This window comes from Taudactylus pleione, unplaced genomic scaffold, assembly GCF_031769625.1.
Source record: "Taudactylus pleione unplaced genomic scaffold, aTauple2 ptg000333l, whole genome shotgun sequence".
Lineage (NCBI taxonomy): Eukaryota > Metazoa > Chordata > Amphibia > Anura > Myobatrachidae > Taudactylus > Taudactylus pleione.
The window spans coordinates 5,333,561-5,477,739 of record NW_028284734.1 but is presented as its reverse complement, the minus strand read 5'-3'; positions in this window follow the sequence as shown (position 1 = coordinate 5,477,739).

Genomic DNA, 144,179 nt, shown 5'->3' with positions numbered 1-144,179 from the left:
CCCAACTTTATGGCAGCCCGGGGTCTGTCCCATGGGTGTAGGGAAAGGCTGCGCTGCATAGGTGCCTCCATGTCTGCTGGTCAGCTGCACTATCATACAGCATTTCTGAAAGGCTTGAGAATACATGAACACAGAACACAGGGAGAAGAGTTAATTTTGGACAGATGTTGAAATATTGGCAACTGCTACATACATCTCAATTTGTATGGAAATGAGCTAGGCACCTGCAGTTCATTAAATACCAAGGAGCCACGTCCATTTAAGTGTTGGTAATAGTATTCAGAGATGCCCTTATCCTTCTTTGAGCCAATATCACTTTCTAGCATTCATCAACGACTAAACTTTACAATGGTGTTTAATTGCTGTAGCTCTAACTGCCCTTTAACCTGTCATCATTTCTTTAATAAATCAAGTGATTTTATTTGGTATTAGTTGTCTTAGGAAATGTCTAATATTGACTAATGGTGATTGAAATGTTTTCTATTACTTGTATTATGACGTTTTGATGATCATATTGTTGTAGAGAATTACTTCAACTGTTTACCCCTATATGGATGTTAACTCTGTTTACAGAATAAATAAACAAGGACATTCTCACTGAGTGCTGCCATATTCCAGTGAAACTCCCTCACACAGCCCTGTCACCTTTGTAAGCAGCTATATATCTTACATCAAGGGTGACAGATCAGGCATATAATTCTGGATATGTGTGAAATATTAATGCTGCATGGCTGCATAGCAATTAGATTGCATGCATACAGGGATGTATCAAAAGGAAAATATAAAAAGTTTACAAAAATAATTCAGTGAGACTCGATGGGCATTGAAAAATACCTAGGGCCAAATGTAATAGGGTGAGAGTTTAGAAAATGTGAGAGTAAACTGTTACACTTTTTAAACTCGGCCAATGTAATAGAGTCCAAGAACATGGAAACTCGCATGTTTTTCAGACTCAAAAAACTCCCACGATTTAAACTGTCATCCAGATGTTTTCCTATTTTGAAAATACAACTCGACCAATGTGAGAGTGTGATTGTTTACTGCTAAACTGTCACATTTTCTACACTCTCACCCTATTACATTTGGCCCCTAGGCATTTTATCTAGGCATCACTTAAGGACATATTCAATTGTGTGCAATAGCAAAAAACCCACACCTGCTAGGTTTTTCCTGCAGGTGTGTGTTTTGTGCTATTCTATTAGGTGCGTGGTTTTTTAAAAACACGCATCGGGAGGATTTTTTTCACGTACCTCCTGAGCAAGCATGATTTTTCCTAAAATCAATGATTTAAGGAAAAATCACCGGGACTTGCTCTGACACTCCCGCGTCACCCCCCTGAGGACTAATTAAGCAATTGGAAGTATCCAATTAGCTTAATTAGTCCTTAATTACTCACCTTCCTCAGCGCTGTCTTTGGCATCTTCTTCTGCATCCAGCGTCGGGAGCCGGCTCTTCTGCAGCAGTGTTGAGTATGTTAGTGTGTGTGGTGTATGTAAGTGTGTATGAGTGAGTGAGTGTGTGTGTATGAGTGTGTGTGTGTGACCCCAGGTGCGGTGTGTGTGGCCCCTCTCGGAATGGGCGCTGGGAGAACTACATCTCCAAGCAGCCTTTGCTCATCCCAACAGCCCCCGGGACTCCCAGCAGCCCCCTCTCCAGTAAGAAGAGAGAGGGCAAGCCACTGGGAGCCGCGGAGACCCGGACAGGTAAGTGACTTTTTTTTTAAATTTACGCGGCACTGGGTTTACATTGATGAAATCCCTGCGTCCACTGCTTTTTTAATTGAATCCTGTGGGTATCGGGAGCGTGCATACCCACGGGATTCCAAAATTGGCCGAGAGGGGCGCGAGGTTTTAGCCTCCCTAAACCTCGCGCCCAATTGAATATACCCCATAATTGGTCTTTCTAGGGCACATAATGGTACATGCCTACCATACGTTCTTGGGATTTATTTTCACAAATTAGAAGTATGACTAGGTGTGAGGAGTGGTGGCTCAGCAGTTTTACGCTTCGCTAATGACCTCCAAGAATTGAGTAGAATAAGAATAAGGGTTGTGGGACAAGTAAGGGGTGGATACTAGTGAAGAAGGAGCTGTTAGTATGAGTGATGACCAGGGGTTAAAGTGGGCCGGAACGGGGCGGAACTGCGTTTTTGGAGACGGAACCAGTTCTGCCTCCTCTGACCCACCTAACCCTAGCGCCGCAGGGAGGTTCCATTTGCTGGGCGCCCGCTGAAAAATTGTTACCAGCGGATGCCCGGCTCCCTCCCCGCAGTGCCACCAGCAGCTGGAGGCTGAAGCTCACTCCGGCAAAATCGGGAGGGTAGGCAGCCTGCAATATGGGGCTTTTCTCCTTATGAGAAATAAGCACCTTAGTATCACAGTGCAGGGAGTAAATCAATTTTTTTTTTTGCTTCAAAAGTATAATTTACCTTGTAGTAAGTGGCACTGTTTGTTTATTACAATTGTTTATGCTAATTTCTGCAATATGAATGTTGGACTATAACTACAGTAGCAAATCATGGAGATGAGCACTGATGGCAGAGAAGTATTTATATCTCCCCATGCTTTGTTAAGGCAGGACATTTTTATATGATACTGTAAATCTGGTGCCATAGTCGCATGAGAAATGCCTGCCTAGGTGCAAAGCAGTTTTTACTGCACCTTCAGGTTTACAGATAACTGGATAATGAAATGAATGTGCCGGATATTATTTATAGACCCTCATTTTACTACGCACCTTTTAAAATCCTTTCAGGCGATTTAATGGCTCAGAAGATGCAACGGTGCATTTTAAGCCTGCCCGGACTAAATTAATAGCACACTCCTTTATAGCGGAGCCATGTTCACTGTAGCAAGGAAATGGAGATCTGCGCGTCTATGAAAAGGTTTAACTTCTTCAAACTATATGGAGTTTGTATGTGAATATCTTATGGTGTCATCCAGCTGCAAAAATAGCTTTGATCTAATTAGCATAGAGCTGTAAAATGTTGGATGATGGTTTTGTAAATTGCATTTTTGCTTTGAAGGATCAGAGTCCCGTAGGGTGGACCTCCCAATGCTGAAATTAATACAATTAGGAATAGGAGGTAAAACACTGTGTCTCTCTTTGGGCTGAAACTAAATACACCTTTATGGGAGCAATAAAAGCCTCATCATCCACTGTTTAAAACACTTCCTGTCAAGTGATACACTTATGTAAGAACCAGCTGCAGAGAGGAAAGCCTGCTATTAATTACTACCAGCTTAGGTATACACAGTTTACTATGTACAGTATGTCTAAAATCCAATTACATTTTTTTAACACAAAAAGACAAGCCATATATATAATAACTAGTAATACATAAGACAGTTCTTTATAGCTCCGCCCCCAGACTGCTGCAATACTTATCTGTCGCTGCAAGGTTCTCCTCTCACCCCTACCGCAAACTTGTCTTCGTTGTTGCAGTGATAGCCTTTGGGAGTAGAGATGTGCAGAAATCTGGACAGATCCGGGTCACGGTTCTGATCTCCTAAGTAAATCCAGACAGATCCGAGTTGTGGTTATGATCTTTCCGTGGTTTGGAGTTCGGATTTGAAATTTGAATTTCGGGTTTTGGATTGCAAAAATTACATGATTTAGCTGTTTTTAAAAACAACAACGGACATAAAACACTGTAGGGTGGTTTTGCAAAACTAAAACAAAAACATGAAGGTGAATTCAGATCCAAAACCAAAACACAGGGGTCAGTGCACATCTCTAATTGTGAGTGTGGTGAGCATGTTTTAGACGAGACAGACCACCTTGAAAAGGAATGGCAGCTAAATTCTGACGTGTCACTGAAGGGTTCGACAGGCCAGTCCTGTGCCCCTCTCTAATGTTACAATTTACCTAACGGGGGTGAGATATACTAAATGCAAAATTCGGCCAAAACTCTGGTCGCATTTCCTATATGTACCAAGCTCCAGAATGCAATACTCCCTGGGGCTTGGACCTGTTCATAGGTAAACGCAGGGGGGGTTACGGTTGCCTGGAAACCCCCCTCCCTACCCACACCATGACCACAATAGAAATAGTAATATAATAGAATATTACTAATGTTGCATGTTCTTCTAAGTATCACAAATGAAATAAATAATGATGGTATTGATGTGCTCAAAAACCTTTTTGTTCTGGTGTGCAAATGGAAGAAAAAAAAATAGGGAAACTGAAATAACTGGTTGCAGAAATTAGAACTTATAAGGAATAGATCCGATTGGTCGGTGTAAAGTTGAGGGGGTATGGAGACCACAATAGAAAGTCTTGGGGGGGGGGGTTATGTCTAGGATAGCTCAGTGTAGTGATGATGCGGCGTCCCGCAATTTGGTGCTTTGTAGCTAAGTAATGGTGTGCACAGATGTTGTTGCCTGGGATATGATTTTCTTCTTCTCATTGTAGAGGATTGAACTCCCCTCCCCCCACACCAGATTCAGGTGTTCACCACCGTGTTTTAGCTATCTTTGGGCCTGATTCAGAGCCGTTCGCTATTTGCGGTCGTTCGTTCAAAAACAAGGGGTGGCTATTCAAATGATCCGTTCGCAAATTGCAGTCTGTTCACACCTCTAAGTCTGAACGAGCGAGCAAAACATACGCTCGTTTATTTGATAAAAACGCCTCCTGGCCGCACGCACCATACGTCATGTCCGCTATTTATTAGATTAATCGAGTACATCGTACAGCGTATGAACTGCTCGCTATTCTTGTGGTTGGTGTTTTCAACCGCTATTTTGCGAGCAGTTCTGAGTTAAAAAAAACCAAGTGACGTGGTCAATGACGCTGCTGTATTAATTATGCACTCCCTTAAAACGCCCGTTTTGACCTTTAAGCACGCCTGCGTTCGGATCTCCACTCCCCGTTTTCAAGCACCTTCCCGTTACCACCCACATACGCCTCATTCTGTCACTCAAAATAGCAGGCCCTCGCTATATTGCGTACCAACGATTTTTGACCGCACTGACTGGTTCGCGCATGCGTACTAAAAACCGTACGCATGCGCAGATGTGCGAACATCGCTCGGAACGAGCGTACTGCCGCTAGCGAGTGGCTCTGAATGAGGGCCTTTGTTACTTAGTATGGACATTTTTTAGTTGCATCATTGACAATGATCAGAGCTATGTTTTGTTAGTGTATACCATTTTTCTTTGCGTGTTTACTTTCAGTTTCGAATAGTAAAGATTAGTTTCTTTAAACCTTTAGATAACTTGTTTCTTTTATCATTTCCATTTGCACACCAGAACAAAAGGGATTATTGAGCGCATCTAGACCATCATTATTTAATTTAATATCAGAATGTCAGACACCCTTCTTCATAGATGCAGCACACCCCGCCCATTAGAACCTTGCCCTATGTGCAGTGATTTATTCAGAATTTGTACTATCACAAATGAAATGATTAGCACCACCTGTGGATCTTTAAACATGTGTCAGCCAGTAATAAATACACCTGTGCGTCAACTAGGAGATCTGGAAAACATGCACTGCTATAGACCATCAATAGGGTTAATTATTAATACCATATAATAATACACTATCCAGTGCATAACGAAAATATGAGATATGGTAAGAACTTACCTTTGTTATCTCTATTTCTACGAAGTCCATAGGGCTCCACAGGATACCTTGGGGTATAGGTGTGACGTCAGTCATCGGGCACCATAGAGTTAAGCTTTCAGCCTCCCAGGATGCACTAGGGTCCCCCTCCTATACCCCGCCCCCGAGCCAAGGCACCTCAGTTTAGTTTGGTGCCCGGCCGGAGTCGGGTGCACCTGTTGGAGTGGGGGCTAAGAAGAGCCCCTGAAGTTTTCCCGCATGCAGCTGTGGCTGCACATCTGGATGTACAGCATGGACAGTCAGTCCTGACGTCCATGCTGTCTTCCCTACACCCCCGCCGGTACCAGAACGCAGGTACCGATCCGGGGGTGAGCATCTGGGGTCACAGCTAGCGGTGACCCCAGATGTTCCGGACCATGGCCGGAATCAAGGGGGACAGCAAGGTAAGCAGCGGGGTCCCCGCTGTTACATGGTCCAGAGTCCCCAGGCAGGGGGCTCCCTGGGGACTGGCTGCAGCGTGGAGCCAGGTAAGAACCTGCGCTTCCACTACCCCCCTGGGACAGCGGACCGCAGCAGAGCGGTAGCGCTGCGGCGTCCCGGGGGTTAAATGCATGCCAGGGGAGCGCGCCTTCCCTGTCTCACAGCCGGCGCCTCCCCCGCTGCACACAGCCCTCTCTGCATTCTGCCGACTGGTCAGCCTCCTCTCTGCTCCTCGGCGGCCATCTTCCTACGGGCTGCCTCAGTCTCTGAAGTCCCAGACGATAGTGCTCACCCCGGAGGTTCACCTGTCCCTTGCCTGGTGGTTGCAGACGACCCATCTCAGCAAGGGACGTCCGTTCTGGGTACCAAATTGGGTCCTGTTGACAACGGATGCCAGTCTTCGGGGCTGGGGAGCAGTTTCGGGTCCACACTTGTTCCAGGGCCGGTGGACGCCGACAGAAGGCGGAGCTTCCAATAAATATCTTGGAACTCCGTGCGGTCTTCAATGCTCTCCAGCAGGCACGTCGGGTTCTCCAGGGTCGCCCGGTGCAGGTCCAGTCGGACAACGCTACCACCGTGGCCTACATAAACAGGCAAGGAGGAACCCGAAGTCGGGCGGCTCTCGTAGAGGTGTCTCGGATCCTGGTATGGGCGTAGCGCAATCTTCCGGCCATATCAGCGGTCTTCATCCCGGGAGTGCTAAATTGGGAGGCGGACTTTCTAAGTCGCCAGGACGTTCATCCGGGGGAATAGTCCCTGCACCCGGACGTTTTTCAACTGCTGTTGTGCAGGTGGGGTCTTCCAGAGATCGACCTCATGGCGTCCCGGCACAACAACAAGTTGCCGGTGTACGGGTCTCGCACAAGAGACGAAGAGGCGTCTCTGGTGGATGCTCTGTCCGTCCGGTGGACGTTCCAGTTCGCATACCTGTTTACTCCGGTTTCCCTTCTTCCACGGGTAATCCGGAAATTCAAACAGGAAGGAGGGACGCTCCTGTTGATAGCTCCCGCGTGGCCCAGACGGCACTGGTTCTCAGACCTTCAGGGTCTGTCCGTGGACAGTCCTCTGCGGTTGGTGCTACGACCGGACCTTCTGTCGCAGGGTCCTTGTCTTCACCCGGACCTGGCTCGGCTGTCTTTGACGGCGTGGCTGTTGAGACAGCCATGTTGAGGTCCAGGGGATTTTCCAGCTCGGTGGTGCGTACCATGTTGCGAGCTCGGAAACCGTCATCCGCGAGGATATACCATCGCGTGTGGCATACGTTCTTCCAATGGTGTCGACCGAGAGGTTATGCACCGCGGGAGTTTCGTCTGTCTAGGATACTTGCCTTCCTACAAGCGGGACTAGATCATGGGCTTCGCCTTGCTTCTTTGAAGGTACAGGTTTCGGCCCTGTCTGTCTGGGTTCACAGTAGAATTGCTACAATCCCGGATGTGCGCACCTTTATGCAAGGTGTTCTCCGCATTCAGCCGCCCTTTGTTGCACCTGTGGCGCCTTGGGATTTGGCTGTGGTCCTGAGGGCTCTCCAGGGACCGCCGTTTGAACCACTGGGCTCAGTGGATCTTAAATGGTTGACCTTAAAAAAGGTGTTTTCAGCACTTATAAAACCATAATTTATAAGGTGAATGTCCTTATTAGATGTTTTGCTTGAAGAAATCCAGGAAAGTGTAAAAAGATATAGGGGCATATTCCAAGTGTACCAGATGATTAAGCGACTGACGTATAAGTAATATAGTGATGAAATTGTGCAATAGTGCTTGCAAATATGATACATATAACACGTGTTTTTTACAAAAATATATAATGCATTTTAATATTAAAAAGGGACAGACATAAATTAGGTCTGTTTAGATGAGCGCAGCAAGTGCAATTGTTAAATATATACAAAGTGCAAAATTGCTGATAAATAAATAAACAGACCTAATTTATGTCTGTCCCTTTTTAATATTAAAATGTGTTATATATTTTTGTAAAAAAACATGTGTTATATGTATCATATTTGCAAGCAGTATTGCACATTTTTATCACTATATTACTTATACGTCAGTCGCTTAATTATCTGGTACACTTGGAATATTTACACATAAGGGTTTCACCAAAAATCCTATTACCGGTATGGCAGACACCCTTTTACCTGAAGGGAGAACGTATACTGACACACCTTTAAAAGAGTCCTCTTAAAATCTCTAAGTTGGCGCCGGGATGCTTCTTTTCTTGAAAAGATATAGGGGCATGTTCAATTTCAGGAGAAGTTTTCAAAAATCTGGGTTTTTTTTCCGTGTGTGCAAGATTTTTGCTATTCAATTGAGTGAGTGATTTTTATTTTATCACGTTGACCCCTGTCATGGTGTGTGTCCCCTGTGTGTGTCCCATTTGTGCGTGAGACCCGTGTCATGGTGTATGTCCCCTGTGTGTGAGATGCCTGTCACGATGTGCTTCCCTATGTGTGCGAGACTCTGTGTCGTGTGTGTCCTCTGTATGTGTGGGACCCCTGTCACGGTGTGTGTCCCCTGTGTGTGTGGGACCCCTGTCATGGTGTGTGTCCTGTGTGTGTGAGATTCCCTGTCGAGTGACCCGTTTGTGTGAGACTCGCTGTCATGTGTGTCCCCTGTGTGTGTGAGAACCATTTCACGTTGTGTGTCCCTTGTGTGTGTGAGACTCCCTGTCACAGTGTGTGTCCCGTGTGTTTGAGACTCCCTGTTGTGTGTATCCTCTGTGTGAGTGAGACCCCTGTCACGGTGTGTGTCCCCTGTGTGTGTAAGACCCATGTCACGGTGTGTGTCCACAGTGTCTGTGTGAGACTCCCTGTCTTGTGTCACCTGTTTGTGTGAGACTCGCTTTCGTGTGTGTCCTCTGTGTGTGTGAGACCCCACATCCAGCACTAACTGAAAAGATCTCTGTCCTAGCTGCCTTGCTGTGAGGGGGTCACTCCGCATTGTCCCATCTCCACATTCTACTCTGCTTTCCTTTCACATCCCTTCTTCTGTCTCTCCTTGTAGCTGTACTGTCCAGGAGAGTGTCATTTGTAACAGCGCAGTGATAGAGAGCATAGTGCTGGCAATATTAAAAATGTAGGTGTGTGTCCCCTGTGTGTGTGAGAACCCTGTCACAGTGTGTGTCCTGTGTGTGTGAGACTTCCTGTCACAGTGTGTGTGTCCTGTGTGTATGAGACTTCCTGTCACAGTGTGTGTCCTGTGTGTGTGAGACTTCCTGTCACAGTGTGTGTCCTGTGTGTGTGAGACTTCCTGTCACAGTGTGTGTCCTGTGTGTATGAGACTTCCTGTCACAGTGTGTGTCCTGTGTGTGTGAGACTTCCTGTCACAGTGTGTGTGTCCTGTGTGTGTGAGACTTCCTGTCACAGTGTGTGTCCTGTGTGTGTGAGACTTCCTGTCACAGTGTGTGTGTCCTGTGTGTGTGAGACTTCCTGTCACAGTGTGTGTCCTGTGTGTGTGAGACTTCCTGTCACAGTGTGTGTGTCCTGTGTGTGTGAGACTTCCTGTCACAGTGTGTGTCCTGTGTGTATGAGACTTCCTGTCACAGTGTGTGTCCTGTGTGTGTGAGACTTCCTGTCACAGTGTGTGTGTCCTGTGTGTGTGAGACTTCCTGTCACAGTGTGTGTCCTGTGTGTGTGAGACTTCCTGTCACAGTGTGTGTGTCCTGTGTGTATGAGACTTCCTGTCACAGTGTGTGTGTCCTGTGTGTATGAGACTTCCTGTCACGGTGTGTGTGTCCTGTGTGTGTGAGACTTCCTGTCACGGTGTGTGTGTCCTGTGTGTGTGTGAGACTTCCTGTCACAATGTGTGTGTCCCTGTGTGTGTGTGAGACTTCCTGTGACAGTGTGTGTGTCCTCTGTGTGTGTGAGACTTCCTGTCACAGTGTGTGTGTCCTGTGTGTATGAGACTTCCTGTCACAGTGTGTGTCCTGTGTGTGTAATACTTCCTGTCACGGTGTGTGTCCTGTGTGTGTGAGACTTCCTGTCACAGTGTGTGTGTCCTGTGTGTGTGAGACTTCCTGTCACAGTGTGTGTCCTGTGTGTGTGAGACTTCCTGTCACAGTGTGTGTGTCCTGTGTGTGTGAGACTTCCTGTCACGGTGTGTGTCCTGTGTGTGTGAGACTTCCTGTCACGGTGTGTGTCCTTTGTGTGTGAGACTTCCTGTCACAGTGTGTGTGTCCTGTGCGTGTGAGACTTCCTGTCACAGTGTGTGTCCTGTGTGTGTGAGACTTCCTGTCACAGTGTGTGTCCTGTGTGTGTGAGACTTCCTGTCACAGTGTGTGTGTCCTGTGTGTATGAGACTTCCTGTCACAGTGTGTGTGTCCTGTGTGTGTGAGACTTCCTGTCACAGTGTGTGTGTCCTGTGTGTATGAGACTTCCTGTCAGTGTGTGTCCTGTGTGTGTGAGACTTCCTGTCACAGTGTGTGTCCTGTGTGTATTAGACTTCCTGTCACAGTGTGTGTCCTGTGTGTGTGAGACTTCCTGTCACAGTGTGTGTCCTGTGTATGTGAGACTTCCTGTCACAGTGTGTGTGTCCTGTGTGTGTGAGACTTCCTGTCACAGTGTGTGTGTCCTGTGTGTGTGAGACTTCCTGTCACAGTGTGTGTGTCCTGTGTGTATGAGACTTCCTGTCACGGTGTGTGTGTCCTGTGTGCAGACCCTCCAACATGAGCCGTTCCATTAGGTACAAAATGCTCTGCTCCTGGACTTCCCTCTTAATGTATGATTGCAGACACCTGTGCTGAAACACCTGTGTCATCAATTACCTAGTTCAACACAGGTGACTGCAATCATACATTAGGTGGTAAGTCCAGGAGCAGAGTGTTTTGTACCTAATGGAACGGGTTATGTTGGAGGGTGTGTGAGACTTCCTGTCACAGTGTGTGTCCCCTGTGTGTGTGAGACTTCCTGTCACAGTGTGTGTGTCCGGTGTGTGTGAGACTTCCTGTCACAGTGTGTGTGTCATGTGTGTGTGTGAGACTTCCTGTCACAATGTGTGTGTCCCTGTGTGTGTGTGAGACTTCCTGTCACAGTGTGTGTGTCCTGTGTGTATGAGACTTCCTGTCACAGTGTGTGTGTCCTCTGTGTGTGTGAGACTTCCTGTCACAGTGTGTGTGTTCTGTGTGTATGAGACTTCCTGTCACAGTGTGTGTCCTGTGTGTGTGATACTTCCTGTCACAGTGTGTGTCCTGTGTGTGTGAGACTTCCTGTCACAGTGTGTGTCCTGTGTGTGTGAGACTTCCTGTCACAGTGTGTGTGTCCTGTGTGTGAGACTTCCTGTCACAGTGTGTGTCCTGTGTGTGTGAGACTTCCTGTCACGGTGTGTGTCCTGTGCGTGTGAGACTTCCTGTCACAGTGTGTGTGTCCTGTGCGTGTGAGACTTCCTGTCACAGTGTGTGTCCTGTGTGTGTGAGACTTCCTGTCACAGTGTGTGTCCTGTGTGTGTGAGACTTCCTGTCACAGTGTGCATGTCCTGTGTGTGTGAGACTTCCTGTCACAGTGTGTATGTCCTGTGTGTATGAGACTTCCTGTCACGGTGTGTGTGTCCTGTGTGTGTGAGACTTCCTGTCACGGTGTGTGTGTCCTGTGTGTGTGTGAGACTTCCTGTCACAATGTGTGTGTCCCTGTGTGTGTGAGACTTCCTGTCACAGTGTGTGTGTCCTGTGTGTATGAGACTTCCTGTCACAGTGTGTGTGTCCTCTGTGTGTGTGAGACTTCCTGTCACAGTGTGTGTGTCCTGTGTGTATGAGACTTCCTGTCACAGTGTGTGTCCTGTGTGTGTGATACTTCCTGTCACAGTGTGTGTCCTGTGTGTGTGAGACTTCCTGTCACAGTGTGTGTCCTGTGTGTGTGAGACTTCCTGTCACAGTGTGTGTGTCCTGTGTGTGTGAGACTTCCTGTCACAGTGTGTGTCCTGTGTGTGTGAGACTTCCTGTCACGGTGTGTGTCCTGTGTGTATGAGACTTCCTGTCACAGTGTGTGTGTCCTCTGTGTGTGTGAGACTTCCTGTCACAGTGTGTGTGTCCTGTGTGTATGAGACTTCCTGTCACAGTGTGTGTCCTGTGTGTGTGATACTTCCTGTCACAGTGTGTGTCCTGTGTGTGTGAGACTTCCTGTCACAGTGTGTGTCCTGTGTGTGTGAGACTTCCTGTCACAGTGTGTGTGTCCTGTGCGTGTGAGACTTCCTGTCACAGTGTGTGTCCTGTGTGTGAGACTTCCTGTCGCAGTGTGTGTCCTGTGTGTGTGAGACTTCCTGTCACAGTGTGTGTGTCCTGTGTGTATGAGACTTCCTGTCACGGTGTGTGTCCTGTGTGTGTGAGACTTCCTGTCACAGTGTGTGTGTCCTGTGTGTGTGAGACTTCCTGTCATGGTGTGTGTGTCCTGTGTGTGAGACCCTCCATGTCAATTGTAGCATGTGGAAGCCGGCACAGCAGAGAGTAGAGCGGCTGGGACACAGGTGTGAGTGTCAGCATCTCCCCCGAGGGATTTTGGCTGCAAAAAACTTTGCGACCATTTGAATTGAGTACTGCAGGTATCGGAAGCGTGCATATCCACGATAATTCAAAATTGGTCGTGATGCCTGTGTAATTTTTTGCAGCCAAATTTTGCGGGCTATTGAATATGCCCCATAGTGTCTATTTTAAAATGTTTAAAACACAGTAAACACCAGAGGTATTCAACAGGCGGAACGTTTAGTCACCTATCAGCGGTGTAGGCAGTAGAGCAGAGTCTGCCCTCACCAGGTCTCCAGAGCCGTTCTGTGCAGAGGAAGCAGAGAGGTTTTTATTTTCAACAAACTTTATTGACACACGGCCAAAGTTACAGAGCTCACTTTCAGCTTCTCCAGTGAGGAGAAGCAGATACCGGCAGCTACAGGAGGTGATATCAGCGCTGGTGAAGACACCTGACGGTAAGTGACCTCTCCCTTTAGTCAGGGCCAGCTCCAGGGGTCGGAGCACCCTATGCCGGCTTCCTAAAGTGTGTCAAGCCGCACGCGAACAAAAATGGTGGTGTGGCCTAATTACCAGACCACGTCCTTTATTTGGCGTTATTTGGAGGCGTGCCCGCATGGCACGCCTCCAAATAACATCAGGCTGGGGGGAGCCTCACTAACTGGGCTTCCCCCAGCCCTCTCCTGTCACTGAATGGATGCCGTGCGCATGCACGCAGCATCCATTCAGACTCCAGGGTCCGGCACCACCACACAGCTTCGGCAGTGGGGGTCCCCAACCTCCCAATTCACCACCCGCGGGCCACTACGGCCCACGAGTGGAACTGTCCCGCTGAAATCAGGATGTTGGGGAGGGGTGCGCCCTCTATGGGTGGCGCCTCTGTTCGACCGCACTGGTCGAACACCCTTAAAGACGTCCCTGCCCTTAGTAACACCTGGGACACATAGTGCTGCCATAGGTGTCTATGGCAGCGCTAAGTGACCCAGGTGCTGTGCAATGTTGTAGCCTGCACTTATCGCTGGCAGGCTGCAGGCAGAGGAAATCCCTTTAGTACATACTGAGAAGTGGTATGTACCGAAATTTTCTCTGCCTTTAGTTTTTCTAAGCCCTTATCTCCCCTTAGTATATACCTGCTGACATTGGAGTGTTCCTCCCCGGGAGAAACCCGGGGAGGAGAAGCAAGTTGGGTGGTGTTCGGGGTGGGGGGGACAGGTCGCATCATTAAGCCCCGTCCCTCGCAACAATTTTCCTCGAACGGTGCATATTTAAATAAGGGGCGAGGCTAAAATGTCATTAGGTCACGCCCCCTGCTCGCGAACCCGCCAGTCCGCAAGAAAATTCTCCTTATTCTGCCCACTTCACTAGGAAGCGGGAATTATGTGGGAGAACTAGAAGTGCCTACCCTTCCTGGGGTGCGGAGGGTTACCCGAAAAATTGGGAGCCTCCCGTGACTTCTGGGAGGGTAGGCATGTCTGCCTTAGTACATAGACCCCTCAGTCCTTGTACATTCAGATGCTGTATACCAGGGAAGGGCTTGTAGCAGTATTTGCATAAAGTCACAGACGTACGACCAGTTAAAGATCGTTTAATCTTTTCACATATCCCTACTGTATCTATCGTACACCAGATGCCATAAAAACATATGCCTCTTCAGAATCATATGTGGGGATGTGTCCAAGTTCCAATAGGCCTCCAGTAAGTATGCTGCACATATGTGTACAAGTCCTTACCAGGGCCGGACTGGGACTAAAAATCAGCCCTGGCATTTAGAGTACACAGGCCCACCTGCTGTGGGATCCCTCCCCTATATTTAGTGGAGTCAAAAGGGGGGGGGGTGTGGCCCACACCCGGGTGGTGTCACACGACGAGGGGTGACACCAAGGTGCAGACTCCCTTTCAGTGACAGGAGCAGAGTGCTGCACTGTAGCATTGAGTGCAGCACTCGGCTGCTGACATTGTAAGGGAGCCGGCACTTCCACAAGGCACCTCCTGCACCCCCCCTCCAGCGCTTCTGCCAAAATCGGCCCATCTGCCCATCGGCCCTTCTGGCATTTGCCAGAAGTGCCCGATGGCCAGTCCGGCCCTGGTCCTTACTATTTAATTAACACGTATGTACGGCAAGCTCAAATCTAAAAACAAACACATTTTATAAAGCATGCACAGCATTGAAATACAGTATATTATTCACACCCCACAAATGGACATAAGTCCAATTGTAAATGATGCCCTGAATGCTTATACAATACATTTCTTCTTCTCCTCTAAGAATAGAACAATACCTGTGATTTTTGAATGGGCTTTTGAATTTCAGTGTATATTTTGTGTGTTACTAGGTGTTTAGTTTTGTACCTGATCACATTGCTCTGTACAGAGTGCTTTGTTTATTGTATACTCTATATAATTAAGATAGGACAGCATTTGGATAGATCCCCTTAGGTTTGAAGTTTAATCAACATGGATTATGAAAGGTTAGTGGTTAGGGAAATGTACAGTGTGAAATCTTAGCATAGGGTCAACTTTTTGGGCTTAGCCTGGTTCATATTCTGTATGAATCGAAATCTGCACCATTTCACTTTGCTTATTTTGTGTACTGGGATATATCACAAAAATAATCACATTCACACTAGTCATGTCTAGCATCACATTCAAGAAAAGCCCACAAATGACCATGATTTCACCAACTATGTCCCTACAATGTGTTTCACACATGCCAAAATAAGTACAAATTTACAGTCATAAACGCTCATGTTTTTTTTTTTTTTTTTAGGATTAACACACTGTACTGCCGATCAAAGAGAAATATTACTATGAAGTTTAGGAAAAAGCTGTAAAGATGAAAGAAAAAAATTGTGGCCAAAAATATGATCCTATTTGAATGAGAAATTCTTAGGGTAAACTAAGGCTGATCATATAGGAAGATTTGTTAATAGAAAATAAAATATTCTGGAAGGTATTCAAATTTCTATTAACAACTATATATGATGCAGATTATATAAAATGTGCTCAAATTATTAACAGAAATGGAAAGTGCTGAAACATTTTCAACATTTTCACTGTAAAGGTCACAAACTGTTCAAAAGTATGATCAAAATACACTCAGTAGACACGTTATCAGAGACGGGATGTAGTCATTAGGTCCACATTTACAATGTTGACCTAAGGGGAGTGTTAGGGTTAGGTTGCAGGGAGGGGGGTTAGGGTTCGGCACTAGAGGGAGGGTTAGGGGTAGGGATTATGGTTAGGGAATACTTACCAGAACACTGGAGGATCGAGGGTCTGACCCAGAAGTGACGGTCACATGACCGCCGGAACCCAGAAGCTGTGCTGGAGCCACTGCAGCCGCCAGGAGCAAGTAAGTCACAGCTGGGCCACCAGGGCCGACATTCTAACATGCTGACATTTCATCAGTGTCTACATAATGAATGTAGATATGGTCAATGTTGACATTATGGCCATGACAACACATTCATGTCAGCATGACTTTATGACTGTCGACATATTATACAGTACCACACCCATTAGATACACTTGTACAATTGCTTAGTATTGCCAATGTCTAATCAGCCAATCATGTGGTAGCAGCTCATTGTGTAGAAGTTGTGCCACTCTTTTCTGATCCCTACTTATACCTATGGTGATGACCCGGTGAGGTGGGTCTACTTTACCAACACCATCTAGGGAAGAAACACAATTAATTATACAGCAGGGATAGACTGAGAGAAAGAGAGAAGGGATGTTTGAGGGGCTCAGCGGGGCCACAAGGTGCTTCCCTGCTTGGATTAACTCTACACACCAAAAGTGAAAGCATAACCAAGAAAAATGCAGTGCGTAAGGGGGAAAGAACACTCACCATATTTGCCAGGAACTGTTCTTAGTTGCATCTTTCCACTTGTACCTGTATTGGTGATGCAGAATACCCCTCCCACATGGAATTATTGCTAAGAAGGTGCATGGAGTAAACACTGGGATAGTACTGTAGTAGATACTGGAGTCGAACTGGGACTAGACAGAACTGGCATTGAAGCCGGATAGGGACCAGGCTTGAAGTATACACAGGAGCCGGAGTAGGACAGGACTTGGAGCACAGACTGGAGCTGGAGTGAGACCGGACTTGGCGTATACACTGGAGCCGGAGTGGGACCGGGCTTGGAATAGACACAGACAAGAGCCGGAGTGCGACTGGGCTTGGAGTATACACTGGAGCCGGAATGGGACCAGACTTGGAGTAGAGGCTGGAGCCGGAGTGGGACCAGACTTGGAGTAGACACTGTGGGATAAATTTACTAAGATTGGCGTTGGTCCCGACTTGTCCCATTTTTAACACGAATAGGATCGATCAAAAACTGCCTTTTTTTCATTAATAAAATCGGGAATTTACCAAGCACCCAGTTTTCACAGGATAGTGTCGTTTGATGGAATATTTGATCGATCCTGTCCGTGTTGAAGTCCCGAGTTCCCTGCCCGACTTTCCCTCCCGAACAAGTAGCCTGCACATATCAGTGAAATATGTGCAGGCTGCTTGTTTGTTTATTGTCATGTTAAGGGTTACATTTTTGAAAAAAATTATGTAGGGTCCCCCCCAAAAGCATAACCAGCACCGGGCTGCTCAGCCAGTTCTGGTTAGTAAAATTACAGAGAAAAACGTGTAGGGTTCCGCTGTATTTTAGGAACCCGCACCTGGCTGCAGGGCCAGTCCTGGTTTTAAATATAGGGGGAAAAAAATGTGTAGGGTTCACCCTATATTTAAAACCAGCACTGGACACAAACCGACCAGGGTGTAATGCCACAGCCAGGGAACCCTATCACCGGGTCTCCCCAGCCAAAACTTTCACACCCCAAGCTGGTGATCTCAGGGGAGGTGGGTACCTTCTCACCTGACACCCCAGGCTTAGTCTGAAGCCTGGGGCGCTTCCCCGCATCCCTGCGCTGTGGGTACAGGGGTAATAATGGTAAAAATAGTTCAAAACTATTGTATTTTACAGTGGAAGTACAGGTGCCAGCATGCCTGCCCTTTGGCACTGGTGGAGCTACAAGTGCCAGCAGGTGGCCGGCACCCGTACCCCCACTGTAAAATACATAAACAACCACAGTACACACTGTATGCAGTATAACTTTAATACATACATCTATCCCACTCACACATACTTACCTGCTGCCAGCTGTACACGTCCACTTCTTCATTCAGAAAAAAAATAACAACACTTTAGAGAAGGCTACCAAGCAGAAACATACACAAATCACACTGATCTGTGTATGTTTCAGGGAAACTCACAGCTCAGGAGTTGGTCTATTTGTAACTTCTATTTACTCCCCGATTTGCCTGCAAAAACGGTCGAATATAACAAAAAACTCCCGGGTTATGATAAAGTGAATGAAAAGTACTTCTGATTTGAGTTGATGGTGTATTCATTTCTAGTGTAAAAAACGTCTGCTTTTGCGGGAATAAAACGGCCGAATTCAACCCCCCTAAATTAAAAAAAACTCTTAGTTTAACAATAGTAAATTTCCGTGTTGGTAAAAAACAATATTTTCACCCGAGATTGCAATCTCGGACCAACACAATTCTTAGTAAATTTACCCCTAGAGCTGGAGTGGGAGTTGTCAATGAGCCTAAGGCAACAAGCCAGAAGTAGAGCCTAGGGCATGTATCAGCAACAAAGCTCAAACACAGAATGCTGTCAGTTCAGGATACTTATACCCTGGGCATGCAGGGGTTGGCTGATGCGGTCAGGTGGACACTGGAGTGTAGTATGTAATACCGCCGGCAGCATGGTTCAAATCCTAACAGCGGAAGTCCGGCAGGGGTGAAGATCCCGGTCACTAATAAGGTAAGTATAACTAACCCTATTTCCCCCCTTAACCCTCCCTTAGGGGTGCCTAACCCTAACCTCCCCCCCAAGTGCCTAACTCTAACCCCCCTCTAAGTGCCTAAACCTAACCCCCCCATCCCCGCAGCCTAAGCCTAAGTCTCCCGATGTTGACTAACCCTAACCTCCCTCCCGGGGGGGGCGTGCCTAACCCTAAAGCTGACCACACACTAGACCAACTTTCATCCAACCATCCAACTAGTTGATTGATTGGAATGAAAATCTGGTAACGTATGGGAGTATCTGATGATCAGCAATTTGCTCCTAAATGCCAGAAAACAGATGAAACTGGTCGTCAGACAAGTTTGTTAAATGTTTGATTTAAAATTTTTTTTCAAACAACAGTTTTTGTCCATTTCCCGGAATTTGGGAGCAAATTGCTGATTGCCATTTGAAATAAAAGGTGGTATGATATGTCACTATAGGCACTTTGCTAAGAAATCACACTGTCTGACAAGTCTTATGCTGGGTACATACTTAACGATGTGTACCCAACTTGATGTCGTCCGCGGCGGGTCTCGGTGGGAGTGCCGGCATCTGCTGGTGGATACACACTTGCCGATGCCAGGAGCGACAGCGGGGGCCATGCTGCATTTGGCAGCATGGCCCCGCTGACGATATCACCCGTCGGACCTGCATGCAACATAGCGGGTACACACTCGCCAGATTGGATGACATATCGTCTAGTGTGTACCCAGCTTTACTGTATATCATGCCATGCAACCCAAGAAATGGGGAACAGGATCCCATTTGTGGGAGCTGAATAGTGTGAGAGACATCCTTGAGTAATGAAACTGCTCTTGTTAATTGCTGAATATGACCAGAGACACTGTACAGGAATACTCAGTGCCCTGCAGTGGCGGGCTGGGCCGGGGGGCAGGGTGCCATGTGCTCCCATGGCCGCGGGCAGTCTGTGTCTCTGTGACACAGCTGCACCATGCGTGTAGTGCTGACCGGAAGGAGTTCGGTCAGCGCTACACAGTGACTAACACACAGCCGCCGACGCCGGCAACTGTATGTTTGTTTTTTTGAGCTGCGCCCACTGCAGGAGCCGTTCCATCTTCCGGCTCCTGCAGTGGGTAATGGGAGAGACGTCATGGCATCTCTCCCATAATGCAGAGCAGCCCGCGACCCGGGAGGACGAACGGAGGAGCGTATGGCAGGGGCGGGATTCAGGTAAGTGTTTTTTTTTTTTATTACGTGTGGCACTACAAAGGTGAGAGCACTACTGGGGGCACTAAAAGGGGGAGAGCCCTCCTGGGGGAACTACAAGTGGGAGAGCACTCCTGGGGGCACTACAAGGGGGAGAGCACTACTGGGGGCACTACAAGGGGGAGAGCACTACTGGGGGCACTACAAGGGGGAGAGCACTACTGGGGGCACTACAATGGGGAGAGCACTACTGGGGGCACTACAAGGGGGGACTACTACTAGGGGAACTACAAGGGGGGATTACTATGGGGGCATTACAAGGGGGGGACTACTGGGGGAACTACAAGGGGGGATTACTATGGGGGGCACTACAAGGGGGGGACTACTACTGGGGGCACTACAAGGGGGAACACTACTGGGGGCACACCAAGGGGGGCTACTACTGGGGGAACTACAAAGGGGGATTACTACGGGGGGCACTACAAGCGGGGGCTAAAACTGGGGGTACTACAAGGGGGGGACTACTACTGGGGGCACTGCATAAGGGGTACCACTACTGGGGGCACTATATAAGGGGCTTACTACTGGGGGCACAAAGGGCACTGCACAGGGGGGACCACTACTGGGGACACTGCATAGGATGATCACTACTGGGGGCACTACTGGAGGCCTGCATAAGGGGATCCTCTCCTGGGGCACAGGGGGCACTGCATATGGGCACCACTACAGGGGGCTGCCCCTAATCTTTATGTTTACTTTACATTGATTCCATATGGACCCGCCTCCTCCCTGGAACACTTGGGGGGGGGCGCCTAGGCACGTACGTGCTCCAGACACCCTGGCTCAGGGGCTGGCTGGCAACTTTTAGCCTGGGGGGCAAATGCATGCAGGCGGCCCTGGCAGAGGAGTAGCGTGTAGGCAGGGTGCCCGAAGAATGTGCGTGCTACGGCGCCCCCCCCCTCAAGTGCTCCAGGGAGGAGGCGGGTCCATATGGGATTAATGTAAAGTAAAAATAAAGATTAGGGACAGCCCCGTCATGGTGCCCATATGCAGTGCCCCCCTGTGCCCCAGGAGAGGATCCCCTTATGCAGGCCTCCAGTAGTGCCCCAGTAGTGATCCCTCCTATGCAGTGACCCTTATACAGTGCCCCCAGTAGTGGTCCCCCCTGTGCAGTGCCCCTTGTGCCCCAAGTAGTAAGCCCCTTATATATAGTGCCCCCAGTATTGGTACCCCCTATGCAGTGCTCCATATATAGTGCCCCCAGTAGCAGTCCACACTCCATGCAGTGCCCCCAATAGTGGTAACCCTTATGCAGTGCCCCTTAAATAGTAGCCCCAGTTGTAGTCTCCCCCCTATGCAATACCCCCAGTATTGCCCTTTTTATAGAACCCCCAGCAGTGGTCCCTTGATGCAGTGCCCCCAGTGGTAGTCCCCTCCCCCCTATGTAGTGCCCCTAGTAGTAGTCCCCTCCCCCTATGCAGTGCCCCTAGTAGTTGTCCCCTCCCCTTGTAGTGCCCATAGTAGTAGTAGTCCCCCCCTTGTAGTGCCCCAGTAGTAGTCCCCCCTTGTAGTAGTAGTTCCCCCACATGAAGTGCCCCCAGTTATAATCCCCAGTAGTGGTCCCCCCTTGTAGTGCCCCCCTGTAGTGCCCCCAGTAGTGATCTCCCCCTTGTAGTACCCCCAGTAGTAGTCCCTCCTTCTTGTAGTGCCCCCAGTAGTGGTTCCCCCTTTGTAGTGCCCCCAGTAGTAGTCCCTCCTTCTTGTAGTGCCCCCAGTAGTGGTTCCCCCTTTGTAGTGCCCCCAGTAGTAGTCTCTCCATCTTGTAGTGCCCCCAGTAGTGGTTCCCCCTTTGTAGTGCCCCCAGTAGTAGTAGTCCCCCCCTTGTATTGCCCCCATTAGTAGTAGTCCCCCCCTTGCAGTGCCTCCAGTAGTGGTCTCCCCCTTGTAGTGCCAGCCCCACCCCCTCACCAGTAGACACACGTAGTAAAAAAAAAAAACACTTACCTGAATCCCCGCTCCCGCCGTCGCCATCCGCTCCTCCATCTGTCCTTCCCTGGTTGGGCCGCTCTGCATTATGGGAGAGACGTCATATGACGTTATGACGCCTCTCCCATTGCCCACTGTGGGAGCCGGAAGATGGAGCGGCTCCTGCAGTGGGCACAGCAGCAGCTAATGAGAGTCTGACAGACTCTCATTGGCTGCTGATCAAAACAAACACACAGCTGCCGGAGCCGGCGGCTGTGTGTTTGTCACTTGTGTAGCGCTGACCGAACTCCGTCCGGTCAGCGCTACACACGCGGTGCAGTCTGTGTCACAGTGACACAGACTGCCCGCGGCCCGCATGACGCTGTGGCCCAGGGGCCACATGGCACCCTGCCCCCCGGCCCAGCCCGCCACTGCCCTAGCTACACGCTACTCCTCTGCCAGGGCCACCTGCATGCATTTGCCCCCCAGGCTAAAAGTTGCCAGCCAGCCCTTGATGCCCTGTATGAGAGAAAGTGGTGTGACCACAAAAGTGTTCCAGGCAAAGGTAGGAATGAACACAGCAAATGCCAACCCTTGTGGTTAATGTTGCCAAGTAATGGATTTTTTTTTTATTTTCATGAAACAGTGAGATGGCCTGATGCCCATTTTTACATCAGCCAGACCCTGTATTCAAATACAGGGCCACCAAAAGATCGATCGGCCCTGGTACTATAGGGTGGTGTGGCAAAGTGTGGGAGCGAGGTCATGCTGCATATTGAATACTGGGGCCCTTTGTCCACCAACCGCACTATCTTTGGGCATGGTTACAGTTACACACCCATCACCCTTTGCACCCCTGCACACTGGCAGGGGTGAGGTTTCAGAGACTGGACTAGATCCAAGCATATATTAAAAGAGGGTGCAGAGTGAAATACACTTACACCAGCCGCAAAGAGAAGTTACATTTCATGGTATTGTTTTTATTTTTCAAATGTCACAAAAGTTTGAACAGAATCTAAAAAAACATGAGAAATAACCAGAAAACATTAGGCAACATATACATGAATAGTAGTTTAGGGTTAGGCTACGGGAACGGAGGGTTAGGGCTAGGCATGCGGGGAGGGAGGGTTAGGCTGCGGGGGTGGGGGATTAGGGTTAGGCTGTGGGGAGGGAGAGTTAGGCTGCGGGGAGGGAGAGTTAGGGTTAGGCTGCGGGGAGGGAGGGTTAGGCTGCGGGGGAGGGAGGGTTAGGGTTAGGCTGCGGGGAGGGAGAGTTAGGATTAGGCTGCGGGGAGGGAGGGTTAGGGTTAGGCTGCGGGGAGGGAGGGCTAGGGTTAGGCTGCGGGGAGGGAGGGTTAGGGTTAGGCTGTGGGGAGGGAGGGTTAGGCGGCGGGGAGGGAGGGTTAGGCTGCAGGAAGGGAGAGTTAGGGTTAGGCTGCGGGGACGGAGGGTTAGTTTTAGGCTGCGGGGGGAGTTAGGGTTAGGCTGCAGGGAGGGAGGGCTAGGTTTAGGGGTAGGGTACTTACTGGCAGGTGTCAGTATTGTGACCCTGTCGGGATGCCGATACCCGGATTCTCATGGCCAGGAGCACCTGCATCCTATCCCTACCCTACCGAAGAACTAATCCAACTGTTATAATTGTATGATTACTGTATTGCATTTCAAATTGTATAAGTTTTATGCATCAAGCAATCCTAGAGCGGGAAAAAGTCTAACTCTAACTGTGAGAGCTATGATGAAATAAGTTTACCACTGACACAGTCTTTATGGTTGTGTGGTATATTTTCTTGTAGGATCAGTAGACATTTCTATTGATGTTAATAAAGTTTCTTTAAGAATCATACATAGATCATTGTTGTTACCTCATTATCTATTCTTTGGGATAGAGTTTCCCAAACTCCGCCATCACAGTCCTGGTTTTAAGGATATCCATGCTTAAGTCCAGATGGTACTAATTAAGTCACCTATGCTGAAGAATGGATATCCTTAAAACTAGAGATGTGCAGGTCTGGTTCTCAGGGGCTTCCGAGTCAGAATTCGGAATCACTTTGGGGTATTGAGTCGAACAGAGTCCCGGCTCAGATCTTCCCGTGGTTCAGAACTCAGATTTAAAAACCGAACTCGGGATGGGATTGCATGATAACAGGTCAAAATACCATAACTTTAGCTGTTTTCTTTATTTAAAATACAGATCCAAAACCAAAACACATTAGGGTGGTTTTGCAAATCCAAAACACGAAGATGAATCTGATTCCAAAACCAAAACACATGGGTCGGTGCACATCTCTAATTAAAACCTTGACTGTAATGCAAGAGTTTGGGAAACTCTGCTTTGGGAGAACCTCTTGCTTGTATTTAAGTTACTGATGATCAGCACAGAACGGATGACCGAAAACATTCCTGTGCTTTGATATGAAATACACTGAATAAACGTTTCCTAACCACAAAATGTTGCTCTTCACAGAACATGATGATCAGAAACAGTTAATTCTCATTCTCCGAACAGGTTTCTACCTGTCATAGAGGAAGAATTTCCCATTCCATTATTTATATACCTGATTATACCATCATCAACATCTGACAAGCTCTTTGAAGTTGTTGATTAAGCTACACCTAGGATCACATTCCTATTCTCAAAAAACAGAAGTAAAATAGAATGAGTATGACCCAGGGTATTCTATTCTCTCTACTAATGTGTGTAGCTTTCCTGGCAGGTCTAGGTCACATCGATTGCATTGAAAAGTTCACGTTGACTTTCAGGTATGTTTGATACAAATCTGCTCAATCTGATCGGTGGGCGCTATTTGCGCTCGCTCGTTCAGAAAAAGGGGCCGGCTATTTAAATTGAGCGCTCGCTCTTTGCGGTCTGTTGACGCCTCTATGTCTGAGCGAGCGAACGAAACATGCGCTCGCTATTTTGTAAAGACGCCCCCTGGCCGCTCGCATCCTACATGTTCTCCGCTATTTATTTGATTAATCGAGTACATCGAAAGGCATCTAAACTGCTCGCAGTGCTTGTGGTAGGATTTTCCTACCGCAATCATGCGAACAGTTCAGGCTAAGAAACAACCAAGTGACGTGGTCGATTACGCTGCTTTGTTAATTATGCACACCCTTAAAACGCCCGTTTTGACCGTTTGGCACGCCTGCGTTCGGATCTCCACTCCCCGTTTTCAAGCACCTTCCCCTGTTACCACCCACAAACGCCTCATCCTGTCACTCAAATTAGCAGGCACTCGCTATTTTGCGAGCGCTCGATTTCCGACCGCACTGACTGGTTGGCGCATGCGCATTACGACCCATACGCATGCGCAGATGTGCGAACATCGCTCGGAGCGAACGAGCGGCCGCTTACGAGCGGCTCTGAATCAGGCCCAGTATTCCATAGAGTAAGCTGTTTTGGTCCCTTATGTGGAGAGATTTTGATAAATATGATTGAAAATGAGTAAGAAGAGCTAAGGTTAGGACAGACTCAAAGTTTGGTCTGAGGTTAGGAACATGTTAACTAAAAATTATGTATGCACTTACAAATAGAGAATAAACTTCAATATTTGTATTTATATGAATGTGAAAAGAACCATTTTGGCTCAGATAAATAAGAAGAAGTATGTTTGTTTGTGCGAATATCTTCCAAAGCTCTCAAGGAAAAGCTGCCAAATCTTACATAGTTATTTAGTATTGAAAAACCAAGCTATTAGATGACATAGTGACAACGCGACAATGTGACAAAGCAACAAAGCGACAAATCTTATACATAAAATTAATTGGTCTGTCCGGTTATACATTCAGACACTTCTGCACTGATTTTGATGAAACCAATGCGAGGTGGTCCATTTGGATCCTGGCCAGGTTTTAGGGGAGGCTAGGGTCCTGGCTGGATCTCCCATTGGTATACGCTGGGCAGAACTTTAACCCGGGGAGCCTGTTCTGAGCCTTCCACTGGATGGGTTTGGATGAAAACTTCACAGAGTGGTAGCATTGGATCCCAGAAGACATACTAGGGGGTGGAGGTCCCATTGGACCTCCCATTGGTGTACACTGGGCAGAACTTTGACTCGGGTTGCTGGGCAGAACTTCGACCTGAGTAGCCTGTTCTGAGCCTCCCACTGGATGGATTTGAATGAAAACTTCAGGGTGGCAATTTGCCTTATTCTTCTTTCACAGTGGATCCATCAAGACTTAACTAACATTATTCTTGCTCTCTTTGATCAGTGTCCAACAGAAAAATAAAATTTTACCCTTATTTTGATACATTAATGAATCACTTACACAAATAAGGTTTAGTTTCTAGGGCATCCCATCCCTTACAACACTATAAACTAAGCTTAGGCTGCAAAGCAGTCCGTAGCTGACTTCCAGTGTTTTAATAAATGACTGCTTTACTTCCTGTGTGTTATTCTCTTCACTCTTTGGGCTCTATTTATTAACATTATTTTTACTAAAATAAAGTGAAAAAGGGTGTTTTCACAGCCTTTTCACATTATTTTAGTTTCACCTGTAGTTATTACAGGGCAATTGGAGTAGAATTAGTAAAATTCTACTCCAACCCCCAGTATCACTTATTTTTAGTAAAGCAGATCGCATTTCCCATAATTGTAATGGGAAATGTGATCTGTGTGCAAGTTACTAAAAATAAATTGTAAAAAAATATCGGGGGAAGCCCTGTGATAATAACGCCACCTGGAGGTGGCGTTATCCAGGGTCTCCCCCGGTTACCGGGCTCCCACTCTGCTCTAACGGGGAGAGCAGAGGCGGGAGCCGGTACCAGTAATCAGCTATGTGGTCTAAGTAGACCGCAAGCTGATTACTGTAAAAAAAAGAAAAAAAAATTAAACATTTTTTTTTTCCTTACCTGAATCCAGGGACCGACGATCGGGCCTGCGGTGATGGCTCCTCTCCGGTCAGCTGGTCTCCCACAGTGCACTGGGGCCTGGTCATCAGGTGATCGGGTCCCAGTGCAGTATGGGAGATCACCTGATCGGGAAGCCCGGAGAAGATCACCGGAGGCCAGGAGGATGCAGGTAAGTGTAATGAAGGGAGGGGGGGTCGCGGGGGGGGGGAGGGGGGGTCGCGGGGTCCGCGATTGCGGGGGATGGGGCTTAGCGCTGGGGGGCGGGGTAGTAGCGACGGAGGGTCGGCGCATGCGCGGGCTCTTAGTCGCGGTATTTTTTCCGAAAATACAGCGACTAGAGTGCGGATGGGATCCGCAGGGACAGAGCTTTATCGCAAGCTCTGTCCCTGCAAGGGATTTATAGTAAATCCCTGTGATATTGCCTGAATTCGCAATGCGAATTCACTCGGTAATATCACACTACAATCCGCATTCAATATGCGGATTGTAGTAAATAGAGCCCATTATCACAAACGGAAACTAAATTAGCAGGTTTTACAAAATAATTCTAAAACTTTTACCACTAAGGAGCGGAACTTGCTCTCTGGGAGTGTATAAAGCGCAACCAGGGGTGTAACCAGACATATGGGGGCCCCATAGCAAAATTTCCTTGGGGCCCCCATAGGTCTACCTGTACCCCCTGTCGCACCCCCCACCACCCTCCAGCCCCGTATTACTTACCTCCTCCTGAACCCGGCGCGCTGCTCCATCTCTCCCCATCTGAGCTGGGAGGAGGTGTGGCAGTGGTCCGGGGATGTCATCATAGCCTTCCTCCTCCCAGCTTCTAGTGAGACACATTTCATTTTTAATCAGGGTCCACTCGCGAGCCAATCAGAACTCGCGGACCAGTAGTCGCTGCTGATTGGATGCTGGTCCTCGAGTCCCTATTGGCTCGCGACTGTCACCTATTTAAAAATTACATTGGCGCTGTACTTGGCAGGGTGGAGGGGGTTTCTTGCTGGACCGGCGGGCCCCCTAAACCTCTGGGCCCCATAGCAAGCGCACCCCTTGCACCCTCTGTAGTTACGCCATTGTGCACAACTGTGATACTTAAACTAAATACATACCCTAGACTGGCGCTGATCAGTTGGGATCATGCTAGGTTTGAAACATATCAATATAATTAAATGTATGTAAACACAGAGACCTCAGCAGGTGTTATAGGAGACTGCACACTCAAAATATACCCACCAGAAAAACTGCTGCAAAGTACATGAAAATATTGACAGAGTTCATTCTTTTTAATAATGTTTGTTCTTAATTACTGTTCTTTGGTTTGATTGTTTTGATAAATGTGTGTTTTTATATATTCTTTTACACAGTTTCTTCATTTCAAATTGATTCAATATTTTAGCTAAAGATATGGTACACATAGACCCTCAGCACTGTTTAGGTTTTTTTTTGTTTCTTTCCCCCCTACTTTAATAAAATAGCTCTTAATGAGCACGGCTTAATTTTACAATTCACTGGTGTGTGGCCATACGTCTTTCTGGATTATAGTTTTTTTCTTATACCTACAATACATGACTAAAGTAGCACAGGAAAGCCCAAATTGTAAAGCAAACTAAGGCCCCCAGACTTAGGACCTGATTCAAAGTTGGACGTAATGATGATGTTTGCGCAGTTGAGCACATTTGTTATACTGTGCATGCATATAAGTCGCACAGCGCATGCGTCAAGTTTCATTACCAGCAGTGGTCGCAGTGTGGACTCGGACACAGTGTGATTGACAGACAGGGAGCATTTGTGAGAGGTAATGGGGCAAGGGGTGTTGGTGACTCAAATGCAGGCGTGTCTTTGCCTGCAAATTCGTAGACAGTGGTTTTGGCTCCGGCAGCATACCACCGACGGACATTCTGAGCAACCACCAAAGAGTCTCTCAGAAGACCGTAGGTACAACCGATGTGTGACCAATGGTGCGTCTGTGTATGAAAGCGGCCGGACATGGGACAACGTTAGTGAGCATCTCAATGCATATCCCGGCAGCTTCGACATTTGCATATTTTCGCACAGCCGCTGCGTACGGGATGGCAGCTGCTTATGCATTATCATCCACCTCTGAATCAGGTCTTTAGTGCCAGCGTAAGGTACAGCTTACATTTTATTTAAAGATAAATCTTACATTTTTATAAAGAAAGTTTTAAAAATATTAAATATAATAATTATAAACCATGGAAATATTCATGGCTGAGGAGAGCCTAGACATACATTGTATCTTGTTGCCCTGCAGAGTGCCCCCTGCTGGCACATATAATTATAAACCATGGAAATAATCATGACTGAGGAGAGCCTAGACATACATTGTATCTTGTTGCCCTGCAGAGTGCCCCCTGCTGGCACATATAATTATAAACCATGGAAATAATCATGGCTGAGGAGAGCCTAGACATACATTGTATCTCTTTGCCCTGCAGAGTGCCCCCTGCTGGCACATATAATTATGAACCATGGAAATATTCATGGCTGAGGAGAGCCTAGACATACATGGTATCTCTTTGCCCTGCAGAGTGCCCCCTGCTGGCACATATAATTATAAACCCTGGAAGATGGAAATAATCATGACTGATGAGAGCCTAGACATACATTGTATCTCTTTGCCCTGCAGAGTGCCCCCTGCTGGCACATATAATTATGAACCATGGAAATAATCATGACTGAGGAGAGCCTAGACATACATGGTATCTCTTTGCCCTGCAGAGTGCCCCCTGCTGGCACATATAATTATAAAACCTGGAAGATGGAAATAATCATGACTGAGGAGAGCCTAGACACACATTGTATCTCTTTGCCCTGCAGAGTGCCCCCTGCTGGCACATATAAAGTGATCAGTGATGGAAAATACACTTTCCACAGGAAGAAACAAAGATTTCAGCACATATCTCCCAAAAAAACAGTTCCACAAATAGTAAGATAAAGTATTTAATTTCCTATACAATTATTATGTTTTCAGGATTACCCATCAGCCTAAGTAATATACCTCCTATCCTCTGCACAAACAGGAAAGAATAACATTTACAAATACAGTGAACAGATAACGTGACAGACACCTTCTAACAACAGCTGAGGTTTCCCTGATATGGAATTGTCAGGTGTTAGATTTGTGTACACCTCTGTGAAATATTATCTTAACTAATTGCTGGACAATCTTGTTCTAACACTATTTCTGCATTTACCATTGTAAAAGATTAAGCATGAATGATGATGACTAAACATTTTATTTTAATGTAATAAAATAAAGAAATAAACAATGTTCTTATTACATATTTCATATATAATCTTCTGCATACTGTGATATTGCCTTTTTTCGTCAACAACAAATATAAATGTTTCCTTTACTAAAAATAAATATTTTCTCACCACAAAGCACAGATAAGTAATATACTCAAAAGAGAACACAATAATAACCACAATAATGACATTTTATTTGATACCATTTTTATTTCTAACTAGTTCTGCAAACAGGAAGAAATAAATTTAATCAATTCAGAATGTTTTTTTTTCTTGAGTATCCTTCGCCTTATTACATTTTTGACATTTGTGCATTAAGTAGAGATGAGCGGATCGGTTTTGGCTCAGATCTTCCCGCCAAGTTCGGATCTCAGAATTAGGCAAAACTTAATCTTTCACGGACATCTTGACACAGATCCGAACTTGGAGGGAAGATCCAACCGAACTGCTCACCTCTAATATTAATAACTGGTTATTTTTCTCTGAGAACCGGACCCGTCCAAACATAACGAATCCGAACTGGATCCGAGTCAGGCTTGGGTCTTCCCACCTAACTTGGATCCAATAACAAGGCAAAATAGTGATTAGCACTGGTCCATCTCTGGTGTGCATACTGTATAATGTAATCATTCTGTTGGACTCTCTAGGATTGCATGTCCAGATGCTCAATGGTAGCATGATGTCAGGAAAAAACTATTATTCATTATATGATCTCTCACTTGGAAAAGAGCATAGAAAAACAACTCCACACTATGCAACACAGTGACTAGTACAAGATTTGTGCATGTTATTTTATACTTACTACCAAATGGTGGGCAGAGCAGATTCATTAAGGAATAGCTAAGCCACATTCATGGCCACAAGCAAACAAACAATTTCAGAAATAGGCAGACAGGCAATAAGACAGAATAACAAAGGAATTTCTACTAACAATTATTAAAAGTAGAGTGCGCTACTGCGCAGTCTCCAACAATATGGCTCCTCAAGGGAAGGGATACTAAATTTCCCTTACCAAGATGATCACCAATACTATAAATGCGTATGCATGGAGCCATCTTGTTCACTGTGTATGAGTGATACAGTGATGGCAGTCCTCCCCTTAGCTCCTGAGACAAGTACCCGCATATAACTGCTGTTCCAGTGCCTGCACTGTTACCAGAATATATGAGACAGTCACCGGCTGGTGAGCTGCCTAGCCCTGTTCCGCTTCATGCTCTAGACATCCAGTGTAACAGTGAGTACCACTGTACAAACCTTCTATTCAATAAACCACACAACCTGGTTGAGTTTCACTGGAGCAGTGACCTAGATTAATAACATATCCACTATAGGATATCCGCTATAGGTAAAAAAAAATCTGTTAGCCAGGTACCAGTCAGGAAGCTGGGCACAGGGCCGTAGAGAGGGGTGTATGAGTGGTGCCGTCGTGCTGGACTGTGCAGGGTTCTGGGGGAAGCAATGTCACTGTCTCATAGCCCCTGCATCTGAAACGCACCCTGCGGCCAGTAGAGCATGCACCCTGTAGCGCGTAGAGCCAACTGGAACGACCAGGCAGGTGTTTACTTTCGATGCCGACAGTCCTGCACAAGGTGGCAGTGAGCCCTGCTCCATCGCTAGCTGAGCAACTGTGTAAAGACGTTTTTGTGAGATCATGAACATACCCCTGAACACACCACTGGGCATGCCTAATTTATGATTATTTATTTATAATCAGGCTCATCCATACAGTCAATGTCTATTTGAATGTACATCCTTATAGATGTTGACACTGCTACTGTGTAGACTCCATTTTGTTCAACCAGGGATGCCTCATTCCCTGTTCCAAGATGGCCACCGAAGTTACTGCTGAACATGTGCCGGGCCATCTTGTCTTTACTGTTACACTGAGAAAATCTGTGTATTATCATGCAATAACCGCTGTTCTATCCTTCTGCACCACTACCAGAGCTATATAAAGTCACCGGCTGGTGAGCTATGTCGCACCTCGCTCCGCACAAACAATGCTCCATTATAACCAGGGTATCACAGTGAGTAAGTCTATACACAACATATTTTTCATTAAACCATCCTACTGGTTAAGCAACGGGGCTGTCTGTAGTGATAAGGCATCTGCTGGTGTGTACATAACTCTGCCATACCACTGCACCTGTCCACACGCATCACTAACAATAGACACATGAGGGGCAAAGTGAACAGAAACACAATGTTTGAGAAATACATTTGGATATAGGGCACACTGTGTATTCTCTTCCGAATGGGAAGAGAGGAAGAATAGAAAAACTCAGTGCTGTTTACCTACATAGGTGCTTTATGAGAAATGTAATTGCTGAAAGTGACAGGTCCTCTTTACATCTCAAAATGATCGCATATCAATAATTCTCTTCGCATTGCTGATACTTGTAGCACTAACAGTATAGCATTTCACATAAGGTAAAGGAATATTTTAAATTGTTGGGAGAGGTGAGTGCATAATTCCTATGATCAATATTATAATTACAGAGCCCCAAAGCTCAGTTCTGTCAAGTTTCAGTTGAAAGATCTCCACTAATGATGACAGGTATGGAAAATTATATCTAACTCAAACACTTTACAACTGACATTGATGAGCAGTTATAGAGATTAATATGTTGCTATGCTTGCAAACAGAAAAGGTAAAATAAAGCCCCAAAACGATTGTGTTTGCATGTATATATTCTTATTAGGTAACTGATTGCTTGATTGATCCGCAGAAGAACGCGCGCGCCATGGGGGAAGCTGGGAGGGATCCCTCTCATGGGGAGTTCCGCTAAGAATCCCAAAGGCTTCTATTGGGTAATGCCGTCTGAAGATGACGTTACCCACCGGGACGAAGCACCGCATTCCGGTGCTTAGTACACAGGGGAAATACGCATTCTTCAGTTTAGTACATCCTGCCCAGGCAGAGCAGGTTTAAGGCTCTAGGGGGCCCGGGGCACTTAAGATAAGGGGCCACTGTAGTGTGTGTGCATATGTATAAGATTGAAGCTATGTTTGCTGACTGTCTTGCCTTTAAAAGCCAATAGTTGGCAGGTGAGTTTTAAACCAGGTAACATTTTTTCAGTTTAAACTCTGTGATAGCAGCTACCAGGTTTCCATAAGTATGACAGATAGTGTAGGACCTGCAGAGAAGTGGGGTCCCGTGATGTGGGCTGCAGGCTTAAATGCATTGATCGATCCATTAACCAAAACCCCATTATTTATATATTATTGCGAGTGATTTAACAATGGTGAGTGCTGAGTTTTCTGTTTTTATTTATTTAAGCAATGTGGTCACAAGCCACTTGCACCCCATGCCTGGGAATGGTGAGTGTAGGTCTGCACCCCAAATCTGGGAGTGGCGAGTGCAGTGGATTTCTGACTATATATATATAAAACCACCAGCTGCTCTAATATAACTGCTGGCAGAAGCAGCAGATAAGTCACAATTGTCCTTTTAATTCAGTAAAATTGTGACGCATAAGGCCAACCTTGAAAGTGCTCTGCAGTTCTATACGGATGGCATGGAGCTGCGCTTGTAGCCTTCTGTCAGTGCAGCAGTGGGTGGCCAGAGCCTTAACTAGACTGCCCTCCAATCCTCAGTGCACCACCAGTGTACAATATGCAATACAGTGCCCCATCAGTATACAAAATGTGCCACACAATGAATCCCCAGTACACAATATACCAAAGTGCCCAACGCATAATATGCCCCTAAGTGCCCCTAAGTACATTACGTGTCACTCAGTGCCCCCTAAGTACATAATATGCCACTCAGTGCCACCCAGTAGATACACAGTGCCCCCTAAGTACATAATATGCCAGTCATTATGCCTCAGGACATAATGTGCCACTCAATTTCCCTCAGTACATAATATACCACTTAGTGCCCCCTATGTACATAATGTGACACACAATGCTATCTTTTCACTTCTTTCTTATCCTCTTCTAGCTTTTGTTTTGTCTCTTCATAGACCCCTGTCTAACAAGCCAGGAAGGGCTTCAATACCCATAGGGTTTAATTAAGTTAACTGTAAATAGTCCACTAGCAGGTGGATATATTTTTATATCATACAGTATACAGAAAAACACATACATATATCACAAAATAGAACAAAGCCACAGTAAATATATATTTATTAAATAATAAATACTCACTGCACTGATACATGAAGTTGTTACACCTTGGGCATACTCTGAAATATGTCAAGTTTGTCTAAATATTCTCTTTAAAAATGGGAATGTAATGAAAAAGCTGTTCATCTTAATTGTCAATGATTAATATCCCAGAGATGCAGTCAGGAAGCCGACGGTCAAAATGCCGACTGCCGGCTTCCTGACTGTCAAATCCCAGCAAGGTACTAATGACAGGCATCGAAATCCCGAGGGAAGGAAGGGTTAGGTTTAGACTAGGGGAAGGGGGGTTAGGGTTAGGCACCCCAGGGGGGAAGTTAGGGTTAGGCACTTAGAGGGGGGTTAGGCACTAGGGGGGGAGGTTAGGGTTAGGCACCCCTAAAGGAGGGTTAGGGTAGGCGGTAGGGTTAGGGGTACTTACCTAACTTAGCGATCGGGATCTCCACCCCTGCCGTGCTTCCGCTGTAATACTGCCGGCCATGCGGCTGACGGTATTACATACTGAACCAGTCTTTCGGGCTCCACATCAGGTGCAAATGTTGCATGCCATGGTTCGTTAAGGCAGTTATTTTGCACAGGTAAACTGGTGCAAATTAAAGCTTCTACCTTTTGAAGACATTAGAACAACAGGGATTAGTATGCAAAATGTGCTCCAACTAACCCACTATATTTAATAATAATTTATTTACTTAGTATTGTTTGTCAGCTCCTACCTCTTCTCATCAGTAAGGAAACTGTTCTTATTTGCTAATCAAACAACCATACCTTTGTGGTTCATTTAGAGCAGAAATCTTTTTGGAATGGAATGTTAATGTTATTTCAAAGTTATTTGCAGGAACACAAAGCAGCTAAAAAACTCGAAATGGGTATGTACAGTTCATCAGATGTTTCCTTTATTCCAGGGCTTTTGTGTGATGCTTGCAGAACTGATTGGGAAATTCCTGCTTCCACATATATATATAATTTATATATACAAACTTACATCAGACTTCTTTATAGTGTGATAATCTGCTATATGATTACATATTTATAATGATGACTTCAGTGTTTATAGGATGACTGAGAAATCTTCATTGTAGTTATTCCTAGTTAAGTGATCCCTTTGTATTAAATTTTACAGTATGTTACTTCCAGTGGCGTAACTATAAATTTTGCTCCACCATGCCAAAAAAGTTTCAGCCGCCCCCCACCAAAAAAACAAACACACCCAAAGACGACGTTTAAGGTGTGCGGTTTCATGTTCATGATACAGTTATGTGCATTACACATTATGACACACTAAGTAATGCCACGTATAACACATTATACCACACCGGAATGCCCCAATAACACATTATGCCACATTGTAATACTGCTTACAATACATTATGCCACACAGCAATGCACCTTACACATGCCACACAGTAATGCCCTTATAACAAATTATGCCATGCCGTAATGCCTCTATTTCACATTATACCACATAACACATTATGCCACACAGTAATGCCCCTTATACATTATTCCCTTTTAACACATAATGCCACACAGTAATGCACCTAATAGCACATTGTGCACACAGTAATGCCCATTACACTTTATGCCACAGAATAATGCCCATTACATTCCACCCTGACAGATCTACTTCATCAACCTTCCTCTCTGCTCCTGCCAGTCTGTCACCTCAGCTCAAGACAGGTTGCACAGTTTTATGTCCATGTAGAACCAGATTATTGGGAACATAGTTTATAACCTATTAAATTAGTGTCCCTTATACTGTAGTTGTGCTCCATATGCAATGCCCCCTGTAATAGTACCCATTATCCAGGGCCCCTTGTAGTTGTGTCCCTTAAAGTAGTGCTCCCTGTAGCTGTGCCCCTTAAAGTATTGCCCCTGTAGTTGTGCCCCTTCAAGTAGTGCCCCTGTAGTTGTGCCCCCTGTAATTGTACCCCTTATACAGTGCCCCCTGTAGTTGTGCCTCATATGCAATGCCCCCAGTAATAGTGCCCCTTATGCAATACCCCCTGTAGTAGTATCCATTATCCAGGGCCCCTATGTAGCTGTGCCCCTAGTTGTGCCCCTTAAAGTATTGCCCCTGTAGTTATGCCCCTTCAAGTAGTGCCCCTGTAGTTGTGCCCCTTCTAGTGCCCCCTGTATTTGTGCCCCTTCAAGTAGTGGCCCCTGTAATTGTGCCCCTTCAAGTAGTGCCCCTGTAGCTGTGCCCCTTCAAGTAGTGCCCCTGTAGTTGTGCCCCTTATACAGTGCCCCCTGTAGCTGTGTCCCTTAAAGTATTGCCCCTTGTAGTTGTGCCCCTTCGATTAGTGCCCCTTCAAGTAGTGCCTCAGTAGTTGTGCCCCTTCAAGTAGTGCCCACTGCCCCCTGTAGTTGTGCCCCTTCAATTAGTGCACCCTGTAGTTGTTCCCCCCCTACTTACCTGACTCTGTGCAGGCTGCAGCTGTCATCCGGGCTGTCTCTCCCGACTCCCGCGCTGACTGGATCAGTTGATCCAGCAGACGCAGCCACTCAGGTTCCTCACTGCATGGGTGACGTCATGACATCACCCGTGCAATGCATTACTTGGAACGCTGGCCTCTGAAGTGATCAGAGGCTTCCTTAGCCTCCGATCACTTCAGAGGCCAGCGCTCACAGTTGCAGTGGCGTAACCATTGCCCCCGGCGCCCCCAAGCTACTCCCCCGCACCTCCAAGCCATCGCTGGGGCTGCGGGGGCAGTAGTTACGCCACTGGTTACTTCCTAAGTGCACTGTAGTTTATAAGTCTTATATGGTCTCTTGGCCTTACATGATCATGGCACTCTTTGAAGACATTTAACATCTACTATTGAGTTTAAACAAGCAAATATTTTATGTGAAGTATAAATGCAGCTTGCAACATAAGACAAGGCTGGGGTACTTAGTGGGATTGAGCATTTTGCCTTAAAAAAGACCCTAGCAAAGGTGGAAATGCGTCGACTTCGACTTGGATGTGACTGTCCCCCGGTGGTTCTAAGGGTTGTTTTCCAGCAGTAGGACGGTGTGGATCCAGAGGAAACCCGGGATTCCTGAGGATACCACCATATGCTTTTATAGAACCGAGAGCCTGATTCAGAGCCGGACGCTCTGACAGAGCACTCGCTCTGAATCAGGGCCGTCCTTCTTGTTTTTCAGAGCGGCCTCCTGGCAATAGCTTTTAATTCATATAACCTTGGGGAGAAATGCCACTTTCACATTTGTGGATTGCATACAATTGTTTTATATGTACATTGTATACGTGTGTTTTATTAAATGGTATGACACTATATTTTTTCCTGTATGTATTTTATCCCATACATATACTTCATATATCACCATTTGTGAGAACATTGGGATATCAAGAAACACATAGAGGAAAGGAGAATACACAGGGAATATCTTTCTACATACAGCCCCTGCAGGGCCGCAACTAGGGGGGGGCTGGAGGTGCACGTGCACCGGGTGAGCCGCTGTACCTGGTGCCAGTGACCTCCAGCCCGGCGCTGCAGAGAGGCTCCAAGCCGGACGTCCGCTGGTAATATTTATTACCAGCGGGCGCCCGGCTCCTTCTCTGCAGCGACGCGGTGTAGCCGGAGGCTGGAGTTCTCTCCCGAACTCCAGCTTCCGGCTCTCCCCACGGGCACTATGGGGGAGACGTCATGACATCTCCCCCATAGTTCCAAAGAGCAGCCGGCGGACCGGACGCGACGCTGGATGCAGGAGCGGGGTTCAAGGTAAGTATTTTTTTTTTTAATAAGCTGCACTACAGGGGCATTATTATGGGGGCAGGGGCATTACCACAGGGGCATTACTATGGGGGCATAGGCAATAAGGGGCATTACTAATGGGGCATGAGCACTACAGGGGCATTACTATTGGGGCATGGGCACTACAGGGGCATTACTGTGGGGGCATGAGCACTACAGGGGCATTACTGTAAGGGCACTACAGGGATATTACTATGGGGCATGGGCAATACAGGGGCATTACTATGAGAGCATGGGCACTACAGGGGCATTACTATGAAAGCATGGGCACTACAGGGGCATTAATATGGGAGCATGGGCACTACAGGGGCATTACTGTATGGTGGGCACTACAGGGGCATTACTATGGGGGTATTAACATATGGACATTACTATGGGGGCATTACAATATGGGCACTACTGCAGGGGGAATTACATGGGGGGCGCCAAATTACTGTCTTGCCCCTGGTGACAAAAATCCTAGTTTCGGCCCTGGCCCCTGGAAGAAAAGTGGACTGTGTTTGATTTCTTTTAAAAGAACGTGACTATTCTTGACATTTTATGTGTTTACTATTCCAGCGCTGGCAGAACAAAGCACCCTGGGCCTGATTCAGAGCCGCTCGTAAGCGGCCGCTCGTTCGCTCTGAGCGATGTTCGCACAACTGCACATGCGTATGGGTTGTAATGCGCATGCGCAAACCAGTCGTTGCGGTCGGAAATCGTGCGCTCGCAAAACAGGGAGGGGCTGCTAATTTGATTGACAGAATGTACCATTTGTGGGTGGTAACAGGGGAAGGTGCTTGAAAACGGGAGAGTGGAGATCCGAACCCAGGCGTGCCTAACGGACAAAAAGGCGTTTAATGGGAGTGCATAATTAGTAAAGAAGCGTCATCGACCACGTCACTTGGTTGTCTTTTAGCCTGAACTGCTCGCAGTGATAGCGGTAAGAAAAACCTACCACAAGCACTGCGAGCAGTTCAGATGCCTTTCGATGTACCCGATTAATCTAATAAATACCGGAGATGACATGTGATGCGAACGGCAGAGGGGCGTCTTTACAAAATAGCGAGCGCATTTTTCGTTCGCTCGCTCAGACATAGAGGCGTCAACAAACCGCAAAGAGCTCAATTTAAATAGTCGGCCCCTTTTTTGGAACGACCGTCCGCAAATAGCGTCCGGCTCTGAATCAGGCCCCCTATATCTATATAAAGAGTATAATTGTTCCTTAGGATACAAAGTACAGGTATCCTTTTTGGAGTAGTGGTATTAATATATTCCTAGCACATATTTTGTGAATAATATATCATACATGACAACAAGCAGTTACTGACTTTACAACACACAGCATTAAATATATACAGTCAGGTCCATAAATATTGGGACATTGACAGAATTTTCATATTTTGGCCTCTATTCACCACCACAATGGCTTTGAAATGAAACAAACAAGATGTGATTTAACTGCAGACTTTCAGATTTAATTTGAGGGTAATTACATCCAAATCAGGTGAACGGTGTAGGAATTACAACGGTTTCTATATGTGCCTACCACTTTTTAAGGGGCCAAAAGTAATGGGACAAACTAAACAATCCTAAATCTAAACTTTCACTTTTTAATACTTTGTTGCAAATCCTTTGCAGGCAATTTCAGCCTGAAGTCTGGAACGCATAGACATCACCAGATGCTGGGTTTCATCCCTGGTGATGCTCTGCCAGGCCTCTACTGCAAATGTCTTCAGTTACTGCTTGTTCTTGGGGCATTTTCCCTTCAGTTTTGTCTTCATCAAGTGAAATGCATGTTCAATCGAATTCAGGTCAGGGGATTGACTTGGCCATTGCATAACATTCCACTTTTTAGCCTTAAAAAACTCTTTGGTTGCTTTTGCAGTATGCTTCGGGTCATTGTCCATCTGCACTGTGAAGCGCCGTCCAATGAGTTCTGAAGCATTTGACTGAATATGAGCATATAATATTGCCCGAAACACTTCAGAATTCATTCTGCTGCTTTTGTCAGCAGTCACATCATCAATAAATACAAGGGAACAAGTTCCATTGGCAGCCATACATGCCCACGCCATGACACTACCACCACCATGCTTCAATGATGAGGTGGTATGTTTTGGATCATGAGCAGTTCCTTTCCTTCTCCATACTCTTCTCTTCCCATCACTCTGGTACAAGTTGATCTTTGTCTCATCTGTCCATAGGATGTTGTTCCTGAACTGTAATGGCTTTTTTAGATGTTGTTTGGCAAACTCTAATCTGGTCTTCCTGTTTTTGTGGCTCACCAATGGTTTGCATCTTGTGGTGAACCCTCTATATTCACTCTTGTGAAGTCTTCTCTTTATTGTTGACTTTGACACATATACATATACCTCCTGGAGAGTGTTCTTGATTTGGCCAACTGTTGTGAAGGGGTTTTTCTTCACCAGGGAAATAATTCTTTTGTCATCCACCACAGTTGTTTTCCATGGTCTTCCGGGTCTTTTGGTGTTGCTGAGCTCTCCAGTGCATTCTTTCTTTTTAAGAATGTTCCAAACAGTTGATTTGGCCACACCTAATGTTTTTGCTATCTCTCTGATGGTTTTTTTTTTATTTTTCAGTCTAATGATGGCTTGCTTCACTGATAGTGACAGCTCTTTGGATCTCATATTCAGAGTTGACAGCAACTGATTCCAAATGCAAATGTCACACCTAGAATCAACTCCAGACCTTTTACCTGCTTAATTGATAATGAAATAACGAGGGAAAATGCCCACACCTGTCCATGAAATAGCTTTTGAGTTGACAGTCCCATTACTTTTGGCCCCTTAAAAAGTGGGAGGCACATATTGAAACCATTGTAATTCCTACACCGTTCACCTGATTTGGATGTAATTACCCTCAAATTAAATCTGAAAGTCTGCAGTTAAAGCACATCTTGTGTGTTCATTTCAAAACCATTGTGGTGGTGAATAGAGGCCAAAATATGAAAATTCTGTCAATGTCCCAATATTTATGGACCTGACTGTGTGTATGTATATATATATATATATATATATATATATATATATACATTGGTTTTGTTAACTGAACAATGAAACCCTACCACATTCACCATTTCCTTTAGTGACAGGTGACAGGTACAATTCTGTAAAGTGCTGCCACCACTGTATCTTTTGCCGGGTACACACTGAGCGATGTGTACCAGTACGATATGTCGGCCTGACTGACCGACATATTGTACTTCGGGTACACATTAGAAGAAGGTAATGAACTACATTCCATCCTTCATTACCTGCAACGGGGCTGCATGCAATATCGTCCAGTTGAACGTTCAGCACAGCTGACTGGACGATACCGCAATGCGACTGCTGGAGAGCACATATTGGCCGCACACACTGAGTGATATGTTATTCCGATTCAGCCGCAAATGACATATAGTGCCAACATCATCTCAGTGCGTGCTCAGCTTTAGGTTGTGTCTTACTATTGACTTAAGAGCTTGGTATAATGGGAGCCATCTGACTCAGGGACTATTTGAGACCCGCTCGCAAGCGGGTCGTTGGCCGGGCAGTACGCACGTGCGCAAGCCCCGGAGCAGCTGTCGATGTTGATCGACAGCTCGCCCTGTTTTGTAGACGGGGAGGGGGGATGGCTGGCCAAACGGAGGCGTTCCCGAAGGCGGCTCTGAATCAGGCTCGCTCTGAATCGGGGCGTTTTTTTTTTTTGGAGCGGCCTCTTGGCCGCTCGCATAGCTGTGGGTAACCACCCACAGCTATTGCGAGCAGCCAGGATGATGGTCGTGATTGTCAGACCATCGAGACCATCAGGCTTGCGACAAGACTCTTGTGGTAGGGTCTTGTGGCCGCAAGCCCCAGAGAGCTTCTGGCTCTAATTGATGGTGATGTCAGTGGGGCTGCCCATAAACGGCAGGCGTTCGCATGGGAACGCCTCCGTTTGTGAAGCCACCCCCACGCCACGCCTTCAAAATGGTGCGAGCTGTCGATCAAAATCGACAGCCGCCCCCTTATGGTGCGAGACCCAGAGCGACAGAGCTCCCATCGCTAGCTGGGTCTCGCGCATGCGCACATCGGAGACAGCTCCAGGATGCGCATACGCAGTGGCCTAACAAATTGACCCGCTCATGAGCGCATAGCGCTCACCAGCGGGTCTGAATCAGGCCCTCAGTCTTTAAGTCCTCTGCACTAAATATACTTCACCAGCTCTTCCTTCTAATTGAAGATTAATTGGAATGCAGGGAAATTATATATTAAATAAGCATTCTCTGACAGAATTAGATCCCTTTGCTGACAGTGGAGCTCATTCAGACCCGATTGCAAGATGCGTTCGCTCGCACCCAGCGTATGTAAATCCGCAATACACCCAGCAAGGCAGGCGATCGCACGGCAAGGCATAAGCACGCCCACTGTGTCTTAGCGTGCGATCACTTTGAGTATGCAGATGCCCACCAGCATGTTATAAGATGCCCACTTGCGCACGTCATCTCTAGGAAGTGTATGAAACCATCAGTACATCGAGGACCATCGGATGCGATAGCAGCGCTTGAGGTTGAATATACCCTGCCGCAAGTACTGTGATCACTTCAGTGTGAAATACAACCAGGTGACGTGTACAATGACGCTGCCTGTTAATTATGCACGCCTCTGAAACGGCGTTAAGATGCTCAGGCACGCCTGCGTTCGCACCTCCACTCCCCCGTTATTAATGGCCAGGCCCTGTCACCACCCACAAACAGCTTCTACTTCGCTGTCTATGCCCAGCGAGTGAACGTTTCCCGATCTTTCGCACTGGTTCGCCCACTGTGATGCATATGCATGCGCACAATGCGAAAATCAGCCAGCTACGAGCTAACGCATCCTAGTGAGCGGGTCTGAATCAGGTCCAATGTGCCTTCCAGTTCTTCTGTACATTTCTGCTGCCACCTGCAGTGTGGTGCAGTGTATGTATATGTTACGCACTGCAGGCCAGGCTCACAGTCACAGCTGGCTGTTCTGTGGTAGGCTTTCACTGACAGTAGGTTACTAGGCAAACTGCAATCACTGAATTGGGTATAGTCTATTTCCTATTAAGCAGTCCATACCCCCTGCTGAGTAGCCACTTATGAAGAGCAAGTATACAATGTCGCCACTGTCGGATGTCGTACAGTATATACACTATATGGACAAAAGTATTTGTCCACATCTGTTAATTATTGAATTGAGGTGTTTCAATCGGAATGGGTTCGATTCCCGTCAGCGGCAGCCCGACAGGAGCAGAGTGCGACGCAGCGGAAGCCCGACAGCGCTGGAAATCCCGATCGTGGATAGGTAAGTATCCACTAACCTAACCTAACCCCCCTAACCCTCCTTAGGGGTGCCTAACCCTAACTTCCCCCCCAAGTGCCTAACCCTAATCCCCCCTCTAAGTGCCTAACCCTAACCACCCCCTTCCCCGCTACCTAAACCTAAGTCCCCCGGTGGGGGGCCTAACCTAAGTCCCCCCTGGGGGTGCCTAACCCTAACCCTCCCTCCCCCTAGCCTAACCCTAACCCTCCCAGGGGGGGGTGCCTAACCCGAAGTCCCCCCCGGGAGCCCTAAACCTAACCCTCCCCTCCCGCGGCTGTCTGCTCGCGGCGCCCGGCATCACTACGATCGAGATGCCGGGCGCCGGTCTCCCGGCGTCGGGGAAATGCGGGCGTCTACATCTAGACGCCTGGCATTTCACCCTTGCCGGGATAAGACAGTCGGGAAGCCAGCTGCCAGTATATAGGCAGTCGGCTTCCCGATTGCTTCCCTTTCAATCAGACCCAATGCCACAAGTGTAAAAAATCAAGCACCTAGCCATGCAGTCTCCACTTGCCAACATTTGTAATGCAAAATGGGTCACTCTGAAGAGCTCAGTGACTTCAAGTGTGGTACTGTGACAGGATGCCTCCTTTGCAATAAGACTGTTTGTGAAATTTCATCTCTGATGAATATTCCACAGTCAACTGTAAGTGATATTGGCCCTCATTCAGACCCACTCGCAAGCGGGCGCACGTACGTTAGGCGTACGTACAAAAATATTTAAATTCAATGGCTCGCTCGTATTTTCGTTCGCATCTAAAATTCCTCCCAAAACTCTGACGACCCCTCCTCTAACTAACGAGCGTACGAAATAGCGAGCGTACATCCCCGAAATGGCTTGAAAGGAACGCACGCACAAGTATAAACAGGAAGTGGCCTTGTCAGATGTCGATTACCTGCTCCTTTATTCTGCCTACCTCCATCAATCGTATCATGCCAATCAATGTATCAATTAGCTTAATTGTTTGTTTTTTTTCAACACAATGAAAGAAACTTTACTCTTGTCTGTGTTTGTGTTTACCCGCAGAATACGTACGGATGAAACATTCGCTTGTATTGTTTAAAAAACATGTGAACCACAATTAAACAATTGTACTATTGCTGTGTATCCCCGCATATTTCCCTGGGTTCATTTCTTTATTTAAATTTGCTTACGCATGTCACTGCATCAAGCCTATCCTAACTCTCCAGAGATTTCTGGCCCTGTCGAACACATGACTCATACACTAACCAATAAAATTGCTCCTGTTAATTTCCAAAATACATTAGCCAATCAGAAAATTTTTACACACTTTATCAAAAATGATTTTTAAGAAAAACACCATTGCCATCATGAGAGCCTCCGCATTCACCAGGCGTGAGCTGCTGGTGCTTACGGAGGTCATGGATCGCCGGATCACCAGCCAGCCAGAACCCATGACCAACCGGCAGAAGCGCTCCGCGTATGCGGAGGTACGGTCCCGCCTGCGGTCCTTTGGATCACGCCGCAACATCGGCCAGCTGGAGCGCAGGTGGTCCGACCTGCAACGGCGAACGCCCCGCTTGCTGGCATGCTTTCGCATGCAGATCCTGGCAAGTAAGTGTTATGTATTGTGGTTTTAATGTTTGTGTTTGTGGGGCAAACTGCGTGTGCATGTTTTCATGTTTGTTCTATTTATTATTTGTACTCATATCTGCGTCTGCATGTTTTCCTGTCTGTTCTATTTATTATTTGTACTCATATCTGCGTCTGCATGTTTTCCCTCTTTTTATGAATTTTTAATTCTACTGCTATTTTTTTTTTTTTTTTTTTTTTTTTTGTTTGTTTGTTTGGCCGGATTTGTCCATAAACTAAACGCAATTTATTTGACATATTTTAGGGGGACAGCCAAGACTCCGCCGTCAACGTCGGCGTTCCCGCCCACTCTCCCCAACCCCCAGCCAACACTCCACCCCAAATCTTTCCCCTATTCCCCACTCCTCCCCATCCTTCCCAGACCCTCTCCCGGAAATGTCGGGACTCCTTCCCCTCCGTCCCACTTCCCCCTCTCCTCCACCCACCCCTCTTCCAATTACCCCCTCCCCGGAGTCCAGCATAACTCCGCCCCATTCTTTGGGGAATGACGGATCCTCCGAGGAGGATCATGGAGGTTTTGCCGGAGCTCCCGATTTTTTTCCCGGTATGTTTTTTAATATTTTTTTTTAAACCACAAACTGTTTGTATGTAATCATGTGTCGTGCCTTTCTTCGTGTTTTTGTGGCTTGACTTTTGTTGATTGTGAAGGTTTGCCTTTACCTCTTCCTGGTGATTTAAGCATACACATATCATACCTGTGGGAATTTGTACCTAGGCCTTGTATTTTTGCCAGCCCACACTTTTTATTTATGTTTTTGGGTTTAGGAGTGATTTGTTTTTTAATTAATGTTTTTCTGTGGAGTCCCTATTGTTGTATTAACCCACACACTTTTCTCACCCACAGAGGAACAGAGGCGTCGGCAAGAGGTGGCGGATGTTGTGGGGCAGATGCGCCACCATGTAATCGGCCTTCTGGTGGCCCTCGACCGACTGTCTGGCCTCCTTCGGCATTAGATTTTTTTTTTTTGTTGTATTTTCCCAATAAAATTTTAAAGACAAATATACGTTGTGGATCATTTTTAAAAACCAAAACCAAAATAGTTTAGCCTGACATAAGTTCCTGCAAGGATTTCCCTTTTGTAAAAGTTAGATTGTGTTTTGTCTTTGTATGTCAAACAGACACCAGAAACACATAACAGTAACAATGTAATTTCCCTTTTTGGGTGTAGTGTCAATTTCAGATTTCTACATTTTCCAGGTTCCTACTTGGTGCGCAAGCTGCTTAGGCCAATCTTACAAATCCCAAGGTTGGGCCAGGCTTCCTTTTGGTGTGGATTGGAAAGCTGAAAACATATTTCAGTTTTGCTCATCTGGCGTCAGTACTGGTTTACCCCTTAGTCAAATGTAACTTGTGTTAACCTGGTTACACTTGCTGTTAACGTCCCAAAAAAGGAAGACCATTTCACTCTTCAAACATTTATTCACCACATAACAGAGCAAACAAAGTGGTCACTCCCCAAAAAAATACACAGTGATAAATTCAAATACAACACATACCAAGAAAAAAATAAATAAAAACACAAAATCAAGAACTGGTTGACGAAGGACCATGCCAACATGATTCCACAAACATGGCGTTGCGATATGGGTTCCAGAATATATGCCCAAAAGGACCAGATCCAGGTTTGGTAAGGGTAGCAGGAAGTAGTGAGCGTTGGAGTGCCAAAGATTATGTGAACAAACAGAAGATGGTGAGAAAAATAAAAATAAATTAGATGTGTGCCCCAAAAAAAAAACACATTAGGTATAAACACTGGAGTTTTGAACAAACTTACCTAAAAAATCTGGCCACCACATCATCGCGTATGGCCCCCCCACATACTGACCTTCGACCAACCTCGGGGGGGCCATCCTCAGGTAAGGCATCCTCTGGCTGCATTGGGACACCACTCCTTATGGCAATGTTGTGAAATATCCCACACAGGACCACAATTTTAGACACCATATCCGGCACATACATGAGCTCGCCACCAGAGCGGTGGAGGCATCTGAATCGGCCTTTTAAAAGGCCGATACAGCGCTCCACCACTTGCCTGGTGGCTGTAAGTGCGGAATTATACGCACTTTGTGGCCCTGGTGTGGGAGCCAAATAAGGAGTGAGCAGCCAGGACATGCAAGGGTATCCACTGTCTCCTGTGAACAAAAATAGACCACATCAGGAACACTGTGTATCAAGCTTAACATTGTTATGTACTAAAGGTCTCCACTTACCCAGAAGCCACGCATCACCAGCTTGTAGGTTGGTTAATTTCTGCCATATCCCTGATTGCCGGATGACGAAGGAGTCATGAGCACTTCCGGGTAATTTAGCATTCAGGGACAGGATCTGGAGGGAGGCATCACATACCACCATTACATTCAGGGAGTGATAGTGTTTCCTGTTTCTAAATATGGCCTCCAGCCGTGCTGGAGGCTGAAGTGGTATGTGAGTACCATCCACAACCCCTATGATGTGTGGGAAGCCAGCTATTTGGTAAAAATTGGCCTTGGCCACACTAAGGGCACCCATATCCAAAGGCATTTGAATAAAATGATGGAGGTGCTTGAAAAGTGCCTCCATCACTGCCCTCAGGATCCGGGAAAAGGAGGATTGGGAGATGCCCGCCACTATTCCGACCGTTGTTTGAAACGATCCTGAGGCACAGAAATGTAACACCGCCATAAATTGCGTCAGTGGTGGTATTGCTGTTGGACTGTCAATTTGCCGCTCAAGATCACTTTCTATTAATGAGAGAGTGTCTATGATGATTTTGGGAGGTAGACGGTAGCGTCTTAAAACCTCATCATCGGGCATTCCAAAAAGGGTGACACGTGTTCGAAATATCTGGGGCCTTGCATGCCTACGATGCCTACGCCTGGGACGAGTTTGAGGTTGGTCGTCTTCCGGGAGCAGGGCCAGAACAATTCGCCCCAGATCTATCTGAAATTCAAAGTTTACAATGTAAGGCTTTTGACCCACCCCAAAAGTAAGAAAAAAAAACTTAGCTTTCTGATACCATCCATAGCTGCTTACATGCCGGGGTATTGTCATGATATGTATAAACTGTAAAAAAGGCAACAATGAGACGTCAAAAATGTAAAGGGTTTTTTTTTAGGTAAAAAATTGTTGCAAGCCAACACAGAAAATAACGGAAAAACACATTTGGCCATCGCTGAAAACTACATTGCACACCGTACGTCAAATAGGGTTCAAATGGACCCAAAAAATGGAAAAGGGAAAAGCAAAACTGGATTATATGATGAATAAGCCGTCCAAAATGTGGTAAATTATTCGCAAATGCAAGTCACTACACCAACAGTCCAAAATGCGGTAAATTATTCGCAAATGCAAGTCACTACACCAACAGTCCAAAATGCGGTAAATTATTCGCAAATGCAAGTCACTACACCAACAGTCAAAAATGCGGTAAATTATTCGCAAATGCAACTCACTACACCAACAGTCCAAAATGCGGTAATTCATTCGCAAATGCAAGACAAAAAATGGACTTACCCAACTCGAATATATAAGATGTCCTCAAAAACTTCTTTGGGTCCGAAAACCAAAAAAAACTAAAAAATATGAAATGAGTGTTAAACAAATTAACTAACCACAAAACAGAAGAATACAACAATTGGCCACAAATTTGAATGCACAAAACTTACCAAATCAGGAAAGGATGTAGAAAAAATGAAAAAAATGCGAACGTAAAAACCAAAGAAATGTAGCAAAAACAAACAAAAAAACAACTCTCCAAAATCCTCCAAACGCAACCAACCAACCAAATCCAAACCACTTCACCGACAACACTCCAACAACCCCACCTCGAATCCACACACACCAAGCCATAAATAGTGTTTATTTTCCCGCACAAATTAAGGATGAATCATAGGGACGCACAATCAATGATGCGGCCGCAATCTAACGACGCATGTATAAATACGTCACAAAATCACATAGAATTTCTGGATGATTTCATGCTGGAAGCAGAGACATGGCTTCAAACCAGGGAAACAATGGTCAAAATTGCGGCGGTAAGGCCTTCATGCATTTTGTGTCAATGAGTATTTTAAAACATAATATTGTGCAAGTTGAGAAGTGGCTAAATCTGCATATTTACCCAAATAGGTGAGGAGGATGACATGGAAGAGACTGCTGGCCCCAGTCAACCCGCCAAAGCTGCCAAAAAAAAAAGGCAGCCACATTTCACAAGCAAGGAGATGGAGGTTTTGATCCAGAAGTGCGTTGACATCCTGCCCCAGGCAGCCAGGAATATGAGCCAAAGCCAGAAGTGGAGAATGTGGGAGGAGGTCGCCGTTGCTGTCAATAGGGTGGGTGATTATGTCCGTCTAGCCCGGGATGTCAAACGGCGGTAAGTAAACACTTTCCCATCCTATAAACAAACCCCATTGTTAAAAAAAGGATAATGGTTCCAAATTCATTCCACAGATGGGCAGACTTCAAATATCGTCTAAAGCAAAAACTTGCCGACAGGGCTAGGCATGCAAGGGGGACAGGTGGGGGTCCCACCCCTGTGTCATTGGAGTTGACAGACTTAGAAGAGATGGCACAGGGGTGTGTGCAGGCTGTGGAGGTGTTTGGCGTGTCCAACATGGATACGGACATGCCAGACTTTGCGGCTCCTCATGTTGGCCAAGGTAAGTCTTGTCATGTCACCATCTCAGAAATGCTATTGTGCCAATATGTAGATTCTAATGTGAGTCTTTTCTCCAATTTCCTAACAGAGACAGAGGCGGATGAGTCTGCTCCAGAGGGGAGCCTTGGCCGCAGAATTTCTGCTGACTCTGCAGGGGAGGAACCAGTACATCCGGCTGAGGACCCTGCAGAAGCCAGTCCAGGGCGTGCCCCCTCGCAGGCAGTGGGCCTCCTCACAGAACTCAATTTTAAATCGGATTGCCATACGGAGATTCTGCAGAGGATGGACGCCAGTCTGATACGGGTGGCTGAGGCCCTGGAGCAAAATGCTGCGGCCAACGTGACCATTGCTCAGGCCCTGGCGGAAAATACCAGGGCCAACATCCGCATCGCCGATGCCCTGGAGCAGCTCGTTCGCCAGCACATGGTGGAGCCGACCTCCCTTCCTGCCGGAACATCCAGATCCTCCACCTCTGGCACAACATCAGGCAATCCTCCAAATGTGCCTAGCCCTGTGCCTAGTCCAGAGGCCACAACATCTGCCTCTGGACAGGCCAGCCCGATGGCATCCCGGACCCGGTCTGGCGCCCACCCTCACCCATCCAAACGGCCGAGAAAACGGTGACAGCAATGGCGACTTTTCCCACTTTCCTTCTGTGCTTGGCTCATATTCCTTTCTGGTCAAAACTTCCCTCTCCTTTCTTGTGAAATGTTTTTAAATTTTGTATTTACGATTATGTTAGTAGTTATGTTTTTTTTTTTTTTAGATCAAATATCTTGGCCACAAAAAAAGGCAATACAATATTATGCCAATTTGTTTGTGTGTAAACAATAAATTTTACAAAAAAAAAAGACATTGTATTGTGACATTATTGTACAAATGGGTTACATTTAATCCTGGCCTTAAACGCAAAAAATGACCCTCTTATGTTAAAAAAAAGGCCTCTTTAAGGAACGTTTAAAAAAACACATAGCGATGCAAATTCAACAGTAAACCAAAAAAAAGGGGAGCTAATTAAAAGATGATGACATTATTTTTACAATAGGCCATAACCACCAAATTGTAGCCAAAAAAAAAACCCAAAAATGTACGCTAATTGATTATGTAATCATGACATTAGCAGCTCTGATTTCCACCTGCGTACGCTTTTGTGCTATCCCAATAAACTGCTTTCCAAACACATACCAAGCCGGATTTCAATCCAACACTAATTACTTTACTGACCAGCCACGATTAATCGCAGCACCATCGTGGAGTCCCGGGACGGAGGAGAAGGCCATCGCCAATGTGGTCGAGTAATCCTGACCCTAAGCTGTGCGAGCATTTTGAAGGGAAAGCGGATGTTTCAGTGACGTATGAGACGGTCCGAACACATTTGACGTTCGCATCTGCTAATGTATGTACGCCCCAAAAACGCTTCGCCACGCCTGCGTTTTGTCATCTCCACCCCCGTCAACACCCAAAAACGCCCTGTTCTGTCAATCACATTTGACATGTCACTTCCTGTACGCTATTTTAGGAACGAGAGAAAAAAAGCTCGCAATTTGCCGTACGCGCATGCGCGGTGTAACCCCGACGCATGCGCGGTTAGTCAACATCGGAACGCAACGAGCGTACTGTTGTTAACGTGCGGCTCTGAATGAGGGCCATTATTTGTTTAGGAACAATAGGAACTCAGCCACGAAGCGGAAGACCACGTAAAATCACAGAGCGGGTCAACGACTGCTATGGAGCATGGTGTGTAAAAGTCGCCATCGCTTTGCTGATGTCATAGCTGAAGAGTTCCAAACTTCCACTGGCATTAATGTAAGCACAAAAACTGGGCAGCTAAAGCTAAATGGAATGGGTTTCCGTGGCCGAGCAGCTGCATGCACGTCTCACATCACCAAGTCCAATGCCAAGCATCTGTTAGAGCAGTGGAAACGTGTTCTGTGGAGTGACGAATCACGCCTCTCTGTTTGGCAGTCAGATGGGCAAGTCTGGGTTTGGCGGATACCGGACCTACCTGACTGATTTTGTGCCAACTGTGAAGTTTGCTGGGTGAGGGATAATGGTATAGGGCTGTTTTCAGGGTTTGGGCTAGGCCCCTTACCTCCAGTGAAGGGCAATCTTAATGCTTCAGAATACCAAGACATTTTGGACAATGCTATGCTTCAAACTTTGAGGCAACAGTTTGGGGAAGGCCCTTTTCTATTCCAAAACTAATAATTGTATTATCTGCGCTAACTGGGATGAAGAGAAGACCTGACTGAAAATAAAACAATATAATTTATCAAAATATAAAAGGAAATTTAATATCCTGAAACAACAATATGACCGGTCATAGAATATCACATATAAGACAATAATATTATTAACTACAGAAAATTAATATAAGCTAAATAAATCAATAACATACTACAATGTATTATAAAACCTAAAGGAGGTGGATCCTAAAAAACCTGGTATTAACAGTATAAGGATTGTATTGTGTGATACTCAAAGAATGTAATTTTACATCAATTGATCAATATATTTGAAGTCCAGTAGTTAGTTCAATACAACTCAATCAAGGTTCTGTGGACATCCGTAATAGCAATGCTGGCTTTGAGGTATAATCATACGCTGTGCACACAATATATGGACAAGGGGAGACAAAGGGAGGCACTTCTCCAAACAGAGGTACCAGGCATCACCTCTCTGTCAGATAAGTACAGTCCTGTAACTCACGTGTTGTGCCCAGCCTCAACCTTAACTGCAACAATGTGTCAGCTGTGCAGTACAATGTCTATGTCTCCAGGGCTCCACAATAGTCAGGTGTGGACGATCTTGTAGATCTCCTGATGTGCCCAGTTTCCACTGGGACAGTGGCAGCGTGTCCAGCCGCACAACAAAACAGCCGAATCTCCGGGTCTCCACAGCAAACAGCAAGTGTCAGCGAGTATAGACAGTGAATCCAGTAGTTAGCTCTGACATGTTTCGCACCACAGCATGGGAGCTTTTTCTATTCCAACATGACTCTGCCTCAGTGCACAAAGCAAGCACTATAAAGACATGGTTTGATGGCCCACACAGAGCCCTGACCTCAACCCCATCTAGTACGTTTGGAATGAACTGGAAGGGAGATTGCGAGCCAGGCTTTCTCGTCCAATATCAGTGTCTGACCTCATAAATGTTCTACAGAATGAATGGACACAAAGAAACACTCCAATATCTCGTGGAAAGCCTTCCAAGTAGAGTGGAAGCTGTTATAGCTGCAAAAGGGGGGGCCAGCTCCATATTAAAGTATATGTATTTGAATACAATGTCATTACAGTCGTCCGAATACTTTTGTCCATATATTGTGTATGTGTCAGTTCACTTAAACTTCCTCCTAACAACTTCTAACGGGATGCAATCAGGAAACCAGCTGATGTGATACCGACAGCCGGCTTCCCGATTGCTTTATCACGGCGTGGGTTAAATGACAGACGTCTATATCTAGACGCCTGTCATTTTCCCGACGCCTGGAGACAGGTGCCCGGCATCCCAATCGAAGGGATGCCAGGCGCCGCGAGCGGACAGCCGCGGGAGGGGAGGGTTAGGTTTAGGGCTCCCGGGGGGTACTTAGGGTTAGGTACCCCTCCGGGAGGGTTAGGGTTAGGCTAGGGGGAGGGAGGGTTAGGCACCCCCGGGGGGGACTTAGGGTTAGGCACCCCCCCGGAGGACTTAGGTTTAGGCAGCGGGGAAGGGGGGGGTAGCGATAGGCACTTATAGGGGGGATTAGGTTTAGGCACTTGGGGGGGAGGTTACGGTTAGGCACCCCTAAGGAGGGTTAGGGTTAGGGGGTTAGGTTAGTTTTTACTTACCTATGGACGATCGGGATTTCCAGCGCTGTTGGGCTTCCGCTGCCGGGAACTCTGCTTCTGTCGGCCTGCTACTGCCGGGATGCTATGTCCCCAGAAGCAGTGCCCCATGTAGTTGTGCCCCAGTAGTGCCCCTTATACAGTGCTCCCAGTAATGCCCCTTATAAAGTCCCCCATATGCAGTGCCCCCAGTAGTGGTCCCCCTTATGCAGTGCCCCCAGTAGTTCCCCTGATACAATGCCCCCAGTAGTGCCCCTTATACAGTCCACCCTATGCAGTGCCTCCAGTAGTGGTCCCCCTTATGCAGTGCCCCCAGTATTGCCCCTGATACAGTACCCCCAGTAGTGGTCGCTCTTATGCTGGCACCCAGTAGTGCCCCTTATACAATGCCCACAGTAGTGGTCCCCCCTATACAGTGCCCCTTATACAGTGTCCCCAGTAGTGGTCCCCCCTATTCAGTGCCCCTTATACAGTGACCCTAGTAGTGGTACCCCCTATGCAGTACCTCCAGTAGTGATACAGTGCTGCTATACAGTGCCCCTGGCCAGTAGTGCCCCTTACATATATAACACAATAACATACACACACAAATCACTTACTTGAATACCTGCTCCTGCTGTGCCAGCCGCTGTCCACTCCTTTGTACTTCCGCTCGGTACTATGGTAGAGGCGTCATGCGGGAGCCGGAAGGCGGAGTTCATGAGTGAGCTCCAGCACGGCTCTGGCAGTGGGTGTAGCAGCCAATGAAAGTCTGTCTGACTACCCAGCATTGGCGGCAGGGTGTGTGTTACTGTGTAGTGCGGACCACACTCACTGACTTTACCAGACCTGGACCGTGGGCAGCTGTGCGTCCCCCCTCCCTGCCAGTCCGATGGCCGACCTGCCCTGGTTACACCACTGCTCCTGCATTCCCTCTGCCCTCCGAGTCAGTCTGGCTTGTTAGCTGCCGTTGACAGCTTGATGGGACTGCAGCTCCTGCACACCTCACACAGCCCACGCTGGATCCACCTCAGCCTACTCAGTGCACCACAGCTCCTGCCCACCGGGTCCACTTGCCATCCCCCAGTAAGTGTTTCACAGCAGCCTGTTATCAGCCCGATGTTTATAGCCAGGTGACTGCTCAGGACACAGGGCGTGTGTGCACTTGAAGGAGGCAGGGGCGTATCTACCCATTGGCCAGGATGGGACTCGCCAGGGGTGCCATCCGGTGTTGCCACCCATGGACAAGAGGTAGAATCAGGCCAGGACTGGAGTCCCGGCACCCAGGCATGCCCCTGGCTCCTACCCGGGCAGATGTTTAGGGCCCCGTAGCCGCTGGCGATTGCCGTCGGCTGCCTGGTATGAGCAGATGATTAATAAAGTTTTTTCTACACAAGGCGCGCGTGACGTCATGACGTCACGCGCGCCGCATTGGTGCCCTCACTGAGGAGCCTGCCGCAGCCACACTACAGCAGGAAAGTATGGTAAGTATCTGTGTGGGCTGCGGGGGCTGGATGTGAGGGGAGGAGTAGAAGGGGGATGCCTGGGGACACAGAAAAGAGATGGCTGGGAACACAGAAAGGGGAAGGCTAATGACTAGGGAGACAAGAGGGATGGCTGGGGAGAGAGAAGGGGGAAAGGCTGTGGAGAATGAAGGGGAGTGCCTGGGGACACAGAAGGGGTTGGCAGGGGACAGAGAAAAAGGTGGCTGGGGACACAGAAAGGGGAAGGTTAATGGCTGGGGAGACAGAAGAAGGAGGGGACACTGAAGGGGGATGGCTGGGGAGAAATAAGGGGGGTGGCTGGGGAGACAAAAGGGGGGTGGCTGGGGGGACAGAATGTAATTATTCAGAAAATATGGAGGGAGGGGGGCGCTAGTCCATTATTTTGCCAGGAGCACACAGACCCCTAGATACACCCCTGGAGGGAGGGTACAGCAGATTGCTTGACAGCTGTGCTAACAGCTATTATATACCACTCTCTAACAGGACCCTCTTTCCCTGACAGGATCAAATTACTCTCAGCTGTATCTTCCTCTTTTTGGCACAGGGCACCAAAAAGTCTAGTTACAGCTCTGGATGTAAGGCCAATTTATGGCACGCCTCTTAGATGTAGCAGTACATGTCCACTTTACCGCTCATACAGTAGTTGTAGCTTTCACAATCTCCATGAAATGCTTTTTCAAAAGTAGGCAAGTATGACTGTATCACTACGCCTCCTCCACTATAGTGTATGTGTACCCTATACTCTGGGGCATATTATTACCATAGGAGGGAGTAACATATACACGCATGGATATACAAGAAATATATAATTATAATCATAAACTACCTCATACATAAGATAAATACATGAAATATATATAATTTTGACCTCATGAATTGTACAGAAATGAATTACATTTTATTGTATAGATATATATTATATATATATTGAGTGCACCATAGTCCTTTGAATGCACTATAATGTAACATATTTATATTTATATATATATATATATACATATATATGTATATAAAATATAGAGTATGTAGCACGTATAAAATGAAAGCACATGATAATTACCCTGTCTATATACAGGGGCATTGAGTGGGGAGGGGTGGGTACTTTTACCCGGGCCCAGGTTGGTTATGGGCGGATTGGACTACAGCTCCAGGCCTCCATGTATAAATAAACCAGTCATCATGACAGCATTATGAAGACCAACTACCCAGCTGGCCACATCATTGGCCATAAATCTTAAGTATTACAATTTTATTTATATTTTCCTCACAATTATGTTATTTCCCTTCTTTTATGTATTTAGAGAGGGGGGAGGGGGAGGGGGAGGGGTGTATCAAACCTTGAGAGAGATAAAGTGGAGAGAGTACCAACCAATCAGCTTCTGACACATTTTACAGGCTGTGTTTAAAACATGACAGTTAGGATCTGATTGGTTGGTACTTTAACACTCTTGATTTTATCTTTTTCCAAACTTTGAAAAATCTCTCCGTTAGAGGCCTATTTGTTATTTATAAGTTTTTTTTCCTCCCTGATAAATAAGGGATAGCTTTGCATTAAATAGCGTCTCTTGTTTGGAGCTATTTAAAAATCTTTGCTTTCCGGTACAGCACTTCTGAAAGATGCTGTCCCAGCAAAGCACTTTCCACACCAGAGAAGTCTTTCACTGCAGTTAGTCTAACCTGCTGGATATTGGTCTAAAGAAAGAATTAACTACCGGGTGGCTATACCTAGTTTTATCGCATTTCAGTGTTAGTACATCCTGCCCTATATAGGGATCTACAGTATTTATCAATATGCAGCTATAGTAAATATACTAATAGAGATGTGCGGGTCCGGATTTCAGAAATCCGAACACACCCGAATTTATGAGTTCCAAGTGGAACTGGGTCAAGGTTTGGATTCACTTTTGTGACCCATTTCGAACCGAGTCTCGGTCCGGATCTATTGCCACTTTGGAGCTTGGATTTAAAAACCAAACTCGAGTTTTGGATTCGGACACTTAGCTATTTTTATTGATTTTTATATATTTTTAACTGATTTTTATACATTTTTATCCAAAACCAAAACACTTGAGTGTGGTTTTGCAAAGCTGATGCCACTAGTCATGACATAGATGATGAAATGCCATCAACGTCATCTGCAGACTAAGGACTATATGACTGTGACAGCCCACTGGGTAGATATATCGCCTTACGCAGCAACAACAGCAGCGTCACCAGTAGCAGCATCTCAGAAATGACAGCTCGTTCCAAGACAGGCTACACTGTGTATAACCGGTTTCAGTAAGAGGCACACCGTCGACAACCTCTTAGAGAAACTGAGGGAAATCATCGCCCAATTGCATATCCCACTTAGACTTTCCTGGGGATTTGTGATATCGGACAAAGCCACCAATATTGTGCGGGCATTACATCTGGGCAAATTCCAGCACGTCCCATGTTTTGCTCACACAATAAATTTGGTGGTGCAGAATTTTCTGAAAAACGACAATGGCATGTAGGAGACTCTTTGGGTGGCCCGAAAAATTTCTGGCCACTTTCGCCATTCAGCCACTGCGTGCCAAAGACTCAAGCACCAGCAAACACTCTTGAACCTGCCCTGCCATCACCTGAAGCAAGAGGTTGTGAGGCGGTGGAACTCAACCCTCTATATGCTTCAGAGGTTGGAGGAGCAGCAAAAGGCCATTCAAGCCTATACATCCAGCTATGACATAGGCAAAGGAGGGGGTATGTACCTGAGTCAAGCGCAGTGGAGAATGATTTCCGTGTTGTGCAATGTTCTCTAGCCCTTCGAACTTGCCACATGTGAAGTCAGTTCAATACACTGCCAGCTTGAGTCAGGTTATTCCCCTCATCAGACTTTTGCAGAAGCAGCTGGAGAAAGTGAAGGGGGAGCTAAAAAGGAGCGATTCTGCTTGGTATGTGGGACTTGTGGATGAAGCCCTTCATTCGCTTTGCCAGGATTCGAGGGTGGTCAATCTGTTGATATCAGACCACTACATTTTGGCCTCCGTTCTCGATCATAGGTTTAAAGCCTACGTGGTGTCTCTCTTTCCGGTGGACATAAGCCTGCAGAGGTGCAAAGACCTGCTGCTGAAAACACTGTCAGGTGAAGCGGAACGTGACACCTCAACAGCTCCTTCTTCATTTTCGCCCGCAACTGGGGCTGCCAGGAAACAACTTAGATATCCTAAGCAACCCGCTGGCGCTGATGCAGGGAAGGCAGGACCAAGTTTGGACATCTGGTCCAGACTGAAGGACCTGGCAACAATTTCTGACATGTCTACTGTCACTGCATATGATACTGTCACCATTGACGGAATAGTGGAGGATTACATCGGTGACAGCATCCAAGTAGGCATGTCAGACAGTCCGTACCTGTACTGACAGGAAAAAGAGGCAATTTGGAGGCCTCTGTACAAACTGGCTCTATTTTACCTAAGTTGCTCCCCCCTCCAGTGTGTACTCTGTAAGAGTTTTTAGTGCAGCCGGAAACCTTGTCAGCGAAAGGTGAAGGATGTTACTTCCACAAAATGTGGAGAAGATGATGTTCATCAAAATGGATTATCAATTCTTCCAGGAAGGCCAGCCACCAGAAAGTACAGAGGGACCTGTGGTGGTGGATTCTAGCGGGGACGAATTAATACTCTGTGAGGATGAGGACAACACTGTAGAAGTTGATGAATCGGTGGATGAGGAGGATGAGGATGACATCTTGCCTCTGTAGAGCCAGTTTGTGCAGGGACAGAATTGCCAGCTTGTTTTGTGGGGGCCCACACGAACCAATCATTTCAGCAACAGTCATGTTGCAGACCCTGGCGTTGAAATGTTTGGTTTGTTAAAGTGTGCATGTCCTGTTTATTCAACAAAACTCCCAAGGACAATTCCAGGGCCCAAGGACAATTCCATCTTGCACCTCTTTTTTTTCTTTGCAGTATGTACTCTTTGGGGCCTACTTTTTCAAACTGTCATCCTGTCTGCCACTGCAGTGCCACTCCTAGATGGGCCACGTGTTTCTGCCGCCCACTTGTGTCGCTTTGCATAGTCATCCAGCTACCTCGGTGCAACCTTTTGGCCTAAAAACAATATTGTGAGGTATTCAGAATAAACTGGAAATGAGTGGAAATTAATGCTACTGAGGTTAATAATAGCGTAGGAAAATGAAAAAACCCAAATTCTGTGATTTTAGCTGTTTTTGTGCTTTTTTTAAAAAAAAATACAGATCCAAAACACAAAACCCAGAGCCCAAAACTAGAGATGAGCGGGTTCGGTTTCTCGTCCAATATCAGTGTCTGACCTCATAAATGTTCTACAGAGTGAATGGACACAAATTCCCACAGAAACACTCCAATATCTCGTGGAAAGCCTTCCAAGTAGAGTGGAAGCTGTTATAGCTGCAAAAGGGGGGGCCAGCTCCATATTAAAGTATATGTATTTGAATACAATGTCATTACAGTCGTCCGAATACTTTTGTCCATATAGTGTGTATGTGTCAGTTCACTTAAACTTCCTCCTAACAACTTCTAACGGGATGCAATCAGGAAACCGGCTGATGTGATACCGACAGCCGGCTTCCCGATTGCTTTATCACGGCGTGGGTTAAATGACAGACGTCTATGTCTAGACGCCTGTCATTTTCCCGATGCCTGGAGACAGGTGCCCGGCATCCCAATCGAAGGGATGCCAGGCGCCGCGAGCGGACAGCCGCGGGAGGGGAGGGTTAGGTTTAGGCACCCCCGGGGGGGACTTAGGGTTAGGCACCCCCCCGGAGGACTTAGGTTTAGGCAGCGGGGAAGGGGGGGTAGCGATAGGCACTTATAGGGGGGATTAGGTTTAGGCACTTGGGGGGGAGGTTACGGTTAGGCACCCCTAAGGAGGGTTAGGGGGTTAGGTTAGTTTTTACTTACCTATGGACGATCTGGATTTCCAGCGCTGTTGGGCTTCCGCTGCCGGGAACTCTGCTTCTGTCGGCCTGCTGCTGCCGGGATGCGAACTGTCGGCCAGAGGGCCGGCGGTATTTCATACCGATCACACTTCTAACAGTTCCCAACATTCAGATTTTTATGCCCTGTCAGCTCTTTCCTATGTCTGCGCAAAGTGATATTTCTGTAATATTAATCTTAGAGTATAGGTTCCCAAACTCGGTCCTCAAGGCACCACAACAGTTCAGGTTTTATCCATGTTTGAGCATAGATGGTTAAATCAAATTGGCTGAGGTACTAATTAAGTGACCTGTGGTGAAGCATGAATATCCTAAAGACTTGGACTGTTAGGGTGCCTTAAGGACCGCGTTTGGGAATCTCTGTCCTAGAATGAGAATGGCTTCATTCCATAAGGACTCTGTATTCCTTATTATGTTGCCTCTATGACTAATAGATGTCTGTAGGGAAATTCCATCTGTCAATGGCAGCTACTGCATTCCCTCAGCTGCTAACTAGAATCAGTATGGCTGCAGGGTGGATATATGATAGGGTGCACCCTATCTCCCCTTTCACTTTGTCTCACCACCTCCAGACACCACTAGAGCTCCTCTGCTCTGGCTACTGGCACTGGCTTGACACCACTGTAAGTTACCCATGGCTCCTGCTCTGTGGTGTAACTAGGGTATTTGGAGCCCAGGGCAAGATGAAAAATGGAGCCCACCCCCCTATCTGCACTCGACGAAGGTGCGCATAGAAAAGTGGGCATGGTCACATGTCACAAGGGGCATTGCCACTGGAAAATGGGGGCATGTCAACATGACACACACCCATTTTTCGTCACTCTGGGAACATTCCTTTGCATTCCATATTCACCTTAATGCCCCCAGTAGTAGTGCCCCTCTTGCAATGCCCACTGTAGTAGTGTCCCATATGCAATGTCCCCAGAAGCAGTGCCCCATGTAGTTGTGCCCCAGTAGTGCCCCTTATACAGTGCTCCCAGTAATGCCCCTTATAAAGTCCCCCATATGCAGTGCCCCCAGTAGTGGTCCCCCTTATGCAGTGCCCCCAGTAGTTCCCCTGATACAATGCCCCCAGTAGTGCCCCTTATACAGTCCACCCTATGCAGTGCCTCCAGTAGTGGTCCCCCTTATGCAGTGCCCCCAGTATTGCCCCTGATACAGTACCCCCAGTAGTGGTCGCTCTTATGCTGGCACCCAGTAGTGCCCCTTATACAATGCCCACAGTAGTGGTCACCCCTATACAGTGCCCCTTATACAGTGTCCCCAGTAGTGGTCCCCCCTATTCAGTGCCCCTTATACAGTGACCCTAGTAGTGGTACCCCCTATGCAGTACCTCCAGTAGTGATACAGTGCTGCTATACAGTGCCCCTGGCCAGTAGTGCCCCTTACATATATAACACAATAACATACACACACAAATCACTTACTTGAATACCTGCTCCTGCTGTGCCAGCCGCTGTCCACTCCTTTGTACTTCCGCTCGGTACTATGGTAGAGGTGTCATGCGGGAGCCGGAAGGCGGAGTTCATGAGTGAGCTCCAGCACGGCTCTGGCAGTGGGTGTAGCAGCCAATGAAAGTCTTTCTGACTACCCAGCGTTGGCGGCAGGGTGTGTGTTACTGTGTAGTGCGGACCACACTCACTGACTTTACCAGACCTGGACCGTGGGCAGCTGTGCGTCCCCCCTCCCTGCCAGTCCGATGGCCGACCTGCCCTGGTTACACCACTGCTCCTGCCTTCTCTCTGCCCTCCGAGTCAGTCTGGCTTGTTAGCTGCCGTTGACAGCTTGATGGGACTGCAGCTCCTGCACACCTCACACAGCCCACGCTGGATCCACCTCAGCCTACTCAGTGCACCACAGCTCCTGCCCACCGGGTCCACTTGCCATCCCCCAGTAAGTGTTTCACAGCAGCCTGTTATCAGCCCGATGTTTATAGCCAGGTGACTGCTCAGGACACAGGGCGTGTGTGCACTTGAAGGAGGCAGGGGCGTATCTACCCATTGGCCAGGATGGGACTCGCCAGGGGTGCCATCCGGTGTTGCCACCCATGGACAAGAGGTAGAATCAGGCCAGGACTGGAGTCCCGGCACCCAGGCATGCCCCTGGCTCCTACCCGGGCAGATGTTTAGGGCCCCGTAGCCGCTGGCGATTGCCGTCGGCTGCCTGGTATGAGCAGATGATTAATAAAGTTTTTTCTACACAAGGCGCGCGTGACGTCATGACGTCACGTGCGCCGCATTGGTGCCCTCACTGAGGAGCCTGCCGCAGCCACACTACAGCAGGAAAGTATGGTAAGTATCTGTGTGGGCTGCGGGGGCTGGATGTGAGGGGAGGAGTAGAAGGGGGATGCCTGGGGACACAGAAAAGAGATGGCTGGGAACACAGAAAGGGGAAGGCTAATGACTAGGGAGACAAGAGGGATGGCTGGGGAGAGAGAAGGGGGAAAGGCTGTGGAGAATGAAGGGGAGTGCCTGGGGACACAGAAGGGGTTGGCAGGGGACAGAGAAAAAGGTGGCTGGGGACACAGAAAGGGGAAGGTTAATGGCTGGGGAGACAGAAGGATGGCTGGGGACACTGAAGGGGGATGGCTGGGGAGAAATAAGGGGGGTGGCTGGGGAGACAAAAGGGGGGTGGCTGGGGGGACAGAATGTAATTATTCAGAAAATATGGAGGGAGGGGGGCGCTAGTCCATTATTTTGCCAGGAGCACACAGACCCCTAGATACACCCCTGGAGGGAGGGTACAGCAGATTGCTTGACAGCTGTGCTAACAGCTATTATATACCACTCTCTAACAGGACCCTCTTTCCCTGACAGGATCAAATTACTCTCAGCTGTATCTTCCTCTTTTTGGCACAGGGCACCAAAAAGTCTAGTTACAGCTCTGGATGTAAGGCCAATTTATGGCACGCCTCTTAGATGTAGCAGTACATGTCCACTTTACCGCTCATACAGTAGTTGTAGCTTTCACAATCTCCATGAAATGCTTTTTCAAAAGTAGGCAAGTATGACTGTATCACTACGCCTCCTCCACTATAGTGTATGTGTACCCTATACTCTGGGGCATATTATTACCATAGGAGGGAGTAACATATACACGCATGGATATACAAGAAATATATAATTATAATCATAAACTACCTCATACATAAGATAAATACATGAAATATATATAATTTTGACCTCATGAATTGTACAGAAATGAATTACATTTTATTGTATAGATATATATTATATATATATTGAGTGCACCATAGTCCTTTGAATGCACTATAATGTAACATATTTATATTTATATATATATATATATATATACATATATATGTATATAAAATATAGAGTATGTAGCACGTATAAAATGAAAGCACATGATAATTACCCTGTCTATATACAGGGGCATTGAGTGGGGAGGGGTGGGTACTTTTACCCGGGCCCAGGTTGGTTATGGGCGGATTGGACTACAGCTCCAGGCCTCCATGTATAAATAAACCAGTCATCATGACAGCATTATGAAGACCAACTACCCAGCTGGCCACATCATTGGCCATAAATCTTAAGTATTACAATTTTATTTATATTTTCCTCACAATTATGTTATTTCCCTTCTTTTATGTATTTAGAGAGGGGGGAGGGGGAGGGGGAGGGGTGTATCAAACCTTGAGAGAGATAAAGTGGAGAGAGTACCAACCAATCAGCTTCTGACACATTTTACAGGCTGTGTTTAAAACATGACAGTTAGGATCTGATTGGTTGGTACTTTAACACTCTTGATTTTATCTTTTTCCAAACTTTGAAAAATCTCTCCGTTAGAGGCCTATTTGTTATTTATAAGTTTTTTTTCCTCCCTGATAAATAAGGGATAGCTTTGCATTAAATAGCGTCTCTTGTTTGGAGCTATTTAAAAATCTTTGCTTTCCGGTACAGCACTTCTGAAAGATGCTGTCCCAGCAAAGCACTTTCCACACCAGAGAAGTCTTTCACTGCAGTTAGTCTAACCTGCTGGATATTGGTCTAAAGAAAGAATTAACTACCGGGTGGCTATACCTAGTTTTATCGCATTTCAGTGTTAGTACATCCTGCCCTATATAGGGATCTACAGTATTTATCAATATGCAGCTATAGTAAATATACTAATAGAGATGTGCGGGTCCGGATTTCAGAAATCCGAACACACCCGAATTTATGAGTTCCAAGTGGAACTGGGTCAAGGTTTGGATTCACTTTTGTGACCCATTTCGAACCGAGTCTCGGTCCGGATCTATTGCCACTTTGGAGCTTGGATTTAAAAACCAAACTCGAGTTTTGGATTCGGACACTTAGCTATTTTTATTGATTTTTATATATTTTTAACTGATTTTTATACATTTTTATCCAAAACCAAAACACTTGAGTGTGGTTTTGCAAAGCTGATGCCACTAGTCATGACATAGATGATGAAATGCCATCAACGTCATCTGCAGACTAAGGACTATATGACTGTGACAGCCCACTGGGTAGATATATTGCCTTACGCAGCAACAACAGCAGCGTCACCAGTAGCAGCATCTCAGAAATGACAGCTCGTTCCAAGACAGGCTACACTGTGTATAACCGGTTTCAGTAAGAGGCACACCGTCGACAACCTCTTAGAGAAACTGAGGGAAATCATCGCCCAATTGCATATCCCACTTAGACTTTCCTGGGGATTTGTGATATCGGACAAAGCCACCAATATTGTGCGGGCATTACATCTGGGCAAATTCCAGCACGTCCCATGTTTTGCTCACACAATAAATTTGGTGGTGCAGAATTTTCTGAAAAACGACAAGGGCATGTAGAAGACTCTTTGGGTGGCCCGAAAAATTTCTGGCCACTTTCGCCATTCAGCCACTGCGTGCCGAAGACTCAAGCACCAGCAAACACTCTTGAACCTGCCCTGCCATCACCTGAAGCAAGAGGTTGTGAGGCGGTGGAACTCAACCCTCTATATGCTTCAGAGGATGGAGGAGCAGCAAAAGGCCATTCAAGCCTATACATCCAGCTATGACATAGGCAAAGGAGGGGGTATGTACCTGAGTCAAGCGCAGTGGAGAATGATTTCCGTGTTGTGCAATGTTCTCTAGCCCTTCGAACTTGCCACATGTGAAGTCAGTTCAATACACTGCCAGCTTGAGTCAGGTTATTCCCCTCATCAGACTTTTGCAGAAGCAGCTGGAGAAAGTGAAGGGGGAGCTAAAAAGGAGCAATTCTGCTTGTATGTGGGACTTGTGGATGAAGCCCTTCATTCGCTTTGCCAGGATTCGAGGGTGGTCAATCTGTTGATATCAGACCACTACATTTTGGCCTCCGTTCTCGATCATAGGTTTAAAGCCTACGTGGTGTCTCTCTTTCCGGTGGACATAAGCCTGCAGAGGTGCAAAGACCTGCTGGTGAAAACACTGTCAGGTGAAGCGGAACGTGACACCTCAACAGCTCCTTCTTCATTTTCGCCCGCAACTGGGGCTGCCAGGAAACAACTTAGATATCCTAAGCAACCCGCTGGCGCTGATGCAGGGAAGGCAGGACCAAGTTTGGACATCTGGTCCAGACTGAAGGACCTGGCAACAATTTCTGACATGTCTACTGTCACTGCATATGATACTGTCACCATTGACGGAATAGTGAAGGATTACATCGGTGACAGCATCCAAGTAGGCATGTCAGACAGTCCGTACCTGTACTGACAGGAAAAAGAGGCAATTTGGAGGCCTCTGTACAAACTGGCTCTATTTTACCTAAGTTGCTCCCCCCTCCAGTGTGTACTCTGTAAGAGTTTTTAGTGCAGCCGGGAACCTTGTCAGCGAAAGGTGAAGGATGTTACTTCCACAAAATGTGGAGAAGATGATGTTCATCAAAATGGATTATCAATTCTTCCAGGAAGACCAGCCACCAGAAAGTATAGAGGGACCTGTGGTGGTGGATTCTAGTGGGGACGAATTAATACTCTGTGAGGATGAGGACAACACTGTAGAAGTTGATGAATCGGTGGATGAGGAGGATGAGGATGACATCTTGCCTCTGTAGAGCCAGTTTGTGCAGGGACAGAATTGCCAGCTTGTTTTGTGGGGGCCCACACGAACCAATCATTTCAGCAACAGTCATGTTGCAGACCCTGGCGTTGAAATGTTTGGTTTGTTAAAGTGTGCATGTCCTGTTTATTCAACAAAACTCCCAAGGACAATTCCAGGGCCCAAGGACAATTCCATCTTGCACCTCTTTTTTTCTTTGCAGTATGTACTCTTTGGGGCCTACTTTTTCAAACTGTCATCCTGTCTGCCACTGCAGTGCCACTCCTAGATGGGCCACGTGTTTCTGCCGCCCACTTGTGTCGCTTTGCATAGTCATCCAGCTACCTCGGTGCAACCTTTTGGCCTAAAAACAATATTGTGAGGTATTCAGAATAAACTGGAAATGAGTGGAAATTAATGCTACTGAGGTTAATAATAGCGTAGGAAAATGAAAAAAACCAAATTCTGTGATTTTAGCTGTTTTTGTGTTTTTAAAAAAAAATACAGATCCAAAACACAAAACCCAGATCCCAAAACTAGAGATGAGCGGGTTCGGTTTTCAGAGATCCGAACCCACCCGAATTTTGTAGATCCGAGTCGGATCCAAGCCGGATTGGATGTTCCCGCCTTACTCAGATCTCTCAAATCAAGGCAAAACCATAGAGATGAAATCTCGCGGCTCGCAAGTTTTCGTCTCTATATTTAAGGGACGCGGCGGGCGCCATTTCACTCCGGCTGTGTTGACTGAACAGGGAGGATGGGTAGTGTAGGGCTAGGGAGAGGTGATGTGCTGTTCTGTCTGCTGTGTCCTGGGCTGGTGCTGATCCATTCTGGGCTGGTGTTGTGCTGTCTGCTGTGTCCATCTGGGCTGTTGCTGATCCATCAGGGCTGGTGCTACTGCTGTCACTGTGCTGTCTGCTGTGTCCATCTGGACTGTTGCTGATCCATCTGTGCTGGTGCTGTCTGCTGTGCTGTCTGCTGCGTCCATCTGGGCCCAAGTTCTGGACCCCACCAAAAAAAATAATATTTTTTTTGTGTAATATATATTTGTCTGTGTGTGTGTTAAGGTGCCCACACACATACCGACTTTTCATCCAATTTGGCCGATTTCGCGAATCGTGACGACAGATCATGTAAAAAATGGCCAAATCGTGAGTTTCTACTCTTGATCACGATGCCGATGCGCGTCCCTGCTCGTCGTACCTCGCATCTTCAGATCTGCCATGCTGTAGGGCAGATTAGCCAATCTGGGATACAATGCATTGACTGCAAGATAGATCTTTAGTCAGATTGGACATTTTTAACTCCAAATCGTGACCATGACTGCCTGGGGAGAGTCCAGGGAGAGTTCAGGGGAAATCGTGTACATCGGCTGATTGGGAGCAAGTCGGTATGTGTGTGGGCACCATTAGGCTTAACCGCACAAGATCTACAAGTCGGCAACGCAACTTAGTGCTGCCCGACTCCAGTCGTCATCAAATCTGTGCTTTGGGCCCAAGTTCTGGAGCTGGAAAAAAAATAAAAACATATTGTCTTTTTTTTCAAATAATTGTCTGTGTGTCTGTGCGTGTTAGGCTTAGCCACACAAGATCTAGCAAGTCGGCAACGCAACCTAGTGCTGCCTGACTCCAGTCATCATCAATCTATGCTCTGGGCCCAAGTTTTGGAGCTGGGAAAAAAATAAAAACATATTGTCTTTTTTTTTCAAATAATTGTCTTTGTGTCTGTGCGTGTTAGGCTTAGCTGCACAAGATCTAACAAGTCGGCAATGCAATCTACTGCTGCCTGACTCCATTCATCATCAATCTATGCTCTGGGCCCAAGTTCTGGAGCTGGGAAAAAAATAAAAACATAGTCTTTTTTTTTCAAATAATTGTCTTTGTGTCTGTGCGTGTTAGGCTTAGCTGCACAAGATCTAGCAAGTCGGAAACGCAACCTCGTGCTGCCCGACTCCATTCGTCATCAATCTGTGTTCTGGGCCCAAGTTGTGGACCGGCAAAAAAAAAAAACATAGTGTATGTTTTTGTCGATGTTTTTTCTGTGTGCGCACGACTGCACATGTGTGAATTTTGTAACCGCACCTTGGCTACACTATTAGTGCTTGTGACACTGCTTCAAGACCACAGAAAATATAGAGGGCTGTCACATGACAAGAGAGCAAGGCCAAGAACCACATGTTGTAGCTGCCACCAGCAGTGCAAGGCCATCAACTTCCTCATCCTCTATGAAGGCCCTAGCCCCAGGGCTTAAGTCACGCCATCGATATGGTAAAGCTACTTTTACTGAAGTTAAGAAAACAAAATTGAAAGGAAATTTGCCTTTAGATAAACAAAAAATTGGCAATATGCCATTCACTACACGAGGTGGCAAGGAAAGGATAAGGCCTTGGCCTTTATTTATGATGACTGCTGGTTCTGATTCTGATAGCCTTTCGGAGAAAACAACTGTGTGCCTTGATAAATCGAAATCTCAAATCCCTGAGGAGAGTACAAGTGTGTCCGCGGTTGCCATGTGTGAGCCAGACCTAAATACTAGTGTACTGGAGGTGCTACAAGTTCCAACATTTGTGTGCCCTCTGTAAATGTGGGGAAGGGCAGTCAACATCTTGCAGATGTAGTCAGTGAGGATGCTTCTGTGGAATTGCACATGGAGGAGGAGGATATTTTGGTAGTTGAAGATGATGAAGATGTTGGTGATGAGGATGTTGATGCCGAGGATGTCCTTTGTGTAAGTAAGGCAACAGCTGTTGCCCATGGATTGAAAAAGCCAAAGCCCATTGTAGTCATGGCGGGGCAAAGACAACAAAATCCACTTCTCATGTGTGGAATTATTTCCACCCCAATCCAGACAACAGTTGTCAAGTAATATGTAACCATTGCAAAGCAAGAATGAGTAGAGGGAGGGACCTAAACCACCTAGGAACCTCCTACTTGTTACATCACTTGGAGTGCATTCATCAAATATCAAAGTGTATGTCGCCAAGTTCCAAAACTCAAAACATAACAAGTCCAGTGTCACCTACCTGCTCCCTCTCTATGGGATCCAAGCGCCTTTGATCTCCAACACCAACACCTGCATCATCATCAAAATCCTCATTCGTGATCGGAAGTAATTTAAAAAAACAATTGACTACTAAACAGTCCTTTGATAGAGGAAGTAAGTATAACAGCTGTCACCCAGTTTCACAGCGGATCACTGACACCATGGCAGCTGTGCTAGTATTAGATGGTGAAATAATAAAAAATGAGGATAATAGTGTGGAGGAAGTGAAAAAGGAGGATGAGGGGGAAATTTGTATCCTAACTGACGCTAATGTGGATGTTGATGATAAGGATGTGGTTTGCGTAAATCAGTCACCAGTGGCAGCAGTTCTTGCTAATGATAAAAAGAAAGCCAGAAAAGCCATGTCTTGGGTGTGGAATTATTTTAATCTAAATTCTGACAATAGTTGTGAAGGCATCTGTTCAATTTGTAAAGTCAGAGATAGCAGAGGAAGGGACGTTAACCATCTAGGCTCCTCCTCCCTGTTATGTCATTTGCAGCGAGTTCATGCAATTTGTTTAACAAAATTATAATTTGTAAATTAATTACAAGCAGTCCAATATCAGATACCAGCAATTTGGACCAGCACATGCACTCTCCACCACCAACACCCTCATCATCAACCTCCTCCTTAATAATTGAAGGTAGTCCTTCCAAAAAATGTTTTGTGGGGGTCCAAACAAACCAAGGAGTTCAGCCACGAAAGTGTCAGTCCTAGTGGCTAAAGTGCTTGGTTTGTTAAATTGTGCATGTCCTTTTTAATATCCCACATAAGAGTGGGTGGGTGGGAGGGACAATTCCATATTGCACCTCTTTCCTTTACATTTGGCACAATTTAGGGCATTGCCGACTGACATTATTATAGTTTATTAAACTGACATCCTGTCTGCCACTGCTGTGTGGCAATGTTTCATAGATGTCCTATATTTTTTTAAACTGCCGTGCGTTTGTGCTGCTGCTCTGTTGCTTACTTTAGCCAGCCAGCTCGCTGCAGCCTTTGGCCTGTATTGGTGAAAAATAGTGAAATCAATATTGTGAGCTGTGAGGTGGTTAAAAACGCCTAGAAATGCCTGAAAATTATTGTTATTAAGGTTAATAATACTGTAGGAACAAAAACAGGCCCAAATTATGTGGTTTTAGCTGTTTATATAATTTTTTGGAAAAAATACAGATCCAAAACCAAATCCAAAACCTAAAAACAAAACACCAAGGAAAAAAAATCCAAAACCAGATTCAGATCCAAAACCAGGGGAGACCCAGATCCAAAACCAAAACCAAAACACGGGGGTCGGTGCACATCTCTACCCAAAACCCGGAAGGGTGGTTTTGGCAAAACCATTCCAGATCCAAACACGAAGAAAGATCCAGATTTAAAACCAAATCACAAAACACGAAAAGTGGCCGATGCACACCCCTAATATATATATGTATGTATATATATATATATATATATATATATATATATATACACACACACATTACATTATATATTCACATTATTCACATACGTGGACTGTATCAATCTATCGATCGATCAATCGATCTATCTATCTAGTACACTTAGAATAGTGTTGTAAATCCTGGTACAGGTTGAGTCTCCCGTGTCCAAAATACTTGGGACCAGGTGTATTTTGGATAACGGAATATTCCATGTTTTGGAATATTTGCATATCATAATGAGATATCTTGGGAATGGGACCCAAATATACACACAGAATGCATTTATGTGTTATATGGAACTTATATACACAGCCTGCAGGTAATTTTATACAATATTTTCCAAAATTTTGTGGCTCAAGCAAAGTTTGTGTACAGAAATGAAATTAATTTATTTCATATACACCTTATACACACAGCCTGAAGGTAATTTTATACAATATTTCTAATAATTTGTGCCTTAGACAAAGTTTATGTACATTTAACCATCAAAAATCAAAGGTTTCATTATCTCAGTCATGCCAAAATAATTCTGTATTTCGGAATATTTGGATATGGGGACTCAACCTGTACAGTACATGTACAGTATGTTGGTGAAGCATTAGGAAGTCATAGAGTCATTGGTTGTCTTCTATGTTTTCCCCCTGTGTCCACCCAGAATTTTAATGGTTTGTAATCAAAGAGATACATCAAGACCTTTCTGTTTAAATGTAATATATGAAAATAAGTGTAATTTCATAACATCAAAGCATGGTTCTTCTCTCATTAATAGGTAAAACATTAACCAGGTGATGACACTTTAACCCTTTGAAGATAACAATGAGGGAAATAAAAGATTGCTATAGATGACAAGTTTAAATCAACTGTTTTTTTTTTCCTCTTAACTTAGTGTTATTTATAGTGTCAGTAACTACACAAGAGAGAGCCAGTGCAACCAAGATGTCATCAAGGGGTATAATGCTTTGAAATCAGCCATCTGTTATCTTTAATAGTGTAATTAGGAGGTGCAGCGATACATTGCAAGACAAATGAGTCACAGGACCTCCCGCAGAACACTTGTCCACGAGGCAGGTAATGCATTCAGCATTCCCTTTATAGTAATGGAAGATTAATATTAAAATGAAGACTATTTATACAACAGTTAAAAAGAAAATCTACAGGTCCACTAGTACTTGGTAATGTCATTTTTTGATCAAAAATAATTTTTAAAGCCAGTTTTTTGAGAGTGTCGCTGAGCTCCATCCTTCAAGCACTGGAGCATGGTGACAGATTTAAGAAGTGTGGGTTCCTAGTGCAGGGTGCGGCCGGAGACTACGGCTACCAAAGAAGGCAGAACGCTCCTGCATACTGCTTGCTAGCAAGTACAACTTCATAACCAGCAATAGTGCAAAATTAATTTTGCTGTGTAAAAGGTACAACGTAATCATGGTGAATATATGGATACACTTCAATAACACATGCATGAGAAAAGTTACATTATGGCATGCTAACACTTTTTTCATGATCATGGTTGGAATGGCCCAGTGGTGACCGGGGTGATCCCTGGTCGGCCCCACTGACTCGAAGCCCCACCCTCCATTGTCGAGGGGTAAAGCCAAGCCGATCTGCACGGTGATAGATTACTACCGGGACTACCACTGAGTTTCCAGCCAGAGGCATGTGCTTGTGTGAGCTCCGGAGGTGGGTGGAGCAGGAGCACTGTCTGTGTGTGTGACGTGCTGATGCAGACCTGGACCATATTGCTGGCTCTGGTTGGTGGATAGGGAGCGGGTTTAAGAGCGTCTTGGCTGAGAGGGGTAGATGTATGATTGGGCGGTGAACGAGCAGTAAATATCTGGACCTGCTTCGCCCATTATCATGTTGAAGCAAGTCCAGACATTGTTTGCATGTATTATAATTTGTTTCACCGAAGAGGGAGAGTATAAATTCACCTGTCTGGCGAATTGCTCTCCCACTTTCTGCTGTGTGACCAGCGCTTGCATACATTCTGCGTATGTGCCAGTAATTTATTTCCAGCGGCTTTGTTAAAAAATGTTTTTTATTGTTTTCTTGTATGCACAATTTCTGGCTTTCGGAACAGCCAGGGACAGGGCCTCGTGGTGCGGCAGCGCCCCTGTCATTCTGATCACTTCCCTGCACTTTAATATGAGGGGAAGCATTAACTGCTGCACAAAAGGGGCACAGTTGCCGATTGTACACATATCACCCCTTCATACAGCTCCCCCTCGGGCACCCGAGGGGGAGTGGGGCACACACTTGCCAAACTGTGCGCCAAGAGAAAAGAGTGGTTTGTAAGCTGCCATGGTCAAGAGTAACGACAGCAGACATGCTTGTTAGAGCATTGTTATCTATTCTCTACTGAATATTGTAATAGTTGATCTTTTAGGCCCCTATTTGGAAAAAATACAGTTAGAATGTGTCTGCGCCGGCGTCGCCGGCTGCTGCAATCGCCACCGCGACCTTCTTCCCCCATGTACATGTAGCTTACACTTACCTCAGTGATCAGTGTTCTGGTGAGGTCCCCTCTCTGGGGTTCCGGTCAGCTGGTCTCCGAGCTCCTGTACTGTGACCTCAGTCAGCTGCTCTATACAGCAGCTGACCAGGGTCACAGTGCAGGAGCTCGGAGACCAGCTGACAGGAACCCCAGAGGACCTCACTGGAGCATCGATGTAGGTAAGTGTTTAGTTTTTTTAAACAATTTTTTTTTACAGTAATAAGCTTGTGGTCTATTTAGACCACAAAGCTGATCACAGGGCCTGGCTTCCGACTCTGCTCTCCTGTCAGAGCAGAGCAGGAGTCGGGGGAAATGGGAGAAAGCCTGGATAACACCATCTCCAGGTGGCATTATTATCACAGGGCTTCCCCCGGTATTTATTCACAATATCGGGCCCTATTTACTACAACATTTGAAATGCAGATTGTAGTGTGATATTTCCACCTGAATTCTCATTGTGAATTCAGTCAATATCACAGGGATTTATTAAAATCCCTTGCAGGGACAGAGCTTGCGATTTTTCAGACCCCCCCTCTCGGCCGTCAGTGACCCCCCATTACTTTCACTTACCTCCGGACAGGTCAACACGGCTCCAGTGATGTTCTCCCTCCAGGGTTCCGGTCAGCTAGTCTCCACTCCTGCACTGTGACCCGGTCAGCTATTTAATGCAGCAGCTGACCAGGGTCACAGTGCAGGAGCCGGGAAACCAGCTGACTTGAGTCCCGGAGAGAGGACATTACCGGAGCACCGATCACCGGCCTTGGACTCAGGTATGTTTTGATTTTTTTTTACTATATTTTTTATTTGCAGTGCTTCCCCCGGTATTTTTTCACAATATATTTTTTGTAACTTTGGCCAGATTACATTTCCCATTACAATGATAGGAAATGCGATCTGCTTACTAAAAATATGTGATAAATAGGGCTTGGAGTAGAATTTTACGAATTCTACTCCAATTGCCTTTAGTAAATTTAGGTGATACATACATAATGTTAAAAGGATGTGAAAACACCCTTTTTCACTTTATTTTAGTAAAAATAATGTTAATAAATAAGCCCCTTAAGGTGGTATAATGTGACAGTTGGTGCTAGTGAGTTACCTGTCTCAGGTGATGAACTGGAAACACTGGAGGCCGGCTGGACTGGAACCATGGATAACATGAATAGCTCTTTTAATATAAGAAGTGGGTAGCAGTGAGAACTGCCTTTGGTGATGAGTGACTGGAACTAGAAACTTGAAGCGTTGGAGTGAGACCAGAAGGAACTTGGAGGGACCGGACTGGGACCAGCAGGTAGGCTGACTGAGCTGGTCGGGGTACCAGTAGTTGAGCTTGCAGACGGATGGTAGCGTGGAAGCTACTTGTTGTGGCTTGGGAAGTTGTGGGTAGACGTTGGTAGCTGGGTGGCTACGTGGAGCGGCTATATAGCCGTGGGTAGATGCTGGTAGCTGGGGGGCTACGTGGAGCGGCCGGATAGCCATGGGTAGACGCTGGTAGCTGGGTGGCTACGTGGAGCAGCTGGATAGCCGTGGGTAGACGCTGGTAGCTGGGTGGCTACGTGGAGCACCTGGATAGCCGTGGGTAGACGCTGGTAGCAGGGTGGCTACGCGGAGTGGCTGGATAGCCGTGGGTAGACGCTGGTAGCTGGGTGGCTACGTGGAGCAGCTGGATAGCCGTGGGTAGACGCTGGTAGCTGTGTGGTTACGTGGAGTGGCTGGATAGCCATGTGGAGAAGCTGGCAGCGTGGAAGCTACTTGGAGCGGCCTGGGACCCGTAGGTGAGAGATGGTAGCGTGGAAGCTACTTGGTGCGGCCTGGGAGCCGTGTGGAGAAGCTGGCAGCGTGGAAGCTGCTTGGAGCGGCCTGGGAGCCATAGGTGAGAAATAGTAGCGTGGAAGGTACTTGGTGCGGCCTGGGACCCGTGTGGAGAAGCTGGCAGCGTGGAAGCTACTTGGAGCGGCCTGGGAGCCATAGGTGAGAGATGGTAGCATGGAAGCTACTTGGTGCGGCCTGGGAGCTGTGTGGAGAAGCTGGTAGCGTGGAAGCTACTTGGTGTGGCCTGGGAGCCGTGTGGAGAAGATGGCAGCGTGGAAGCTACTTAGTGTGGCCTGGGAGCCGTGTGGAGAAGCTGGTAACATGGATAGCTGAAAGCAGCAGGCTTACGAATAACACTGGTCTAGGAACCAGCAGGAGCCTGGGACATACTGGTACACAGAGGTACAGCTATATCACAAGTAGTACACCACAGGACGTAACAAGATGTTCAAGCACTGAGTGCTATTAGAGAAGGATCTATATACCTAGAGTCTGGCAGCGATTGGTGGATACAGACAGGTGGTCTGGCAGTGGCATTCAGAGTGGAGCAAGGCACAACATGCAGAGGGAGTAATCATCTCTGCAGCCCTTGAGAATCAGGACCATACCTGTGATTCCAATTAAGACTAGCAATGCTCACAGACAGGACAGAGTCCAGGTGATTAATGGGTGTGAGGAGGAGAGCAGTCTGCACACACAGGGTTGTCACAGCCAGCATGATTAAGCCAGAGCAGATCTCCCAGGGGAATTACAAACACAGATCCATGGAGCAGCTGGCAGAGGTAAGTCTCAAAAGGTAAAAACTAGCCAGGATTGTGACAGTACCCCCCTCTTCATGGGTGGACTCTGAACACCCAAACAAATACATAGGAAAACACGAAAAAGTTAGACACCCTGGAAACTGAAGAACTTTCTTCCAAACATGACATTACAGGAGCTTCAAACATAGGGACACCATCTCTCTTGAAACATCTCTTTAGACGTCTTCTAAATTCTTACATTTATTGGGATACCAGGAGTGGAAATTCTTCAAAGGGGATGATTCAAGACCTTCGTCGATCCTTCTTTCTGCTGCGAGAACGTTTTGTGCCAGCCAACGGACATGGAACCTCTGGTAACTCCCGTGGAAATATATGACTGGGAAGGACAGGGTCAAATGACAGATGGTTTTCAGGGAATGGAGAATTATCATATACAGAATCGAGTTCAGACTCCGAGTCAGTGTCTAAAGGTAAAATGGAAGGTTTAGTAGGACTTGACCAATGATAGGACTCCTGGGAGGAACTAAGCGAAATATAACCATTTTTGATTGTTTTCTGGGAGGTACCGCAGTATGAAGAGGACAAGGAGGTGGACACACATCTCATGTTCAGGGATGCCGATTCTATAGCACCACTCTCCTTGGATGCTTCGAATTCAGCACATTGGCCCTTGAAAACTTGACCTTGTTCGAATTTCAGGGAAGTGGAGGACTCAGCAGGGGATGATTCCTTAGTAGAACCAACAGACTGCTTGGACTGATTTTCAGAACTGAGAATTTCACTAGAATTTCATTTGACAGGTTTAGGAGCAAACTCTTTAATAACAGCTTCACTGAAAGTTTTTATACTTAGAAGCTCAGGATCTTTTGACTCGATGAAAGGGTTGGCCCAGTCCAACGCCTTACCTCTAAAGGAAGCGAAAAGGTATTTAGTAAAGTTGGTAGGAGTGATACCACAAGCTGGATCTGCTTCCATGATTGCAGCATAATGCTTCAGTAATGCAAAGTATTGCGATAAGTCCCCATCGAAGTATATGCATTCTGGAGTATCCGATGAAGTTTGTGTGTTCGAGGATTGTGAAGTTGATAGCTGTTCGGTACTTGGACTAACTAAAGGAACTGGAAGGAGTCCTGAGGAGCCAGAGACAGCAGCTTCAACAATCGAGGCTGAGAACAGACTACAGGAACTGTCATCCTCTGGAACGATATTTTCAGGAGATGCTGAACAGGAGCCATGATCAGGATTAGTAGTACATGACACTTTTCCCTGGGAACTGGAACCTGGAACCCACTCCTGGGGCATGAGACTTGAGACCACCTCCTGGGGTGCGATACTTGAGACTCCCTCCTGGGGTGAGGCACTTGAATTGTCCTCCTGGGCAATAGCACTAGAAACCCCATGATGGGGTGCGAGACTTGAGACCCCCTCCTGGTGTGCGAGACTTGAGACCCCCTCCTGGGGTACGAGACTTGATACCCCCTCCTGGGGTATGAGACTTGAGACCCCCTCCTGGTGTACAAGACTTGAAACCCCGTCCTGGGGTACGAAACTTGAAACCCCCTCCTGGGGTACAAAACTTGAAACCCCCTCCTGGGGTACAAAACTTGAGACCCCTTGCTGGGGTGCGATACTTGAGGCCCCTTGCTGGGGTGCGAGACTTGAAACCCCCTCCTGGGACGCGAGAGCTGAGACCCCCTACTGGGGCGCGAGAGCTGAGACCCCCTCCTGGGGTGCGAGACCTGAGACCCCCTCCTGGGGTGCGAGACTTGAGACCCCCTCCTGGGGTGCGGTACTTGAGACCCCCTCCTGGGGTGTGAGACTTGAGACCCCTTCCTGTGGTGCGAGACTTGAGACTCATTCCTGGGGTGCAAGACTTGAGACCCCTTCCTGGGGTGTGAGACTTGAGACCCCCTCCTGGGGCATAATTCTCATAACCCTCTCCTGGGGTGAGAGACTTAAGGTCCCCTCCTGGAGTACTGAACTTGACACTCCCGGTTGGAGTATGGGACCCAAAATCCCCTTCTGGGGAAGCTGACTCGACTTTTCCTTTTGGGGTATGGAACATGAACCCCCCTTTTGGGATGCGAGGACAGAAACTTCCTCCTGGGGTGAGTGACTCAGAACCCCTTCTTGGGTTACGAGACTTGAGGACCCTCCTGGGGTTGAGACTCTGGAGACCCCTCCTGGGGTTGCCAACTGGAGTCCCCTACTGGAAAAGGCAGAATCCGGGCTGGGACCGGAACAGGCAGAATCCGGGACGGGGCTGGAACATGCAGAATCCGGGCTGGGACCGGAACAGGCAGAATCCGGGCTGGGACCAGAACAGGCAGAATCCGGGACGGGACCGGAACAGGCAGAATCCGGGACGGGACCGGAACAGGCTGAATCCGGGCTGGGACCGGAACAGGCACTGAGACGTTGACACCTGGAACCACTGCTGGAATTGCAAAGAGAACAGTCTTTGATAAAGTGGTCAGAAGCTCCGCAATAGCGACAGAGATGTAAATCTTTACGCCGCTGGCATTCAGCCACAGAGAGCTTGGAGCGCGGGTAACTTCGATGTCTCTCTTTACTTGGCATGGAAGAATCTTTGGTTCTTAGAGATTCCAAGACAGAGTTTTTAGTTGAGACAGAGGTAGCTCTAAGAAATTCAGGAATGATCTGAAAGACTTTGCTGAGTAGAGCCTGTAGCTGTTCCAGCAGTTGATGGAAGATAGTTAGGGGTTCAGGTAAGATTTGAGTATCATCCAGCCGGTTAGTCAGAATTTGCAGAAGCTGTAGTACTTGATGCTGTATCGCCTCCTGTGAATCCAAGTGAGTGATTAGGTTACGGAAAGCACTTGATCCAGGATTAGGTGCTTGATCCGCCACCATCGTTAGGCTTGAATATACTGTCACAGTTGGTGCTAGTGAGATACCTGTCTCAGGAAAACTGGAAACACTGGAGGCCGGCTGGACTGAAACTATGGATAACATGAATAGCTCTTTTAATATAAGAAGTGGGTAGCAGTGAGAACTGCCTTTGGTGATGAGTGACTGGAACTGGAAACTTGAAGCGTTGGAGTGAGACCAGAAGGAACTTGGAGGGACCGGACTGGGACCGGCAGGTAGGCTGACTGAGCTGGTCGGGGTACCAGTAGTTGAGCTTGCAGACGGATGGTAGCGTGGAAGCTACTTGTTGTGGCTTGGGAAGTCGTGGGTAGACTTTGGTAGCTGGGTGGCTACGTGGAGCGGCTGGATAGCTGTGGGTAGATGCTGGTAGCTGGGTGGCTATGTGGAGCGGCCGGATAGCCGTGGGTAGACGCTGGTAGCTGGGTGGCTATGTGGAGTGGCTGGATAGGCGTGGGTAGACGCTGGTAGCTGGGTGGCTACGTGGAGTGGCTGGATAGCCGTGGGTAGACGCTGGTAGGTGGGTGGCTACATGGAGCGGCTGGATTGCCGTGGGTAGACGCTGGTAGCTGGGTGGTTACGTGGAGTGGCTGGATAGCCATGTGGAGAAGCTGGCAGCGTGGAAGCTACTTGGAGCGGCCTGGGAGCCGTAGGTGAGAGATGGTAGCGTGGAAGCTACTTGGTGTGGCCTGGGAGCTGTGTGGAGAAGCTGGTAGCGTGGAAGCTACTTGGTGTGGCCTGGGAGCCGTGTGGAGAAGCTGGCAGCGTGGAAGCTACTTGGTGCAGCCTGGGAGCCGTGTGGAGAAGCTGGCAGTGTGGAAGCTACTTGGTGCGGCCAGGGAGCCGTGTGGAGAAGCTGGTAACATGGATAGCTGAAAGCAGCAGGCTTATGAATAACACTGGTCTAGGAACCAGCAGGAGCCTGGGACATACTGGTACACAGAGGTACAGCTATATCACAAGTAGTATACCACAGGACGTAACAAGATGTTCAAGCACTGAGTGCTATTAGAGGAGGATCTATATACCTAGAGTCTGGCAGCGATTGGTGGATACAGACAGGTGGTCTGGCAGTGGCATTCAGAGTGAAGCAAGGCACAACATGCAGAGGGAGTAATCATCTCTGCAGCCCTTGAGAATCAGGACCACACCTGTGATTCCAATTAAGACTAGCAATGCTCACAGACAGGGCAGAGTCCAGGTGATTAATCGGTGTGAGGAGGAGAGCAGTCTGCACACACAGGGTTGTCACAGCCAGCATGATTCAGCCAGAGCAGATCTCCCAGGGGAATTACAAACACAGATCCATGGGGCAGCTGGCAGAGGTAAGTCTCAAAAGGTAAAAACTAGCCAGGAGTGTGACAGTACCCCCCTCTTCATGGGTGGACTCTGAACACCCAAATAAATACATAGGAGAACACGAAAAAGTTAGACACCCTGGAAACTGAAGAACTTTCTTCCAAACATGACATTACAGGAGCTTCAAACATAGGGACACCATCTCCAGGATTGTGACAGTATAATAATCAAAATTGTGCATTTCCTGCTTGAAAAGCACACTTAGGAGCCACCCTGCAGTGATTACAAATTGAACTGAAAGTGAAATGCTAGTCTCTAGTATATGGGATGATTACTTACTAGATGTACTATCTTGGTGCCGACAATTTCCACTTACCTTTTTTATATGTCCCCAAGGGGCCTATTCATAATCACTAATGGGTCCGCTATACATGTGATAACACTAGTTTATGCATGTTTTCAGGAACAGTCCATTCATTATTAGGGGCCCAATGAGTTTTACAAATATTCAGCAAACTCCGAAAACTGAAAGTTTTTGAGGTTTGCCTGCGTAAACCTTCTCCTTCTTCATTTGGCGTTGATTCCCGAAACATGGCTTTGGCCCATGAGAAGGAACCCCGGGTTGCAAAGAAGGATCCAACTGGATACCTCCCGCTGTGCTGGCCCACTCTGGCGGAATCACGCATTTACATTAACACTGATGAGTTAGCACCGGAAGAATAACGTAATGTCACTGCTAATTAGTGGCAAGTTGTGTGCTTAATTATCACGGGCCAAGAGGCCCCGATAACAAGTAGGCCCCCATGCCTTGTCAACATTGCTATAGCAATGATCCTTTTGGAGAGAAAAGCTATCATTCTGCTTCCAGTTCTTCACCAGGAACTGGCATATTTGAAATTTATTTGTTCATTGTTTGTACTGAATGCAGGAATATGATGCAGAAATAGTATTTAATGTAAGTTCATAAGGTGCACATCCACATGCCAACTAGGGAAGACAGTACGATTACGACATCGTAATCATACCGTCGTTCCTCATCCCCTGCAGTGCCTACACTGAACGATCAGTCGTTCAGTGTAGGCACCCTCCATCATCCCCGAACATGGCCAATCTGTCGTTATCAGCAGATTGACCGGCATGTTCGGGCGATGATTGATGTCGGAAATGACCAGCGGGAGCGCACATCGCTGGTCGTTTCCGACATTAGCATGCATGATTAACGAGCACGAACGATAACGATGTTGTTATTGTTCAATAGCTCTGTTTAGTCGGGTAGTGGATTCCCACCTTTAGAAGAATAATAAATAATATTACACATTGTTAATATATAAAAACCAAAAAGAAGTATAACATTTACGACACATACTGTAGTGGTGCCCCTTATACACAATGCCCACAGTAGCGCCCCTTATACACATAATGCCCAAATACGCTGTTTAGTGTCATTTGTAAAGTCTGTGCTGCTGTCTGTCAAGGGGCTGCTGCCTCTTTCAGGGGTTCATCCCAGTGTTCCAAAAAAATAAACAATTTTTTTGTGTGCGTGTTAGCCATCATCAGCGTAGGTGTGCATGGGGTGCTGTGCTGCTGTCTGTCAAGGGGCTCCTGTCTCTTTCAGGGGGTTCACCCCCAGTGTTCCAAAAAAAATAAACAAATTTTTGTGTCTGGTTGTGTGCGTAGTGTATGCAGGAAGTCACATAACCGGAGAGCAGGATCATGATGACAATGCAAGGCCGTCAACGTCGTCTATGAAGGCCGATATACCAGGGCTTAAGTCAGGCCAAAAAGTCAGGCTAAAAAAAATCAACTTTTACTCTGTTAAAGCTAAAAAAATTTAAAGCTAAGTCAGCTTTAGAGAAACAAAAAATTGGCAATATGCCATTCGCTACACTAAGTGGCAAGGAAAGTATAAGGCATTGACCTGTATTTATAATGACTGATGGTTCTAATGATAATTTAAGCCCCTCTGCTTGTAGGAGAGGTACAAAAAAAATAAAAATTGTTAAGACGAGTAAGACACCAGAAACAATTGCGTGCTCTGAAATATCACAAATCCCTGAGGAGAGTCCAAGTGTGTCTACTATTGCCATGTGTGAGCCTGACCTTTCTAGTAATACTGTTCTTGAAGAGAATCCTCCTTCCACCATTTGTGTGCCTTCTGACATAGACATCTAGGATGCTTCTGTGGAATTGCACGAGGAGGATGAGGAGGATATTTATGTAGTTGGCAATAACAACAAGGATAATGAGGATGTTGATGATGGCGAGGATATTTGTGTAAAGACTGTAAATCAGGCAACAGTTGTTGCCCATGGTGGGAAAAATACCATTGTTGCCATGCATGGGCAAAGGACCAAAAAATCTACTTCCATTGTGTGGAATTATTTCCACTCAAATCCGGACAACTTTTGCCAAGCCATTTGTAACCATTGCCAAGTAACAGTGAGTAGAGGTAAGGACCATAACCATCTTGGAACCTCCTCCCTGTTATGTCACATGCAGCGTATTCATCAAATTGGAAAGGGTATTTCAATTTCTAAAACTTTGGGGACAAAAAAACGAACAACAATCAGTACAGTATCACCTAGCTGCTCCCTTCTATCTGGATCCAAGCTCCTGTAATCTCCACCACCAACACCGGCATCATAATCAACATCCCCATTCATGATCAGAAGTAGTCCTGCATCCAATTTCATAAGCATAACTGACTCCTCTCCTATCTGTGTTTCCTTAGAAGGATCCTTAAGTGCTATGCCTGTTGCTGCTGCTGGGGGTGGATCTTCATCCCAGAAAGGGACCAAGAAGGCTACTACCAGTAATTTAAAAAAACAATTGACTATTAAACAGTCCTTTGATAGAGGAAGTAAGTATAACAGCTGTCACCCAGTTTCACAGCGGATCACTGACGCCATTACGGCTGTGCTAGTATTAGATGGTGAAATAATAGACAATGAGGATGATAGTGTGGAGGAAGTGCAAAAGGAGGATGAGGGGGAAATTTGTGTCCTATCTGACGCTAATGTGGATGTTGATGATAAGGATGTGGTTTGAGTGAATCAGCCACCAGTGGCAGCAGTTCTTGCTCATGATAAAAAGAAAGCCAGAAAAGCCATGTCTTGGGTGCGGAATTATTTTAATCTTAATTCTGACAACAACTGTGAAGGCATCTGTTTCACTTTTGTAAAGCCAAAGTTAGCAGAGGAAGAGACGTTAACCATCTAGGCACCTCCTCCCTGTTACATCATTTGCAGCGAGTTCATGCAATTTCTTTAACAAAATTATAATAATTTGTAATTAATAACAAGCAGTCCAATATCAGCTACCAGCAGATTGGACCAGAACATGCAATCTCCACCACTAATTGAAGGTAGTCCTTATAAAAAATGTTTTGTGGGGGCCCAAACAAAATAAGGAGTTCAGCCACGAAAGTGTCTGTTCTAGTGGCTAAAGTGCTTGGTTTGTTAAACTGTGCATGTCCTTTTTAATATCCCACATAAGCGTGGGTTGGAGGGACAATTCCATCTTGCACCTCTTTCCTTTAAATTTGGCACAATTTGGGGCATTGCCGACTGACATTATTATAGTTTATTAAACTGCCATCCTGTCTGCCACTGCTGTGTGGCAATGTTTAATAGATGTCCTATATTTTTTTAAACTGCCGTGCGTTTGTGCTGCTGCTCTGTTGCTTACATTAGCCAGCCATCTCGCTGCAGCCTTTGGCCTCTATTGGTGAAAGATAGTGAAATCAATATTGTGAGCTGTGAGGTGGTTAAAAATGCCTAGAAATGCCTGAAAATGATTGTTATTAAGATTAATAATACTGTAGGAACAAAAACAGGCCCAAATTATGTTGTTTTAGCTGTTTACATAATTTTTTGGAAAAAATACAGATCCAAAACCAAATCCAAAACCTAAAAACAAAACACCAAGGAAATAAATCCAAAACCAGATTCATATCCAAAACCAGGGGAGATCCAGATCCAAAACCAAAATTAAAACCAAAACACAGGGGTCGGCGCACATCTCTACCCATTTTTCTTTACATTTTGCACAATTTGGGGCATTGCCGACTGACATTATTATAGTTTATTAAACAGCCATCCTGTCTGCCACTGCTGTGTGACAATGTTTCATAGATGTCCTATATTTTTTTAAACTGTCGTGCGTTTGTGCCACTGCTCTGTTGACACTTGATAATTGGTGCCACTGGCTGAAGTAAGAATTAATAGTTGATAGTTGGTGCAGCCACTGGCTGAAGTAAGAATAGTTGATACTTGATAATTGGTGCAGCCACAGGCAGCACCCCTGCGCAGCTACATTGCTGGTAATAAGTGTGGCTAAAGCGCACACACACACAAAAAAACCCCACATTGATTGATTAATTTTTATTTGGCACTTGGGGGGAAAAGCACCCCTTTACGAGGCAGCAGCCCCTTGATAAATGACACAGGCAGTACCCCTGCACAGCTACATTGCTGGTGATATGTGTGGCTAATGCGCACACACACATAGAAAAAACACATTGATTGATTGGATTCATGTTTTGTGGGGCACTTGGGGCGGGAGAGCACTCCTGAACGAGGCAGCAGTCCCTTGATAAACAACACAGGCAGCACCCCTGCGCAGCTACATTGCTCGTGATAAGTGTGGCTAATGCGCACACACAACCAGAAAAAAAAACACATTGATTGATTGGATTCATTTTTTGGGGGGCACTTGTGGGGGAGAGCACCCCTGAATGTGGCAGCAGCCCCTTGATAAACAACACAGGCAGCACCCCTGTGCAGCTATGTTGCTGGTGATAAGGGTGGCTAATGTGCACACACACACAGAAAAAAAAACACATTGATTGATTGGATTAATTTTTGGGGGGGCACTTGGGGATTGCACCCTTGAATGAGGAAGCAGCCCCTTGATAAACGACACAGGCAACACCCATGTGCAGCTATGTTGCTGATAAGTGTGGGTAACGTGCGCACACACACAGAAATAAAACTATTTCTTTATTTTTTGCACACTGGGTTTGAAGAGCACCCCCTGGACAACACAGCAGCACCCCTTATGGACTGCAGTGACACAGGAGCCACTGGAGCCCCCCCCTTCTGTCTGCAGCACAGCTCCTAGTACAGAGTAAATCAGCCCTTATGGACAACAGGCACAGTACAGCCCAGCACAGCAGCCAGTCCTAGTATGGACTAGTGGACAGCAGCCAGCCAGCCCCTATTGACAAGTGACAACACCCAGCCAGCCCCGATGCAGTATGGACATTAAGCAGCCAGCCCCTGACAAGTGACAACAATAGCCAACCCCTATGCACACACAGCAACAGCACAGCGATCACAGCCCCCTCCTTCCTCTTCACTCTCCACAGCTGGAATGAAAATGGCGGTGATCGCGGGACCTTTTATAGATACCAAAACCCGCTATAATCTGACATCGGGATGATGACATTTCACCTCATTTTGAAATCCGAGTCAGGCGGGAAAACCCGAGCCGTCTCGGAACGCTAAGTTTGAGTGTATTCGACTCTCTGAGATCCGAACCCGCTCATCTCTAAACATGAATAAGGGACACTACTATATGGTGTAATGTGAATTGGGGCCCTATGTTCGGTGCAATGTGAATAAGATTGTACTACTGTGTGGCGCAATTTGTATGGGGGGTACTATTGCATGACCACGCCCCTTTCTTGTGAGACTACATCCATTTTTGTGGTGTACCTATATAGAAAACTGCGAGGGAGGGCGCAAATTTATAATTTGCAGGGGGGCACTGAACACCCTGGCACCGGCCCTGGCCTTGCGCAACATCTCCACTTAATCGCTGTCCAAGGCTTGATTCATCTCCGCCTTTGTGCTGTAAAATACACTATTGTACAAGTATATTGTCCTGTACCTTTATGTTCTACTTTGATTTATCACAAACTGTAGTCTATATACCTGTAAAAAGTCATAAAGGGCTAATTGCATATAATATCTTTTAAAATATTCTACCCCCTGCAGCTAACATGCCAGGACTCTTAAATTTGGGGGAACTTATCCCTGTCAAGGTCTTGTCAAAGTATGGTCTAGGAGGGGGCTACACGCGCTCAACCACCAATGATTGTAAATGAATGAAAAAACCAATACAATCAAACAATAAGGTTATGTCTCAATATAATTTACTTTATATATTAAAACCTTAATTGTACATTCAAATACTAGTGGAATGTATGTGTTAATGAGAATACAAGCACAAATGACAATTGAACAAATAAACAAATGCAAGAAAATAAATGAAAATAAATAGATGAAATGAATCAATAAATGAAAATGAAGTTAAACTAAATATAATCCAAAAACTATATCAAAATAGAACTGGAATAGAAAATAAATATTAATAAATCAATAAATAAATGAAAATTATTAGATGAGGGAACCAAGAGTACTCTGATAGGAAAAAAATAAAAAAATTTTGTCCTTGTGTGAGATATAAGTAGATGTATCAATAGTCACTGCTGGTTAAACCTTAAATTTGAAAAATATGTCTCGATTGCTGTTGGTGATGCGGTATCAGTATTAGCAATAATAATCAAGGTATTCACTTAATAGTATATAGTTCCATTGGTATGTAGGGCCTCAAGGTGCGGCGTCCCGTGACCCCAGGTACCCTACTTACCCACAGTATTCCTCCAATGAGCTATGTTCCAATTCACTCACTTCTCCACGGCCGGAGTTCCGGGGTTCGGAGTGAGGGATGCAGATTGACGCTCGTCCTGGCTTCTCCTTGGTTCCGTATGCCGGAGTGCGTGGACGTGGTGCACTCCGGCGTGGTTCCTTCGGCAGCCTCGTTGGCTACTCTGTGACCGCGATACTTCCGGGTGCGGGTCTCGTGGTATAGGATACAGTGTGTCCTACAGACGGCCGTCTGTGTTTCCTCTCAGCGGAGGTATTGTGCAGCTTAGTGCGGGTCTCGGGGGAATGGTTACAGCTCCGACGCTTAGCGGCCATAAGCCTTCTTCAGGGATGCAGTATGGAATGTCCGGAGGGATTTCTTTTATCCCTGCCTGTTTCGTGACGTCACTTAATTGAAGGGGATCCCGGTTGTCATGGTAGTGTGACATATCGTTGTTCAGGTTGCGTGGAACACTCTTTACAACGGTGTGTTTCTAAATCACATGTTTTCTCAGTTTCATATATGTTTTAACTTCCGAGGGTGAGGTTCACCATCAGCTGCAGTTTAGTTGTATCCGTTTCATGTATGTTTTTAACTTCCAAGGGTAAGGTTCACGATCAGATGCAGTTTGGTTGTATCAAATTAATAAATAAATATATTTATATTTATATATATAAAACACAAGTGAATGAATAATTAAATAAATAAAGAATCAATGAATAAATGATAAATAATAATAAATAATAAATCATAAATAATACATAAATAAATAAAATTATAAATCAAAAATAGGATGTAATTACACACACACATATGTAAACTGAGTGCACACCGACATGTAGTATCACATTTTAGATTGAGCTATATTTGATTATAATTTAGTTGGTGATTACTGTTTTCACTTTATTATCTATATTCAAACCTCCCGGTTCAAATGTCTTTAAATTAAAGATCCATTTCAGTTCTTCCTTACAGATCTGATGCGTGAAATCCCCACCTCTCCAATTTGCTTTTGTTTGCTTGATACCTATCACTTTTAATAGTCGTGGATTGTTGTGTTGATTCCTAAAATGGTTTGAAAGACTGTGGGTTTCGAGACCTTTACGGATGTTGTACATATGTTCTGCCATTCTTGTCTTTAGTTTTCTTATTGTCCTCCCCACGTATTGATATCCGCACGGACACTCTGCCAAATAGATTATTCCTTTGCTTTCACACGTTATATGTTCTTCAATTCTGTATTCTTTTTTTGTAGTGTTCGAAATGAATGTCTTAATGCACTTAGTCGTAGTGTTCATTATTTTGCAACTGGTGCAAATGCCACAATGATAAAAACCATTAGCCGGCTGCATCCCAAATAGTGTGGTTTGTAGGGATTCATTTTTCTTAATGTGATTACTAACTAGTTTCTTTTTCAGATCTGGTGCTTTCTTGTAAGTCACTTGTGGTTTCTCTGGTAATACATCATTTAGTAACTCATCCCCCAATAGTATATGCCAGTGCTTTCTCAGAATAGCCTGTAGTTTGGATGCGTCCCTGCTGTATTCTGTGATAAATCTAATCTTGTCTCTTTTATTTAATTGTTCAGATTTGTTGATGTTAACTCGTAGAAGTGTATCACTCTCCAATCCAGAGGCTTCCTTCAGTGCTCTCTCTACTCGAACTTTGTCGTAATGTTTCTCAATAAATTGTGTCTTTATTCCTAAAGCTTGTTCCTCAAAATCCGACTGTCTGGTGCAGCTTCTCTTGATACTTTGTTCAATTATGACAACAAGGAACACATCTTTGCACAATGAAGGGTTTAAGTTTTGCTAATTAGAAGTGTGTGGTGTTGATAGGGAAAATGTTAGCAGGGTCTCATTATAATATTGCACTGTGGCCATGAAAGGTTGAAGTTTAACGTTTTGAATCATAAAATAAAGAAGTAATTTTCATCAGACAGTGCAGAAATAGATTTATACCTAATCCACAATAAACGCTGGAAAGCCAATAGTCAAACATTTCTAATTCTCTTATTTTACAGTTCAAGGATTGGACCCGCCATAGATTAACCTGTGTAATCTTAGTGTGTATGATTTAAACAAAACCATATTACTAGACAAGTCCTTTGCTTTTTCCCCCCATAAGAATTGCTTTTTCTGCATTTGAAAGAACATTTTATTGTAATTTACTCGTTGCAGTAAATCCTGATAAAATTAATTGGAACAATGGAATTTCAGGAAATAGAGCTAGAGAGAATTACAGTTTGTTTGGGAATATAAACGCGCTTTCTTTTGCCATTTATCTGAGGGCTGTGTTATCTCATGGAAAACACATTGCATTTTGGGGCAACTATAAGTCACTTTGGTCTCTTAGGTAATTTATTATAACGTATTTACTGTAAAGTCTAGACAAGTTGTGAGTAATTGGGAAATATTTTCAAACCACAACCATCTTGAAGGCTGTTTCCCTCTCACTAATACGTAGGGAGATCAAAAGGTCATTACAACTGCAAAAAGTTTGTACCGCTGCTAAAATGGAAGAGGTGTTGTATGCTGATAATAGAAAGGACACCTGTTTTTATGTCTTGAAATTTTGACTTTTTCCATAGTGACTTTAGATATATATTGTTTGTTTAAAAACTAGTGTAAATGAGTAGCTGTCATGCAAAAGTACTCTGTTTTATGTCACTGAAGTATTTTCCCTACAAGAGTAAATAAAAGTAACACACACATTCTCGGTACTCTGAGGCAGTAAGCTAATAATTCTTCCACCATCACTATGGTGCAATGATTACCTCAGAAAATTAAGTTTATGGGTTCGATTCCCACCAAAGCACTATCTGTGTGGAGTTGGTATGTTCTGTGTGTGTGTACGCACTCCAGCTTCCTTACACAAATCAAAAACATACTGGTACGTTAATTGGCTAACACCAAAAAGCTAGCATGTGCACATGCAGTAGGGAATAAAGCTTGTAAGCTCCAATAGGGCAGGGACTGAAGTGAATAGTTAAATATTCTCTGTAAAGTTCTGTGGAATATATGGGTGATACATAAATAAATTGTAATAAGTCACCCATTTGTTTTATTATTCCCTTTTGTTAACTTAACTTAATCCTAAACCTAGAAATAAACACACTGACACATGTATATGGAATTCAAAGAGGTCACAGCCAGAATTTATTGATCAAATTGAAATTCTAGAATAGGTGGCAAGAAGAAAGCAGTGCTCCAAGGCCACAGCCCAGTGGATATCAATACAAATAAAAAGGGGCGGATCCCCGCCCTGCACAGACTGACCTGGGGCAGTACCATCCTTCCCTAATTGGCACAGCATTGTTCCCTCCCTTGGAACAATGACCATGTCCCCCCTTTAGGCGGTGACAAACTGGCCGCTCTCAAAGGAAGAATGCTACCACAGGCACTCCTGCGCTAATAATAGGCCGCCCATGAGCACTGCTTCCTGCCAGGCTGCACCTCTACCTGTTGGAAGCAAACACAGACAAATGCACAAACCAACAACAGAAAAATTTACACAAACCATCTTACACGGTTGGGTGGGTGGGGTTGAAATAAACTGGAACGAGGAAGATGGCTCCCCTCACCAGGCTATTTATATGGAACCTCTAAGCCCTCCCTTAAATCCTACCATAGGCTTATACTCCTCAAGTGACGAATACTAACCACATCCCCCTCCAGCTTTTAACCCTTAACTTACCTAACAAAATTACATATCAAACAAGGTGCTTATCTATCCTCAAACTTATTCAAGTATTCAGATGCATTAAGCCACCCATTTGTTTTATTATTCCCTTTTGTTAACTTAACTTAATCCTAAACCTAGAAATAAACACACTGACACATGTATATGGAATTCAAAGAGGTCACAGCCAGAATTTATTGATCAAATTGAAATTCTAGAATAGGTGGCAAGAAGAAAGCAGTGCTCCAAGGCCACAGCCCAGTGGATATCAATACAAATAAAAAGGGGCGGATCCCCGCCCTGCACAGACTGACCTGGGGCAGAACCATCCTTCCCTAATTGGCACAGCATTGGTCCCTCCCTTGGAACAATGACCATGTCCCCCTTTTAGGTGGTGACAAACTGGCCGCTCTCAAAGGAAGAATGCTACCACAGGCACTCCTGCACTAATAATAGGCCGCCCATGAGCACTGCTTCCCGCCAAAGCCCGGTTCGCAGAACCAGGCCCACCACCAAAACTGTGACCTTCTTAATGAAATTGAAAACTGCAGAGGTCATCGGTCAACCGCTCTAGCCGCGCGCTCGTGAGATGTACCCCGTCGGGCCTATGCAAGCTCTCTGCCCCGTGACATAAACTTGGGTATTGTATGACACGTCCACCAAATGCTAAATGACATGCGTGCAATGGCCATATCTGTTCAATACCCACGAACGCGTCCAAATCATTGCCTCCCAAGTCTGGCCCCAAACTTCTCCTCTGCTGCCCATGGGGCATCTAGCAGGCACTTACAGTGCATTTCTCGTAATCCTAAGCAATGCCACTTACGCACTCACAACCAAAATTGGGCATGTAACTCCAAAGGGTGCTGGCTAGCCCAGTAAATATAGGAATTTTCCCACACCCGACAGTTAGCACTCACGGACAACCCTGTCCGAAAGTTCACCTAGACAGAATTGGCATTTATACAGACAGATATTGGTATTTAATACAAACAGAAATTGCTATGTATAATAACAACAATAATCTAACCACAAGGAAAGGGAAACAAATAGTTGGGTGACCCATCTGAAGATGAAAAACAGCAAAACCTCCTTGAGGGCAAAAGCTGAAAATCCTTTCAGAATCCCTAGCGTCAGTAGGCATAAGGCCCCTGGGTTTCCCAACAAACTCGCAAGGAGCGCAACTACTTAATGCTACTTGTTTTAAATACGACTTCCACTGCCCTAGCTATAATATAATTCTGAAACACCCTCTTAAACTACGACCTGGACAAAAGGGAGTTAGATTAACATGGATAACCACTGCCCGCCACCTGGACGGCAAACCCTATTAAAGTACCCCAAAGAGCAACTGGCCAAATCACTGGATCTGCATGCATCTCAATAGAAATCCCTCGCTCCCTGCCAGTTAATCTGTCTTAGACCCATCTATTCAGCACAAGCTCAATACCGGTTTGATAACCACCTTATTTTAACATTAAACCTGATAGCACAGAAATCTTAGTAGCAGCAACTAGCTCACCCATTCTAAAAGCCCTAAAGTAAGCTAATGAAAATGCTAACCAAAAAGGGGGGGGGGGGGAAGGCGCCTAGCACTTGACCGAAGCCACTCCTTTACTGGCCCAATCAAATCCTGTAATAGGGCTGCGTTGATGGGGCTCCGCGCAACGCCTTTGTTAGGACGCTCCTTTGCCCACCCTATTAAATACCTTTGTTAATACTCTCTTGCCCACCCTATTAAATGCCTTGTTTAATACAAATAATTTGTCAGGATTCGCCAAACGTGCAACTTGGAAAATTATACTGGGTAACGCTGGAGACAAAGCCGCCTTGGAACGACCCCTGTCATAGCAGCTACAGACAAACTCTGCCATACAATCATTAACCATCTGAAACCGCCCGCTCTTGGAAGCTAAACACCTTGCCAATCGCACAAAACTAGCGTGTAGGTCTTAATGTACTTGGTGCCCATGACATCCGTGCTAGTCCCTGGATGCCGGCGTGACGATCCGCCAGGCATGAAAGGGGAAGGAGAAACCATGTAAATTAGCAGGAGGCGCGAGCGAATGAAACATGTCCTACTGAACGATATAAGATGTCCACTATCTTGGTAGCAACGCCCGAAACATGCCGTGCCCTAAACTCAATATTCCTTAAACACATAGATGCCTAACAACTGCGAGGCCGGATCCAAGTCCGTCCTAGATTAGAGCCTTCTTATACCACACCTAAGTTATCACCAAACAGGATTTGCCTAATGCAAGGCTTGCTGGAACGCAGTTCGACCGCCACTACAATTGAAAAATTCTGAAGAATAAGGATGTTCCTGTCTAGGCCCTGAACCCCACAGGAAACCGGCCAAGGCTCAATGCCACACTCCCCTTCAAATGCACCACTTAATGAACAGGATGCATACGTAACGGTCTAAGTTCGGACTTGGCTACGGGTGACGTGTGCAGAACTGTACTCCGTTGAATTTGCGCATAAAAAACAAACAAATGCGCAGCATGTCCCCTCCGCTCCAGAGGGACACATATGAGGTGACGAGGCTTCCTAACCCCTGCTGTGGCTCCTTCTAGCCGTCTACTGAAAAACCGACCCCTATGTATGACTCTAAATGCCAAACTGAGGGGGCCCTATAGCGACTGCAACTGTACTAGCGAAACTTTTTTTTTTTTGCCAAAATGAAATGCTACTAGCAACTCCCCAAAACGCCACGCCTTCGCCCTAGGCAAGCGGCATAATCCTATCAAGGTATCGATTTCTATCCGCAAATAAGATAATGCGCATAACTGAACCTTCTTACCTGTCACGAGCCATCGGGGCTCCCATAACGACTAAACTAAGGAAATTAATTGTATACTGGCAAACTCTGGTATCTACTAGCCCCATAACATGAAAACATCCAGGTAGCGGGACACAACAGTATGTCCCAATACCCGCATGGACAACTACTGCAAAAAGTAACTAAAACCTTCAACTAAAGTACACGAAATGAAAAAGCCAATCGGCCGGCATGTAAAAACAGTCATCTTAACCACAAGGCCATAAGGGCTTTCCCTCTGTGTAACGTAATTGAGCCCTGCAACTCCAAACCCCAAATATTTAAAGGACTCGGGGTGAAAATGGGCAGCAGTCAAAAAGCATATGCGATATCTGCCTTAGCTAGTAGAGCCCTCCCCCCGTTTGTTAAACGGCACAGTGATCTGACAGATATTTTGTGTGATTGCCGAACCCTTCCATTTATGTAAGAGACTCTGTAACAACCCCAATTTACCCAATTCCTTCTACGACACCCCCTTGAAGGCGGTGCACCTAAACCCTACCAAAAGTGGGTGGAGCAAAAGGGGCCACGCATGGGCCCCCACCCGACTTCCGCTTTCAGATTCCTCTCAGAAACCACGGATATTCCTGTGTCAAAGATAAATGCAAACCCACGCCAAAAAACCCCCAAATTAATCAATGACGGTGCTTTTCTGAACACCTCTGCGCTGCTGCTGCAATATTCTCCTTGACCCTGTGCGGCAGACCGACGCGCACACCTTGGCTGGATGAATGCTCCCACAGAGCATGCAGATATAACTGTATCCACAGCCTGCCCCATATGACCCTGCGTGTTATTACACGCGTAGCACTACCAGCGGCTGATGCCCACAGATCTGGGCAGGCCAGAAAGGGCTGCTTCCGACCAACCGAGGATTCCGCAGGCAAGCTAGGCAGTTGGTCGAGCAAGCCAAACCTCAACATCCTTGAAACCTAATTGAAAACACTGCCTGTCCCTCCTGTTGTGTCTGGACTCAAGGTAGCACGCCGCAAAAAACATAACATACCCGAAGGCCCCCGCCATTACTCCTGCTGACTTAGCCTGAACTAAACCTACGTGCGTCAGCCGTAATCGCAAACATATCCACAAATTTACTCTTCACTAACCGCTCCCTACTTTAAAACTTTAAATCTTTAAGGATAGCCGTATTCGCTCAGTGAACCATAACCCGCACTTCATCCGGTACCTCAATTGCTGACACTGTGTTAGATCTCTAAGGGCACCCTTGCTTCCCATTAAATTTGCACTAAGTAACGCATAAGCTTGCGCGGATTTACAAATGAACTGGAAGAATTGCTAGAATCATCAGTGGAAGGGGAATGTGTGCTGCACAAATGGGTTAACACCATGCTCACCTGATCTTGACGTGGAAGGCCCAGCCACTGGCTCCTTTGTGTTCGCCAACAGTCCCTCGCTGCGCGGTGCGCCCACCACGACTTGATTCGACATCAGCACCATCTGTCCGCTGGACTTCGACAATGGTCCTAGACGCTCAAAAAACTGTGACCTGGGGGCTCGAAAAAATATCTGGTGAAACCCACGCAACAAAGTCCCTCCGCAGAAGAAAGAGCAGGAGATGCTGTAGCCAGCGGGGGTACGGGATCAGGTTTTGGGGGGAGGGGTGTGAGGAGGGGGTGGAAACATGTATGGGTTCAGGAAAACAGCTGTAGTGGCATGCGGCTGGATGGGCATAGCTATTGCGCCTTGTAGTGAGGCACCAATCCCTGGGAAAAAATGGGGGGGCCGCGTTAGCAGTGGAGGGGGCGAACTGGAGGAGAGTGGGGGGCAGTGGCTGGCAGTGCATAAGCGGGGCGGATGATAAGGGGCTGAAAAATGCATTGGGCTTATGTGCAGCATCCCGGTGGCAGGGAAATAAGGGGGGGGCAGCCCGGCGGCGCGTCATTGTAGGCTTGAATGGGGCAGGATTATTGTGTTGTGCACCAGCCGCCCCTAAATGCAAGGGGGGGTGTAACCCCCACCCCAGGGTGCGGGGGGCGAAAGGGGACAAGTTGGTGGTGATTGGCGTGCTAGGGGACACCGCACCAAGGGGGTCTCTGGTGCTGGCAGAGCAGGGGGGGGCTGTGCAGGGAGGTGTCCCCCTGTTCTTAAGTAGTGGGGGCATGGGGGGGTCGGAGGGGTGCGGCAGAGCACCATGGGGCGCCTGGCTGCACAAAATGGCCGCCGCAACCCTGTAGGTGGAGCTAGCCACCGGTGCAGGGAGCGGGATGGCTGCGCTTAGCGTGAGGGGAGACGGGGAGTGGGGGCCGTCTACCTAATATTGCTGCCGCTTGAGAGCAGGCAGCCGCGGGGAAGGGGTGGTCGATGTGGGGGGGCGGCAATCGAGAGCCGGCAGCGGGAGTGCAGGCAGGTGGAGCCTTGCACCTGAGCGGACCATGGCCCTCGCCTGGCTGGGGAAGCAGCCACGGAGGTGAGAGGCCTGGCAGCCGGGGGCGGGGGGGACACGGGGCCTGTGTATCTGGAAATGACAGGGAGGGAGGGCACTGGCAGGTAACAGGGACTATATGGAAACACAAGCAGGGGAAGGGGGAAGAAAAGTATGGAACATGTGCAGAAAGGAAAGGACAGGGGGGAAATTAGAAAAAGGAAGGTAGTAAAAGATAAAATTAACAGGAGACAGAGAGGGTGGTAGACCAGGGGAAATAAATGGGGTGTGAAATGTGAAAGAAGAAGAGAAAGACAGACATATAAAATACAATACATATGCCACTTAGCCAGCCTGGTTGAAATAAACTGGAAAGAGGAAGATGGCTCCCCTCACCAGGCTATTTATATGGAACCTCTAAGCCCTCCCTTAAATCCTACCATAGGCTTATACTCCTCAAGTGACGAATACTAACCACATCCCCCTCCAGCTTTTAACCCTTAACTTACCTAACAAAATTACATATCAAACAGGGTGCTTATCTATCCTCAAACTTATTCAAGTATTCGGATGCATTAAATAAGTTATGAAAAAGAATAAAATTGCAAACTACATTCTACAATAGCACTAGAAAGGGAGTGTGGACCAATTAGAATATGCAAGATTTTGGCTTAGTACAGGTGTATACATCACATTCTCTGCAGCAATACGTAGCTCTCACTTTCTAAAGGATGAAAAATGGTGCCCCAGAAAAACAGCTGCAAACATGATAGAGCAACCCCCTGAATATCAGAAAGATAATGAATATGGTGATTTTTTTTTCTCTTGCCTAGTAATACAGCTTTAAGCAGAGATGAGCAGTTCGGTTCTACTTGGTTATGTTTGGATCTGAAAAACAGCTCTTGTGTGTTTAGGATAACCAATAAGATAAATCCGAACTTGTGTTAATTTGATGAAAACAATCAAGTAGAACTGAACAGCTCATCTCTAGTTTTAAGTAGGGCAGTTTGAGCAGAATCAGACTGGCTTACGAGGGTAATGGTGGGATCAGAGTTGGCTTAAGACAAAGGGGGCTCATGTACAGTTCTCGTGTGGGCCCCAATGTTGCACTCTGCCAGAGTCTACTGCGCATGCACGAGTCTCCAGGAAAGTGGCAGCAACTACAATTGTAACACTTGAATACATTTTATGAACTTTTCACTTTTTGTATGTAATGCAGTATTCTCAGCAATTGAATCATAGGGAACTTGCTCTTGAAACTGTAACAACTTTACTGTGTTTGCCTCTAATGCCACAAACAAGAAGTCAAGCTCAGGCGTCAAGTTCTGTAGCATTGCTGTAGAAATCTTTTCATCATCTGCTTGCACTCCAACAGACATTAGTTGTTGAGAGATAAACATCATTTTGTTTATTTAATCACTCATACTGCTGCATTTACACAATTTGGTATTATATAATACACATCTTAAATTTATCATGAGACCTCCATCTTGGTACGCTGCCTGCAGTGCTGGCCATGTGCTTTGATGACACCTTCCTGATATATTATAGAGTATATGTTTTACGCTATACTTAACACTATGATAGCCATTGCTTTCTCTATATCATCTGGGCTTGCATCTTCATCTGGGTCTATAGTGACATTTCAATTGCATCTCCGTAGCAAGCTTCCAGGTTATATAATTTTTCTGCAACTTTCAACTTGATAAACCCCATTAGGGGTGTAACTTCTGTATTCACACTTCTCACAGACATAACTGTGCAGCTTCTGTACTCTAATTAGCTTCGCTGCTGCTATACTGCCATGGAAACACAATTTGCTGTATTTAATCTGCATTCTTATGCAGTCTGCACTACACATGTGCTCAAGATGGCACTGTGTGCTGCTCTGTGTGTCTCAACAGGCTGTGTCTGGGTATCTGGGTTAAATTGACGAAATGTGATTCAAATCAACCTTTATTAAATATACCCTTAACTGTCAGAGCTTTCACAGACTTCATAGACTGCACACACAGCGGTGGATTTTGCAGAGACCGCACAAGCAGTCTAGAGAATTTCTTCCATAAATCAGGCACAATAGGGCCCTACGCAGCTCTGCATGTCAGGGGAGACTTTCCGCAAGGACTAGATGGGCACTTGATATGCATCGATGTTACCGATATTTACGCAGGCAAGCGGTGTCATATGCATGTGAGAAGGCAGAAGTGGGCATCCTTATGCTCGGTGCTCTTTCAAATAGTTAGCATTAAAATCGTTAGAAAATTTAAATTTTCACCTGCAATTGTAAAAATTAAGGGGGTCATTCAGACCCACTCGCGAGCGGCTGTACGCTCGCAAGTGGGTCGATGGTCCCAACTGCGCATGCGCACGACAGAGGGAGCTCTGTCGTGTGCATGCACGAGACCCGGCGAGCGAAGGACTTTCCATCGCTCCGGGTCTCGCACCAAAGGGGGCGTGCTGTCGATGTTGATTGACAGCACGCCCGCTTTGGTGGGCGTTCCGGGGGCGTGCCTGCCAGACGGAGGCGTTCCCATGGGAACGCCTGCCATCTGAAGCCGGCCCCACTGACATCACTAGTGATGTCAGTGGGAGTGATTTTGGCTCTGATAGAGCCAAATTCACTCCTGGCCTTGCGGCAGGGAAACCCGACCGCGGGGTTTCCCTCGCAATTCCGATGGTCGCGATGGTCAAGACCATCGCGACCATCTTTTTGCACGCTCGTATATGCTGTGGGTGGTGACCCACAGCTATACGAGCGTCCAGGAGGACGCTCCATATTAATGGAGGAGGGCCCTGATTCAGAGCGAGCGCTCTGGTCAGAGCGTCCAGCTCTTAATCAGGGCCTAAGTGTTCAAGCCATTCATCACAAAGGTAAAGCAGGAGATATCACAGGGCCATCTCTTCCATTGGGCTTGTTGGGCAGTTGCCCAAGGGCCCGAAGCTTGTAGGGGCCCGCCAACCCGCCCCCCTGCAGCTGCGGCCAGATGGTATATTTGTGATATTTTTATAAGCCAGCCGCCAGTGCACTGTATTGTGGGCCTGATTCAGACCGCTACGGCGCTCCCATCCAAAAGGGGCAGCTGACGATGTTGATCGACAGCTCGCCCCATTTGGTAGGTGGGTCGGGGGGGGGTGGCTGGCCAAACAGAGGCATTTGGGGGCAACCCCACTGACATCACGAGTGATGTCAATGGTGAGCTTCCGGCTCTATTAGAGGTGGAAGCTCACTGGGGCTTGCGGCAGATGAGACCCTACCACAAGGGTCTTGTTGCGACCATCACCTGGCCGCTCGCTAAAGCTGTGGATGGTCACCCACAGCTTAGCGAGTGGCCAAAAGGCCGGTCAAAAAAAAAACGCAGTTCAGACCAGCAGCGAGCGGGTCTGAGTTAGGGCCTCTGATCTAACCTCCTCTAACCCATCCCCCCCCGGTGACGTGTACTCACCTCATTCCCAGTTTCAGTATATTTGCCGGCTTCAGACCAGTCAGAGAGAGTCTCTCTGCATGTGTGGGAGGTCTGATGGGCATGCAGGAGGGTTTAATTTTATTGACCATTTAAATGTTTTTCCCATGAATGGGTGGGTAGGGGCCCCAGTGCATTGCTTTGCCCAGGGCCCATACTGCTGTTAAGACAACCCTGAGATATCACAGTTATCTCCTGCTTACCTTCTTCTGGCGGAATGGCCCGCTGTCCCCATACACTAGTATGGGGACAAACTTCATCAAGCTCCTAAAATACAATATTTTGGAGCTTGAGTGTGGGAGCATTCACAATTGCTCCTGCTTTGGGCTTGCAACCCACTCCTTGCCTATGGGAAGGAGTCCGGGTTGCTAAGAGGGATCCTTTCGGATCCCTCTGCCCCTATCCGACGCCTTCCACCAGACGCCTGGGCTCTTGTGCGCATACACAGTGGCATTCTTACCTGACATTGCACCTGGTGCGGGTCAGGAGGACTGGCACCCTTCACTGTGCACGGCGCAGCCACGCGCCGGAAAATCAGGGGGCGTTGCCTTGTGTGTGGGAGTGGCCTCGCGGTTGGGCGTGGCCCCACAGGCCAAACCCCTGGGGTTTTTTACACCAGGGGTGCTGGAGGTGCAGGCTGCCCTCGGGGACCAGCCTGTTTGAGTGCCTGCTCCCTCACTGTGCTTGGAGCTGAGTGCTGCACGTAATGCAGCACCCGGCTCCTGTCACTGAGGGAGAGCCAGCACTTTGGTGTCACCCCTCAGCTGATGACACCCGGTGCGGCCCAAACCCCTTTGTGATGCCAGTGTGCATACGTGACCCGTAGATCAAGCGTGCGCACTGCCTTTACAGTTCTGAAAGGAGTAGTGAAGCCGCTTGCGGCACCACACCGGAGAAATGCTAATTCCGCGGCGAGTTAGAATGTTAATTATTGGACCCCGATATGTAACATCATGAATAGACCCCTACAACACTGCAAGTATCAAACAAAAGAATGATATTAATAACGGACTCCAATATCTTCAAATAGAATCTCCTATCACAGGCAGTGGGAGCAAAACTGGTTTATATTCATTTTCTATAGAAAGATGAATAATTGTAAACATATTATTTCCCTTGAGAAGTGAAAATGGAAAAATAGTATCTGTGAAAATCTTCCCACAACTGAATTAGAAGAAATAAAATGCTGTCAGCATTGCATTGTAAATCCGTCGTATTACCTCTGTCCATCATGTAATATTCATGAATGTGACTGATTCTTCATTGCAATAAAAGTTTATTATGTATAGGTTATATTATATATATATATTAAAAAAACAACAATTTCAGGGTTTATGAAAAATGAGGATTTCTGGAAATAAAGTCCAGCTTGTTTTCAAGATTTATTGCATGCTGCACATTGTGCTTGTTCCTGTAGATCTGTTATAAAAAGTCTACAGCTCTGACCCCGCAGGCAAAGTAATATAGAAACGTGCCCATAAATTTACTCAATGCGCCGCTCAAGTGCTTGTCTGGGTCTTTATTATGCAAACTTTCCCAAACAGCAGCTTTATAAAACAAAGTTAGCACAAATGAGTTATGCTACAATGCAATGAATTCGGCAGCAGCTAATTCTTTCATTGCCGGCTTTTCAAAACTAAGCAAAATATAGTTCATTCCAAATACAGATTAACTGAGTAAAGAAGATGAAGACTGTTTAATTGTAAGTGCCAGATGGTTCTAGCAGAGGATAGACGTGCAGAAGGCTCCTCATTGTTGCATTAAAATTTCTAAAGTAAAACAGGGGTAATATATTTCTCCTGCTTTTGAGAACCTGATAGCTGTGAAGCAGGTGCCGAACACATCTTGCCCTTCAATTGAGACCTCATTTCCATCTTCAGCGAGGTTGTAATGACAAGTGGCAGTTCACTTGAAACTCATTGAGAAGCGACTTTCCTGTAAAAGTGCAATGAATGAAGGTGCTAGGCATCAGCCAGCTCCCCTGATATGACAAGGAGAAGAGTAGATTAAGTTGTCATACAGCAGTTCCTGCAAAGGCTCCTGGGTTGCAAGCGCTGCTATTTATTGTGGGACATGATTTAGTGTTATTGGCCACTGGCCAGCAAATTAAAATGAAACAATTAAAGGGCAGAGAAGCATTTTACTTAACAGAATATTGGAAAAGAAAAAAACCCCTTAACTTTTAACACATTCCTAGATGGACACATCCACTGCCGCCTTTCTGTCCGCCCTCGGCAGACTACTTACTTCCCTATACTAATGCGAGAATCCGCTCATGCATGCTGAACATCCATGTGTCTGCATGTGGAAGCCTATCCCGACCACTGCTCTTACATCCTCGGCCATCAACATTAGTATATGGACTTGCCCCCACCCCGTGCTGGGTGCAAAAGATCCTTTTGAAGCAGGCATCCTATCTCCATTCGCACGCTATGATCATGCAGACTCTGCTTACACACCCACACTAAGTAGCCCATTTATTATTAATCCCCAAAAAGCCCTTGCTCTGGCGAAAACAGCTTTTCACTGGAATTTGCTACTCATTAAGGGCTACTGCCGACCTAATTTTGTATTGTTTAAAAAAATACAAAAATAAAATCTTATTTGATGTTTTAGTTCTGCACCTGGAATCCTGAGACCAGGGCTTCCCTTGCATTGTGCATGTACAGTATGGCCCAGCAATGCCAGGTTACACAGCCACAGCAGTGACCCCGACTAGTGGGCAGCCAGCCAGTATCGCCTATCCGGCTATGGATTAATGATAGGCGTTCCAATAGTAAGGCACCCTGAGACCATTCATGTGTGGGGTTGCTTCTCAGCCAAGGGAGTGGGCTCACTCACAATTTTGCCGAAGAACACAGCCATGAATAAAGAAAGGTACCAATACATCCTCCAAAAGCAACTTCTCCCAATTATACAAGAACAGTTTGGTGAAGAACATGCCTTTTCCAGCATGATGGAGCACCTTGCCATAAGGCAAAAGTTATAACTAAGTGGCTCGGGGAACAAAACATCGAAATTTTGAGTCCATGGCCAGGAAACTCCCCAGACCTTAATCCCATTGAGAACTCGTGGTCAATCCTCAAGAGGCGGGTGGTCAAACATAACCCCACAAATTCTGACAAACTCCAAGCATTGATTAGGCAAGAATGGGCGACCATCAGTCAGTATGTGGCCCAGAAGTTGATTGACAGCATGCCAGGGCGTATTGCTGAGGTCTAGAAAAAGAAGGGTCAACACTGCAAATATTGACTCTTTGCATAAATGTAATGTAATTATCAATAAAAGCCTTTGACACTTATGAAATGTTTGTAATTTTACTTCAGTAACCATAGTAACATCTGCCAAAAAGGTCTAAAAACACTGAAGCAGCAAACTTTGTGGAAACCAATACTTGTGTCATTCTCATAACTTTTGGCCACGGCTGTATATATACATATAATATACATGTATATATGTATATATATATTTACGATGTGCATATTATATTTATGAAGAAATTATAAATCTCTTTCAGAAGCAGGAAGTGCTGCACCAGTGTCACTCACAGAGTCTTCCCTCAAACTCCGCTCCGACGACTTGAGCCTTGCCCCTGACTGCTGCTGCACTACAGCACATCCCTCCCAGTCCCTGAGAGATGATGAAGAGATGATGTTGTCATCATCTTGTGAGATTAGTCAGTAGCTCTTCAGCGGTGCGGCTGGTGGAAGCATAAATCAATAAGTGACCACACAGTCCCGGTGAGCCCTCCCCCTATATACCATGCCCGCCCACTGTCCGCTGCTGCCTGGAAGCCATTAAGTTTTACTAAAGGATAACAGAAAATGAAAAAAATGTAATTTAAAAAAGTCTACACGGTGCAGTGGGTTGATTGCTGGCCCGGCGGGCCCCCTAAGCCACTGGGCCCCATAGCAAGCGCACACCTTGCACCTTCTATAGTTACGCCAGTGATATCAATACTTCTATGCAAAGGATTTGCTTAACAATAAAATAGTTTTCTTTATCTGAACATAAACTCTATATATACTAGAGATGAGTGGTTCAGTTTTACAGAAAGCCGAACACACCTGAAATTGAGGTTTCCAAGTGTATCCAAGTCCCGGCTCAGATCTTCACTCCAAGCTCGGCCCTCAGAACAAGGCAAAACTTCATTTTCCCAGACATGTCGGATCTTGCATGCATGTTTTGGATTGCAGAGTCTGTCCCTCATGATCAGGTGCCATTTCACACAGAAGAGTGTAGGGAGAGGGTATAGGCTTTACTTGGTCTTGCCAGTGATAAGAAGAAGGCCATTGTCATGACTTGACATGAGACCAAAAAATCCATCTCTTTTGTGTGGACATATTTTTACCCAATTCGTGACAATATTTAAGACATCTGTAGCTTTTGTGATGCAAAAGAAAGTAGAAGTAGGGACGTTAACCATCTAGGCACCTTCTCTCTGTTACGTCATTTGCAGCGGGTTCATGCAAATTTTTTTTTAACAAAATCTGAAAACTCATGAAAAATAATAACAAGCAGCCCAGCATCAGTTACCAGCAGCATGGATAGATGCCAGCACATGCAATCTCCAACACCTTTATCATCAAAATCCTCATTAGCAATCAGTGGTAGTCCTGCATCCAATCTGCAAAGGCAAACTGACTCCTCCCCTATCTGGGATTCCCCAAAAGAATCCTTAAACGCTAGAGCAGCAGAAACGGGGGTGAATCTTCATCACAGAAGGAGACCAAGAAGACTAGTTGTTTCAAACAACAATTGACTGTGAAACAATTATTTGCAGAAGAAACTAAGGCCTGTATTCAATTTGGAGCAAAAAGCCTAGGTCGGCAAAAAAGTTTTGCCGATGACGTGATTTCGCCAGGCGGAAAGTATCGCTGTATTCAATTTGAAAGACTTTCCGCCTAGGCGGAAAGTCAATGCAATGTAATAGGTGAAAAAGTTTCACTTACGAATAGCAGGCGGAAAAAAGTGCAGAATTGGGGTTTTGGGTGCAACGTTGTGGAACCCCCGTGCAGCCTTCAGACAGTCCCCCAAAGATAAACTGAGTAAAAAAAATCTTAAAAAAGACTTAAGAACACCCCAAAAAATTACTTTAATTTTGGGGGCGAAAAAAAAAACAGTTGGGGGACAAAGTTAAAACTAGCGCAATAGACTCCTGGAGGGTCCCCAAGTATGCCCCAGGTGTTTTTTTGATTGCAGGTGTTTGCGGCAGGTGGATTTTTTACGTATATTTTAAAGCGATAATTTAGAAACTTTAAAATATGCTACCCCCAATTTTCAGGTACCCAAAATTTGCAGGGACTAGTCATTTTCTCCAGAAAATAAAACAAAATGCTATTCTTCATCACTTATGCAAATACGCAAAACAGCGCCTATTGAGACCATTTAAAAACACCAAATACCTTCAGCAGGCCAATTCGGGGGTATCCATAGTTATCCCCCATGTCAGTGCAACTTTTGGGGGGTGCCAGGCTAATTTTCCCATTTTGTAGGGGACTTTCTGCCTGTTCAAATATCGCCGGGTGCCGTTTTTTTGTGGACTTTCATATTGAATATGGAGAATCGCGGCGATGCGCGCAAAAAGTTTCCGCACCCAAAACACGCGATGTAGGCAAAAAGTCCACCAGGCGAAAAAGTTTCGCAGGTTCGATTCATATTGTAAGTATGACAGCCAGGGTTCTCTTGTACAGAGCATCACTGAAGCCATGATGACTATGTAAGCATTAAATCTGAATCCAATATCTGCCATCAATGCATCTGGTTTTAGACAATTAGCTGAGGTCATGTGTCCACGATACCAAATTCCATCTCAATTCCATTTTACCAGAACAGCACTTCCTCACCTCACAGGGACATTAAAAAAACAGTTATTCTTTGCGTAGAAAATGTCATTGTACTGACTAGCCTCTTGACTACATATACAATATGTGGACAAGAGGCATTGGTGACTGTGATGACAGGCCACTGGTTGGGTGTATTGCCTTCAGCAGCAGTATCTAACACACAATGTGCAGCTCATTTATAGACAGGCTACTCACTGTATTACCTGCCTCACTAAGAGGCATACCGGTGTCAATCTGTTGGAAAAACTCAGGATGTGGTAGCAATATGGCTTACCCCACTAAGACTCTCCTCAGGATTTGTCATTTCTGAAAACCCATTTTTGGCATTTAGCAACAGCATATAGAAGATTGCGGCAGCTGCAACACCAGTATAAGTTGCCATGCCACCATCTGAAGCAATAGAGAGTAACAAGGTAGAATTCCACCCTTTATATGCTTCAGTGACTGGATGAACAGCCACAAGTTATCCAGACATACATATCAAGACATGAGATAGGGAGAGGGTGGAGGCATTTTACCTTAGTCCAGTGCAGTGGACAATACTCTCGATTTTATGCAAGTTACTGAAACCATATGAAATTGTAACCAATGAAGTGAATTCAGACACTGCCAGAAAGATGAGATGAAACTAAGCGGTCTGCAAAAATGTTGGACTTGTTGATCAAGTTCTTGTTTTCCTTCGCCAGGACCAATGGGTTTGCAATATCTCGTAATTGGATCAGTACATTTTAGCAACCATGCTTGACTCTAGGTTTACATTGTATCTAATGTCTTTTTTTCCAACTGACACAGATCTTAAGAGATGCAAAGAGTTCCTTGCAAGCAGGTTGTCAGCCCAAGTGGAACATGACACATAGGGCCTGATTCAGAGCCGGACGCTATTTGCGCTCGCTCGTTCAGAAAATAGGGGTGGCTATTCAAATGAACCGTTCGCTCTTTGCGGTCTGTTCACGCCTCTATGTCTGAATGAGCGAACAAAACTTGCGGACGTTTTTTGTAAAACTACGCCCCCTGGCCGCTCGCATCCTACGTCATGTCCGCTATTTATTAGATTAATCGAGTACATCGACCAGGGTATGAACTGCTGCTATTCTTGTGGTTGGTTTCTGCTACAACAATTTTGCAAGCAGTTCTGGCTATAAAATAACCCAGTTACGTGGTCAATGACGCTGCTGTTTTAATTATGCACACCCATAAAACGCCCGTTTTGACCTTTAAGCACGCCTGCTTTCGGATCTCCACTCCCCGTTTTCAAGCACCTTCCCCTGTTACCACCCACATACGCCTCTTTCTGTCACTCAAATTATCAGGCATTCGCTATTTTGCGAGCACATTAATTTCGACCGCACTGACTGGTTCACGCATGCGTATAACGATCCATACGCATGCGCAGTTGGGCAAACATCACTCGGAGCGAACGAGCGGCCGCTTACGAGCGGCTCTGAATCAGGCCCATTGTATTCTGCTTCAGTTTCTACTGCAAATGCTTCTGCCAGGAAAATACTGACCTTTTCCAAGAGCCTCACTGGTGATAATGTTGACTTAACTCAGCACACCAGAGTAGAACATTCTGACATCTGGTCAGGCTTAAAATAATTTACCACATTTATTGGCACCTCTACCATTAATCAATCTGATATAGTAAGCATCAGTAGAATGGTGGAGGATTACTTTAATGATAATATACAAATTAGCATGTCACACAGTCCCTTTGAAAACTGAGAGAACAAAATTGCAATTTGGAGCCCCTTGTACAAACTAGCTTTGCTTTACTTAATCTTCCCACCTTCCAGCGTGTACTCAGAAAGAGTGTTTAGCACAGCAGGGAATCGTGTGAGTGAGCAGCTTAGTTAACTACTCCCAAAAAATTTGGAAAAACATCAAAATGAACTACAATTTATACAAATTCTACCACAAAAATGTTTTCTTTTGTGGGGATGTACTGCATCTTCCAGGAGAGCAAGTAACTATGGTGTAGGTACAACCCCACAGGATTCTCTATTTACTGATTTGTTTGTTTTTAATAACTATTGTATCTTTGTGGAATTGCCAACACACTTTGTATTTTCAAACAACTGTTTCCTGGAATATTCCTGGCTTAAATTGTTTCCATTATTGCATCAATTTATGGTTCAGCTTCCGATGGATTATTTGTAATATATTGTACTCTTAACATTTGGAAAACAAATTAATCCCCTCCTTAATGCCTTTGGGTGGTGACTATTGGTTTGCAATAAGGTATTAATGTGTAAACTTTACCAGACTAATTTATTGATAACCTCTGATAGTGTCACAAAAGTTTGCTTATCACTTTTCCAAAAAAATGTTTAGATGACCTATATATTGTTTATAGAAAAGATGTCATTAAATGCTTCTGGTTTACTAACACCAATGGATTTGCATAGGAAGTGTCATGTGTAATAATGTAGCATGATCTGACAGTTGCAGGCAGAAAACCTCATCAAACCAGAAAAACATTCCTAGTTATAGTAACCTGTAAGAGTTGCCCAAGAAGATACAGCTATAAGCCATGGTAGTACTCATTGCCACCCAAGAGTTTTCTCAATTACTTCTTTTACAGTGCGCCGCGATCCTGCAGTGTTTTATAGTTAGATACCACTTGGGTCACACAATGGACGCTTGGTGACTGCAATGATGTTTTGTTATTTCCAAAAGGGTAGATTCAATTATCCACAAATTCAAATTGGAACCTTATGTGATGTTCGGCAATGTGCACATCAGGGTATTACAGTAGGTGAAATATTGCTTACTTTCGCTAGCACCTCTGACATACCTCCCAACATGACCCTTTCCAGGAGGGACACAATGCTCTGGTCCTGGACTTCCCTGGCAATTTATGATTGGTGGCGGCTCTAGGGTGGGGCATGCAGTACAGTCCAAAATTCAAATAGGGGAGTCACAACAACTGCCAGTGAGTCCCAGCCAGTGATGTGTGGCAGTGTGTGAAATGGCAGTTGGTGTGGCTCCCCTATTTGAATTTTGAACTGCGCTGCAGCCCCACCTCTTACCAGGGAAGTCCAGGACCAGAGCATTGTGTCCCTCCTGGAGAGGGTCATGTTGGGAGGTATGCCTCTAATGCCCTAAAATGGTGTGGAGTGTCGTTGCATCCAGCAGAACTTTGCAGCTAAAAGTGTCATTACTATCACTTCTGCAGTATGCAATGCTTGGAGCATATAAGGTCAGTGTTTATTTATACATTATTATTATAATTACATTATTATTCAGAATCCCATTAGAAAAATATAAATCTTAACGGGTGTTTTCACGGAAAGGATTGACAGTAAATGGCTGACTGAAAAAAAAAGAAACAGGCGCTATTAAATAAAAATAATATTTATGGCAATAGTACAGGCAGGCATAATATTCTAGCAATTGATGTCAGACTATTTTCGGATGTACATTTTCGACCTTTTCATTTGGCAGTAAATATGAATTAATGAGCCGTTTCCAGGACAACAAACTCCATTTCTGAGACAAAAGTGACTAGACAGAGACAGAATGGAACCATAATAATAATAATGTCTGTTTGCTATGTACATAATCAATGTACTTTAATGCTATGCTGCTATGCTAATTTCTTAGTCAGCGAATGGTGTTTGGGTAAAGTTAATGCCTCTATTTAGGCTAATATTTGTTTTGCTGAAATACAATCTGCATAGATTTGTTTGCTGTGAAATTGCTTTGTAATATAATTTGTTTTACAGTCATCAAACCGTTAGGGCAGGAAATGTGATCACATGATCCAATAATCCCCTCACGTGACTACATGGCTAAGAATTTTATATATCAGTCTTCCTCGGTGCATGCTGAAATATGTCCCACACAGCTTGCACACTTAATTGTGTTATGTTTTTCAAAGTTTATGTTCTTGAAATGTAAAATGCCGCCAACTATATATAAGACCCATTGGGCTCTATTTACTACAATCCGCATAGGGAATGCAGATTGTAGTGTGATATTACCGACTGAATTCGCATTGCCAATTCAGCCAATATCACAGGGATTTACTAAAAATCCCTTGTAGGGACAGAGGGCCTCATTCAGACCCACTCGCGAGTGGCTGTCCGCTCGCAAGTGGGTCGATGGTGCGCATGCGCGAGACGCGACGAGCGAAGGACTTTCCTTCGCTCGTTGTGTCTGATCAAAGGGGGCGTGCTGTCGATGCCTACCGTCAGAAGCCGGCCCCACTGACATCACTAGTGATGTCAGTGGGAGTGATTTTGGCTCTGATAAAGCCAAAATCACTCCTGGCCTTGCGGTTGAAAAACTCAACCGCAGGCTTCTGCTCGCAGTGGCGATGGTCGCGATGGTCAAGACCATCGCGACCATCATCCTGCACGCTCGTATAGGCTGTGGGTGGTGACCCACAGCTATACGAGAGTCCAGGAGGACGCTCCATATTAATGGAGGTGGGCCCTGATTCAGAGTGAGCGCTCTGGTCAGAGCATCTGGCTCTGAATCAGGGCCAGAGTTTACGATAAAGCTCTGTCCCTGTGAATCCCCTCCGCACACTTATCATAGTATTCTTGCAAAAAATACTGTGACCAGTGCCCGCACATGCGCCTACCGGCTGTTGCTAAGCCCCGCCCCCCATGCTAAGCCCCGCCCCCACAATCGCGGACCCCCTGTGACTCCCCCTCCCTTAATTACACTTACCTGCAGTGATCAGTGCTCCGGTTATGTCCTCCGTGGCTCCGACACCCATCTTGCACTGGGACCCGGTCAGGTGATGACTAGGCCCCAGTGCAAGATGGGAGACCAGCTGACCGGAGGCAGGACATCACCGGAGCTCTGATGTCCGGTTCCTGGACTCAGGTAAGTTTTTTCTTTACTATTTTTTTTTCTTTTTTTTGGCAGTGATCAGCGTGTGGTCTGTTTAGACCACACAGCTGATCACTGGGGCCGGCTCCGGGCTCTGCTCTGCCCGTTAGAGCAGAGCAGGAGTCTTGTAACCGGGGGAGACCCTTGATAACGCCACCTCCAAGTGGCGTTATTATCACAGGCTTTCCTGGGTATTTTTTCACAATTTATTTTTAGTAACTTTGGCCAGATCACATTTCCCATTACAATTATGGGAAATGCGATCTGCTTACTAAAAATAAGTGATAATTAGGGCTTGGAGAAGAATTTTACAAATTCTACTCCAATTGCCCTTTAGTAACTTTAGGTGATACTAAAATAATGTGAAAAGGGTGTGAAAACACCCTTTTTCACTTTATTTTAGTAAAAATAATGTTAATAAATAGAGCACATTGAGTGAAGATATATGCAATCCTAGGATTTGCTAAACTCTCTGGTTTACTGCGTGTTTTTGGGTGGGCAATACATTGCTGGGTTTATTAAAGGCAAACCCACTAGAAATTAGCTTCAAACTCAACACATTACCAATTGCCAGGCCGAAAATTTTACATGTATAGAATACAAATTGTCAGATTTATTAGGCTTAACAAATCGCCAGGAGAAAACAAATGACAGAAAAGAGGTGGTTGGGAGTGGTGAGATTGCTCAGACTTTGTGCAGGTTATGTTACTGTGTAGGTTAGATGTATCAAACCTTGGAGAGAGATAAAGTAGAGAGAGATAACGTACCAGCCAATCAGCTCCTAGCTGTCTTTTTTCAAACACATCCTATAAAGTGACAGCTATGGTATGTATGGTATCTGGTTTTTCACAACATACAGTAAGAAAGAGACACAGTGAATTTATGAGTTATGCTGGCAATGATTATTTCTTAATTAGGAGGTCTAAAACACGCAATAATTTTGCTTATGAGTCAAATTGATTTTAGCATTATATTGTGGTGGGCCAAATTACTGGATAGTTATAGTGAGAAAACTATTATTTTGACACTATGTTAGGGTGGCTTTATCATTTTATTTTACTGAAATTACAGCAGCAATAATACTTGACTGTTATTGGAGGCAATTTTAATCTATTAATTATGGGAAAAAAACATTTATTTTCATGATGTCGGCACCATTTGTAGTGCACACTTTTGGCACTACAAGTACCAGCATGCACAAGGAAACTATGGAATAAACTGTAAGTAAACATCTACTGGAGAGCAATTATATTGCTCTTAGTTCTCAAAAAATAGTTTTAAAAGTATCTAAAAATTGATGGTTCGGTATTCCCAACATTTCCCATATCACAAACATAGTGGCCACCATCTATGACAGGAGAGACCACACCGTACACCCTATATCCATGTTCTTTAATACTTACCTCATCGGAGTCCTGTTTCAGCAGCGCAGCGTAAATCACTGGAAAAATGGCTTGCAGCCATTTTCCCAGCGGTTTGCACATGTGCAATTAGAAAAATTGCAGGGAAAATGGCCACCACTCCATTATACTGGAGACCTGCACATGGGCAGCAGACTCTGGCACAGCTCTGGAATCTACTCTGTGTGTTGCTGGCTAGAGAGGAGGGGGCCCGGATGGAGACTGCACATGGAGCCTCCCTGTCTTAATATGTCCCTGATGGTCACGCAAAGATATGGAAGCCACAGGCAGGCACACAAGGGACACACATGCAACACACAGACACAGTTACAGTACATCTCTCTGTGAGGCAGTATTGCAAAAGGCTCCCGATTTTTCGGGTAACCACCTGCACCCAAAGGAAGGGTAGGCATTTCTCCCGCACTTTGCTCACTTCCCAGTAAAGTGGGCAGAATGAGGAAAATTCACGCGGCGATCGCAGGTCTCCGTGTACGGGGCGGGGCTAAAGACGTGATTCTACATGAATCACATAATTTGGCCCCGACCCCTATGCAAATTATATCCAATTGCGTAAATTTTACCATGGGGGCGGGGCTTAATGTCGTGAATCGTCAGGCCCCACCCCCGTCGCCACCCTCCTGCTTCTCTTACCCGGGTTTCTCTCGGGAAGAGATATTAGAAAGTAGGCAAGTATGCTGTAATGCTAACCATTTCTCCAGCTGTGTTGCCTGTACAAAATATAGGTGGTATTGCTGAAACAAGATGTTTGCTACACTAGAACATAATAGTTATGTTGTAGGTTACTATAGGAATGCTATGCTTTCTTTGTTTAACTGTAATTGGTCCCCATAAAAATTTCAGTATCTGAAGACTATAATAACTCTGGCAATTCCCAAATGTGCCCATTTGATAACTTTATTTATTGTTATTATTATATGAAGGATTCATCTGCAAAATGAGCGCATATGTAATAAAAAGAACAAGTAGCTATAAAAGCAAAATAAAGAACTAACAACAATATTCTTCCCCTCTAGCAATCTAATTGCTGTTTTTGAAAATGATTGGGCTGCAGATGATTTTATATGGGAGGGAGGGAGGGCATTGTCTTGGGGAAAGGTGTAGGTGTTACATGATGGGTCTAACTACACAATGCTGGCTTTCCCATCAGGCATCATGCTCTGCACTAACATTTAAACCATACATGCCTACTTTTGAAAAAGCTTTTCAGGGAGATTGTGAAAGCAACACCTGTGAGTGCGGCAGTAAAGTGGGCGTGTACTGCTACATCTGAGAGGCGTGTCATAATACTGACTTACATCCAAATGTAAATGAGCCCCAAAGCAGTTAGTAAGATCTACATGCTGATGAAACTGATGCTTTCCAGGGGTTTTTCATGTACAGGTTGAGACTCCCATATCCAAATATTCCGAAATACGAAATATTTTTAGAATGACTGAGAAAGTGAATCCTTTCTGATGGTTCAATGTACACAAACTTTGTTAAAAGCACAAAATTATTAAAATACAGTATAAATTAATCTTCAGGCTCTGTGTATAAGGTGTATATGAAACAAATGAATTTCATGTATGTACACAAACTTTTTTTTATGCACAAAATTACTAAATATATTGTATAAAATGACATGCAGGTTGTGTGTATAAGGTGTATATAACACAAATGCATTCTGTGTTTAGATTTGTGTCCCTTTCTCAAGATATCTAATTATGGTATGAAAATATTCCAAAATACGGAATATTCCGATATCCAAAATACCCCTGGTCCCAAGCATTTTGGATATGGGAGACTCAACCTGTATTGTGTATTGCAAAAGGTTCCATATACTGTAAGTGGCCGCAAGAAACCTTATATGAAAATGCATGTAGCCATAGGGATCATTGTGTCTTATAACCAATGCAGGGAAATGGCTCTGATGATCTTATTTAAATGTATATAACTCTGATTTCTTGTCTTTTTTTCAAGTATATAACAGCTACATAATGGGGGAAAGGTGCAATGAGGGAGATTATGTAAATAGGTTGTCACCATCATTGCTGTTTTATGCACCATTCCAGACCCTGGAAACCTCTAACTAAACCTGATTGCCAGCATTCAATTTAAAAATCAATATTGCTGGAGCCTGGTCTGTCTAGTTGTCCCTTCTGTATAGTTCAGTCCTGCATCTCCTTGAATTCTATTAAATTACCTGCTTTATCTTTAATATCTCTATAATTTCCATTCTCCTCATTTTCCCTTTTAACTTTTTTTTAATTTCTCCCCATCGCTACTTATCATACTTTTCACCTGTGCCCCCCTTTGTGCTATATATCAGAAGGTGGTTCAATAAATATGGTAACAAGACCTCTCACTGAGTAAATTTATTTAACTCGTATACGAATAATTATTATGCCCTTGGTGCAGATTATTTTTCCACATAGTCCCTATACTTGTCTAAGCAGTTGTTCCAACGAGACACCAAGGCATTATCCCGGCATAGAAGAAATCAGTGTCAAGAGCCTGAAGCCAGGACATAACGGCTTGCTGAACTTCACCACCGGTTGCGAATTGGCTTCTACCCAGGTGCTTCTTCAATGGTCCAAAGAGATGGAAATCATTCGGTGCCAGGTCATGGTTGTAGGGAGGATGCAATGATAGTGCCATAAAAACTCACGCGTGCAGTTGGCTCAGGGGGGCCCTGTCATTATCGTGCAGCAATACGACACCTGTTCGTAGCACCCTAGGTCGTTTTCGATAAATTGCCCTCTGCAACTGGCTCAATGGGGAGTGGCAAGGCCAGGGACTGCATCGATGGATGTAGTTTCCTGGCCTCGCAAGCCTGGCGCCATCCATCATCAGGACCATCGGCCACCGATGGTCTCGATGGTGATCCCAGCCAGCGACCTTCGTCGCCTGCTGCTGCATTTGCATATTTCCAAAGCTGCCTGCGTGCATATATCATATACTGTATCTATAACCAGTGTGCAGCTTTGTAATTCCATCCGATGCTGAATCACCCCCAATGTGCCACAATAGCGGCAGCTGGCCTGATTCAGAGCCGGACGCTATTTGCGCTCGCTCGTTCAGTAAAAGGGGCCGGATATTTTAATAGAGTGCTCGCTCTTTGCGGTCTGTTGACGCCTCTATGTCTGAGCGAGCGAACGAAAAATATGCGCTCGCTATTTTGTAAAGACGCCCCCTGGCCGTTCGCATCATACGTCATCTCCGCTATTTATTAGATTAATCGAGTACATTGAAAGGCGTCTGAACTGCTCGCAGTGCTTGTGGTTGGATTTTCCTACCGCAATCATGCGAACAGTTCAGGCTAAGAGACAACCAAGTGACGTGGCCGATGACGCTGCTTTGTTAATTATGCACACCCTTAAAATGCCCGTTTTGACCGTTTGGAACGCCTGCGTTCGGATCTCCACTCCCCGTTTTCAAGCACCTTCCCCTGTTACCACCCACAAGCGCCTCATCCTGTCACTCAAATTAGCAGGCACTCGCTATTTTGCGAACACACGATTTCCGACCGCAATGACTGGTTGGCACATGCGCATTACGACCCATACGCATGCGCAGATGTGCGAACATCGCTCGGAGCGAACGAGCGGCCGCTTACGAGCGGCTCTGAATCAGGCCCAGCATTCACAGTATCTCCCTTGATGAGGAAATTAACAAGAAGCACGCCCTTGTGTTAGCAAACCACAGTTGCCATGACTTTCTTTGCTGATGGAGTTGTTTTTAATTTTTTAGAGGTGGGGACGATGCATGTTTCCATGTCATGGATGCTTGCTTCATCTCCGCTGTCACATGATGCACTCATGTTTTATCGCCTGTAACATTACGCTGCAGGAACTTCACTCCCTCCTCATGGTACTGTGTAAAGTGCATGAGGGACAATCCCATCCTATTGATTTTATGAACTTCTGTGAGTTGCTTTTGGCACCCAGCATGACCACTTTTTCCTGTACCCCAGTTGCTCATGAACGATGTTGTGCACAGTACCCTGCTCTTCTTAAACATCTGTCTTGCCAATGTCAAAGGCTGTGCACCAAAACCAAACCTGTTTCTGTGACATGATGTTATCACCATACACCTCGACATGTTGGCGCTAAATGTCAGCTGCTGATGTGTCTTTTAGATGCCGAAATCTGATCACACTACGCACCTCAATGTTTGACCATGTTTCCGCCAGCCCCGCCATCTTACAAATGATGTTGGGACAGTATGGCGCAGTCTAATGGCAGTGAGGGGAAGCAGTGGTCTACCTGCTCTGGCCTGGTGGGAAATTAGAATGAAATAGAGAACATTACACTTATGACAGGTCTGGTACCTTACTTATTAAACCATCTTCTTATATGTGGATGTGAAGGGACGAAGCAGTAGTAAAGATCAAGAGGAGGACATAGAGGGATCAGAGCTGGAGATGTACAGCAAGTGCAGTCTTTCTTTTGTACCGCACTGTCTGCAGCCAAAGCAGTATGGCATAGCCTATACACTTGCTGCTCACAACAGGCAGTTTGGACCAATTGCCTGTCAGGTTGGAGTTGAAGCCAGGAGCCATAGAGGGGGCAGACTGGAGTTGAGGAGTCAGTCGGGAGCTGAAGCATGACAGGGAGTTGGAACGATGCATATCTTGAGGGGTCGGCCTGACTGTGGCTGCGCACTTCCAGGGTACAGCGCTCTGGGCACGACTATGTCAGCCTGCCCCTTAAGGCCACCTTTGTCCACAAAGTATATGTATAAATTAGAATAGCAAGTACCTCAAAATGCATGTCTACGGCACGCACCGAAACCTGTGAAACAGTTACCTTTAATGGCTGGATTTCTTCCAATTTCATCTCCTACATGTGTGGCCAATATGGACACTGATTCTGACAGCCCAATTGGAGGCTGGCATAATGTTTCAGCATAGGGTATCTAATATTTTGCTTTTTCAACTGTAACGTCAAATAATATTTGCTGCATTGAGATGTTTGAAATAACCGAAACAGAAAAGTGTGCATGACATTTTTTAAAATATTTTTTTGTGGCCAGTATCGACGTATACCCCCACCATCACTGGGCCCATGGCATCCGTATGGGCTGATCCGCTGATAGTTATGCCACTGTGAACTAAAGCTGAGTTTGTTGACTAAAAAACTACAAAGGTCCATCATTGCTGTAAATAGAGTTTAAATTATTAACTAACACGAGTATAAATATGTTAATTCTATCTTTAGAGGCAAGAGAGGTGTCACTATTAAATTCACACTGCAGATGTTAAAGTCTATTTGCCTCTTCCTTAAAAAGTTGACATTACATTGAAGCACAAGCTTATACTATTAATGTATATCAATCACAACTACCAGGAAAAGCCATTGCAGGTATGTCAGTTCAATAGGTATTTTTTTGTTATAGTTTAGCTTATGAATGAGAATATATTGATGAAGAAAATGTGATAAAATATCTTGTTTGATTATTGTAATGAGTTACACTTTCTATTTTTAGAGTTTCCATGCTGTATTAGTTTCTAACAATTGCTTTAAGCATTAGATACATAGGGTTGTGCACTTTGGCAAATCGACTAATGTCAAATTCAGTTATTTTTCTTTGTGTGCTCTTTTTCAACCCTCGTTTTGTCAAATGAATGACGCTCAAGTAATTAAATCACTGTTAGAGGTATAAAACATTCTGGTAGTACTAGTAATTATTTTATTCCTAGCATCTGTTTCCAACATTGCGCTGTGTAAATTGGCAACAAAAATCAATACAGGATTACTAAACTAAATAAAAGCAAAGTTCATCAGTTTAAGCAGTAATTACAAACATAAATTTATTCTAATGAAAGATTGATGGCCGTGGAGATAATTTAATAGTCATGATCATAGATTGCGTTATGTGTACTTTATAAGTCTACCAGGTTTGACCTAAAGGTATTATTAACATGTGTGTATAGTAATAAGGTTTATTTTGCTTGGTTTTTTTCTCTTTCTAATGTCATCTGTTACTTACTTGGCAAGCATCACTAGAGAGTGGAAGAGACTGTCATATTCTCAGGTTGATGCCAGTGTTATGTGTGATACTCCATCAAAGGGCACCCAGCTGATCATTGTGTATTTAATGAGATATGCCCAATTATGCACAGCTGCCACCAGGCCACTTGCAAAATGTTATGACGGTTCCTATATGGAACATTAAGCAATTACAGTAGCATCTGACACCACGTTTGCCAGTCATGCACTGACCGTGCCAAGCTAGAGGACAAATAAAATGTGAGTCAAACAGATGGTAATAGCATGTAACTGGCTGAGAAAAGGATTCTGTAGAAACCTAATCAAATTTGTTGAATTAATCACAAGCAACGTAGCTGTATGTTTCTTTATAGACAAAATTAGCTTGCAAATGAGGTGTTTGCATATACTGTATGTATTTTTAATGCATAAAACAGTATATATACACACACATACTACTTTATGACTTAAAATAAATATATTAGAGATGTGCGCGGACCCAGGTGTTTTGTTTTTGGATCTGGATTAACATTTGTGTTTTTTTTTTGGTTTTGCAAAACCACCCTCAGGTGTTTTTGGTATTGGATCTGGAATTTTTTTTAAAAAATTGATAAAAACTGCTAAAATCACATAATCTGGGCTTGTTTGTTCCTATAGTATTATTAACTTCAACAGCATTAATTTCCACTCATTTCCAGTCAATTTTGACCACCTCACAGCTCACAATATTGTTTTCATATAGTTTAGGCCAAAACGTTCCACTAAGCTAGCTGGCTGACTAAGCCAAACGGCAGCAGTGGGCAGCACAAACACGTGGCAGTTCAACTTCCAACATGGCACATCAGGAACAAATGTTTTCATTACTCAAGAGGCCTGAGGGAGATGAAGTATGTATGTAGTTGAAGGCAGGGAAAGGAAGATTTGATTAGTAGTAAATTTATTTTAACTATTTTATTCCATAGCAAATTTATGAGGGAGGAGAGGCATTTGCAGTTTAATAAACTATAACAATAATGTTTGTCATCTACACAAAAAGACAGTCAGCAACACCGACAGGAGTAATGCTGGTGTTGCACCTGCCCATTTTGATACTTGAACGGGTGGAAGAACTATTAATGTGGCAGCACACAAAACGGAAGCTCTGAACAGGAAGGGGGCAGAGGGATTAATTAAAGTCTGGTACTAAACATCTCTGCTTCTGGAATTTTATATGGGAAGGCTGGGAGGGGAGGAGGGAGAACATCTCCAGAAACCATCACAAAATAGTCTTTCCATTTGATGCTTGAGTTGCATCTGACCAAACATGACTGTTTTGATCTAGGAAAGCCAAGCCCACAAGGTCGGTATCTACAAATCAAGGTTGAAAAAGGCATAAGAGTATTTTGCAATTGTACCTATTTGTGATTTTTAGTTAAAATAAATACAGTTTGAAACTAAACAAAAAGGTAAGCATCAGAGCAGAGACACAAATGCACGGCAGTTTAAAAAAATATAGGACATCTCTGAAACATTTGCCACACAGCAGTGGCAGAGAGGATGGCAGTATAAAAAACTATAAAATCATAATGCAAAGAAAAGAAATGCAAGATGGAATTGTCCTTGGACCCTCCCACCCACTTTTATGTTGTATATATTAAACAGGAGATGCAGTTTAACAAACCTATCACTTCAGCGACATGGACTGCCACCTAAGGGTATTTAAGTCTGACTCCAGGAACAGGAAACTGCTGTTCAACTTTGCTGTTCCAGTGACTGTGATACTCACCAGTGTTTCTACATGTAGAATCCTCAGTGTGTTGCTCCAGCCTTCTCATTGTCCTCCAGTGTTATTTATATCAACTCCCATGCTGACTCCCAGTGTGTCATTTCAGCTCTCTCACTGAACTCCAGGTCTTTACATTACAGCTCTTGTGTTTTTATTATTGTGCTGGTCAGTTTCCCAGCTGCCTCCCTGTGTTACTGTGGTATCAGCTTTCATGCTAATTAAATAGTGCCCCCAGTAGTAAGCTCCCTGTAATATTGCCCCCAGTAGTAAGCCTCTTGTAAAAGTGCCCCCAGTAGTAATCACCCTGTAATAGTGCCCCCAGTAGTAAGCCCCCTGTAATAGTGCCCCCAGTAGTAAGCCCCTTGTAAAAGTGCCCCCAGTAGTAAGCCCCCTATAATAGTGCCCCCAGTAGTAAGCCCCTTGTAAAAGTCCCCCCAGTAGTAAGCCCCTTGTAAAAGTGCCCCCAGTAGTAAGCCCCTTGTAATAGTGCCCCCAGTAGTAATCCCCCTGTAATAGTTCCCCCAGTAGTAAGCCCCCTGTAAGAGTCCCCCCAGTAGTAAGCCCCCTGTAATAGTGCTGCACGAACACACACACACACAAAAAAAAAAACTGAATTCTTACCTTAAGCCCCGACGCTGCATCCGCTGCCATCTGCCGCTCTTTGGAACTATGGGAGAGACGTCATGGGTGAAATCCGGCTGCGGCTGTGGGGAATCGGGCGCCCGCTGGTAAAATTTCAGTGGGTGCCCAGCAAATGGAGCCTCTCTGCGGCGGCGTGGGGGCTTGGAAAACTCAGTCGCCAGGACTAAAATCTTAGTCGCCATGGCGCCCTGGATTTGTCGAGCCATGCACTATACAATGTATCATATGATATAAAATTCTGAAGTGGATTAAAATGCTGTATCATACACATCCCATAGTGTGTAAAGTGCTATCCATCGTTCCCGGCCATTGTTCATTTCATTGTTCCATCTGCTGTACGGCACGTCATATGGGACGATGCAATGAAAGACGTGGTATAGTTACATGCAGTATGTAATGATACATTGCGACGTCATACACCAAGTCATGCAGTGTGTACAGCATGCTTACCGTATTACTGGGTCACACCATTGTATGGTGTGTACCCAGAGAATCTAATTCTTATATACCCCAAAAATATATATACAGGGCATATATATAATAAAATATATTTATTTTCACACACATAATCAACAAATACAGACCAAATGAAAATACAGCCCGGTGGATATATACTATACAGCATAATTCCAGAAATAGCTAACAAAACCTTGAATCTCTCGGTGGGCTTGTGCTAATTATTATGATTATTATTATTATTATCGTTTATTTATATGGCACCACAAGTGTTACGCAGCGTCTTACAAAGTACATAAACAAATAGGTCAATTTACAGTGACTTACAGTACAGTACAATACAATACAGGACATGGATAATATACATTGCTACATTCGTGACCATAACACCCAGAGAAGCAACAATGCAAAGCAACCAAGCGTTAGGTGCCCTGGTAGAGAGTAAGAAGTAGATGAAGGTAGAGTAAGGAGAAGCACAAGAGGGTAGAGGGCCCTGCTCATAGAAGCTTACATTCTAAAGGGGAGGGACAGACAAACAGGGCTGACACAGATGGGGTGGGCAGGGAGGAAGGAGTATGTAGCAGCAAGTTAAGATGAGAGCTGGAAGGCTTTGATGAAATAGTGGGTCTTGAGAGCCCGTTTGAAGGATTGAAGAGAGGTGGAGAGTCTGATGGGAAGTGGGAGAGAGTTCCAAAGGTGGGGGGCAGCACGGGCAAAATCTTGGAGGCGGAAGTGGGAGGAAGTAATCAATTTGCATGAGAGGCGGCGTGCATTTGTTGAACAAAGAAGGTGGACAGGAGAGTAAATGGAGATGAAATCAGAGATGTAAATGGGAGAGGAATGCCTGAGGGCTTTGTAAGTGAGTGTGAGAACCTTAAATTGAGTTCTAAAAGGGAAGGGGAGCCAGTTGAGAGCTTGTAGGAGAGGGGAGGTAGATGCAGAGCATTTTGAGAGGAAGATGAGCCGAGCAGCAGCATTTAGGACAGACTGGAGAGGGGAGAGAAGGGAGTTGGGTAGGCCAGATAGGAGGAGGTTACAGTAGTCCAATCTGGAGCTGACCAATGAGTGTATGAGGGTTTTAATGGTATCCTGGGTGAGAAAGGGTCTAATCTTGGAAGTATTTTTAAGATGAAAACAACAGGACTGTGAGAGATTCTGGATATGTGGATTGAAGGAGAGGGAGGAGTCCAGGATTACTCCAAGACAGCACACTTTGGGGCTAGAGGAGATAGTTGTGCCATCAATTGATAAAGAAATGGTGGGAAGTGTGGTTATGTAGGGGGGTGGGAAGATGATTAGCTCAGTCTTAGACATATTAAGTTTAAGAAATCGCTGGGATATCCAGGGAGAAATGGCAGAGAGACAGTTGTTGACAAGAGTGAGGAGAGAGGGAGAGAGGTCAGGGGAGGAAAGGTAGATCTGAGTATCATCAGCATAGAGATGATATTGGAGGTCAAAACAGCTGATGAGTTCACCTAGTGAGGATGTATAGAGTGAGAAAAGGAGAGGTCCAAGAACAGAACCTTGGGGAACACCTACTGCAAGAGGCTGTGGGGGAGAAGAGGAGTCATGAGAATGCAATAAGGTCCCGGGCCCTAAGCTTGGTACTACCACAGTATGCTTTTCAAAGTCAGGTTACGGCAATCAGTGCTGGTTCCTTCCACCTTCTGGGCATGCTTCTCTGTACGATTATGCATTCCATTATTTTTCAAGGGAGAAGGTGTTGCTCCATGTATATTTGTAATGGCTGCTTTGCAAAGAATTTTTTATAGCGCTAAGAGTATCACCCACCCATCTTTTATTTAGAGATTATCAGCCATTTGCTTCCAAACACCGGACAAAAGCTGTTGTTCAATCAACCTTTTTTGTGTTTTCTGGTGTTTGGGAGCAAATTGCTGAATATCATTTGCTCCCATACATTACCGGATTTTCATTCCAACCAACCAATTAATTGGAGGAAAGTTGGTTTGGTGTATTGCCAGCTTTAGTTACAACACATGTGATTAGCGGTAATCAGTGGCATATACAGGGGGTTTGGGCAGGGCACATGCCCTGGGCACCAATGCAGGCCTGACGGAAGGGGGGTGCTGCATAGTGGATTGGAGTGTCTGCTACTGAACATCCTGCCAGGTGGTTATGAAATTGCTCTCACCAATCTGCTCTCCTCCACTGATTTGTCAGTGAATGTTAGGCTTCTTATATGTCACATTATATCATAAACATTTCTAATGAGAGCGATTATATAATTTTTCTTTTCTAATATATCTCTTCCACCACATACCAATCACCACCCACTGATTCCCATATGTCAACCATGCAGGAAAAGAGTTCAAACACCACATCAATCACAATGCACTATACATATAGATTATTTAGCCCACAATGCTTCATGCCAGCAACTGATACAATGTTTGCAGTCCCCCCTGCGCAGCTGTCACACAAGAACCAACAAATAGTGACCAACATATACCAAGTATACAAAAAAGAAAAAATACATTGGATAAAAAAATTAAATACATTTCCTTTGTCCGACTGGTGTGTGATTTAAACTACCCCAAGTATAATTTTGGTATATTCAAATTCTCCCAACAGGGAAAATTGGGTAAGATGATCCATCAGGGCTGTTTTTTCTCCAAAGCTTCATACACATGCTATGATATCATTAACGACAATTTGCAGACAATGAACGACCAATGATGCGCGTTCCCGCATGAATGATATCATTGGTCGGCCATGCATGTAGGCCAACCTGGACGATATCGTTCATTTTCAATAGGGATTTGTGATCATTGGTCGTTCATTGTTGCTGATATCTTTTGTGTGTGGATGAACGATACCGACACTGGGAAATTCAAGGGAGATCGCGAACAGATCGTCCCATATGTCCGCACCATAAGTCAATCTTTACAAGAATATGGTGACAATGAGTGGTGCAGTAGAATGCAAAAATAACATCAGTTATTAAAATCATAATGCATTATAGATAAGATAATTTGCATATATGTTAATTATTTTACCCGCAATGCATTTTGTTTGTAATTGACGCAATGTGTGCACTCTTCCTGTGTTGTTGATATAAAGAAATTATAAACAGTGAATTGCATATAGTAAGTGTTGTAAATGAAAATTATATTAGAAAGAAAAATAAAAAAAAATTAGTCTCCCTATTTCTACAGGTGTGTGATTTAAATGACCCCCAGTGCAATTTTAATGATTTGAAACTAACCCAATGTGGTGAGTAGAGTAAGGTCCTTATAGATTATTCTCTCTTCAAGTCAATGCACAGGTGAAGAAATCTTATATGGCGTGGGTGACTGCAGATGATGCAGGTGGCTTTTGATGAGGTGGGATGCAACATGTTATGGCCAGCATTTTTCAAGGTGTATTTAAAATTGAATTTTTTAAGTGTTACCACTGTAGACTAATGATAAGCACCTATATATTATACTCACAGTGTTGGTGCTTCACAAATCACTGGGAAAATGTGGTATCTATTTTCAAAGAGATTTGTACATGCGCAGTAGAGAAGTCACCAGGAACATGGTATTGGCCAGAGTCTACTGCACCACGAGAGAGGCCATCACGGAGACTGCACATGGGCCCCCTTGTCTCTTAAACCACCTCTGCCTACAGGGCTACTTAATGTATAAGGGTAAAATATATTTAACTCCATGCTAATAAATAATATATTTACTGTACTGTCTCCTAAAATCATGCATATGCACCCATTTGATAATAACATGAAATGGAGGCAACCCCCGCCCCGCCCCCCCCAACAACCTGTACAGTAGATGGTGCAACAGCCCGGCAACCTTTATCTTGCGGGTAACACCAGAATTCTTCTGACCTGGTATGGATCATCGGCTGGACAGCCACCTGTAACTAGATAGGAAAACTATTGGTGCAGCACTGTACACCAACTAGTGTAGCATACTTTATAAAGTTAATAGACATCAATGTAGAAATTAATATTTACAGTACACTACATCATGAAACTACCATGTTGGTACATATATATAGTGATACATTTACACACATAAAATTCCAAACTCAGTTTATAAATTTGAAAACAATTGATATGGTCCATTTAATAATCTCAAGTAAACAGCTACAGTATTTAGTGCAATAGTTTGTAAAAATTTTTTATATTGCCTGGCAATATTAGTGATAGGTCTGCATCCAGACCAGCACCTTTTGTTGAAGTTAACATACACTCTAGGCCAGAGGTTCCCAAACTTGGTCCTCAAGGCACCCTAATGGTCCAGCTTTAAGGATATCCATGTTTGAGCAAAGATAGTTAAATTAAAAGACTGAGGTACCAATTAAGTCACCTGTGACCAAGCATGCTTATCCTTAAAACCTGGACCTTTAGAGTGCCTTGAAGGGTTGAGTTTGAGAACCTCTGCTCTAGGCCATACATGTACACATTAAGGGACCTGTTTATTGGTAATTGCACTATAGACCAGAAAATTAGAGTTTCTTCCTTATTAAATTTGATGACAATTTGGAATGCTTTTCAGGGCTATTTATTAAACGACAGTGTTGGGGCACAAACTCTGTAAATCCTGACAAAGGCTAAAAGTAAATTGATAGCTGAAGTTATCACTTTACTTTCATGTTCAGCCCCAGCTTACAGTATGAAATGCGAGTGTGAGAGCGGTAGCTACCAGGGAGGTAGCCTTTGGATGCCTCTCAGAAAAAAATTGTGATGAAGTAGCCTATAGATAACAGTGGCGTTACCTTATATGGCCCAGCTCTGAAAACTAAGCCCGAAGTCTGGGAAAAGACAGAGTCATGGCTGTAATAGCGTGCACCTCTGAAGCATGCCCAGTATTGGGTTAATGCTGTAGTAACAGTAACTGATTTTGCCACCACATAAGTGAAACGCTATTTGTCAGAGATTGACAACATGGATATAGTGGAAATAAAAAACGTAATTACTAGATGCTTTATCCAGAGCTCATTTATTATTATTACTATTATTATTAATAAAAATTATTTATGTAGAATTTTTGCCATCTACATTATTAGTGGGAGATAAAATAATTAAATACAACATGTACGTACAATTCCCTGCAACTTTGTGGTTTATTAAAGTCTTAATACTGTTTGTGCAGAGAAGGAAATGTCAGAACCTTAGCATTTGGCTCATGCTGGGTGTATAATGAAATGAGGGAGTTGGGTACTGAACCTTCTAACGAAGTCAGGTGACAGCATAATTTTCCTCCACTCTGATTATACAGTCTGAGTTAATGAGCTTAGCATACTGTTTGACAGAAGGGAGTGATTTGTGCCTCTCACAGAAGTGATATCTGTGGACCTGCATTTGATAGCAGAAGCTTTTGTTATAGTTAATTATGTTTATGCTCAGGGCCTGATTCAGAGCCAGACGCTATTTGCGCTCGCTCGTTCAGAAAAAGGGGCCGGCTATTTAAATTGAGCGCTCGCTCTTTGCGGTCTGTTGACGCCTCTATGTCTGAGCGAGCGAACAAAACATGCACTCGCTATTTTGTAAAGACGCCCCCTGGCCGCTCGCATCCTACATAATCTCCGCCATTTTTTTTTATTAATCGAGTACATCGAAAGGCATCTGAACTGCTCGCAGTGCTTGTGGTAGGTTTATCCTACCGCAATCATGCGAACAGTTCAGGCTAAGAAACAACCAAGTGACATGGTCGATGACGCTGCTTTGTTAATTATGCACACCCTTAAAACGCCCGTTTTGACCGTTTGTCACGCCTGCGTTCGGATCACCACTCCCCGTTTTCAAGCACCTTCCCCTGTTACCACCCACAAACGCCTCATCCTGTCACTCAAATTAGCAGGCACTCGCTATTTTGCGACCGCTCGATTTCCGACCACAATGACTGGATGGCGCATGCGCATTACGACCCATACGCATGCGCAGATGCGCGAACATCGCTCGGAGCGAACGAGCGGCCGCTTACGAGCGGCTCTGAATCAGGCCCTCAGTACAATCTGAGGAAAAAAAGTGGAAGCCATTGAAGAAGCACAAAATGGTCAAGATGCTGAGCAAAATCCTTTTTGGTTACTGCGTGATGTGATTAGCACAGGTGTACCTAGATTTCCGGCACAGAAACAGACAAATCTCAGGTGCACAACTCCAAATTATTAATTATATATATATAAATGCAATAAAATTTTGCAATCAATAGAGGTTTTTAGCATAATCATGGCCAAGCTTATGGGCCTACCCACCATATCCAGGTAACCTCTTTCGGGTAGGTCCCTAACATACTAGGGTTCAAATCCAGAGCGCAGGACCCCCCAAAACTGGACCAGCCAAGCTGCCCCAGGGCACCACCATAGTAAGAAAAGTGCAGTGTAAAGAGATAGTTAGGAGCAGCTGCTGCTGCATATAAAGAATGAAAATAAAAAAAGTGAAGTACATATATATTAAACACACAGTGAAGGGTTAAAATGTGTTATAAAGGAAAATGTGTTACAATGCAGTGCCCTGAGACAGCTCAACCAACACAATCCAGGGGGACCCACGCCCCAAAAATTAACCAAAGTTGCACTACAGTATATAACTTGTAGGACTTACCTAGAATTGTGCCTAATACAGTGTGCATATACATTACCATACTCCATGCTTCTAAACCAATAAGGAAGGGTGCTAATCCACAATGAGGGCGTCTCCTTTCCCTCAGAAGTGCAATAAAGCACATTAAATGGAGTATATGGGAAAGATTTCAGGACTGCACAACCTGACTATATAAATAATGGGAGGTGCTACCTGATGAGACTAATTGCAGGCACAGAAACAGACAAATCTCAGGTGCACTTGTAGGTAAGTCCTACAAGTTATATACTGTAGTGCAACTTTGGTTCATTTTTGGGGCGTGGGTCCCCCTGGATTGTGTTGGTTGAGCTGTCTCGGGGCACTGCCCCTCTATTGATTGCAAAATTTTATTGCATTTATATATATTATTAATAATTTGGAGTTGTGCACCTGAAATTTGTCTGTTTCTGTGCCTGCAATTAGTCTCATCAGGTAGCACCTCCCATTATTTATATAGTCAGGTTGTGCAGTCCAGAAATCTTTCCCATGTACCTAGATTTCCACCAATGTGAGGAGGTTGGTGCAGTTTGTGGAGGTCCATTATACAGGAGCCACTGGGGTCTCAATCTTTGTAATTACCGAGATCCCAAAACCCAGGCAGGTCAGGAAGACGGCCATTGCTTTTCATTGTGGATTTTATTGGCAGAACCTGTAGTGTTGATATAGGGACTGCTCGACCAATGCGGTTGAACAGCGGCGCCACCCCATAGAGGGTACACCCCTCACAACAGCCCAATTTCAGTAGGACAGCACTGTCCTGCTGTTCCACCCGTGGGTTGAAGTGTCCCGCGGCTGGTCTGGTTGGGAGGTTGGGCACCCACACCGCCGCAGCTCTGCGGCAGTGCCAGACCCCGTAGTAGCTAAATGGATGCTGTGCGCAGCATCCATTCAGTGCCCGGAGAGGACTGGGGGAAACCCGACTAGTGATGGATGCTGGGCTCACCCCCTTAGTGACATTACACGGGATGTGTGCCATGTGGGTATGCCACCAAATAACGTCACTTGGGGGCATGGCAGTGCAGTGAGACACTCAAAGGCATGTCCTGTCTCAATGGAGGATGGAAGATGCATATATAGCCAGTGCAATAGCAGCAGTACACTTGATTGGGAGGTTGCGCTGTGACATCAGCACACCTCCATCTAGGTACAGAGTCATGGACCCTGCAACAGAGGGAAATACAGAACAGAGTGCACTCCCCACTTACATTTTGTAGTTTATGCACGTGTACACACTTTTTGCACCCCCCATTATAGGGCACTAGCCTTGTGCAGAGCAGCCAAAGGAAGGTTTGAACCATTGTAACCTACCTCTGGGGTCATTACTAATAAAAAATATAGAGATACTTGCCTAAGGCTTATCTCTCATTGTGTTTGCTTGGGGAACTCTTGCCTCTCTGCCAAGGCATGTTCTGAGCTGAGAGTTGCCTCTGAAGGAAAATGTGAGAAGCTGACCTTACAACACAGATAACTCTGGCTTATGCCCGCGCCACACCGTCTGTATCCTCACCTGTATGGGGTTTTACACTTATATTTAAAACTGTGTGCTGAGGATTCAGATCTCCACTTCTCAGTTATCTTCTATTTTTCACTCGTTGACCCAACCATATGGGAAATTAGTTTGTCTAGACATGTACAAGGGCTCTGCCCCACACACACATAAAAAGTTAAGAAAATTTTTATACATACCTAAATTACATGTGACTCCTCACACACAGACACATGAAGACCAAATAAATACCTAATAATCTTTATACCCAAATGTCTCTATTTAGCGTTGCAAGTCGCACAAAAATATTTGCTTTCCAGACTTTGAGTGTGGTTCCAAAGCACAAAAAAGTTATTATTCACATTAAAAAGAATTAGTTACATGCCTTGATCTAAATACAATTTAGCGCAAAAGATTATACATTCAAAGGTACAGTCGATACATACGCTAGCGATCTGGATCCATATTTCCCAGCATCAAACATGAAGCCTCCGTCAAAAGAAAGAATATGATGACTGACTACTGGACATAGGGCCAGATTCAGAGCCGGACGCTCTGACTAGAGCGCTCGCTCTGAATCAGTGCCCTCCTACCTGAAAATGGAGCGGCCTCCTGGCCGCTCGTATAGCTGTGGGTTACCACCCACAGCATATGCGAGTGGCCAAAAAGATGGTCGCGATGGTCAAGACCATCGCGACCATCGGGCTTGCGACGAGACCCTGCGGTAGGGTCTCGGTGACCGCAAGCCCTGGAGTGATTTTGGCTCTATCAGAGCCAAAATCACTCCCACTGACATCACTAGTGACTCCCATCGGAATGCCTCTGTCTGGCAGCCACGCCCCCGGCACGCCCACCAAAGGGGGCATGCTGTCAGTCACCATCGACAGCACGCCCCCTTTGGTGCGAGACCCGGAGCGACAGCTTGGCTGTCGCTGTCTGGGTCTCGCGCATAGGCACGACGGAGCTCCCTCCATCGTGCGCATGCGCATTGGGGTAACATCGACCCGCTTGCGAGCATCCTGCGCTCGCGAGCGGGTCTGAATGACCCCCATAGAGCACTTGAATATATACACTACAGAGAGTGAACAGTACAATAGAAACGAGTAGGCATAATCCCATTGGTTCTTGCTCTTGATTCTTCTGTTACGATACAGTTCATAGGTCAGTTTGTACAGTGATAGTTCAGCCCTCCAACGGCTTTTTGTGTGTGTTTTAACTAATCAATAGACACTACATCCAAAGTACATTCTAACACCTAATTCTCTATAATCCATAACTTGCAGACACATGTTGCAATCTCCTTGCTGAAGGAACCGGAGATCTGCAAATAGATAGTGGTTTAGAATGGTACCAAACATGGTCTGCTTGTCATGTACTAAACCTTAGATATCAAATACATACATTTGACATCATAATTAATAACTTTAATATAAACCATTATGTGCAGGAACCTTTTATGAGTGCGTGTATATTTATAATTATATGTAAGTATGCGTTGTGTGTCTTCATGCAGTGTAAAAGGTGCGCTGTATGCAGGGGTTGTGTACAGTGCAAAACATGCGCTGTGTGCGTATTTTTATTTACAATAGCAACTGTGTATATGTGTGCACGCATTGTGGATACACATGCGATGATACATATATATATATAGCTTTAAACAGTAACTGGTTTTATTATTACGTCTGTCTGAACTAAGGCCCTGATTCAGAGCCGGACGCTCTGACAGAGCGCTCGCTCTGAAGCAGGGCCGTCCCTGCTCATTTTTGTAGCGGCCTCCTGGCCGCTTGCATAGCTGTGGATGACCACTCACAGCTATAGCGAGCGCCAGAAATGATGGTCGCGATGGTCTTGACCATCGCGTCCATCGGGTTTGCAATGAGACCCTGCGGTAGGGTCTCGCTGCCGCAAACCCAGGAGTGCTTTTGGCTCTATCAGAGCCAAAAGCACTCCCACTGACATCACTAGTGATGTCAGTGGGGCCGGACCCAGACGGTAGGCATTCCCATGGGAACGCCTCCGTCTGGGCAGCCATGCCCCCGGCACGCCCACCAAAGGGGGCGTGCTGTCAATCACCATCGACAGCACGCCCCCTTTGGTGCGAGACCCTTAACGACGGCTTGGCCGTCGTTATTCGGGTCTCGCGCATGTGCACGATGGAGCCGCCTCCGTCGTGTGCATGCGCACTTGGGCACCATCGACCTGCTTGCGAGCGCTCAGCGCTCGCGAGCGGGTCAGAATCAGGCCCTAAGTTATCAGAGATGGCAAGCAGACACTTTATGGAATCACAATGTAATCAAAGGCCTCTCCAGCCTACTTGGAAATGCAAGTTTGTTTAGGCATACAATGTTAGTCAGACTTAAAGACAATGGTTCAGTTAAAACACTCGTTTGCACGTCACTGTATCTTTATGTATTCCAATTACTAGTCCCAGACATGTCCACAAGACTTGTCTATCAGCACTGAATATATAGTCTTTAAATATATGTGTATTCATGATTATGTAAAGACTTTAACAGTGTGCAGTAACATGGCAGATGTACACAACGCTAAAATAGCGCTGTGCACAATAATATTATACTGACTATGCCAGATGGCGTCGTGCAGACAACGCAAACTGGCGTCGTGCAAATATTATTTTTACAATTTAGGTCTCAGTCAACCATCCGGCTTCGACAGTCCACCTTTGATAGCAAACAATACGCTATCACACTCTGGTCTTAAAGTTTATTCAGTCTTACACAAAGAAATATTATTTAAAGTTATGTTTTGGGATGGCACAATGTGGTCATTAAACCATCAATAATGTGTTCCAGGGAGGTACATAAAACTACCCTTATACACACACCGCAGATCTTGGAAGATCATGGGAAAGATGTGGGTATGCACCTAACCTATAAAGGATGTCTTGAAGGGGATAGGGACTTACATTATTTAGGATGTTTAAAATAACATTTAGTAATACATTTCATGCATGGCTAAATCTATACATCATCTGATGGTACATTCTAGTTCAGGATTGTAATACAGTTCTTCATTTACCTTGGTATTCATGCTATCATTGCTTACCACCATCATAATTTCATTCCTTTGATTTACCTTATCTTTACATTTTCCATATTTCAACACAGTAGGAACACATTTGACACATAAGCCAATTACTATGATGACAACCAATATGAGGATCAGGAGTTTACCTATACAAGCAATCATTTCCTGGACCCACTCTCCTAGACCGGAGAACCATTTCACTGGGTTCAACCATGAAACCCATTCCTCTACCTTCTCCTCTACTTCAGCCATTGAAGCATTATGGTTCTTCCGAAATTCCCATTTCAGCTGCAGAATTTCATCCATCTTCCGGTCTATCACCTCCTTGGGGTCATTAGTATCATTTGTAATATATGTGCAACACTTTACACCAAATTGGGTGGCCAAAGTTACACAATACCCTCCAGTGACAGCTGTTAAATAATTTAACACTAGCCTATGTTGCACCAGTTCTTTCTTATAAGCTTGTAACTCCCTACCTGTATACCTGAAAGTGTCATCATACATCTTGGTGATACTATCTATTAATTTAGCAAGACCTTGGATGTATCTAAAATTTAAAGTACCCCGAGTGATCCTGGTGGGTTCTACTGCTATAAAATTTGTAAACCAGTTGTTTCACTAATCAACTGTGTAGCTGCATGTATGTCACCAGGGATCATGTTTCTTTTGTCACAGAGTTCATAATGCGTATGAAGGTATGGAGTTGGTGTGTTTTTATGGATACCAAGCATTTCATCATGTGTAAGGGTCATAACCTCTGGAAGTACCCTTCCCAGATAATATAAACCTTCGGGACTCGGAGAGAGCCACTTATACGCTTTCCTTCCACATATAAAATACACATCATCTGGGAGTACATAAGGAATAGAATGCATTATTATCATAGGACACAATTCTTTGACAAATAATCCTACCCCTGATTTTCCCATTTGAATAATACATGTTTTAGGTTGTACAATAACTGCACAGAACCCTTCTGGTTCTCTGTCAACCATCACCTTGGTGGAACTAAGCGTATACTTATACCGGAAGTGTCTTCCACTGGTAATGTTGCAAATAAATCCACCATCTACTTGTTCATTATCAACTCTGTGTGAGAAGGTCATTGACTGATTGTTCCCGGACACTTCCCAATTTCCTGGTTTATTGGAATTGGTGATGTTTAAACATAACAGGGATCTATCCACCTGGTACTGGTGGAGCTTAAAATTTGGAGGCTTGGACATAATATATTTCCCATCCAGCATCTTCCCATGTTGCAATTCTAAAACTTCAGAGACATTTAATGGAAATGGCATTAACCCTACATTATGTTGTCCCTGAGGCACATGACAGCACACTCAACAGTCAGTCTGGTTTAAAACTTTGCCCACCATGGTATGATAATCCTCTAAAGGATACCCACCCCAATACTGGTTATACTTAGGTTGGCACCGTTGGGTGCATCTCTCATCAACTAGGGACACACAAAACTCACAAATACAATATTCCTCAGACAATAACCCTTCACACTGTCTCCGAGTTACCAAAATAACAGATCTCTTAGCAATTGTTCTGGGTTTGCTCAGATACTCCCCCGATTGTTTTAGCACTCCTTCTCCCGACTCCACTCCATCTATATCACCATCAGCTCCCCTCTCCGTCATCTGTCCTCTGTCACAGAAACCAGAAATCCCGAAACAAGCTAAGATGATGAAAACTCTGGAAGAAGACACAAACATAACCCCAGCACAATCAAGGTTTGGTTAAGGTGCACTGCTCTATGTGTGGGGGAATGGGTGGTGGTGGTGTGTGTGTAGTGTATTGTGGAACAGAGAGACTGAGGCAGTGGTGTGGGTCAAAGGTTTAATGGTAGACACAGTGTTGTTGTAACATTCGACCCAGGGATGGGTGGTGTGGATCAGGGTGGTAGCTGGGGGGGAAAGTAGGTGGACCCTTTTAGGGGGCTCCTTTCCGTGTGGTTCAGGACCAGCACGTTGTCCCTGCTGGACCTTTGGTGTACAGTCTTATCGCCCGGCAAAGGTGTGGTGGAAGTCTCTGGGGGTAAGTGGTGGCGGCGTCCCGCAGTGGTGCAACTTACCTACCGGTAGGGTGCCTGAGATGGGGGAATGGAGATGGTGGTAGGCAGTTTGTAGATGGGAATACAAGTTGGAAGCTGCTCAATCACTTCAGTAATATCACTCAGGTGCATGTAAGGGAGGGGTTAGTCTATACAAGAAACAACAAAAAGTATTCCCCCGAGCACACTAAATGAAATCAGCAATAAGATTTGAAAAACTACATGGTGGTAGATAATTCAGAGATCTTAGTTGCATATATTTGCAAAGATATGGCTAAGCCTCCGGGCCGCGTCACGGCGTCTCTGAATCCGGAGGTCCCTATCACTTGGTTAGAATCTGGGGTGCAGAACCCCAAAAAAGCTGGCGATAGCCAGCCACCCCAGCGAAGCACACCAGTGAGAGACTAAAGTGTTAGTATAGGATTAAATGAAAAACTATGTGTTAATAAGTGAAGGTGTAATTAAAAGGCTAAGAAAAATATATATATATATATACACAAAATATATTGGAAAGTGTAAAAGTGCTAAATAAAGTGTTAATGTGTGCCTCACCAGAGCAGCCCAGCCACACCAACCCCAAGGGGCACCGCACCCCAAACTCATCCCAAAAACTGATAACTATATCCAATTTGGGTAATAATTGTCCAATATAAGGCCACATGATAATGGCACATACAAATATACCTGAATTGAGAGCTAGCTTACCTTGGAGTCACCCCTAAGTCCTCCTAATGGCACTACAAGAGGAGCTGCCAGCACCCCCGGCGAGCGGCATCCCCACCTTGAGACCGCAGCACTCCAGGCCTCTCTCCTGCTGGTTCTGCCCACTTCCGGTCAGCACACACAGCGGTCCAGGGAGCCACCAGCACCATCAGCGAGCGGCACCCCCACCCTGGACACGCAGCCTTCCCAACATCCCGCCATTCCATGAGGCATCAAGAGCCGACCCACGGCACGCAGCCACAGCCCACGCCAACAGCAGCCAGTAATACTTACAGCCACCCGACGCACAGAACGAACCCGGGGTAGTCTGCATCACCGGTCAAGACACCACCAGTCTGACCGCTACCACCACTGAGTGCTACCAGCATTGTATCCACGATCAACTCCACCACAGGAGCCAGAGGCACCAGCAAGTGGCCAGCAATCACAGACACAAGGCGTCCAGAGCCCATCTACAAACTGCCTACCACCATCTCCATTCCCCCATATCGCAACGCCATCTCAGGCACCCTACCGGTAGGTAAGTTGCACCACTGCGGGACGCCGCCACCACTTACCCCCAGAGACTTCCACCACACCTTTGCCGGGCGATAAGACTGTTGACCAAAGGTCCAGCAGGGACAACGTGCTGGTCCCGAACTGCATGGCAAGGAGCCCCCTAAAAGGGTCCACCTACTTTCCCCCCCGAGCTACCACCCTGATCCAGACCACTCATCCCTGGGTCGAATGTTACAACAGCACTGTGTCTACCATTAAACCTTTGACCCACACCACTGCCTCAGTCTCTCTGTTCCACAATACACTACACACACACCACCACCACCCATTCCCCCACACATAGAGCAGTGCACCTTAACCAAACCTTGATCGTCTTAACGCCAGGTAGGAACAGGTACTCCTACCACAAGGTGCAGCACTCTCCCAACCCTCACCCCCAGCCCTCCATATACACAGACCCAACCGCACCCATACATTCTCCTTCCCCCCACCTTTACCCCATCACCACCACCCCTTCTCTCCCTCCCCAGATACACCATTGAGCACAGTTCACCCAGATTATAACCCCAGCACACCACTCCATTGCTGGAACAGTGGTCTACAAATTTCTTTAGCTCCGATGTCTCACTGCAACTTATAACTCTCCCAAACAGGCTCGCAATTGACAGGTCTACGTTATCTGCCTTGACTCCGCCTTGTATCTCCACTGGTTGGTTGACCTTTCTGCAGTGAGTGGAATGGACCCAGGTATCTCTCTCTGCCACTTTCAAGAAAGTTGTACCCGTCAGTAACACTTGATATGGACCTTCCCACCAATATGTCAGATACCTGAACGTAAGAAATTTATGATCATAACAAATTCTCCAGGTTCAACATCATGACATTTTGTTTCTGGCATATCAGGTGACAACAATTTATTATTTCTGCTGCTGTTTCAACTGTTTACTCATTGTTATAAGATACTGTACAGTAACCTCGTTGCTACTCTTCAAATCTTCCTGCGGACTTATAATCAAATGAGGTTGTCTCCCAAACAATATCTCAAAGGGAGACAGATTAAGAGGGGGTATAGGAGTTGTCCTGATGCTATGAAGGACTAGCGGTAAGGCTTCTGGCCATCCTAGTCCAGTTTCTGCCATGTTTATTCTTAATAGTACCGTTTACCTTCTCCACCTTGGCACTGGCCTGTGGTCGATAGGGGTGTGTGAAGTTTTCTATTAATACCCATCAACTTACACATGCCTGGAAGACATCACCTGTGAAATGAGTACCCCTATCATTATATGATTCTAGGGATACCGTACCTGCATACAAATTCCTGAACAATCTTTTTAGCAGTAAACGCGGCAGTATTAGTGGCAGCTGGATATGCCTCTAACCAATTAGAAAACACATCTGTACAAACTAATACATACTTGAGATTCCTGCAGAATGGTAATTGGATGAAATCAATTTGTATTACCTGAAAGGGTCCGTCTGTCGGAGGGATGTGGGATGGCTCAGTTGGTATTGCTTTTCCAACGTTCTTCCTCAAGCATGTCAAGCAGGACATTGCCCTCTTTTCAGTTTGGGAAGAGAAACCTGGTGCACACCAATACACCCTGACCAACTTGCACATACCTTGCTTTCCCAGGAGAGCCAGACCGTGCGCTGCCTCAGCCAAGCTTGGGTAGTATGCTTTGGGTGCCACTGGCTTACCTTGTCCATCTCTCCAGAGTCCGCAGGACTCTTGTCCACATCCCTTTGATCTCCAGACTGCCTTTTCCTGAATGGAACACAAATTTTGCATCTCAATTAATTTCTGCATATCAATTGCATGAAAAAACATAATTTTATTAACTGGCATGTTAATTCTTAACCCTGCTGCCCACTTCGCAGCTTCATCTGCCCTGCTATTGCCCAGTGACTCGGGGTCTTCTTCACATGTATGAGCTTTACATTTGATGATGGCTACATCTTTTGGTAGCTGAATTGCTGTCAACAGTCCTTTTACGTGGTGTGAGTGTGCGACTGGTGTACCTGCTGCCGTCATAAAATTTCTAAGATGCCAGCGAGCCCCAAAATCATGTACTACCCCGAAGGCGTACATGGAGTTAGTGTAGATGTTAGCTGACTTACCTTCTGCCAGTTCACACGCTCTCTTTAGTACCACCAGTTCAGCCACCTGCGCTGAGTGAGGTGGACCAAGTGGTTCGGCTTCTACGACATCATAATCATTTACAACGGCATAACCTGTGCATAATTCTCCTGTGTCAGTTTGTCTAAGACAACTCCAATCCATGTAGAACGTCAAATCTGCATTTGCTAGTGGTGTATCACGTATATCTGGTCTAGCAGTAAAGGTCTGATTTAAATACTCCATACAATCATGTGTGTCACTATACCTGCAAAACTCACCTTCAATCAGCAACTCACCTCTCTCCACCCTTTGTGCATCTCTAGGCACACATGGCAAGTATGTTGCTGGATTTAACGTATCGCACCATGTAATGGTAATATTTGCAGGTGTCATTAGAGCTAGTTCCCATTTTCGTGAACCTAGCTGAGGAAACATGTCGCGTTTGGGCAGAATTCAGCAGTGCAGATAGAGCATGTGGTGTATAAACAATCATATCATGACCTAATATTACGTCCCCACTCTTATCAACCAGAAGAGCAGTTGCTGCTACACTTCTTAAACACGTTGGGAGTGATCTTGCCACAGTGTCCAACTGGGCACTGTAGTATGCTCCATGTCTGCTAGCATCACCATGTTTTTGTGTGAGGACACCTGCTACGCAGCCTTCAGCTTCCATACAAAATAACTGAAAAGGTTTTTCATAATCTGGTATCCCCAGGGCAGGTGCTCTTGTCAGACTATCCTTAAGGTTAAGGAAAGCCTGCTCTGTTTCCTCAATATGTGTGAAGCGGTCAGGTTTTGAGGATGACACCAATTCCTGTAATGGTAATGCCAAAATAGAAAAACCTGAGATCCATGATCTACAGTATCCACACATGCCCAAAAAGGTACGGATTTGCTGCTGGTTCTGCGGCAGTGTCACAGTCTGTATGGCCTGAAATTTGTCCTTTGCACCCTTGTGCCCTGTTTGTGAGAAATGAAGCAACAGTAGTTTAGTATCATTTAAACATGACATACAACACGTATTTAGCAAACCTTCAAATCATACATACAAAACTCCAGACAGAAAATTCTCATATGCAGCATGTACAAACTTATACATAGAGAACCTTGCTGTGAATTTTCCAGTGCTTTAAAATCATGCCCTGTATAGTTTCACTGCAGATATACTGCAGGGGTTAGTGTGCTTCAGTTCTTAATCTCAATGTTTACTGTAAGCAAGGACACTTGATTTAACCAAAATACATAATGACTTAAGGCTTACACACACTTATTAAATTTCCTTAGAGGTGCAATGTCCTAGAGGTGATTTAAAACACATCATTTTTTTTTTTAAATTGCTGGACTTACTCTTTCAGTGCTAATAATATTCCCCCTCCTGCCACGCTCTCTACTACTCTTACCGGTTTCAACTGCTGCCCCTGCTGGTTGCAAATTAACAGCTTGGGCAATGGCTGAATTTACGGTGGCTTCATCATCATCTATAAGTAGGTGACTTAAATCAGGATATAAGTTACTTATTACGATTTTTTTAAATCATTTTTGCCATCGACTGTACCATCGCCTGCCACCACATAAGGTGGTGGAGGCACACATGTGCTAACAGCAAGACCTTGGGCAATGCTACCTTGTGGTGCGTGCCCGTTCCCTGATTGCGCGCACCCAATGCTAACTTGTAGCGCAGATGCGCTCCCTGGTGGTGCCTGCGCAATGCTGTTTTGCATCGCGTGCACACTCTTTTGCGCCGCACGCCACTTAACCATGAGTTCCCCTCATGCTGCCATAGTTTCAAGCAGTCATTAAACTTTACATGTTTCTTTAGGGATTTCACCATACAGATACCATCCCTAACATTATTCAGTACCTCCGAATCAAAGCTACCAATCTTAGGAAAAAGTTTTCTACATTTCTTGGTCATCTTGACCAGGGCTGGATTAATAATGGGGCTGATGGAGCTACAGCTCCAGGCCCACCATCAGAATAGGCCCACAGCCATCTGGTGTATGTGCGCCGCTGTAGACAGGATTTAGTTTTTTCCTGCTACAGCAGCCTGAGGGCCCACTTCCTCCCCCCCCTGGCCGTGCACCCTCCCCACTCAGCCGCGCACCTCTCCCTCCTCCCTAACTGTGGCTCCAGTGCATAAACATTATTGCAGTGCATTGGAGGGCTGGGGTTCACTAGTCTGCCCAGCGCCGCTAGCAATCAGAGACTCGTTGGTATTGGCGCCGCCTCCACCTCCACATCACTTGACGTCACTGATAGTGACGTCACATATGTGTAGCAGCTGCCGACACCACTGCACCCTCACGCAGCCCGTCCCTGCACCGACGACCGACCTCCAGCAGCATAGGCTTAGCTTCAGACACAGCACCTCTGTGAAGGCGATCTGGTGACAGCAGCAGCACTGCGGGGTGTGAACCTCTGAGTCCCCCAGGGTGAGGTGCTTATATATGTATTATATTTGTATGTATATATATATATATTATATATATATATATATATATATATATTATATACACACATATGTGTGTGTATATATATATATATATAACTATATATATATATATATATATATATATTTGGTACACATAATGCCTCAAAAATTATCTAAATATTAGTATATATTAGACCATATGCATCTCAGTACATGGTTAAAATAAAAACATTTTCTAAACTAAATAATTCATAAAACATTGGATCATACTTATAAACACCAAAGTAGCTAAATTTGATAAAACACCACTGGCACTATTGATTTAAAAGTACATATATTAATAGATTCAACAATTTTTAACTAAATAACCGTTACATTTCCTCATTAGGCAGAATTCTCATGTCGCTGTCAATATTCTACTGTATGGACACAGGGCCTGATTCAGAGCCGGACGCTATTTGCGCTCGCTCGTTCAGAAAAGGGGGCCGGATATTTTAATAGAGCGCTCGCTCTTTGCGGTCTGTTACGCCTCTATGTCTGAGCGAGTGAACGAAAAATGCGCTCGCTATTTTGTATAGACGCCCCCTGGCTGTTCGCATCATACGTCATCTCCGCTATTTATTAGATTAATCGAGTACATTGAAAGGCGTCTGAACTGCTCGCAGTGCTTGTGGTTGGATTTTCCTACCGCAATCATGCGAACAGTTCAGGCTAAGAGACAACCAAGTGACGTGGCCGATGACGCTGCTTTGTTAATTATGCACACCCTTAAAACGCCCGTTTTGACCGTTTGGCACGCCTGCGTTCGGATCTCCACTCCCCGTTTTCAAGCACCTTCCCCTGTTACCACCCACAAACGCCTCATCCTGTCACTCAAATTAGCAGGCACTCGCTATTTTGCGACCGCTCGATTTCCGACCGCACTGACTGGTTGGCGCATGTGCATTATGATCCATACGCATGCACAGATGTGCGAACATCGCTCGGAGCGAACGAGCGGCCGCTTACGAGCGGCTCTGAATCAGGCCCATAATTCATGTGTAGCGGTATCGGTGATACCAGCAATAGTGGACAGATCCTGATGTGCTTGATAGTCTTGTTGCAGCTTTTGAGACTATCCAGATTTTCTTAATAAAGTGTAAGTGCTTATGGGAGGTGCTGTGTGGTGGCTGTTTCCTTCCTTGTCCATGTGCTGGCTAATTAAATCAAGCGGTATGTGCAGTAATAGTATGTAAATACCTTTTCATGGATGGAGTGCCGGGCACCGGTGCTGTATTGTGAAGCGCTTCCGGTTCTTACCTATATCACCACAGGTTGAGCTCTTGTCAGCGGCATCTGGCAGCAGCTGTCAAAGTGCTGTGCGTGTCTCCGGAGGTCTGTGCACTTCCTGATTGCAGGTGGGGATGTGTGTTCAACACATTTCACTTGGCATGTGACGCTGTGCAGGGCCGTAGGGAGGGCGGTGCGGTCGGTGCTCCGCACAGGGCGGAATCCTCGAAGGTCACCGGCCGCAGACTGCCTGGCTCCAGAGATCTCAATAAAGAGACTTCCTGCAGTGCTGAGCAAAATACCTGCCCTCCACCAACCCCTGGCGGAAATGGTATCAGGGAGAGGGGAGGGGCGGGGGGAGTGAGAGCGGCGGGAGTGCAGCACAGGACGAACTGCCGTCCTGATACGGCACTGACGCTGTGCTTCATCAGGGACTGTTGTGTATATGTGTGTATGTGTATATGTGTGTGTGTGTGTATATGTGTATATGTGTATATGTGTGTATGTGTGTGTGTGTGTGTGTGTGTAAATTGCTGTTTCCGCAATGTTCAAGGACAGTATTAAGTATTTCTCAGATGTACCGAGGAGAGCATGAGATATCTCTGGACCTCATTCAGAGCCGGACGCTATTTGCGCTCGCTCGTTCAGTAAAAAGGGGTGGCTATTCAAATGGACCGTTCGCTCTTTGCGGTCTGTTCACGCCTCTAGGTCTGAACGAGCGAACAAAACATGCGGTAGCTTTTTGGAAAAATACGCCCCCTGGCTGCTCGCATCCTACGTCATGTCCGCTATTTATTAGATTAATCGAGTACATCGACCAGCGTATGAACTGCTCGCTATTTTTGTGGTTGGTTTTTCCTACCGCAATCATGCGAGCAGTTCTGACTATAAAATAACCCAGTGACGTGGTCAATGACACTGCTGTATTAATTATGCACACCCATAAAATGCCCGTTTTGACCTTTAAGCACGCCTGCGTTCGGATCTCTACTCCCCGTTTTCAAGCACCTTCCCCTGTTACCACCCACATACGCCTCCTCCGGTCACTCAAAATAGCAGGCATTCGCTATTTAGCGAACAAACGATTTTTGACCGCACTGACTGGTTTGCGCATGCGTATTACGATCCGTACGCATGCGCAGTTGGGCAAACATCGCTCGGAACGAACGAGCGGCCGCTTACGAGCGGCTCTGATTCAGGCCCTCTGTTCACCAGCTCCCGCAGTAGCCATCCCCACCTACTATGAGGCTTCGCTGCCATAGAGGGATCTCGTAATCCCTCTCTGGTGGGCTACAGGATGTTCAAAAAATGGTTTGTGGCTTTTGCCAAATGAGGAAAGCAGGAGATACAGTGACAGAGATGTATCCTGCTTTCTGTCCACCTGCTCACGCAGCATCAATCTACATAGTTTTCTATGGGGACACTATATAACAAGATCTGTAAAGCACTGCTTTGTGGATGTTGCCTGCTTGGGCTAACGCCATATTCACCTGCTATTGGGCTGCCCTGCCAGAGAGGGATTTTGCAAACCCTCTCTGGTGGGCTGAAGGATGTCCCAAAGAGCTTCACATACACAACTTACTTCTATCTTCTGCACCCTTACAGCTACTGCGCATGTGCAGCTTTCCAGTAGCCGCAAGTGGGTCCGTAGATAGAGGTAAAGTGATTGCAGATAAGTTCACTTTATTTCTTCCTGATAGCCGGGACAGGCTCTTATCGAAGGACAGGCCATATATTTTAACAGATATGCCCCTATAGCTATTAGGGGTCTATGCACTAAGCAGTGATAAGTGACAGAGAGAAAAATGATAAGTGATAAGTGCCAGCCAATAAGCTTCCAACTGTCATCTCACAGGCTGTGTTTGAAAAATGACAGTTGGGAGCTGATTGGATGGCATTTATCACAGACTTATAACTTTTCACTCTGTCACTTATCACTGCTTAGTACATAGACCCTTAGTCTTTTTTGGCATATTACAGTACAGTCACATTAACAATGGGTGTTTCCCTTTGTTCATTTGTAGGCTATCACATTAGAGAAGAGGGGAGGAAGATTGTGTTTTTAAAGGTAGGCGCTAGTCACCCCTTTGGCACAGGACACACCCCCCCCCGCAACAGTGGTCACACACACCATTAAACTAGTCACACCTTCATGGTGCTGGTCACAAACCTTGCAGCGGAACACAATAGGCCCTTCATAAATTTCAGCTCCAGGCCCATGTGGACCTTAATCTGGCACTGATCTTGACCGATATGTCACAGTACGCCGTAGTGTACGCACCATACTTTTTAGACATGATATACCTGGCCGAACCAGTCAGCCCTTCCACCAGCAGCAGCAGCACATCATCGACCATTTCCAGAGATTGCTTCGCTCCCATCTGGGAAAACGCTTAGCAATTTCTAGAGAATTTTGATTGGTGAACAATTTTCAGTGAGCTACGTTCACGCACTCCCTCACGTTATGCACAGCCGGCCTGTTAAGCGTTTCAGTCAGCTTGCACAACGAGAAACAGAATAACCACCTATGTAAATTATTCTACCTGCGGCAAATTCAACCCAAGCTTCGGCCGCTTGCTTCCCTTTATGCACCACCTTCCTGATAAGCGATATGGTCAGTGTGCATAAACGAGGAGTAAAATAACCGCCTAGCTGATTATTTTACTTGTGGTGAATTTATCTCAAGCTTCACCACTCGCTTCCTACTTTGAGTTTACTCCCAGCTGGTAGCATTTAGGAGTTCCAATTACTCCTAACCTTGCCAGCAGTTTCACTCCCACAACAACCCACTTCACAATCACAGTTTATATAACCATGAGGCATTGCCCAAAGAACCTAACTGCTCAATGGACTTTGCAATTAATGGGTGTCGGACCGAGAAACCCCTTAGTTTCTTGATAATCACAATGTACCTGCTTTGTACACTGGCCCAGTAGTTTGTACGGCCCCGTCAGGCACCTACTGAGTTTCAACCTAGGCTTAACAGACAGTAGCCTCCACTTTACAATCACACGTTTCAATTACATACACCTTTTCTGCGCAGAAAAAATTAAACCTTTTCCCTAAATATAGTAGTGTAATTCAGAGGTTTAACAAGCAATCACACTATGAATACAATGACTGTTTGAACACATGGCAGCAGTACAGGAAATATGCATACGTTATTGTGCGAATTACCCTCTAACACAAAACTTTAACAATGAAAGAAAACAAACTTTTCCTTCCTTGTCCCTAGATTCTAATCAGTGCTCCTTGAACTCACACAATAACGGATATCGGTTTCTCAACATTGACTGGTAGCAGGTTTTCGAACACAGGGCCTGATTCAGAGCCGGACGCTGTTTGTGGATGGTCGTTCCAAAAAAGGGGCCGTCTATTTAAATTGAGCGCTCGCTCATTGTGGTTTGTTGACGCCTCTATGTCTGAGCGAGCGTATGAAAAATGCGCTCGCTATTTTGTAAAGACGCCCCTTTGCCGTTCGCATCACACGTCATCTCCGGTATTTATTTGATTAATCGGGTACATCGAAAGGCATCTGAACTGCTCGCAGTGCTTGTGGTAGGTTTTTCCTACCGCAATCACTGTGAGCAGTTCAGGCTATAAGACAACCAAGTGACGTGGTCGATGACGCTCCTTTACTAATTATGCACTCCCATTAAATGCCCTTTTTACCGTTTGGCACGCCTGTGTTCAGATCTCCACTCCCCCGTTTTCAAGCACCTTCCCCTGTTACCACCCACAAACGGTACATTCTGTCAATCAAATTAGCAGCCCCTCGCTGTTTTGCGAGTGCACGATTTCCGACCGCAATGACTGGTTTGAGCATGCGCATTACGACCCATGTGCAGTTGTGCGAACATCGCTCATAGCGAACGTGCAGTCGCTTACGAGCGGCTCTGAATCAGGCCCACAGTGCATTCTTTCCTACATATGGCGCCTTCCAGCCTTTGTTGAGAGATCGATAACCGTGTGTTACCATGTAAATTGCAGTAGCTTGACCTCACTATGAGCCCCCAACTATGAATACCTAATAATCTTTATACCCAAATGTCGCTATTTAGCGTTGCAAGTCGCACAAGAAATATTTGCTTTCCAGACTTTGAGTGTGGTTCCAAAGCACAAAAAAGTTATTATTCACATTAAAAATAATTAGTTACACGCCTTGATCTAAATACAATTTAGCGCAAAAGATTATACGTTCAAAGGTACAGTCGATACATACGCAAGCGCTCTGGATCCAGATTTCCCAGCATCAAACGTGAAGCCTCCGTCAATAGAAAGAATATGATGACTGACTACTGGACATAGGCCCTGATTCAGAGCCGGACGCTCTGACCAGAGTGCTCGCTCTGAATCAGGGCCCACCTCCATTAAAATGGAGCGTCCTCCTGGACGCTCGTATAGCTGTGGGTCACCACCCACAGCATATACGAGCGTCCAACAAGATGGTCGCGATGGTATTGACCATCGCGACCATCGGACTTGCGAGTGAAACCATGTGGTCGGGTTTCTCAACCTCAAGCCCTGGTGTGATTTTGGCTCTATCACAGCCAAAATCACTGTCAGTGGGGCCGGCTTCAGACGGTAGGCGTTCCCATGGGAATGCCTCCGTCTGGCAGGCACGCCCCTGGCACGCCCACCAAAGGGGGCATGCTGTCAGTCACCATCGACAGCACGCCCCCTTTGGTGAGACACTCCGAGCGAAGGAAAGTCCTTCGCTCGCCGGGTCTCGCGCATGCGCACGACGGAGCTCCCTCCGTCGTGCGCATGCGCAGTGGGGAACATCGACCCACTTGCGAGCATACTGCCGCTCGTGAGTGGGTCTGAATGACCCCCATAGAGTGCTTGAATATATACCCTACAGAGAGTGAACAGTACAATAGAAACGAGTTGGCATAATCCCATTGGTTCTTGCTCTTGGTTCTTCTGCTACGATACAGTTCATAGGACAGTTGTACAGTGGTAGTACAGCCCT